Genomic DNA, 124,117 nt, shown 5'->3' on the forward strand with positions numbered 1-124,117 from the left:
GATTTTCAACCACGTGTCACAGATTGTCCAGAAAACAACTTCGTGAATGATTATAATTTTTTATTGTCACGTATTAAACTATATATATATATATATATATATATATATATTTTTTTTTTTTTTCTAATATGGGTCCCTTCTTGTTTGTAGTGTCTCCTACTGAGAAATTGTGGGATATTGGTAGAATTTAATGTTTTTGGGTCAATTTTGTGTTTATTTTCTCGAAGGATTTGCTCAACAATTTTGTCCTCAATATATACCATGGGGGTTATTTACGAATGGTGGAGCCAAATACATTGGTGGATATGTATCACACGTGGACTATGCTGGACTATGCAGATATAGACATGATGTTTGCTGTGGAGTTAGATGGGAATAGGGATGACAATTTGACCCGCTACCCGCGTTCCGGCCCGTTACCCGATTTATTCGGGTCGGGTAATACCCGTTCTTTTTGGGTAAATGGGTAAACGGGTAATACCCGTTACGGTTTTAACGGGTCCGGGTCGGGTAACGGAATAGTCATCCCGTACCCGGTTACCCGGGACCCAACCCGCTAACTTTTAAATATTTAAAAAGATAATAAATTTTTATATGTTGCAACGAAGATGACCACATTTACAATGAAGATGATCAATTTGCAATGAACACTTCTTTTGTATTTTTTTATTTATTTATTTTGAATTTTAATGTTTTTTATAATGTAGTAGCACTTTGATATTTTTCACATAAATTTTACTATTTTAAACTTTATATTGTGATGAATTTTTATTTTATAAACGGGTAAGCGGGTCTACCCGACCCGCTACCATTTTTTTAAACCGGGTAACAGGTCTAATATTTTTAACCCGCTTCCCCGGTGGGTATCCCCGTTACCTGGCCCGTCTGAAAATCCGGGTAAACGGGTCCGGGTAAAGGGTAAAAAATTATAACGGGTACGGATAACGAAATAGGTGTACCGGCTTTACCCGTACCCATTGCCATCCCTATATGGGATATTGAAACATGATCTAGGTTATAACATTGGTGTTGTGATCTAGGATATTGATAATGATATGGCTTTGGTGCAATTCATGGCCGAGAATTTAAAAACAAAATGATATAGGTTTCTTTTGATATTCTGTTTTTATATTAAATTATCTAATTTTATTGTGGTAGCTAAGTTGATCTAGTGGTAATTTCACACATATCTCGTCTGAGAGGTCCCGAGTTCAAACATATAAGCTGCAAAAATGCATGTTCATGCATAAAATTATATAATCTTGACCAATAGTGCCACTTGCGCTTGCACTGATAATATATTATGTAATTTTGGTCAATAGTACAATTTCTCATACAAAAATGCCATCTTTTGAAATTTTGAATTTTCCATATACGTTTCATTCTATACTTAAGTATTTCCGACACGTATATATTTATTTAAATGTTTGAAAGGTCAAATGCCATCTTCTCTTTTGAGCTTCCGATTTTAAATTATATGCCATCTTTTGAAAATTTGAATTTGCACATTCTATATTGGGAGCTTGAGTAGACTAGCCAATCGGAAACATAAATTTATCAAAATAGCCAATGTTTGGTTTATTTTTAGGAAATAACGAATAAACAACATTAATCAACTTGTTCAGACAAAAATACCCTTCATTAAAATAAAGGGTTACAAAATATAAATTAATTAATAAATAAATAAATAAATAGAAAACGTTACAATAAATAACTCTTCCATAAAAATTTCTTAAAATATTACGAGATCTTCACCGCCGATCTCCACCGTCGAGTCAACTTGCCATCTGTCTCGAGCCGCCGATTCTCCAACCAGAGACACATAGCCTCCCTCACTTTCATAGCCTCCACCTCGTCCGACTCTGCCCGAAGCAGCCACTCCAAATGTACGAATTAACACTGAACGAGTTAACATGAATTAACACCGAACGAATTAACATGAATTAACAAATAAACACAGATAAACCGAAATTAATACGAATAAATCGAATAAACATAAATAAACCGAAATTATATATATATATATATATATGTATATATATAATGAACCGCAATTCCAATGATTCAAGTTGGTTATTTCATATAATATTTCTTCATATTCCCATTTACCAAAAATAAAATATATATCCACACTACCCGAAATGAATGATCACTATTCTGATGACTCTTTTTGAACCTAAATGCATGGGTATGTAATATTGGAAGTTGGAACCTACGATGAAAAACAAATGAGAATCGATTTTTTTTTTAGGATAATTTAAAGAAGTGAAAGTGTATATCAGTAGCACCTAAGAAAACTTATGAAACTATGTTAGAAGAGCGGAACTAACCTATTGACAAGAGTACAACTTATAAAATAAAAATATAAATCTTTTTTTTTTTTTTTTTTTTTGAATAGAAATGGATTTCCATTAAGAAATGGGTAAAAAACCCAGAAATACAGGAGAATTACATCTTAGTACAAGGAACACAACAAACCTAAGTCGAAGTGAATCTAACACTAAGTTCAGATAATCGCGCAATTTTGTGCATACTTCCGACAAAAGGAAGAACAACGAGCACATGAGAAATCGAGCACATATATGGCTCTTTCAAAATATCCATAACGGATGATGGAGAAATCCAATCAACCTTGATCCGGTGACCAAGAAGAAGATGGTTCTTCTGCCTGCATAGAGAAAACTCTAACAGGAAATCCAAAACGACAACGGAGACAACGGCTAATCCGCCTCCATAATAAGCCAAATCAAGCAAATCACAACAATAAAATAAAAGTTTCACACACAAACTGAGACTGAAAAGAAAATCTAAAATCGGAACCGGAGTCCGACACACGAGAGTCAACACCGATACGATGGGAGGAAGATGGCCAGGAAGAGCCACGTCACGCTGTTGTTGCCGATGAACCACGCTGCCCCACTGTCGCCGAAGAGCCGAGCCCCTCCGTTGTCGTTGAGGCACAGAGACGCGCTGCCGTCGCCGAGAGACGAGCCACACCACCGTCGCCGAGGCTCCGAGGCGCACCGCCGACGCAGAGGAGACGAGCCGCACCGCCGTCGCCGAGGCTCCGAGGCGCACCGCCGACGCAGAGGAGACGAGCCGCACCGCCGACGCAGAGGAGACGAGCCGCACCGCCGACGCAGAGGAGACGAGCCGCACCGCCGTCGCCGAGGCTCCGAGCCGCACCGCCGTCGCCAAGGCTCCGAGCCGCACCGCCGACGCAGAGGAGACGAGCCGCACCGCCGTCGCCGAGGCTCCGAGCCGCACCGCCGTCGCCGAGGCTCCGAGGCGCACCGCCGACGCAGAGGCTCCGAGGCGCACCGCCGGCGCAGAGGAGACGAGCCGCACCGCCGTCGCCGAGGAGACGAGCCTCCGTCGTCGATGAACCGAGCCGCCATGCCTCTGCCACCGAGGAACCACGCTGCAACAAAAAACATGACTCAAACCGTCACACAAAACCTCCATCACCACACAGCTCTTGACTCCTTTTGCCGGTGTAGATCCGCCGTACTTCCTCCCCCGGAGCCGAGAGAAACCCAATCGGTGACCGAAGTCTCCGCCGGATTTGGCCCCAGGGGAGAGATCTGGATGTTCTGGTGTTTGGGTTTTTTTTGCAGAGACAGAAATATCATTTTCTTAGAGAGAAATAGACGGAGAAATATAGAGAAGAGATGAGAAAGAGAAGATATAAACATAATGAATCATTTTTCGAAATTAAAGATTAGAGTTAATGGTTTGTTGATCTTTTTATGTGACAATATATATATACACACTAGGATATATGATCGGAGCGTTGCCGCAGAATATAAAATATATATATATATATATATATATATATATATATATATATTTTGTGTGATATTAAAATAGTTATTGTGAAATAAGAACGTAGTTATATAGTTTTTTTTTTTTTGAATTTCACGGATTTTCCATTAAAATTAGGTAAAAACCCATCAATACAGGAGAAAAACACCTTAGTACATGGAACACCTCAAACCTAAGTCGAAGTGAAACTAACACTAAGTTCCGGTAATCGCACATTTTGTGCATGCTTCCGACAAGAGGAAGAACGACGAGCACAATAATCGAGCACACATAGGGCTCTTTCAACAAAACCAAAAATGGTTGATGGAAAGATCCACTCAACCTCGGTTTGATGACCACGAAGAAGATGCTTCTTCAACCTGTATAGAACAAAACCTAACAGGAAATCCACAACGGGATAGTGGACGACGGCTAATCCATCTCCAAAAAAAACCAAGCCGAACAAAATGCAACAACAGAATACAAGAGTCACAAATCCTTTTAAAACAAAAAAACTCGAAATAAAAATTAAATAAGTCACCGAAGTTTGATAGACAACCTCGAAAAACTTAACAACATCGTCCCCGTTGCCGAGAAGCCTCGTCACAGCATCATCGAAACCACACCGCAGAGTCCCCGTCGCCGGCTCCGGGAAGCTACGCCATAGCTCTGCCACCGATGATTGTCGCCGCACTGACGCCGTCATCGAGAAGTCACGCAGCGGCATCATCGGCACCGTCACCAAAGACCCACACCGCACAACTGTCATAGCTGACGAGCCACGACACGAAACCATCGTCGACAAACCTGCAGCAACACCGCCAAGCGCTGTAGTCGTCTTTTTATCTCCGATAAAATTAGGGGAATTTTTCGCTGATCGGAACCGAAGCACATCAACAGCGGATGAGTCGGAGATCTGGACGGTAACTCCGACTTCATCTTCGAGAGACGTCCTTAGCGCAGAAAAGGCGGTAAGAACCACCAAAAAAGGAGCTGTCTTCGTGGACCGATCACTCCAGATCTGGGCTTCAAACCGCGCCATCAACTGGAACTGAGAAGCCTCCACCCCCGACATCGTAGAAAGCAAGCTTTGCAGAAGACTCCGGCGAAGACGACGACTTCCGGCGGGGCTTGGCGCAGCGACGTAGATCTTAAGAGGAAGAAGGAAAATAGATAAATACTCTAGTAAGTATGAAGTGGCAGGAAACATTTCTCCCCTCCCGGTCGGAGCCGACCGACGCCGGCGTCCTTCACCCAGGAGGGGAGCGGCGATTTTTTCTTTGAAAACCTAGGGTTTCAGGGGAGAGATTCGCATAGAGAGAGAAAGTTCTTTTTTTTAATCTAAATTTTGTAGTTATATAGTTGTAATTTAAGAAAGATAAAGGTAAAATACAACTATACGTACAAGGCTAAAAAGTAGTGTTCATTATTCATTTAGCTCTGCACCAATATAATTGGTACACACTAATGAACAAAAGAAATTAAATATGTATATCTTCATTAATACATTTGACTTCCGTATATTTATATAATAATATTTTACCCAATATGAACGTGGGTTACATATGCCTGCAACCATTATTAATCAATCGAAATCAATATGAATGTGGCGTGTGATATGTGTGTTAAACACTCTACCGCTCGCAAGTGGCATGAATTAAGGATTGAAATGCCGACTGTGGATGGCTTCAAAAAACGAAAATTGCGGTGGCAAATAAAAATTACGGTGGCAGATGAAAATTGCGGTATCGATGAAAATTTCGATAAAACACGGGAATGCCGACGGAAATAATGTTGCATAATTCTTAATATAACAAATAAAATCCATATTTCAAACACGTAACAAAATTAGTTTCAAACACGTAACATAATAAGTTTAAACTCCAAATTCAAGTCTCCAACACACGTAATAAGTTCACACATCATAAAAAAAAAACCATAAACAAAAGGTCAAAAACATTTAATAGGTTCAAAAACAAAGATTAATTCAACATAGATAATGACTCAATAGTAGGTTGAGTGACGGTGGAGTTGATGGTAACCCCCGATTCGTGCTTTGAGATCACAGTAGTCAGTCCATTAAAATAAATTCGGATTCTATCAAAACAACAAGAAATTTTAACTTTGAAATCTAAATCTCAAACATCAAATAAATTCGGATTCTATAAAAAACAACAATAAATTTTAACTTTGAAATCTAAGTCTCAAATATCAAATTAATTCGGATTCTATTTAAAAAAAATTGAGAAAAACATATGTGAACTTCACAACATTAATACACATCTTTCATTCAGTTTGATTTTTCCAAAAAAATCAAAACAATTCGATTTCATCACAAACTCAGACTGTCGGCACAAAATAGTGGGAAGAACACGGAAATATCGCCGAAATTACCAAGAAATGATGGAAATGTTGTTGATTTTGCACAGAGGGTGTCGAAATACTGTGGGCACGACTGAAATGACGAGGATATGTCGTCGATTTGCAGAGATAAGGTTTCCAGACGACATTAGAGGCAAAACGACATGGAAATTGCGACGATATTTCCCCGACAAAACGACGACATAAAGTGGCGAAACGATCAAAATGACACTTTTATGCCGGAATTTCAAAAATAGCACAATTTCGATGAAAATTCCCCGCAATAACCCGAAATTTTAATCCTCGGCATGAATAGAGCTGAATGGCCAAAACCAAATAAGCATTGACATGTACATTGCTGATCAAAGAGATATAAAAGTAAACTTTGTTTCATGCACCTGCTGAAGCAAAGGGAGTCGGTGAACTGTGCAAGGAGAGAGACGGTAAATAACAAAATAACACAAGTTGCCTAATATTTTTTTGCACCAAAACGTGGAAACATTTTATTGGATTATAAAAGCAGTGGAACTAAGAGAAAATATGATTGGACAAGGCTTATAAACAGTAAAAATCTCATCGGTACTTATAATATATGGGTAGATATATGTATACACATTATATTATATATATAAAATAGAGGAATTTCTTCGACTCACAAAAAATACCACTTAATATGAACTTTTTTTTTTTAAGAATTCTTAAAAAAAAAAAAAAAAAAAAAAGAGATTGGACCTTAAATATAATTAGTATTCATTCGTATCGATTTTTTTTATCAAAAAAATAAAAAATATATCAAAAAACATTTAAATAAATTTTTTTAAACCTAAATAATTATGAATATGTCTCTATATATTTATTCTTCTAGACTAAAATATATTAATCATTCCGTAATAAAATACGGGTATATATATATATATATATATATATATATATATATATATATATATTATATGCAAAGAGAGTCAAAATACTCGAGTTTCTCATCAAATTTGGACCACTAACATCACAAACATCAACTGAATTTACCACAAACATAAGGAAAGTAATTTTTCATAAAAAAAATAAATAGTTATAATGTTTTGAAAATCTTTCTGTTAAAAAACGAACCAATAATGGTCACTTGCATTATATAATTTGTTTTAATACATATTTTAAATATGGTCTCTGAAAGGGAAAGAAAATAATTCAAAACCAGGCCTTTTAGATGGGCCGACATAGTCCAGTCCGGTGTAGTGCAGCGATTCAAATCAAGTCTGCAACGTAGGCCATCATCGATCAATATGTCGTTTTGTACACTCACTCTAACGCAGTGAGAGAGAGCAAGAAGATCGATGGCAAACCAGCAAGTTGAGAAAGTCGAAGAAATTGCCCAAACACCAGAACATCATCCAAGCAACGACAACGACGACGACGATGATGATGGACCACCCCCTGGTTTCCAGACCATTCTGTCGGTCCCACAACCGCAATTACCCGAACCCGAACCCGAACCGGAGCCAGAGTTTACACCAAAAACCTCTACAACAACCGACAAAGTGTCGCCTTTAGGTGATCCACTTCTCTGCTCTCATCTTACTAATGTATCTATTTTTTTTTATGACTCGACTGGATTTTTTTTTTAAATGAACTTATTTATTATAGAGAATGCTTTATGTGGGTAGGTAAGTTTGTCATTAGACTCTTTCACGGAGTGAATGTAATTGATAATGGGTTTTGCTTATTGTTCATTAAACCTTTTGATTAAATGAGTAAGTGAATGGGTTTTGATAAAAAGGGGGCTTTGGAAAACTCAAGTGTGATGTGGAAATAGCTCAAATGGTTTGTGGTTCTTGCCGCCGGCTGCTCAGCTATCCACCCGGGTCTAGGCAGGTTCTGTGTTCCTGCTGCCAAAATGTCAACCTTGTGCTTCAAGGTTCCGAGTGACTATTTTTAGTTACCGAAAGCTCTTATCGGACCTCTTTATTTTACCTTTTTTTAATCGGAGGGCTTGTCATCGTTGTACAGCTCACCAGGTCGGGCAAGTCAAGTGCGGGGGTTGTGCTGTGTTGTTAATGTACCCTTATGGAGCCTCGCAAGTTAAGTGTAGCTCATGTCTAAATGTGACAGAAATCGGGGTAAGTGATTCTCATTGCGTTTTCAAGAACATCCTTCTCAAGTTTTTGCCATATGACATAGTAATATAAAAAGAATTTATTGAGACTGGATTGCTATTTTAACTGAGATTTTATCAACTTTCTCATGCAGGCGCTCAACGAACGGCCTCCGTGGTCTGTCCAGCAGGGACACTCAATACCTTAATGGTCTGTAGATTTAATTGCCAAAGTTTTAACAACTGAACTTTGTTTTAGTTGTGTGACTGTATCAGCATTTTTGCTTATTGTGGAAGCTAATTTATAATGATATTTTTCTTACCATTTCCGTTGACTCCTTGTTTATATGTTTACAATCTTAATAAATAAATAAGAATCTTTAAGAGAGACTTCATGCTTGGAATTCACTGATTTATCTATCTTTCGTGATTTCACCAGAACTATGACTCAAAATTAAAGACCTTTTGGGCAAGCAAACTGAAACAGCCATTTGTTAAAATTGAAGCAACACAACAGCATTGTCCAGAAATGATTCAAATGTACAGAGCGATCTGGAAGATTTAACTGTATAGGCAGGTACTGTCAATTTGAGTGGGCACTAGTTCAGGAATAAGCTATGAGCAAAGAGTATACCATCTTGGAGAGGGAATAAAAATGGTTCTTGACTTAGGTCAGACGATCCTCTGACATAGCGAACCTCTAATCATCAGGTGGAAAATCTTCATCCGAGGCATTGTCCAGAAATGAGCCCAGTGTCTTCCTCAGTATGCTAAAAGTCTTGTCACCCTAATCACAATACAAAAGTGAATTACAAATTTGTTTTTATCAAGAGAAATAGACTTGAGTGAGGTTCAAGAAGTCTGACATTTACAGCCAGTATACCTGTGTCTTCTTTTTCAAGGAGTCCTCTAATTGCCCAATTTTTTCATAGCAAGCTTTCTCACGTTCGGATATCATGCTCTTTTCCTTCTTCCCTGTTATTATATGATGCATATAAATAAGTACTGTAATCCCGTTTCGCAAAATGAGAGCAGAAATATTTTGTTGCTTACTCATTTGCTCATATCGCTTGATTGACTTTTCCTTTTCTTCTTCATATTTGGAAATAATTTCTGCAAAACAAAAGGAGATTACGATGATGCAGTTTGTCAAGTCTTGTTGATGGAATCACAGGGGTAATTTAAACTAATACTTCTGCTGAAACAACCGGAAGAAACTAGAGTAACTCCGTATAGCCAAAACTAGTTCATGCATTGGAAGTAAAAAGTGGGAAGGAAAAATTGGATAAAACCAGAGAACCTTTCAGAGCCTGAAGATGGGTTGCTTTTTCGTTGGAGAATTTCTGGTAGAGTGATCGAAACTTGGAAGTCTCGTTCTTCAAAGAACTTTCAAACTGCGTACACCCAAACAACATTAATCACACAGATGAATTATCGGGAAACACATTATTCAAAGGAAAAGACACATCAACTAAAACTACATTTAACATTTCTGAGTTCAACTTAGTCTTCAGACCCAGACCTCTTTTGAGCTCTTTGACAGCGCTTTAGCAAAACTTTGCCTGGCAATAGAGGAGATAAAACCATTGGATTTAATAGTCATCCACAAGTGAAACTTTAGAGGAATGAATAAAAAATGGTTCTATGTGACTACCTCTCCTTTTCAAACTTGGATTTCATTTCATCTATCTTTGACTTGATTTCAGCAGCCACACTACATGCAGAATGAAAAATTGATCCATCATTATAATGCACACTTCGAAAACAACATGGCAATCATGTATATTATTACCACACAAAATGACTGTTTCTTAATTACTTGCCTTTGTTCTTCACAATGGTCTAGCATCGATAGTTCTGACTACGTGTTCATCTCAACAAGGTTCACGTTAATGGACAAAATTGGAAGGAACGAGCATATATTATAACCATAAATGAAACATCTTATTAATAGTTTCGCCAAATTTTGGTAACATGTGGATCAGGTTCAACTAAAAGGATGAGTTAATTAGCCTAATTGTGTTGGATAGAGCAGATAAGGCTAGTAATGTTGGATACATCAAATAGGCGAACGAAAACATGAATAATTGGGGAAAATGATAACAAGAGCGACAAGATCATTTAAACAAGTAAACGAGACTGAAAAAGAAAACTTAGTCTGACAGAAGTTGGAATGAACCAAATCGAACCGAATCTCACCTTGAAATAGTCTCTTCGTTCTTCTTTTGGCCGTCCAGCTGAGCCTTGGCTTTGATCTGCTGAAGCGCCGACATAAGGCCTTTGAGATCGCTGTGAATTCAGCGACATAGTCTCAGAATCTTCATAGCCAGATTATTTAGGAGCGAAAAAAAAATCAGCATCAACAAACAAAATAAATAGAAGAGATCGTAAAGGAAATGAACTTGGAGAGATCAAATTCGTCGTCGACTTCGAGGTTGAGGTTCATGGAAGAGGATCGCTTGGTTTTCTGCTCCGATTTGAAGAGCTCGGGATCATCCTTTCTCTTCTTACCGGAAAACATTGTCGCTTTAGAGATTTTTCAGCGAGACGAAAAATGCCTTGGATTTGAATTTGAGATTCGAGAGGAATGGAATTTTGTGACTGAACTTGATTGAAACTGTTCAAAATCTTCGGTTTTCAGCTTCTGAAATGAGGCTTGAAAAATAGCTTGTTTTTTTTGTTCTCGTTTCTTTAATCTCAGGTTCGCGCCCATTTGTAAGTGCAAAGACGAAACTACCCTAATAAACTTAATATTATGATCTTGTAGCTAAATAGCCACTTGAAATTTAATACAAATAAATAGCCACTTCCACTTCAAATTAGATAAAAATAAATAGCCATTTGAAAGTTGAATCTATAAAATTACGGAATAGCTAAAAATTATTTAAAATTAACGAAACAGTCAAAGTTAAAAAAAGTACAAACGTACAAGTGTAAAGAAATTTCAATAGAGAATTAGAATATAAAGATACGTACTCTTTAATTTCATAACTTTCTTATGATAAATTATTTATTGAGCGGCGAAATCATTGTGCTCGATAAAAAGAATTATGAAGCTCCAAGAGAAAAATAATAAAACCTAAAAATACTTAAAAATGAACTTGTTCCCCATCAATTGAGAGGATTTGTTTCCGCTATTCGCTTAGATAACTTGTACACGCCACATTTCTTAAACCTTGAATTCATCCTAGATGTGAGTAAAACCCATAACTATTAGATTTATTCAGTACACGACTGTTTTTCGCAATTTTCACCTATTTAGTTTTTATATATATACACTTCAAAGAGAAATTGTAACTATGGTTATCTTGTAGGTTTCAGACCGGGAAGAAGAAACCAATTCACTAATTAGTCCTTATCTTTTATATATATATATATATATATATATATATATATATATATATATATATATATATATATATATATATATTCCTTTCCAAAAGTAATTATGTACATAAACAAAAATGGCATTTCTTTGATATAACTGTACAAAGTTTGCTAAATTGTCAATACTTATTATTTAAATCCTTCTGTAGACACTTAAATTGTAGGCCAATAAAGATATACAAAAAAAACTTTAAATTGATGAGTACTCAATAAACTACAATATACTAGAAAATAATATATATATATATATATATATATATATATATATATATATATATACAGCGACGGACCTACATAGGGCGCAGGGGGGTCACATGACCCCCCTCAATTTTTATTTTTTTTTACATTTTTAGCCCATTTTAAAAAAAAATTAAAAAAATTGCCCTAAAAATTTACAAATTAGCCCCACTTGAGATTATTTTTTCAAATTGGTCCCCTCCCTGATTTTTTTTTTCAAATTTGCCCCCCTTGATAAGTTTTTCTAGATACGTCACTGTATATATATATATTTTAAAGGTTTCGTTCTCTTTTGGTTGTCGCCTTCCCCACTGCACTCGGCTCACCAATCAATGATGATGCTCTTCAACTTTGGGCAAGGTTCAATGGTCATTCGTCTTCTGCAAGTCATTGCGTGAGATCCATATGTTCTATTCCATTATATATTTTAATAATTCAGGTTTAGATATGGTTTGAGCACCTCTACATTCTTTATCGGGGTGATTGCTTTAGTGCCATTTATTAGATTTGAGTATCATATATGATAAACATATGTAAGACATTTTCTATGGGTTTGTGGATCTCATTTGGAGTTGTAGAATCTCCTCTTAGTGACTCTCAAGAACGCATGAAAGATGTAGATCGCACTGCTAGTGATACGTGTTACGTGAGAAATATAACGGTAACTCACATTTACTTGTTGCAATTGTGTTTGTCATGACCACTTTTCATCTCTTTTACGAAGAAATTTCAAATTTTAAGGTTGTATTATAGTTTAAACGTTTTGACATTTATAAATGAGTCCATTAGGTATATAGTCATATTAACACTTTGAAATTGCTATTTAGCTAACGTTTGATAAATATTTGTTAAATAGTCACATCCACTTATTTACACGCTTAAATTGACGTAATTATCTCACCATTTTATTTCAATAAAAGGGCAAACCAGAAGTACCATGTCATGTTTGTGATTATTTATTAAATATTTACCAAATGTTGACTATATAGCAATTTCAAACGTCTAAACTATCTAGTTACCTAATTTATTTATTTTTTTGAATTTATCTTATCTAATTTAAGACTCAGCTAGTAAACACTATATTAATAGTCTAAGGGGCTATCATACAACATATTTTTTTTCTTCAGAACTCTAGCTAATCTTAAACTTTAATTGAAGGCAATACCAGAACTTTTGGCCCAAGCATTTATTTGTTGATGAGAAATTGATCAAATTTGAAGTTGTTGATGTTTATACCAATCTGTTCCATGCCTCTTTTCATAGGCAACATCAAAGTGACGGATTAATGGTTAAGGGGTCCCCCGAGGTTGGTTTATATGCTATTCCGATCAAAAGTTTTATCTCGTAAAAAAGATTTACACTTTTACCTCTCAATAAAAAAATTGAGGAATAATATATATTCTCGTGGTTTGTATCCAAGAATATAATTAGGGTCCAATGGCTATCTAGCCATATGAAACGTTAGAAATTTTGAAATAGCCAACGTTTCGTTAATTTTTTGTAAATAGCCACGTAAATCTATTTACGCTATAAAAATAACAAAAAACGCAGAATAAATTTCTAGTAAATATGGTTATTTACGAAATATTTACAACAGTTTTTGGCTATTTACGAAAAATTTACAAAACGTTTGCTAAAACAAAACGCTTATGTTTATGTGGCTTATATCGCTAAATTTTTGATATAATTATTAATGAAAAAAATTGGATTATGAAATTACGAAACATAACTTTTTTATTGGATGAATATGTAAAATTGAAAGTAATTTTTTATTTTATTTTGTACAAAGAACAGGTTGTATTTCCCTGGCATGGTCAACATCTAGTTGGGCGAGGTTTCTTTTATTCCAATGACTAAAATTAAAAAAATGTTAGTAAAATAGAAGAGTTATGAAAATCTCCACAATAATAGATAAAATTATGGCATTTCAAAATCGAAAACTTTCTACTAAAGCAGGTGCTATTCGAGAACAATTAGCCGATTCAGATTTACGAATTATTATACATTACTCGTTATTATTAGAATGGAACGAATTGGGATGGTCTTTTTAATCATTAAAAAAATCCTTAAAAAAAAGGGTACTCTAGCAAACTAGCCATTTTGGAACGTTGTAATTGCAATCTAGCCAACGTTTCAAATGCTTTAATAAAATAGCCATTGCCTTTTATTAACTTACCAAAATACCCTTTGCCACCTATTTCTTTTTGTTTCTTAAAAAAAAAACTAAAAACGGAAATTTTGAAAGAAAAAAAAAATCCTTCAAATCAGGTAACGGCTTGATTTAAAAAAGAAATAAATTAATTAAACTGAGGAAAAAACTTAAAAAATAACTGCGAAGAAAATCCAATTATGAAATATAGACCATTAATTAACGAAAATTTACAGCAATTTACGACAATTAACGAAAATTTACACCATAGAAACTAGCAAACCATAAACGTTAAAACATGAGAAATCATTAACGAAAGTATGCATCATAGAAACTGACAGACCATTAATGTTAATTAATGAAAATTTGCAAGAATTAACTATACAAGCTTCAACAATATGGGAAATCATGAAAAAAAACGTTGATTTTTTAAAATAATTACAACGCATTATCGCCGTCTCGACTTCACCGCCTGGAGTCCTGAGATCTGTGCCCCCTAGAGTGCCGCTCTCCAGAACGGTGTTCGTCGGTGCCAAACGACCATCGTTCTTTAAAAGTCATGGCGAGAAAATCAATGGCGACAATTGACAAGTTGGTGACGATGGTGAGAATCGATGAAGACAATTAGTCCACGCGTTAGAGTGGACGCTCGCGCATTTCTTCGGGCCGTACGTCTAAGACCCAGCTATTCAATCTCATCCACGTTCACGCCAAACTAAAGCTGGCCATATGGAATCCGGGAAATGGGATCCCCTGGTCCCGTCCCATATTTTGCGGGAAATGGGACTCCCGGGACCGTAAAAAATGGTACCGGGAAATCCCGGAACCATTTTCCACGGTACCGGGAATTCCCGGTACCATATTTCGCGGTTCCGGGATTCCCATATTTCCCATATTTATTTTATTTTATTTTATTTTAATCATAAATACATTTAAAAATAAATAAAAATTCATATATTTTCAATTAAAAAAATACAATATAAAAAATACGGTACTAAACGGTGCTAAACGGGGATCCCGGTTCCGTCCCATTTCCCGGATGGTTCCGGGACAAAAGTCCCGGTACCATATTTTATAATATGGGTTTTTCCCATTTCCCATATGGTACCAATAATACGGGAAACGGGGTCCCGCGGGATCCCATATGGCCACCTTTACGCCAAACTTACCACCACATCAACAATTGGTCTTAATGGCGCATTGCAGATTAAAAAAAAAAAGTAGCCCATATATGGTTTTGTGGGGTGGCTGGAGAGAGAGAGAGAGATAGAGAGAGAGAGAGAGAGAGAGAGAGAGAGAGAGAGAGAGAGAGAGAGAGAGAAAACGTGGATACTAGGAATTCAAAATATGGTAACTACCTACTACAAAATAGTAACTTAACATGCATGATAACGTATCCGTATTTATTAATAATTAATGAAAAAAAAGTAACCGCAAGTTATTATAAAGGATACGATTGGAATTTTAATTCAATGATTTAAGTGACAACTCATCACTTTGACTATTTACTTAAAAGTTTTCAAACGTAATTTATATTCCAAACGTGATGTTTCAAATGGTCTAATAAGTTCAAATTTCTTTAAAAAAAATATATACCACAGTATAAGGACCAAATTTGTAATTTACTAAACATATAATTCACTGATTTATGTACTGTCCAACCCTTGTAGATGAAAAGAGCAATTTGAACTCGAATACATAATTCCGTGGCACCGACCACGTTTCCTAAAAAAAAAAAAAAAAAACTCAAATACATAATTCGAGTATACTGCTTTTTGCAAGAGACAAAATGAAACAGTGTAAAAGTGTCCTCTTAGTCTTCTATATTACATAAATGAGTTATTTGAAAATTTATGTTTCCTATTAAACTATGCGCACTTTCAAATTCAGTAGTCTCGACTATAGAATTATATATATGCATAATGTAATATAAACGTTCAACCAACACCGTGCGTTATATAATATAATGCTGTATGAACTATGAAGGTTCAATAAACATTATGTATGACATTGACACACAACCACCAAAGAAAATCGGATTTATGCCTAGCTTTATATATATAATGCATCTGAGACCATGGCCAAAGACTAAATTTTTTAATCTTTATGAACTTTTGTAAAAGTTCATAAATTAATCCTGAAATATTTTAAAAAGGTTGGAAGAACTAACGCCAAAATAGTTTAGTGGTGCACTATTCACCCACTAATTTGGTGTTAATTTTATTAAACCATTATTCATTTGATTTGTTATATGGTAATGCATAGATTTTATAAAGACAACAATACTTTGATATCATAGAATATAAAATGTAAATTCATAATGTACATCTATATGATTTCATTCAAGCTATAGAATGTACAACGTATAGACACCACTCAAAGCCAACTAGATTTTTTTTTTTTTTTTAATTTGATTTGATTTGGATTTTGAAAATGACATATTATTTATGTCAGTCCAGGACTTCAGGTTGATGACACCTGAAATAATAAGGCAACACTACCCGATAATTAATACCCGTAAAAAATCAATTTTTATAATTAAACGGGTTAACCCAAAGTTTCATCTATAACCAAATGAATGAATTTTCTTGAACCCTACTGAGAAACTCTAGTAGTTAGAAGACCAACTTTGAAAACTATACTAAATTTGGGCGATATTAGAAAAACAACACTTTTACCTATGAGAAAAGACGATAATACCCTTTTTAAAGTAAAATAAACTCCTTAATTTAATACTTTTTGAGTGATAATTGAATCTTTTTTGGATTTGTATCTTTGTAATTTTTTTTTCATAGTTTCTTTTTTAAATTTATTTATTTATAAATGTTCAGCCATTTTCGAGCTTCTTTTGTTTTTTTTTTCCTAACAAAAAAATCACCAATATTGGAAATGGCTAAAAAATTTAAAATTCTCGATATATTTTAACTTAAAATTATTTTTTATCTTTTCTCATAAGTAAAAATTGTATTTTTTTTTACTTGATACTGATCAAACCTTATTTAATTTTCACAACTGGTTTTCTAATAGTAACTAGAGATGCTCACTCATAACACATCATCACAAATACTATATATTAAATATTGTTTTTATATTATTAATGGACATTTTTTAGAAAAAAATTACCAACTATGATATTATTTTAAGACATTTTTTATATTTTATATCTACTTTATATTATTTTTGTATAAAAATATTGGTGAGCATTGATGTCATATAAACGTGGCTTACCGGTAGCGGGACGGGACGGAATCCCCGCTACCGGTAATGAAGGTAACGGGACGGGAGGTCCCGTTAAGCGTAACGGACGGGAGTCCCGTCCCGTTACTGTAGCTAACGGGATCCGCGGATCCCGTTAGCGACCGTTGCTTTTTATTTTTTTTTTATTTTTTTTTTTAATCTCGGCCGTTGGATCAAAGATCCAACGGCCGAAAAAAAAGAGCCGTTTGAATATGAACGTTGGTTTTATGCCGTTGGAGCCGAAAATGAGGTTTTTTTATTTATTTTTTTTTTCCCACTTATTTCTAAAATCTATAAATACCCTCCATTTCATTCATTTTCTTCACACCTTTCACTCAAACTCTCTCAAACTCTCTCAAATTCTCTCAATCTCTCTCTCTAATTCTCTCAAACTCTCTCAATTTTACTCTCTAAAGCTTTCATTTTCTCATGGCATCATCATCCCACAACCGAGGAGGTCGAAGGGGAAGAGCTTCCCGAGGAGAACGAATGCACCGTTTTGAAGAAAATTGGTTGCATTTGTCTCAAAACGCCCCCGACCCAAACACCCAATACTCTTTCGATCCAAATTATGTTGCTCCTACTTTCCACAATACGGAATTCACCGAAATTCCAAACACACAAATGCCATATTATCCTCAAATGGATCCCGAGCAAGCATATCAAGCACAAATACCGCCATCCGAAGCCGCTTTTCAAGAGTTTCAAGTGTTCGAGGAACATTATCATCAATCCCAAAATCCAAATGAAGAAGAAGACGACGACGAAACCCAAGATCCAAATGAACAACATGATGACGAGGAGGAGGAGGATGAAGAAGAAGACGTCCCACCGCCACCACCTCAGCCTCGAACTCAAGTTCCACGACCTCGACAACGTGAGCAACAAGAGGAGACCCGACAAAGACGACGTGCCCGAGAAGAACAACAACAACAACAACCACCTCAACAACAACAACCACCGCAACAACAACAACAACCTCAACAAGCACAAGCATCACGACGTCGAGCGAGGTCTGTTGTCTGGACGTTCTTTGAAGAGGTGGTTGCCAACGGTGAAAAAGCCGGAAAATGTCACGTTTGTGGCAAAATCTTTAGCGCTCATAACACTAGAGTTGGGACGTCGCTATTGTGGAGTCATCACAGACACTGCCAGGGGGGGACACAATCTGGAGCCTCTACAACCCAAGTAAGTAACATCGATCCTTTAAGATTTAGACGTGATTTAGTTGAATATTTTGTATCAACCGATCAATCTTTTAGTCATATCGAATCTCAAGGCTTTGTTAGATTCATTAGTTCTTTTATTCCAAACGTACAACTAATGTCTAGGAAAGCCTTGAGATCCGATATCCTAAAATGGTTTTTAGGAGAAAAGGAACAAATGAAAGACTCAATATCCTCTGGTAGATATAGCGTAGCCTTAACATCGGATATATGGACCGGTCAATCTAAGATGGACTTTATGAGCGTTGTAGTCCATAACATAGACGACGATTGGAACCTGAACAAACGTATCATAGCGTTTAGGAGGATAGAAGGTTCGCACACTGGTGAGAACATCTTAGATATCATAGTTAGTGTTTTAGCTGAGTGGGGTTTGAACAATAGAATTATATCTGTGACCTTAGATAATGCCACTAGCAACAACGCCATGATTAGGGAGTTGACCCAAAAACTTAACGCAGACGAAACCCTTATACATCAACGTTGTGCTACCCACATCATCAACCTCATAGTTCAAGCCGGAGCCGCTAGTTACGACCCTTCGATAAACAAGATTAGGAATTACATAAGTTGGATAAATAGTTCAACCTCTAGAGTAGATGAGCTTAAGAGACGGCTTAGACTAAACGGCCTTCAAGAACACACATTTCACCTAGATAACAAAATTAGGTGGAATTCAACCTTTCTTATGCTGACCAACTTCTTATCCGAGCGTTACGTCGATGTTATTGTTTCTTACATTAACAGCGTACATGGCGAAAACGCTATATCTGATTTGGATATTAGGATGGCTGAATCATTTGTTTCTTTTCTCGACATTTTTTATAAAGAAACTTGTTATCTTTCTGCTGTTTACACTCCCACTTCTTTTCTCGGTCTTCATACTATGACCGCAATAGCTGTGCATCTTGATAAAAATAAAAACGAAACTATTTTTCAAGATTCTATTCAAGCAATGACAGCAAAGTTTTTAAAATATTGGGGGGCTGGAAAGGTTCCATTACTATACGGTTTTGGAGCCATTCTAGACGTCCGATGTAAAATTGGAGGTTTAAAATTTTTTTTGAAATACATAAGAAACCATTTTGTGGACCAAGATTACGTTGCACTTGATCTTCCGAGGATCGTGCAAGCTTTTTTTGATCTTTTCAAGGTTTACGAGGCGAAACTTCTACCGCAATACCGAGCGCAACCTTCTCAATCACAGACGCAATATCCGAGAAGACACCAATACACGAATGTCTTCGTCAACGCGCCCGCGTACAGCCCGTCTCCTCAACAACAAGAAGCTGAGACAAGTCAGACGAGGTCAAGCGCAACCGACGCACGGTCCCATCCGGAGATCCAAGAGTACGATAGGAACGATTGGGTCAGGTCGGACGACGAAGCCATCGACCTCTTGGTTTGGTGGAGGCAGAATGCGAGGAGGTTTCCGATCTTGTCATCTATGGCACAAGACATCCTCACCATCCCAGTTTCAACTGTGTCCTCTGAGACGGCTTTTAGCAGCGCGGGCCGGATCATCGACGATAGAAGATGCAGCCTGAAACCGGAGATGGTCGAAGCATTGACGTGCGGAAAAGATTGGATTCAACATCGAAATCGAGCACAAGAAACATTCATGTGCTTCGATATTCTAGACGATTTTGAAGTTGATTTTGCAAACGTAAACATAAATGGTTAAAGTATCGTGTATAACAAAGGGATATCCCGGCCCTTGTCCGGGATACATTTTCAAACATTTAACGAGGAAAGGGGTGCTCTTTTTCCTCGCCGTCGCACCTTTTTAGGGGTCGGTGAGGTTTTTTAGGAGGCCCATTTTTAATTTCACATTCTTCTTTATTGTTTTTGTTACCCATTTTTAATTATTTAACAACATTCATATTTTTCATTTCTACCCACTTATTCCAAATCTTTTCACTTTAATCCTTTCATTTTATTTATTAAATTCTTTTTTTTAATTTTTTTTTTTTTAATGCCTAACGGGATCCGCGGATCCCGTTAGACATTTACCGCCTCCGTCCCGTTATATAACGGGACTAACGGGACGGGACTCCCGTTCGGCGAATTAACGGGAGTCCGGGCGGGGGCGGGACGGGAGGCGCGGGAACTCCCGGTAAGCCAGGTTTAGTGTCATATGAGCACCATTGACACAATAACAACTTGAATTGCTTTTCATCTAAGCTTCATCTAAGTATGAATGGACAACACTCATTGGAGTTGCTCTAACTAGTGGGTCTCTCAAGTTTTTTATTTTTTTTATTTTTTATTTTTTTATAAAGAAGTATCATTAATGTGAGAAATTGAGAATAATTTCAAATATAACACAATTAAAACTGCATTATCACTAATTATAAAATTACGAAGAACTGAAGTCTACAAAGAAAATTAATAAATTTGAATTTCAGAAAACCATTTCGGCAATTGTGAATTCTTCTAAAATCTTCATCTCCATAATCCATATAATAATATAATAATAAAATAAAAACTATTTTAAAATCTAAGACAGATAAAAGCTAAAACAACCTCCATTATTAGGGGGGAGCTGTTTCCTTCCTAATCAATTTATAATTAGGATATCTTTATAACTATTGTTGCTTTAGTTCTCTCTAATATAAAAATCCACTAGAGAATAGTTCTCTCTCTTCTCTCTCTCTCTCATCGCCATTGCAGCTTCTTCAAAGCTCTCTACCTCCCTCTATCCACGCTTCCGATAATCCTCTAAGCTGGTACGATCCGAGCTAGTTTATTTTACTCCAAAATATTTTTTTTTTATATGTTTTGTATTTGTTCTTTGCTTGAGCAAATTTTGCGAAACGTTCGATCGATCTGTAGAACAATACTGATATATCTCTCACTATGTATACATACATATGGGGAATAGTTTTCTTGAGCGCGACTATGCGATAATGTGGAATTTGCCTTTTTCACCTCTCTGTCAGAAGTTAGTTCTCTGGCTAATATGCATTATTCTATTTTTTAAAATATATATGTTTTTTTGTGTGGTGGATTTCAGGACACAAAATGTGATTTAATGGTTCTCAGACTAACCTAACAGTTGCTTTTGTTGTTATTTATTTCTCACTTGGAAAAAAGGTTTGCTTTTTATTGGTATGGCATGATTCCATAATCAGTGAAAAAAGATTCTGAGTTTATTTATTTCCTGGTAAATTTATGGTCATCTTACAGACTGCAATTAGCTGTATTTTTTTTTTTTTAATAAATTTAAAAGTAGGAGATGGCTGTGATGAGATGACAGCAACTTGAGAGAAAAAAGACATCATAAATCTGTCGATCATTAAGTATTACTATTTTTTTATCCTTACATTCTTCTCATCTCATCATCGCCTTGGAACTTGGAAGCAAATAACATATTTCCATGGATCATGGCAAAGCAAACTCATTGACAGATGAAAAATCAACCAAGTCATTTTATCCAAAAAAAACCAGAACCGATGGAAGAACCAACAATTTTTAATTTTTGTTATTTTATAGATCCATTCTGAAATAGATTCCGCTAAAAAAATGGAGCGAAATTGTTCATTTCCGTCCAAATCAACTTAATATCTTTAATTTGCTTCTCTCTCTCTCTCTCTCATTTAGGACCGGGCGATAAAGCAAATGCAGCAATACGACGCGGCGGCGGCGGCGGAGGAGGCGAGCGGCGCGTGGTTGGAGTGCAACATATGCCTGGAGGCGGCGCGTGAGCCGGTGGTGACGCTGTGCGGACACCTGTACTGCTGGCCGTGCATCTACGAGTGGCTCCACGTGCAGAGCGCCGCCCTGCCCTCCGACGAACCCCCCACGTGTCCCGTCTGCAAGGCCCACGCCTCCCACACGGCCATGATCCCCCTCTTCTCCTCACGCGCCGCCGCCAAAACCCAAACCCGCTCCTCCGCCGTCGTCCCGCCCAGGCCCACCGCCTGCACCGCCCTTCCGTCCCCGGGCCCCGCCACGGGCCAGCGGCTGCCGTACCGCAACCCGTACCAGTCCCAAGAGATCGTCGCCGACGACGGCGAAGAGCCGCCGTCGTCGCCGGCGGGGGCGGGGATGTTCGGAGGATTGGTGTACGCGCACCTGAGCGCGTACGGATACGCGGGAAGGAGGAGGGTGAGGAGGAGGCAGGAGGCCAACGCTGACAAGTCGCTTAATAGAGTTTCTATCTTTCTTTTCTGTTGTTTGCTTCTCTGCCTCCTTGTCTTCTGACTTTTTTTCTTTTTTTTTTTAATTTTGTAAATAGCCGTGCCGGGATTGCTCTGTAGGTTTGCGTGAATGATGGTTCGTATTATATAAAGCATTCTATTTCTAGGTCCATGACTGACAGTGATGTCCTTGAAATTGCTTCACGGGGCTACCGTTAGTAAATCTCCATCAGTTGACAATGGTCCATATCCCGTACTTTTAGTTATTTTTTTTAATTATTGAATTGGTAAAAGAATAGAAAATATTTCACTTTCTAAATCTCAAAGTTAGCTTAGTTACTGTAGTCTATATCAAAGTTCAAAATGTCGTTTTCGACGCCGTTTCGAACTTCTTGATTTACGGAAAATCGACAAATCGACGGAAAACCGAACGGAAAAAATGTGAAAAATGGCAAATAAAATACTATTTTCAAATGTCGTTTTCGATGGAAAATCGGCATGCCGGTGAAAAACCGAACGGAAATAATGTTGTAAAAAATATAAATATATACATACATATATATGTTTCAATTTGTTTGGGTTTAGTGGATGAAGATAAAAAAAAATGTTCTTAGTTTTATGCAATATATAGTAAAAAAAATGTGGAAAAAGACAAGTGAAATACCGTTTTCCATGGAAAACCGACGTGCCGATGGAAAACCGAACGGAAAAAACGTGATAAAATATATTTAAAATATATACATATATTTTTCAATTTTTAAATTTAAAAATATATGATATGCAAGTTATAATATTTGTTTATGTATATGTACTAATTAAATATATCATTAATTCGATTAATTTAATAATTTAAGTTAATATATCTTAATAATAAAATTAATTTTTAATGTTTTGACTATTTTTTAATCGGTTGATTCATCCATTTCATTGTGAATGGCTATTTGATATAATTTTTCCTGATAAATTGCGATACATTTTAAAATACTTTAGTATGCAATTAGTTGTATTATTTATCCATTTCATTGTGACAGGCTTTGTACTACTTGACGCAGAAAGGAGAATTTTTATACAATTGGTTGAATACATCATTTTTTTACAATTGCGCTTTGTCAACATTATTTCCATGGTCAATGTATTTGTATTTCCAAATTCCAATTCGGCATTTTCATTATTTTTATCAATTGGTTGACTACAATCTCTCAGCCACGTGAGAGAGAGAAGATTGTATACAATTGCCAATTGGTTGAAGACTGAGTTGTACTACTGAGTTGAGTACTGACTACTGACGCATGAAAGATAATTTAAAAAAAAAAAAACGTCTCCCTCTTTTCTCTTCTCTCTCCAGAAATGACAAACTAACCACCTACCTCTCTCTCGCCGGAAAAAATGGAGGTTCGCCGGTAAAGTGGACGTTCTCCAAGTCTTCAAAAATTATGAAAAAAATATATGATGTAGATCGTCACGAGATGAACAAAATTAATGAACGAAGTTTTATATAAAAAAAATCAAAATACTAACGAAATTCTCATTTTTCAAATCTAAATATTAAAAAAAAAACGAAAAAACGCGAAAGGGATTTCTTTTTCTCCCGAAAATCGCTTATATGCGATGAAAACATGACCCTTTTGTTCTTTCAATACAGCGACAAACGTCGGACGTGTTCTTGCGAAACGACATATCGTTTTTTCCGATTTTCGACCGAAAAATAACGACGAAACGCATAATGTAACGTTCGTCGGCCGCTGACCCTCCGAAAGCGGTGCCGCCGCCGATTATCGTCGACTTTCGTCGGCATTTGAAACCCTGCCTTAAATCAAGAAACCAACCACGGAAAGGAAATTTAGAATCTTTTGTTTTTTTATGCATTTAATAATTCAATACCATTTCCTCTCTCTATCCATCTTCTTCCTCTCTCTGTGGTTTTATTTTTTTCTCTTCCATCTCTTCCTCTCTCCTCTGTTCTTCCTCTCTTCTCTGGTTTTATTTTTTTCCTTCCCTCTCTGCCTCTCTCCTCTGGGTTACAAAATTTCGGGTTTAGGGTTTCTAAAAAAAGAACGAGTTTCCTGGATTGTCGCCGAATTTCTTCTATTTTTTGTTGATATTGCACCTTAATGAACGGAAACGCCTGGGAATTCGCCGATTCTCCTCGTCTTGTCGCCGAGAGCTGCTTCTTCTTCCTTCGCTGGGAATGGTCTCCGAAAAACGGCATGTCGTATCGCCGATATTCGAACGACAACTTACACCGAAACGACAAATAACACTCTCGCCAGCCGTTAGTGTGACGAAAACGACGCCGCCGCCGATAATCGGAGAATTTCGCCGGCATTTAGATCCGTGGTCTATATCAAGATTAGTAGTCGCATATTTACAAAATGGGACTTTTGAAACTTGTTTTTGAACGGAAATATATGTAAATTTTTTTTTTTTAGAAATTCATTTTTCAACTATATTGAAGAATATTATTGAATTTTACAGTAACTCCCAATCCAACGAGTTATGATGAAAACAATGACTTATGAATCATATGATGACCGTCAATGAAATCAGATAGTAAAAATCAAGATTCGTCATATCATTACCGTTATCATATCGGGACTTCAATTTTAGGGGCAAACCACTTATCGGATGGAAAATCGAGTTGATATTCAGATATAAAAAAAATCGATACCGGCAAGAAACCACTTACCGTATAAGAAATCGACAAAAAATATAGGAAACTGAAGGGATTCAGACAAATATTTTGAAAAAATAAACATACTTTTCATATTTTGCAAAACTAAACATATTTTTCATAGTTCATCATACTTTAAAGTCAAACCAAGATAATGTTCAAAGTTCAAACCAAGATAAAATTCAACATAAACTACCTACTTCAAAGTTTTCGGTTGGTTTCCGCGGAAAGTCAAACCTTGATTACAAACGTATGATAAAATATAAAACACAAATTTCAAACTAAGATAAAACTCAACATAAAGTACCATAAAGTTCAAAGTTTCCGTTCGGTTTCCGCGGAAAGCCAAACCTTGATTACAACACATATGACAAAATATAAAACACACTAACTAGTAATTAATTATAGGTGGAGTGTCTTGAGCGTCTCGTCACTCGTGAATGAAGAATCGGTCGACGGCTTTGGCCAATCTCTTGACCCCGGGGTGCGATCTTCTTGGATCAGAGGACCCCAAAGATCTATCGGGACTTTCATCTGTTTCTCCGTTAGAGTCCCTTAGACTTTTCCGGATTAAAACACGAAATTAAGAAGAAAAAAAACACAAATTAAGAAAAAAAAATCCCCAAATTCGAGAAATTAAGGGAAAACAATGAAAAAAATCCTCAAATTCAAGAAATCCGAGTTACTTACCTCGCAGGTACCTCGGAAAGCTGACAACTTGTGCTTAGGATGACCGGAATCCGACGGGAAGCACAACGATTGTGAAGGAAATCGAGAAATTTGACTGGGAAATGAGCAGATCTCTTCTCGGAGAAACGATATCCGTCAGCCAAAGGTTTCTTCAAACCGAGGATCAGGAAGCTAGGTTTTCCCGAAAATGAGACCAAATTAATATTTTATAGAACGGAATCCGGTCCAAAGAAATCCGGTCCGGTTCGACCGGGTTCCCCCCTGTTTCTAAGAGCGAAACGGTTCTCGTCTCTACCCTCCCGGTCCTCTCCGGTTGGCTAGTTCCCGGCCGGTTCCCCCGAAAAGTCGATCCTTGGTTAAAATAAAGATAGTGGTACTTTTGTACAAAAGTGCTAAAAGCCCAATTTTTTAATTTTAAAATTACCAAGTCTAACTAGATAGTTTAGCTAATTATGAAGTTTATATAGTCAATTTCTCTTAAATTATTTATAAAGAATCTATCTCTCCCTCCCTCAATTTAGTAGAAACTAGAAAAAACAAAAAAAATAAAGCACCAACTAAGACACTTCAAACATAAAAATTTCAATCTAACCAATGTTTAAACAATGTTAAATAAATAGTCAAGAAAACATGACATATACGTATGTTTATATTTTTCTTGAAAATAAAGATATTGATCAAATGCTTAAGAATCGTGAATATGAATACATTTCATACCGTCTAAATGGTTGTTATCAAACGTGAAATATTTTATTTCTCATTTGAATTGCTTTTTTTTCATGAAATTCCCGAACGTTAATTTAAAATGTAAGTTTGAATGACCAGTTCAGTTGCCATTTTAAATGGAGACAATTTGAATGAACATGCCAGTTTGAATGTTGCGCCAAACAGACCTTAATGGCTATCTTTAGCGCACAGTCTCTCTTTCTCTCTCTTAAAGCACGATAAATTTTATTAAATAAATAAAAATGCACAATCTCCCCGTTTCTCTCCCGCTCTCTCTCAAATGGTTCATATTCGTTGTTATCATCTCAGTATAGTTATAGCCTCTATATCATCGCTAATTTTTTTTTTGAATCATCGTACACTTGCTTTAATATGTAAATTAGCTTTGTTATTTATTGTTTTATTTTAATAATTTTTTATTTAGGAAATTTAGTCTATTTAACAATTTTTATTCGTTTATGAGCGCATAGAAAGCTGCCCGAGGGACCTGCATGACGGTCTGACTAGATCAGGGGGTCACAGCGTCGGAAAAGAGCACCGTGCCGATAATAATCTATTCAGTTAATAGCTAACTTACACGTTTGACATTGCTAAATAGCCAACGTTTGATAAATCTTAGGTGAATAGCCATTTTCATATATTTACATACGTAAATCTTAAAAAAAAAATAGCAACCTCCATATATTAGACCATATCATTATTTATGGCTATTTACCTAAGATTTATAAAATGTTGGCTATTTAGCAATGTCAAACATTAAAGTTAGCTATTTTCTTAATTTTCTATTTTTTAATCGTGAATAAGAATAACTGTAAACTATTGTTAATAATTTTTAATTTCTTGTATATCTAAATTTTACTCAAAATTTTGCAGTTAATAAGCATAAATAATCGTTTCCCATTTTGAATTTATGTAGATTTTTTTTTTTCCTATGGGAATAGGTTTGTTTTAAGTATTAACTGATAAGTGCTTAGATTAAGGAATCAGTTACACGTATTTGTTTTCTTAAAGTATATCACTTGTATTTGAGCGGGACTTTTTATAGGGGCATTTGTGATATATATCGGGAACTTTATGTGTATTTCCATGTTTGCTTCAAGGATTGTGGTGGTCATTTTTGTGTCTATAATCCCAAAAATTGGAAAATTATGATTTCACGGTCTATCGACGTCAATCTAAAAAAAAATACAACCACCTAATTTTTAGTAAATGAATAAGAATTCCACGGCGTCTTGATCGTATCATTTCATAAAACGTTCACTTCTCCTCTCATCACGTTGGAGGAGGAGGCGTGGAGGAAGAGAAGTACGAGGCCAGAGAAGGAACTGATGCTGAAGAAGAGAATAACGACACAGAGACGAGACCAATGAAATAGGATGCATGAGCAAGAAGAGACGATTCAACGAAAACTATTTTCGGAGTTGGATAGGACCGAAAGACCCGCGACGGGGGTATCGACGTCATTTGACCCGTGTCAGAGGTGAAGAAATGCGAGTCCCCTAAGCGAGAAAAAAATAGATCATATGGTAGTAACGAGAGACCCCTTAATGTGTGCAACAATGCATATTAATTAATGATTTGGTGAAAACAAATCCTGAAAGGATATAATAGGTACAAAGTATTTTTGTTGAATTGATGCATGATAAATATGACTGTTTATTGAAAAATCATGAAACATTGGCTAGTTTGTAATTCTAATTTTTCATCTCTCTTTAAAATAAAATTGAATGGATGATGAAGTGTTCTAAAAATAGAGTTTAATGAATAATAAAATAAAGGAAAAACTTCAGATCCACCTAGTTTCTCTATGTGTATTTAATTATATACAATATACTTACACCAAAACTTACAATAAGACATATATATTATATTATATATATATATATATATATATATATACACACATGTATACATTTTTATATTATGGATCTAATAATTAGAGAAATATTAAAAATAGGTTTATTATATTGAGAATATATAAAATAAGGTTTTTGACCAATTTTCGGATAAAAATACTCATGCGAGCTCTTATTTCACTCATTCCGCACAATTTAAGATATTTTTCAATTGTTTCTCATGGTTTAAGATTGTTTCTGTGGGTTTAAGCCTTAAGGTGGTTGAAAAAGGTTTTTGATGATTTAAGATGATTGAAGGTTTTCGATGATTTTCAATAGTGTGAGATTTATTCCAATAGTTTCATATGGTTTAAAATGATTTCAAAATATTTCAGCTGTATTTTTGTCCGAAAATAAGTTAAAAATTTAATATGAAATATTTTTTAAAAAACAAATTCAGTCTCCATATTTTGCTAATTATTAGATATATCATCTATCATCTTCTATTTTATTTTAAAAGCTCATCGATGATGGTGGTAGTTAAAAAGCAGAGGCTGTGAGAACTTTTTGTGATTAGCTAAGCACACTCAAGGGTCACTTCTAGATCTAAGAAACATGCACTAACAAACAATATGCTCTTCCGGTGGAAATTTTATAATAAAGAAAATCTAAGAAGAAAAAGAAAATAAAAACATTTCATGATTTAGACGTTTTAAACTTTAAAGTTGTTCATTGACCTTTTAGGAAAGCACCCGTATAGTGATTTTAATGATGATCTTGGAGATAGCAATACTTATAGGAATCCCCAAGATCTTAATAATGATGAAATAGAGTGATGGCCCACCTACCATTTCGTTAATACATTGATGATCAAACGTTCACCACTCATATGAAGAATAATCACTTCTAAGTCATTTTTCCTGTTAATTTAAATTATCGGGTTTAGTGGTTAATTAAAACATACAATACAAATTGATATTCTCTACCTATCCAAGTCATATCCCTCCTGAATTGTCAGTAATGTTAAACCAGTATTCTCAAATTTTACAACAAGTTTGATCCCATTATGATATATTTTACAAAGATTTCTCTCACGAGTAGGTTGATTTTTGTTTTGTTATTTTTCTACTTCATTACGTCGAATCCTTAAGTATGATTGAATTCAAGATTTAAGTTATAATTTTTTTTTTCGTTGAAAATTTACAATTTATTTGCAATCGTTCATTTTGGTGTTGCTTGGAAGCGTTGATGATTGCGATTTTAGATTTCGACTTAGGAGTTTCTCTTTGTTTGTTTGGATTTCCTTTTATGGAGTGTTTGGATTAGTGTTTTCGATATGACGGGTCGTAGAGATGATTCTTTTCAAGCGATTGATGTTCAATTAAATGACAAAAATAACTCATATTGGAGTTATGTTATAAAAAAATTTCTGCATGGAAAGTATATGTGGAGTTACGTAACCGATGTGCGGCCTAAGCCCTCTGATGAGAAGGTCGTTGATTTTGCGACTTCGGTGGATTTTTGGGTAGTTGATAATGCGAATATTATCACATGGATCAACAATTTTACTACCCACTCGATCGGTACTCAGTTGACAAAGTACAAGACTGTGAATGAGGTCTTGGAACATCTGGAGAGACGTAATACTCAATTTAATTTTGTCAACAAGTATCAATTGGAGATGAATATTCATACGTTTCGGCTATGAGTATTCAGGAGTTCTATTCAGCCATCTCCTCGTTGTGGGATCAGTTAGCATTGACTGAGCCGGCTGAGTTGAAGGCAATGACGGCTTACGTCTCATTTTTTTTTTTTTAATATATGTAAAGTCTTAATTAGTATTTTAGTACGCACTTGACTTTATAATTGTTTGCCGAGTATTTAAATGTTATATGTAATCTGTGTTTATTTTTTAAAAAATTCATTTTTATTTTGTATTTATTAGAGTCATATAATTATTTTAAAGTTAAATAATATTTATAAAATTGTATAGCATAATTGGATACGAAAGATACATATTAAATATATATATGGACTATAATGAAATAACTAAGAAGCTAAAATTATTAAAATATTAGAGAAAATATGAATTATGATTTTTTGGTGTAAAAAATGAAGTATTAGGTTGAAGATGAAATATTGTTTGAAGTGCAAGAAACTACATTTATGAAGTTTTGGGTTAAAGATGATCTTAGCATGTCAATTTTGCTGCGTCTTAAGTTAATCGTGCTTATTGACATTCTAAGCATGCTTATTGATTTTGGAGTCATATATTTTTTTTTTCTTTCCTCAAAACAAAAACATGATTGCAACATTCATATTATTTAGCAAAAACGAAAACAAGTCTAATACCACAACTGAAAATATTGAAAATCAAAACCAAACCAGAAATATAAACTGATGTCGCTACGGGCATATCATCCGTTGTTCAAAGAGTCAAAGAGGGACACTCGTTGACCACAACTCTCGTCGCACCACTGTCGTTGGTGGCTCTAGCCGCTCTACCATTCACGATAGTAAAAGATTAACACTTAAAGGTGTGTTTGGAAGATGGAAAATAAGAGAGAAACAAAATGAATTGTCTCCTACTTTTCTTGTGTTGTCTCCAATTCAAATTTTTCATATAAAGATTATGTTTGCGTCTATTATACTCACTTTTCCCACTTCTCTCTCGTTTACTTATAAACACACAATAAAATCTTAATTTTCCCTATTTTCCTAATAAACATAATGCACCATTTTCCAGTCCCTATAAATACTTTCACGAGGAAAGACGCTTAAAAAGGTCTGGTGAAAATTTGGAGCAATCTTCATTTTATAAAAACGTTTTAAACTTATACTTTGTACGAAGAAAAAACTAAGATTAAAAAAAAAAAAAAAAAAAAACTATCACACTTGAAAAAAATTATACAAAGCTGACTACACAGTCTAGATATGGCCCTTTTTTCATATCACTAACTCGAGCAACAAAGGATGACATTTCAACTGGGTAGGAAAATAGCAAAAGCTAAAATCCGAGCTTAACATCTTCTACAACATAAAAAAAAAAAACAAAATACATGCGAGGTTAGTCAGTCTGGTTTAAAATAAGTATACACTAAGCTTAACAGAACAACATAATTCATTTTCAGCAACCGAAAATCACAATGTTTTTCGAGAGTCTCGGTGATCAACATACCAATCCATTTCGGTTTTTTAAAACAACTATTTGGACATAACTTGCTTCTCGGCCTTCTTAACGTGATCCAAAAATCTCTCGCGAGCCGGTTCAGAGAAAATTCCTCGATTCCGAAGTAATTCGACTAACTTCTCGGCTCCTTCGATGTCTCCTCTGTCCCCTTCCAAGTACTCCAAACAACCCGACAAAGCCTCGTTTATGGGTTCCGTGCAGACCGAAATCGCCTTCTTTAACGCCCCGATAGCCCAATGAACCAGACCATTCTCGAGATACCGACCAGCCAGAACAGTCCATAGATCCAATTCGAACCGAACTCCCTTCACTTCTTGCTTCTCGACGAGCTCTCTGGCCTTGCCCGGAAGACCTTTTTCGCAATAAGCCCCGATCAGAAGGTCAGGGACGGAATGGTCATAAGACAACCCCGTGCTCTCTTCCCATTCCCGAAACACCCTTTCGGCTCCTTCGACATCGCCGAGCTCCAATAGCGAGCTCATCATCTTCGTGTACCCTTTGTTGTAGATCTTGTTGTGCCTCTTGAAAATGTCCCAAACGTGGTAAAGCTCGTCCTTGTTCCCGATCTGACCGTAAGCGCCCAAAAGGAAGTAGAACCCGAGAGCCCTCTTCTTGGTCTTCCACAGATGGTTCTCGAGCTTCTTAAGCATCTCGTAGGCCTTGTCCATCGAGCCGACTTTGATGAACCCGTTCGCCGCGGTGGAGTAAAACTCCCAGTCCAGAGCCGAGCTGTGATTCGATTCCACTTCTTTGACTATCCTTCTCATCCCTTCGGCGTCGGAGAGCGAGGCACGCGAGCCCAACCGAATGCTGTGACTGTACACGTCGAAGGCGATCCCGTCTCTCTCCATTTCGGACGCGACAGATTCGAGCTTCTCGTGCTCTCCGAGCCGACCGTAGAGACTCATCATGACGTTGTGGCACAGAGCGGAGTGGAATTTCAGGTCGTCTCTGATCCGGTCCATCAAGGCCTCGGCTTTCTCCACGGAACCCTCGCGAGCGTAGGCGCAGAGAAGCGTGGCGTGGACCTCGAAACGTTTCACTTTCACCGGGATGTTTTCGAAATATTCCTGCGCTTTGTCTATGCTGTGGACTCTCGCGATCAAGTCTAGCCGAGCCGCCATGTCTTTGGCCGATAATGCCATGTATCGCTTGTCGCTCATCCATTGAGATATCTGCGAGAATCGATTTCCACAACGATCATAACAAGTTGAGATTTTGGCATTTTTCGAAGAGATTTTCAAAGCTGAGATATATGAGTGATCGTTCATTTCAAGTTTTTGTCTATCCCGCTAAATAAAAGCACATTCAATGTTCATCTTCAACATTAATCTTAAACTATCTTCCGAAATCACGCCAAATTATCTGAAAGTTTCCATTTTTTTTTTCTTTCTGAAGCTCACGAACCAAAGCAAAGCGAAAAATTGGCTGAGAAAAACAGGAATGAACAAAAAAAAAAAAATTCGAACGAACCTGGAGAGCGTGGTTGAAACGCTTGTAGGATCGTAACTCTCTAACGATCTTTTGAAGGTCGATTTGGTCAACGGGATTGCCTTCTCGGACCCACTGGTCAAGAATCGGAACCACAGACGCGTTTGGATCGCCCACCGGAGAGAGCCTCTGGTACAATCTCTGGTTTCTGGAAGAGCTCGGCGAACTGAACGAACGCCATGAAACGGAGTTTCGAAGGAGAGCGAACCTGGCTCGTTCGCAAAGTTTCATTCTTTTTTTTTTTTATATATATCTTTCCTCGAAGAATAACAAAAATGAGAAGAAAAAGGGATGCAAGATGATAGGGTTTATGCATATTATGGGTTTAGGAAGTTGGGATTTGAATTTGATTATTAAAAATTAGAAGAAGAAGAAAAAAGAACATAATGTTGCTGCCCAGGATCGAACTGGAGACCTTTAGTGTGTAAGACTAACGTGATAACCACTACACCACAGCAACGAGATGACATATTTGTCTACGTAGTATCATCGAATACTAATAAATATTAAAAAGTAAGAAGGAGGAGAACTTGTGGCATGGCTTCAGAGCATTGTACAAGAAGTAAATTTATGAAGGTGATAATTTCAAAATTAATTTTTTGTTTGGACTAACATCTAATAGTTTATCAATAAATATAATCGTTTATTGACATGTTTATCACTAAGCAAAGTTATTGACAAATTTTTTAGATTAAAAGTTAATGAATTTTGAAAATAAAAAAGTTTTAAATGATCATAATTTTGGTAGAAACTGTTTTCTTAAAACAAATAATTTTTTTGAACGCATATGTGGTATATAAGTGGGATCAATTATGTAAACAGCAAATAATAAGAAGCCTTTCAGAATTTGGAGTCAGAGTTACATCATTAAAAAAAGGGCAAACTAGCAACATAATCTTTTTGAAATGTGGTATTTAAGATCTAGTTCACGTTTGGTAAATTTTGTAATCTAGCCATTTACTCAAATTTACGACTATGAAATATCGAATATACCCTTGTGTGGTTTAAATGAGTGAAAGTAAAACAGTAGCCAACGTTTGAGTCTTACTAATAAGAAAGTCAACAACATCATCAGGCTTAGTACACGCTTGGATTCAAATTTGAATATTTAAAAGGAAAATCATTAATGAATATAATATAAGAAACAAATTAAATATTGATTAAAATAAGTAACTTGTGAATCATCAATAAATTTTCGTTAATTTTTATTTATGCATGTAATAAATAAACGAAAACAAACCAAAATAAATAGATGAGATATTCAGCCGACTTTTAAACAAATGATAAACATGTAAATTGTTAAATGACTAATAAAAGCCACGTCATCAATTGTGGCTATGTTTGAAACTTAGCTGAAACGTTGGCTAGATTACAATTTCCACGTTTCAAGTGGCTTACTCTATATCATTTTTCTTAAAAAAACAGCTCATCTCTATCATTGAAGAACAATTAAAAATATTTGCTAGACACTTCCAATAAAGCATTGGTCAAAAGATTATGTCCAATTCATCATTAATTAAGCTTTATTCTACGTCGTTGCATCTACACGAATAACATTAAATAAAAACTGTCACGTAAGCTATACAGCCATGACTTTTGTTCGGGGCTAAAATCGAAGCCCTAGCTATTTTATCCTAGATGGTTTTTAAAAACATATAACTCTGGTAAGCAAAAATTAGCTTAAAACCAATTTTTTATTTATGATGGCGAGTTTGGTTCTTGAACAATCACGAACAATTAGAAAAAAAACAAAAAAAAACAGACGTTTTTATTTGTATTTATGTGAATCTTGAGATTTCGCCAAATAAAAAATGAATCAAGCTATTGTAACCAAATGAAATAAACTGAAATAATGATAAAGGAACATAAGTAACGGTTTCATTAATCTGCCGAACTCAACAATTCAGATATTTGAATGGTCGAACTCAACACGATGATAAATGAATGCTATTTATGTATGTAGTGTTCGACTGGATCCGGGAAATGAGTGAATTGTCACATTTGTCATTAATTTCATAACATTTTTCCACTTTTCTACCAAAAGACTAATTTGGTTCAAAATACCACCATCTATGTCAACAATATTGACATCTATTTTTGCTCTTCACTATTAGATGTCAACATTGTTGGCATATCGATGGCATTTAGGGTCAAATTAGTCTTTTGGTGGAAACGGAGAAATGTTATGAAATTAGTGGCAAATCGGACAATTCTTGATGAAGCTGTTAGTCATGGACGAAGACCGCTTCTTCCGAGGTGGACACATGGCGATCTTATATTCGATCGATGTGGCGAGCTAGTGGTCCTTGTGCCTAGACGTGTTTAATGCTCGTTATGATCGAGGTGGGCCCATATTGTTCTGAACTGATGTTGGTTTGGGATATTCATGCCACTTTTGGGCCTTAGGTCTAATAATGTGTTTGATTTATGTGTGAGGAGTTCGATTCATACACCCACAGTAAAAAAAAAAAAAAAAAAAAAAAAACACTTGGTCGGATTTAGGCCCCGAGTTATATTTAATATTAACATCTAATATCCAAAATCCAGTCAAATTTATCGTCCCATCCTTATCTCTCTTTTCCTCTTTTGAATTTTGATATATTATTTCTACATTGCAAATTATATCTTTGGCTGACTGTAGAGTGATGAAGTCTACACTGCACAAAAAGCTAATTTATTATAAATATATTTTTTCTTTGCTTTCTCAGCTGGTCGACTTGATTATACATATATATATATATATATATATATATATATATATATAGTAATTAATTTACTAGTTTAATTTTGACCATAGTAATCGGATGAAAACTAGCACCTTCTTTTTTCAATTTAAAAGGCAACACGAAAATTCAACCCACGATTTGCTCATATGTTCAATTCCCTGCTGCTTTGTTTTTCTCTCTTTTAGTAAGGCCTTTAAAAAAGCAAATGCTATGTATCCATGCACTAGAGAAACTCAAAGAAAGAAAAAGTTCAATTCGAAGATATCAAGTCCACACCTTCTACAAAAACTAGTACCTTCATAGATATAACCATTATATATATATTAAGGGACGACAAGTAGTAGCTAGTAGTACTAGAAAGGTCTAGGGTAAATTATACATGGTGATGAAATGAGCACAAATAGTAATAATTCATCTTCTTCTTTGGAGAAATCACCGAGGCCTAATAGTAACAAAGGGCCGGCGCCTTTCTTGTCGAAAACATACAATTTGGTCGAGGAAGGCGGCGCGATAATCCATCATCACGATCACAAAAACGACATGTCTTTCTTTTCTTCTTCTTCAGAGAAATCGTCGACGATCTCTTGGAATTCAGAAGGAAATGGCTTCATAGTTTGGTCTCCGGCGGAGTTTTCCAACCATGTGCTTCCCAAATATTTCAAGCACAACAACTTCTCTAGCTTTGTTCGCCAGCTTAATACCTATGTACGTACCTATTTAGCTTTATTGAGTCTTTTTGTCATGAATTTATTTTCATAGTTCATACTTTTATCCATTTTTTTCTTCTTTCAGAACAAACTTTTTTTTAGTTCTTCTTCTTCGTATTTTCCTCTTTTTTCTTTGCTCTATTTTTTCATAACACATGTCATGCATAACGTATACTGTTTATGTATATATAATATATATGTATGTATTTATGTTCCTACCGGAATATTCGGTGGTTGATGAAAAACTAAAATATACATGTGGTTTAATGTTAGTTTAGAGAGATATTAGTCAAGCAGTAAAGTTTCTACTTTGTTTTATTAAGCGTCAGTCAAAATAAACATGCCGATGATTACATAAGAAAATTAAAGGACATGCGCAGGGATTCCAAATTTGTTTTGAAATAAATTTTTTAACGATGTAAATTAAATTAATTTAAAAAATTAAATCAATTTATTTTGGTTAGACCGAAATAAATTAAATTAATTAAAATAGTTAATTCAACTCCGGCTCTTTAATGAGTTTTTTTTTAATATAATAAAATTTTGATTAAAATTTTTAAAAAATTAAAACATTAATTAATTGGAATAAATTCTTCGAAAATTTTATTGATCACATCATATAATGATACTATAATATTTGACCTGTATAGTATATGCATACATATGTATATAATTTGTTTGTCAACGACTCAAAGTGCATGTTTTTCATTGCATAATCAGTCAATAAAATACTATGTATCATGTATGCATGGGTCCTCAAAACAGATATACAAGTCCAACTTTTATTTGAGAACGATATACAAGTCCAACTTTTATTTGAGAACGATATACGTACGGTTGTTGGATTTGTATTCTTTGGGAGAGCTATAGTGATCTTTAAAATTAGATATGAGTATGACTAGTAAAATATGTTGTATGCAAATTTATTTTTATAAGTATCCTCGGAGGACTAGCCCAGTCACACGGTGAAAATGAATATTCGAGAAATTAGTCAATACCTAAGAATATCTTTCAACTACGTTTGTATTATTCGAAAACAACCCTTCACATCATTCTTTCTTTGTTATATATATATATATATATATATATATATATATATATATATAATTTTCCATTTCTTAGAAAAAAATTTAACAACTGAATTAAAGAAATATAAATTTTGTAAAGATGAATAAACAGGTTTATAGAAAAAAGAAGTTATCAAGATTCCACAAGAAGCTATAATTGAATGAAAAAGTTATATTGTTAGAAACTCATACCAATCCCAACTAAGTAATAGCTTTTTTTTTTATTTTGATGTAAAAGGCTTATAGACGGAATTAACATTTTAGATAATATATATATATATATATATATATATATATATATATATATATTTTGCCTTCATCTAATGCAAGATAGAAGGTCAAGAAAAGACAAACCTTGTACTAGACATTTCCATTCCATGTGAAGGCAAATACACTTTTTTCTGGCAGCTCCAACTTCAACCACACTTTATATATTTATGTGTCCCACATATGATCCGAATTATACATTATGTTTTTCAATATCAATAACCATTGCTATTATTATAATATATTATCATCAATATGTACAAATTAAGTTGAAGAATGTATATGTACATATATATATGTAATATTAAATATGTAAACACAATATATTGAAATATATATTATTACGTTATACTATGTATGGTACGCAATAAACTTTTCTCAATATAGTAATCTCATTATATGTATTATATTATGCGTTGAGATGTTATTATTGCATAAGTAGTTCTATTATTGGTATTTGGTAATCTAATTGTTTGTGTTTCTGAAACTGTCCTTGAATTAAAAAGGGATTCAAGAAAACGACATCGAAAAGATGGGAATTCAAGCACGACAAGTTCCTGAGAGGCTCCAGACACATGCTCACAGAGATCACCCGGAAGAAGTGCGAGCCGAGTGTGTTCCCCGCGTTCCTTAAGGCCTCCAATAATAATAATAATAATAATAAGAATAATAATAATAAGAAGAATAGTAATGATAATAATAATAATAATCCGGTCTCACAAGATCTAATGGAAGAGAACAGGAAGCTGAGGAGAGACAGGGCAGAGCTGGAGGAACAAATAGCTCAATTCAAAGTCTTGGAGCTCAAGTTGTTGGATTGTCTTACTAACAATAATCAAAACAAAATTAATTAGTTGATCAGGTTGTCATATTGATATTTCTCAACTTGGTACCGTTGTATTGAGTAATAAGAGCTTTTCTTCTATATATATTGCTCTGCTAAAATTATATATTATTTGGCGGTTATTTGGTAATACTAGTTATCGGGATGAGTTAGTTTTGTCCAATGCAATGCATGTAACGTTGTTTTGATTTTCCCGAGTATATTTTCGGAATCCATTTTTCTATTTTAGAAAGTTTCGGAATCAAAATTTGTATGCACATAAGTTATCTTTTAATGTGGTTATGCATGTCATATAATCAGCTAAATAATTTGAATACATACACGTAATAGCTTGAAGAAAGTTCAATAAAGAAAAGGTTAATTAATTAGTTATGCTGTAGTTGATTAAATATTGGCTAGTTTTGTCACTTATTTAATCAGATAGGTTGTTAAGCAAGAAAAAACAACATTTCCAATTTTTGACCGTTGATTTAGACTGTGACTGATCTGACATGTAAACCACAAATCAACGCCTTCTATATAAAGAGAAACTTGTTAAGACGTAGAAATTTTTTTAAAGGGGATTGAAAATTCCCGTGTGGAAAGTTGTTAGCTCGAAGTTGTACGCAATAATAAGTGCTCTTGAAGATTTATATCATTAATATTGGATTTATTTATAAGACTGGATGTAGGTGATCAATGACCTAACTAGGATATATAATTTTCTTGTCTTCTATCTTAATTCCATTTTTCAGTTTTGAGGACTTAATCGTCGACCGTTATTAGATTAGTTAGTTTTCAATTTGAACTCTTTTCATTTTAATTTTTTAATCACTTTTCTTTTGGTATTCACTTTCATTGTTTTGAAAGTTTATGCGAGAGGACGGTGAATCAAGTCCTCTTTCGATTGACCCAGAGATAGAAAAAATGTGTAGGAGAAATCGTAAAGAGAAGAAAGAAGCAATCTTGGGCAACAACAAGGCTGAAAAACCACTCATCGATTAAGCAATGCCCACGACCCAAAGGATGCCGCTTGGCGATTCGGAGGCCAACCATTGGGGGAGAGCAAAGCTTCGAGATAAAGACGGGAACGATCCAAATGATTCAAGATAATCAATTCTCATGAGCTCCGAACGAGCACATTGCCAACTTCACGGAGATGTGCAACACCTTTCGCATCCACAACATCCTGACTGAAGCAATTCAGTTGCGTCTCTTCTCGTCCTCACTTCGCGACCGAGCCAAGAGTTGGCTCCAGTCCTTGCCCGCCGACTCCATCACCACATGGGACGAGCCATTATGTCGGGTCGTCTTCCTCAAATTCTTTCCATTCGAGAATACCCCTCACCTCCGCAACGAGATCCACAGCTTCAGTCAATGAGATGGTGAATCACTCCACGAAGCATGTGCGCGCTTCAAAGAGATGCTGAGAAAGTGTCCCCATCACGAGATTTCTCTCCCACCGTAGCTCCAAACCTTCTACTATGATGTCATCATCTCGATGAAAACCTTAGTCAATATCGCAGCAGAAGGCACGGTGTTAATTAAGACGTCATTGGAGTTCCAGGCTCTACTAGTTTTGAATACAATCAACTCAAAAAAGACTTGTGTGTACTTGAATATTTTCATTTTTAAGTTCAATTACTATACAATCTTGTGAGATGTGAATTACTTTATCCGGTAAGGCCCGCAAGGTGTTCGACAAATAGTCTCTCAGATGTAGTTTTTATGGAATTTATTTTGTCAATGTTTGGTCTGATTGTTTTTTAAGCTTTTTTTTTATATAAATTACAGTATTGCCCCCTCAACTCTATGGTGATTAACGATTGACCACCTGATAAATGAAAACGTACATCAGTGGACTTGAAATCCTACAATGTAACCATTAGCTCCTTCTGCTAACTCTTATTGACGGAAATCGTTACTTTTCTCGTGTTTTAAGCACGTGATGTGTGAATTTATTAGAATACCCTTATTCGAATGATTTATATAAAATTGGGGAAACAAAATTAGGGAAAGAACAGACAAAATAAATTCGCGTGCTAGGGTTCCCAAAATCAATCAAGAGGCGCGATTTCAATCGAGGAAAATGGATGGGAGTCAGTCTTGGAGCAGCGAAACGTTGAATCGTTCTCAGCCCGGTACAAACGATGAAGCTCAGTCCTCTGGCGAAGATCGTCGACGACCTAGTTGTCCGTGCGGACTGCCAAGTATCCAACGCACTTCGTGGACCGATGAGAATCCCGGGCGTCGATTTTTTGGGTGTTCTCGATATAAGGTATGTTATTTATGTTGAATGAATGTGTTGATCTTCTCTATCCATGGATTGGTTTGTGTTTATCTTCTCAATTCATGGAGTTGTAAATTTCGCAGAAAGGGATATGTAATGGGTGTGGGTTTTTAGAGTGGATCGATCCCCGGATGTTAAGAGATCAGTTCAAGTGATTCCCGGATTACTGAGGAAGAGAAACAAATTAGAGCAGGAACTCGGGAATGGGAAAGAATTTGATGTTGCTGATGGACTTAACAATGTGGGGGAATCAATGGCGAATTGGGGCAAAATAGAAGCCGAAATCAAGAAGATGAAAGTTATGTTACTCATCATAGTTGCACTACTGGTGTATGTCATTCTGTTTAAGTAAGGCTATGTTGCCCCTAGGAATTGTACAACTGTTTTATATTGTATTTTTTTTTTTTTTGGTGCTGAATGAATCAGAAATGGAAATTTGAAGCAGATATGTTTACATACGTAATAGGTTTGTTTGTTGAAGTGTAATATACTGAAATGGCAAGTAAGATATCGGTCACTCAATTTGAAACGGGAAGTACAAGATCAAATTAGAGAAAACATTGACATTAAGTGTACCTAATTAAATCAACATAATAGCCTTTCACACATATTCAAAAGGTCTATTAAGTATCAAAATATACCATACATAAAATAGTCATCAAGACCACAAAATAGTCATCAAGACCACAAAATAGTCATCAAAACCACAAAATAGTCATCAAAAGTGTACTAGACCACAAAATTAACACACCAAAACAGACTTTTAGAATAAGACTCTTGGCAGCAGTCCTGATCCTTGTCTTGGCCCCATTGTCGTGCGAATTCTCGGGCTCCTCTGCACAAACATAATGTATACAAATCACCACATAATAACATGGTCCAGAAACAGTTAATGTTAACTTACCCTAAGGGTTTGGGAGGACTGACTCGGTTGACTTGGAGCCTGTGTGGGTTGACCCTGACTTGAAGCATGTGTGGGTTGACTCTGACTTTGGCTAGGGTGGTGTGGTTGACTCTGACTTTGGGCTTGGGTTGTTTGATTGACTCTTTTGACGTCTCTGTGAAAACATGTAATAAACATTTGGATTAGGGACCATTTATTAAACAAGTTAAGGTATAAATCTCACCAGTTCTTCCTGTTTTCTTCTGAAACAAGTTAAGGTGTTATGCCCCCCCTTGTCGTACTGTGAACATGAAATCGTCACGTATTTTCTGGAAATTCTAGTTGCACCACGTGAGATAACCTCATCATGTTCCACACGCCTCAACTTTTTTGGCCTTCCTGGCTCGGATATGTCAGGTGGTCTTGACAAGGGTGTTTTACATGTCTTTGGCCATTGCTCTATTGGATTCATTGGAAATATTTGGTACTTGTAGGTGGCCAGAAATGTCTCCTTCTTGTAACATTCTGCGACATAGTCAACAGGGTCATCGTGCTTATGCCATATGCAAGCAATTGCATGGCCGCAAGGTATACCTGTATGACACAGTACACACATGAACAAAAACATTATCATATACGTGAAGTCTCAACAAGAACAAGTAAATGATCAAATACCTGATAGATCCCACCGTTTATAAGAACAAGTCTTGTTTCTCAAGTTAACCGCGTGCATCCCACCATACATGTTTTTAACTTGGTAGTCATGTCCACCGGACCATTGTGCAATGTATGAAGATGAATTCTCTTTATTTTTTTCCAATATTTTAGAAATTTTGGGACCTATACAACCATGCCAATTTGCCACAGCCAATCTTTGCTTTGTGAATCGTTGTAGGAGATACATTCTTATGATTTCAAGCATTGATAGTATTGGTTTTTGTCTTGCCATCAAAATAGCCCTAAATCACATAAATGTCAATCATTAACAGAGACTTGGTCAATCATTCTTATGTATTGGTAATAAATTCAAGGTATAAAATTCAATCTTACCTTGTCCCATTGAAGCATTCACACATGTTATTCAGTAACATGTCACATTTCAGTGTGGTTCTGAACCCGCTTCTGGCCCAGTGACTTGTACCTTTATCAACCAGCCACTCAAACGCCTTGACATCCTCGGCTTTTATGAACTCCATCTCGGCATTAAATCTGTCTACTGAGTAAGCCATAGCCGCTGCCATCATCTTTGTCTTCAAATACTGACCCTTGAACACCTATGACAAATAGAATATACAACCGGCATTTTAGTATCACATAAACACAATATAAAGTATTTAAATCAGATGAAATTATTAAGTATACCTTGGTGAAGTTACTTTGGAGATGTCTGGCACAATGTCGATGTTCTGCCATTACTGAACCTTCTTCCCATATTCCAGTCAAAGCCTCTTTTAGACCTTTCTGCTTGTCGGTAATAAAAGTCCAGTGGTACCCATTTTCTATGCTCAGGTCAATCTGTAGCCACTTTAAAAACCAAGTCCATGTTGCCTTCCCTTCGGATTCCACAACTGCGAATGCAATTGGGAACATGCCATTATTAGCATCAACCCCTACTGCACTCAGTAGTTGGCCTGTATGATGCCCTTTGATGTGGCACCCATCCAGACCAATGATAGGTCTACACGATCTGAAACCAGCTTTGCACGCCTCATAGCATATATACAATCTCTTGAACAAGAATTTACCTTCAGAGTCAACTTCTGTCTCAAATTCAACTGTGGATCCGGGGTTTGACCTCTTAATCTCTGCACCATAATCCCACAAAACCGCGTATTGCTGCTCGTAAGTCCCTTGAATAGCTAGCTCAACAGCTTTTCTTGTTCTATACGCCTTCATTCTCGAGCACTCCAATACAAAATCTTTTTGTACGCGACTCATGAAATTAGCGGCGCACCAGGTCTCATTATCTTGAAACTCTTGACAGTATGTCTTCGCCAACCAAGCCGATGTTGCAAACCTGTTCTTATTTGTCCGGGCACATGTATGCTCACCTTGGTACGTCTTGATCATCCATGTTGATGACTTCCCTACCACAGATGCAAAACAGACCCACTTACATTTAGGGTCCCTACACTCTACACGTACTCTGTTAGGGTCATTCTTTTTGAAGAACACTTCTTTCCCACTCCTAATTGAGTACTCTTTAATTGCTTCCTTAAATACCTTACCATTCGGGAACAATAAACCAAGCTTGAATTCTGGTTTTTGCATGTCAGTGTCGGGTCTGAATTCAGGAAATTTTGGCAACTTCTTCTTCACAAAGTCACATGGCATCTTTTGTTCGTCGTCGTCACTTGATGAAACGTTACCCCCACCAAAATCGTCTTCATACTCACTGTCTTCATCGTCCTCAACTTCTTTAGCTTTCCCTTTATTCTGCTTCAATACATCAAGGCCAAGGTCAATAGCATCTACAACAACATCATCGTCACTCCGTTCGTATCCACTTTCTTGCTCACGACCTTCATCATCATCAACCTGGTTTTCATCGTCTTCTTGAGAATCAACTTGCTCTTCATCGTCTTCTTGAGAATCAACCTGTTCTTCATCGTCTTCTTGAGCATTATTCACTTGCTCTTCACGATCTTCTTGAGCATGGGCCAGCTCTTCACGGGCTTCTTCAGCATGGGCCTGCTCTTGACGGGCTTCTTCAGCATGGGCCTGCTCTTCACGGGCTTCTTCAGCATGGGCCTGCTCTTCACGGGCTTCTTCAGCATGGGCCGGCTCATTTTCTGTAGGTTTTGGTACCGGGTGCTCGCAGTAGAGGTCAATTACTCTTGTTGTCTCCATTAACACCCCAATACTTCTAAGCAAATCATCATCTGTGTCAACATACTCCATCTTTTTTTCACCTTCTGCAGGTAAGAAATAAAATGCTCCAGCATCGTATCCTAAGTATTTCTTCAACATACCATTTATTATCACAATTGACATCCTATCCAAGTCACAGTATTCAAAGTACGAGACTTCCCCATCAACATATACCATCTCTGAATCCATAGTGCCACCGTGATGAACTTTAAAAGTAAATAGGGTCGAGGAAAGATCTGAAAGACAAAGATTCCAAGAATCATTTAAGAACAACCATTTAATAGTCTCGAGAATAATAATTTAATGTTCCATTCAGAGATTGATTACGACCGGGGACCACTACCACCACCAAAAAAACCCTAACTCGGGACCACAACCACCACATAACCCAGACAAAACCCAGACAAAACATAAAGTTTGGGACCACCAACAACTATTATAAAATACAAAATCGGCAAAAGCAATAAGCATGGGACCACCATTACATATAAAACCTTACCATAATCGACTCTTCTCCTTTCATTCTCTTCAGTCGACGCGCTCTGCACTTTTTTCTTCACCGCCGTTTTAAGCTTCGTTTTTGCCTTGGATTTCGGGGCTCGGGTTTTCTTCTTCGCCGGGGATTTCATCTCCACGATTTGAATTTTTGTTCTGATAAAATGAAGAAGTTTTCGGGGGTTTTTATTTCATTCATTATTATATCCTTAATTACTCATTATTCAGTAAAATTACAAAACTACCCATGACATATTTTTCAAGAGACGAGTTCCGTCGATAAGAGTTAACAGAAGGAGCTAATGGTTACATTGTAGGATTTCAAGTCCACTGATGTACGTTTTCATTTATCAGGGGGCAAATCGTTAATCACCATAGAGTTGAGGGGGCAATACTGTAATTTATCCTTTTTTTATATTATAATTAGTTATATTTGGAGAGATTAAAGATAAATAGAAGTAAAATTTGATCAGAACAGATGAACAGTTTATGTGAGAGATTCATGTTATGGATAATTCATATTCATAATTTAGTTTGAGCGAGAAAAATAATTGATTGATTGTTCGCTTCATTCCGAGAGGATTGTGATTAATTGTAAAGGCTATAGTCAATTGTAGTAATTTTTAGCAAGAGCAAGTAACTACAACAATGTTCTTTGGTTTATTGTGGTTACTCTTCAATATGTAACAATGCTTAAAAAACTTCATTGAGCATTGTGCCAGCTTTTAACACATCTTGCTTGATTCTGTCTTGATTAATGGTTTTTTGTTTTAGATCATTTAAATTAGGCCTTAGTGGGAAGTTGATTCTGTCTAGTGTGCTGTACTGTAAAAGCCCATCAATAACTTTGGGTTTTAACCTCTTCCATGTGTCCATATCTTATTGGGCCGCTTAATTTTGTGCGTCATTTAGCAGATAAGCGACGCCCCACTATTGCAAAATATTGCACCTGGCGTCACTTTTTTGGGGAAATATACTAAACCAAAAGTTAGTGTGAACTTCGAATTAGTTATTTTATTTTATTTTTATTACTTCCTAAGCCTAGAAACAAAGATTAAAAAAACAATAGAAAAGTCAACGACCCAAATCTTAATTTTTTTTTAAAGTTTAAAAACAATAATCCTATATCAACTTGGATTCCTAGGAAAACGAATCTAATTCGAAATCCGACTCATATCACACACACTCGGGTATCAGACTATCTTATCAAATTCAAAAATTAATTTCTCTATAAAAGCAGAGTAAATCGGAATCTCATTAGTTTATAAATACCCCCACACCAGTGATATAACATTAAAAACCAAAGACAATATTTTAAATTCTGAAAAAAGCTGCGATATCTAGTCGATACAGAATAATGGAACCAAACGATATAGCGTACAAGCTATTCGACGATCCCGGCGAAAACGAGCAATGGATCGAGGGCGAGAGGTACTTCACTTCAGTGTCGGCGAGAAAAACGCCGCACAGCAGTCCGGCGCCGCCGGCGGTACCGGAGGACGGGAAAGAATACTTGGCGTTCACGGTCAAGTACTCGTCCTACGTCCGGGGCGCGGAGACGACGAAGGTGACGGCTCTGTTCAGGCGGGAGCGAGTGGCGGAGCGCCGGGGTTTCGACTTCTCGACGGTCTCCGAGATGTTCTCCGACGCGCCGTGGCGGGTGCCGGAGACCCTGCTGCTCCCGATCGGGCCGTGGCTGCGCGACTGCGAGAGCGACGCGGCGCTCGAGTGCCCGAGAGCCAGAGTGCTCTACTTCCAAGTGTGGATCGTCGGGCCGTACCGCCCCGGGGGAGACGAGTGTTTGGAGATAGAAGTCCCCGAGCCTAACTACGGTTCGTTGATCAAGGCTCAGCTCAAGCCCGTCAACGTCGTGCGCGAGGACGACACGTGTCCCATCTGTATGCGGAGATTCGTGGACAGTCGGAAGAAGGTGGCGCGCACGCGCTGCTCCCACCGCTTCCACCTCCGCTGCCTCGTCGTCTGGCTGCTCTCCAAGAACTCGTGCCCTTGTTGCCGCCGTGTCGTCATATATTAGTCTTATTTGCACTTTTAAATTGCTATTTAGCATAATTTTTTATAAATATTGAGTGAATAATCGGTTTTTGATACGGTTACAACTATTTGTTTACAAATGTTTTTAGCAACTATCTACAACTACTGATTACAGAAAAATTAGATATTTACCGAAAATTGGTTAAATGGTTGTATATTTACGGAACTTTTTAGATTATTACCTACCGATATAATTTGAAACAAGATAAATGCATCCGCGGATAGTCTTGAATTATTTGCCCTTGCATATTTCAGGTACGCAAGCTAAATGAGGGGTTTTGTATGAAGCTTAATCAAAATTTGATAGCTAATTGATAGATATACTGAATTAAAGATAATGAGGATAAATTTTGAGCTCGAGGACAAACAAGACTAAAGTATTCCTTAAAGAGATATGTGGGAAACCTTACTATTTAATTATCATTAATCTGGCAATCATTTTTCCATGTATAATTTTTAAATGCGGGTCACCATGACATATACGCTACTAAAGTAATGGCGATTAATGCTGTATAGAACAGTCGTAAAAGAGTTAAGACGACCACGTCTACACAGGTTTAGAAGCCACTATCATTAAAAATTGTTGACAGTCATATAAACTATTATGTACGTACTAGTTATAAAATCTATCATTTAATAGTCATGAAAAGTTATTTACGACTGTTATTGACAATCATAAAAATTATTATTTAACAGTCGTTAAATGTTTATTATGACTGCTGGATTTTACAACTATTATTGACAGTCTTAAAAGATATTTTATGACTCTTATTGTAATAGATTAAATTTAATTAAAAATATTATAAATTAAATTATATAAATGCAGGGGTTGCGAAAACTCAAGTTTAATACATATTTTAAATATATGTTCTACTTAATTTAACTGAACATTTTTTCTATAATATATTGAATACAATTAAATACATTAAATGTAGAAATATAAAATCTGTATATTTCATAAACATCAATAATATACACAAGTGTAGATTACATATATAGTTTCTACAAGTCTATACTAAAAACCTTTTATGGCTAGGTACAAACATATATGATCGTCACCATCCTCGTCCTCTTCATAGGCTCGAAGCTGAGGCAAAATGTCATGTATGAAATCCGACTATTCGTTATAAAAGTCGAATGACTTTGACATTAACCACTGTTATGTCATTATTTTCACATGGTGTAAATAACACCCCGAAAGCAAAAAAATGAAACATCAAGCCCATACACAAGGCTCAAGCCCACAAACAAATTCACGCACTAAGCTCCGAGTCAACACTCATAAAATGTATTTCAAAAGAGACTCTCAAATAATGTTTTCAAGCGAGACTTCTTGACAAATCTTCAAGACAAAATCAAAAAAATGACCACCCGGTCAGCCAAAGAAAATGACCACCCGGTCGGCCAAAAAAGAAGACCATCAGGTCATCTTCACTCGGTCAAGACCACCCGGTCATTTTCACTCGGCCAATATCACCCGGTCATCTTCACTCGGCCAAGACCACCCGGTCATTTTCACTCGGCCGAAATCACCCGATCATCTTCACTTGGCCAAGATCACCCGGTCATCTTCATTCGGCCAAGACCACTCGGTCATCTTCACTCGGCCGAAATCACCCGGTCATCTTCACTCGGCCAAGATCACCCGGTCGTCTTCACTCGGTCAAGATCACCCGGTCGTCTTCACTCGGCCAAGATCACCCGGTCGTCTTCACTCGGTCAAGACCACCCGGCCATCTCCACCACCCAATCATGTACTTTTCACCAAACTCTTGGCTCCTATAAATACCCCACTCACTCACAACACAAGGTAAGTTTTTCTCAACTTGTCAAAACTCTACAAAAATCACACTACAACTATTTCTCTCTCTAGAAAACATAGAGACGAGTACAAATCGTTCACCAAGAACACAATACAACACGACTAATGTTGAGCGTCGGAGCGCGCGCCGAGGGAAAACCCTCTACGTCCCTCTAGATTCACATTTTCTTATGGTTCGGTGAAGATGCAAAGATTCAAAGACTCAAGAGCTCAATGAAGAACGCGAAGAACACGATGAACACGGAAGATCTAAAGACCCGGAAACTCAAGGACCCGGAGACCCAAATATCCGAATAACACAAACACGACGAGAAGAGAAGAACTTCACCAAACCCAACCTACGTGCGGTCATAGGGTCCGGCCCTAGATCGAACCACGGGCGGTTCTTAGTGCTAATACAAAAACGCGATTAACAGTCACACCTCCTTGTTGTCGTGCATGATAATATGTGTCATAACTCATACAAACATTACTATCTTAGAAAAAAGAAAGGTAAAAAACACTATCACATTTAACAAACTTTAAATCAACTTGTCAATTACTTAAAGGCACAAAATTAGAGCTACTCATACTTGAACACTAAATAATTACATTCCATAACATAAGATTCATTTCAAGATGTCCATTCCCTCCGTACTCGATGCTGGACGATGAAGATGTCCCATGATCTCTGCTGGATGATGCTTCACAGATTACTCGAGAGCGGTCTCAATTGCTTGTTGTAGCGAGAAAAGAAGTCCTAGGGCCTCCGTTGATCATTAAGGCACGGTCTCCGTTCTGTTGCTTAGGAAGAAAAGAACCTTCGTCGATCGTTGAGGTCGTGGCACATTATCGATTTTGCCCATGAAGAATGGAATCTCCGTCGATCCTCAATGCATGGTCTCGGCTCTTCCTAGGAAGAAAAGAACCTTCATCGTCAACGTGGTGCGGTCTCAGTTCTGCCCATGAAGAATAATACCTTTGTCGATCATCAAGGTATGGTCTTGACAACCTGAACTGTGGGGAAGATATCAGGAAGTCTCACATCGATTGGGAATACTGTATCATTTGTGCTCCTTATAAAAGTCACGGTTACTCTTCATATAGCCAATTGGTTTTAAAAACGACAATTATTAGAGAACGAGGACACAAAAAGTCTTTTCATCACAATTGTTGAAGCCGAAGAACACATACCAGAACTTGCAAGCAATGATGATACGACAAACAATGGACGGGCAAGAGCTCGCCGGACTACTCATCTTCTGTTAAAGTATCATGAGATTCCATCTTAAAACCAATTGGCTATAAGAGTAATAAGCCAGAGCACAAATGATACACTGCCAGTCAATGTGGGACTTCCTGATACACCCCCTCACGTCCAAGATTGAACAACTGGTGCGTGAAGTTTGTAAAAATTGGTGACCTAACATCGAGAATGGATTTGGTTCTGATACCATGTTAAAATATCATGCTCGCCAAAAGCTTGGAAATATCCATGACGATCAATAAACACAACAAACTTGTTATGATAGACTTGTCTGCACTTAATTATTTTCATTTTAGATTCAACATTAAAAAAATTGGAATTGTATGAATATTTGTAATGGTTTGTGATGACTAACGATGAAATTCAACGAAATTTTATTTATTAAAAGCAATAGGTTGCGATGGCTAGAGATAGTTTACTATGGTTAGAGATGGTTTGTAATGACTAAAAGATGGTTAGGGTTAGGGGTGACAATTCGGGTTACGTGTCGTGTTCGTGCCGTGTCTTATTCGTTTTCATGTATTTTTGACAGACCCATACACGACCCATTTATTAATCGTGTCTAGGAGCAAAATCCAAACACGACCCACTATTTTTTTGTCAAACCCAGACCCAACCCACTAAGACCCATTTATTAATCGTGTCTCAATAGACCATGTAACCCACAAACCCATTTAGACCCACAGACCCATTTGACCACTAAACCCATTTGAACACGCGAATCGGTTTAGGCCCTTAGACATATTTACTTCAAAATATTGAAATTCTCTAAATCAAATTAAATAACAAATTAGTCAGAATAAGTAATTAATAAAAATACTCCATATAATCAACTAAGCCACCAACATAATATTTTTACTACAAAAGAGAAGTTCAAACACAATCCATTGGGTCATTATGGGTCTTTATCGTGTTTACCCATTAACAACCCATTTAATATTCGTGTCTAATTGAGTCCCAATGGGTTGTCGTGTTCGTGTCGTGTTCACCCGTTATTTAATCGTGTTAATCATGTTCGACACGGATGGACCCAGATCCATTTTAGATAGACCCAAACTCATTTACACCGTGTCGTGTCTCGTGTACGGCCCCAGACTGCCACCCCTAGTTAGGGGTGATTTGTGATGACTAAAGGTGATAACAGATGATTTACGATGACTAATGATGATTAAGAATGGTTAGGGACGGTTTGCGGCAGGTAGGGATGAAATGCGATGGGTAAAGTAGTTATGGATGGTATGTGACGATTTTTAAGGGTTAGATATGGTTAGGGATAGTGTGTGATGATTATGGATGGTTTTCGGTAGTTAGAAGATGGTTAGAGAATGTTTGTGATGGTTAGCGATATTTTGAGATGGCTGCGACGGTTTTAGAGTTATAAATGGTTTGCAAGGGTTAGGGATGATTAGTGAGAGAGAAATGCGAAAAAACACGGTTTTATTAATTTTAATGGTATTTTTGTTTAAAAAATAAATAAGCAGTTCAGTTTAAAATATTTTTAAAATAGGAGGTCCAATCACAATATTTTTATAGTTTTGAGGCCTGCAATATGAAATTTCAAATTTTAATGTTCTAAGAACTTCTAACTATTAAAACTAAATTCGTGTCAAACTCTATTTCCCCCTAATTACAATGATTACGCGTGAACTATAAAGAATGAAATGTGCTTAAAACATCCAACCAAAACCCTAAACCCTGTCTGAACCCACCATTACCGTCCACTTCGAGCTCTGAAACTCTAAGCTCGAGGCCAGCGATGAATCCGAAGCTCTCATTTCCGTGGGAGGCTCTGAGCAGAAACGTTAGGCCGTACTACACGAACACAGCGCACAAGTCATCGCTGTACGGTAGGATCACCCCGCTCGGAGACCCCGGTACTAGCGTCGCCGGCGAGCTCAACGGCTGGGTTCAGAAGGGCAAAAAGGTCAATGTCGCTGAGCTCCAGCGAATCATCAGAGACCTTCGCAAACGCAAGCGATTTTCCCAGGCCCTCGAGGTATTTCCTTTGCAAACCTAATGGAAATCTTCACATGCTCAATTCTGGTGTATAGCGTAGAAATAAAGAAAACCTATTTTTTTTTTCTCTCCCGTATCGAAATCATATGGATTCGGATAATCAGAGTCTCAGTCTCAAAATTGTATTGATTGCTTGATGGAAATAGAATCGCTCGCCAAACAAAGGTTAACCCAGTTTCGGTATCGTTAGAGATCGGAATCAAGTTTCGCATTTGCTCTGTGAATCAGAGACATTGCTGTTTCTTCGTTGCAGGTTTCCGAGTGGATGAAGAAGAAAGGCGTGTGCATTTTCACGCCGGTCGAGCACGCCGTTCAGATCGATCTGATCGGAAAAGTCCACGGCTTCGCCTCGGCCGAAAGCTACTTCGAAGCTCTTCACAAGACCGAGAAAATCGGCAAGACCTACGGGGCTCTTCTGAGCTGCTATGTCCGCCAACGACTCGCCAAGAAATCGCTCTCCCATTACCAGACAATGAAACAGCTCGGCTTCGCATCCTCGTCCCTCACTTACAACAACATGATGAGCCTCTACGTGAACACGAACCACCACGAGAGAGTCCCCAGAATCCTCGCCGAGATGAAGGAGAACCGGGTCTCGCCGGACAACTTCAGCTACAGATTCTGCATGAACGCGTACGGAGCGATGTCCGACATCGAGGGAATGGAGAGAGTTCTTTCGGAGATGGAGAGTCGGTCTGATATTTCCGCGGATTGGAACGCGTACTCCGTTGCGGCCAATTTCTACGCGAAAGCGGGTCTCAGAGACAAAGCGATCGGCGCTCTGAGGAAGCTCGAAGAGAGGGTCGATAGGAGAGACGGGGTCGGGTTCAACCACCTGATCTCGCTCTACGCGGCTCTCGGGGAGAGAGACGAGGTCTCGAGGGTTTGGTCTCGGCTGAGGAGGTACTGCGAGAGGTGCATAAACAGGGACTACCTGAACGTGTGCGAGGCTCTGGCGAGGCTCGGGGAGCTCGGGGAACTTGAGAGGGTTTTGGAGGACTGGGAATCTTCCGGAAACTGCTACGATTTTCGGGTCCCAAACACTCTCGTCCAAGGCTACGCCGCCAAGGGAGAGTGTGAGAAAGCCGAGGGTCTGCTCACAGGTAAAGCTGAAGTTTAAGTTGATAGGTTAACTATTAGCCGGAATAAACTGTTTTTAATATTAACTAACAAATTGGACATCTTAATTTTTTCCCGGTTATTTTTTGAAATTAATTAATTTTCAAAATAGTCAAGGTTTGTCTAAAATGAATGAAAATCGCCAACATGTGCAGGTATCGGGTTTCAATATCTTAGGGGTATTTTGCTAATCAATTAGTTTTAAATGGCTATATTTTATATACATTTTCCTAGTTTTAGTCGATAAAAAAATTTCGGTTAAAATTAAGGGCTTAATTTTTTCACAAAATCTTTAGTAAAGGAAAAGGGCATTGACAGTTTATCTATCTTTACTTGAAGGCTTGGCGAAGAAAGGTAAAGCAACGACGTCGGACAGTTGGGTTATTGTGGCCGGTAAGTATATGGAGAAGGGAAAGAAAAAGGAAAGTTTGAGGTGCTTGAAGAGAGCTCTAAGTCTTCACACCGGAAAATCTTGGAGGCCAAAGGCTTGGGCAATTATCGTCAAAGTACTGGGATTGCTTGGTGAGCAAGGAAGTGTCAAAGACGTGGAATTGTTTGCGGAGTCGATGAGGGAAGTTGTAGGGCCAAACAAATACATGTACTGTGCTTTGTTGAAGGCCTACACAAGGGCTGGTAAAAAGATTGATGGCCTTCTTCAGCAAATGAAGAGTGATGGAATTAATGAAGACCAATATATGAAGAGTATCATTGCCATGACGCCGAGCTCGTCATGAGAATTGATTTTTTTTTTTTTTTTTTTTTTATATAAATATTTTTGTTTGTTGCGCTTAGAAATATAGGTACAGCACTGTAATTATTGAATATAGCACGCTATTTAGGGTACATGTGACAAAGGCATTTTACAATGAATTTTTTTAGAGAATATGACAATTATCTATCACAGGAAAATGGTTTTTATTCTGAAAGTGTAAAAAACTTAAATAATAAAAAATAAAAATTTAACACCTTCGAGTTAAAATTGTAATATGCTCTAAAATTTATCAGTATGGTAGACCACTTGGCAAGAAACCATACCAAATATGGAAGTTGAGTTAACCAATCCGAACATGAACTAGCAATCTGGCAATGCAAAATGTTTTTGAGAACAAACTATAAACTGCACACGTAACTTAAAAAACTCTTCATACAGAGAAATCTATATTAGAAACCCACATGCTTGAGACCGTGCATCAAGAAAATCAAACTTCTAGAACAGTACCCAAAAAAAAAAAAAAAAAAGAGTATGTCAATTGACACTTTTATGACAAACTACGAAAACTGAGACTTCTTTGAACCATCGTCTTCAAACAAAATGACACCGAACTCTACTCAGAAAGAGTAGATTTAAGCTCTCCACTGCTCTTAAGCTCCATGATAATATCACAACCGCCTATGAGTTCGCCTTTGTAATAGAGCTGCGGAAAGGTCGGCCAGTTCGAATACACCTTCAATCCCTGCCTCACTTCCTCGTCGCTCAGAATATCAAAGGACCCGAAACTCACACCGTCCTGTCTAAGGGCATTCACGACTTTGGAGCTGAAACCGCATTGGGGAGAGTCCGGTGTTCCCTTCATGAACAGCATCACCGGCGAAGAACCGATCAATTTCTTCAAACGCTCTTCGGGACTTTCCTTGCTGACGACCCCTTTCTCGGACATGACCTTTCCAAGCTCGCCGCTTTTTTGCATCTCCAACACGATATCCGATCCGCCGATCAGCTCGCCTTTCACGTACAGCTGGGGATAGCTCGACCAGTTCGAGTAAACCTTCAGGCCTTGACGAACCTTCTCGTCGGAAAGAATGTCAAACGACCCGAAATCCACCTTCTCTTGCCTGAGGATCTCGACCACCTTGTTGCTGAACCCGCATTTCGGCTCCTCGGGGCTTCCCTTCATGAACACCATAACCGGGCTGGACTCGATAAGGCTCGCGAGCCGAGAGGTAAGAGTCGCGCTCAAACCGGTGGGACCTGAAACGCCGCCAGCCTCGCTTTCAGCTCCGGTCTCTCGGGAGATTTTCACTCCGTGGTCTTTGAAAACATCCTTGAGCTCGCCGCTCTCGTGCATGGCAATCACGATGTCGCACCCGCCGAGAAGCTCGCCTTTGCAGTAGAGCTGAGGGAAGGTCGGCCAGTTGGAATACTTCTTCAAGCCCTCGCGAACTTCCTCGTCCGAGAAGATATCGAAGCTTCCGAACTCGACGTTCTCTCTCTTCAGAACTTCGACGACTTTTCGGCTGAATCCACACTTCGGCTCGTCCGGGCTTCCTTTCATGAACAGCATGACCGTGTTAGAGTCGATTAGCTGCTTCAACCGCCCTTTTAGTGATTCGTCGAGGCCGGTCTTTTTTTCTTTTTCCGAGCCGGAAGACCCGTTTTGCTTTGCAAACTCTTGGACTGATTCGAGGACTGCGGGTCCCGCGGCCAACCCGAGGCTGGCTGGGGCAGCTGGTTCCCCGGGTTTTATCGATCCAGCGAGTTTGGCGATTTTATTGGCCAAACTAGACGGGTCCGCTCCTTCCAATGTATCAACAGTTTTACCATCCTGTCAAGTACTCAGAGAGAATATTGTCACAGAACTATAATACATCAATTTGGTCAAATTGGTCTATATTCTATTTTCATGAGCAAAATAGTCCTCTAACTATTGATTTTGGAGCATTTTAGTCCTTTTCAAGAAACTAAATTATCAATCACATATTTACAAACTTCAATTAAAAAAATTATAAAGCAGATTATTCACGAACAAACTTCCTGAGACCAAAAGCGTGCATATGACACGACTAGCTTCTGTAATTTCGATGCAGAAACAAGGAAAAGTTATAAAGCAGAATCTTCAATAACAAAAAAAGCTTCTATTTTTTTTCGGAAATAAACTTAGACCACTTACAAAACTCAGTTATATTACTTAAATTCTCCCATTCGTCTACCAATATCTTCCTTAAACCAAGCAATTATAAAGTAATCTCATTTCTGCAACAAGTGAAGTTCACTCCAGCGTCCCTATATCAAATCTTAGTATCACAATTTCTGGACTTGCAAACAGACGAATCAGTGTTCCGTTTCTAAGTCTTTAATTTATCACATCCTTTCCAAGAAAATCACAAAAGTATGATTATATATATATATACCTTGCAGAAAGCGAAAAATGGAACCGCGGAAACGGAATGAGCCTCGGAAATCTCAGGTTGTTCTTCAGCCTCAACCTACAAGAACACCATCATGAAAAGCCAATTCGACATACATATATATATATATATATATATATATATAGAGAGAGAGAGAGAGAGAGAGAGAGAGAGAGTGGCGAACCCTAAGGAAATGGAGGTTAGGGAAATCGGTGGAGAGATGAGAGAAAACTTGGTCCATATGAGAGGAGGCCTCGCACCAAGAAGCCCAGAAGTGCAGTATAACAGGTGCACCGCTTCGCACCAGATCGTCAAGCTCCTTCTTCGACTTCGCGTCTTTCACAGACCCACCCATCGCCGCCATGTATATCTATGGATGTATGTATGTCTGTGTATAGAGTTCTGATTCGAGAAGCTGAAATTCGATGTCAAACTCGAGTACTGTCTATGAAGAAAAGCAGAAACACTCGAAAGAAAAACCTAAAATTGCAAAGAATATCTATTATGCCCACCTCTCTTCCAAAGATAAAATATGCCCCCTTTGTTTCTATCAAGGTTCGAAATGTCATTTTCGTTGACGTTTCGAACCTCCTGATTTATAGAAAATCATCATATCGATGAAAAATCGAACGAAAAAATTATGAAAAAAGTGCAAACGAAATATCGTTTTTAAATTCCGTTTTTGATGAAAAACCGACGTGCCGACGAAAACCGAACGAAAAAATGTGACAAAATATATTTAAAATATATACATGTAATATATATACATTATACGTAATACATATATATATATATTTTTCAATTTTTAAACATATATAAAAAAAATACATTATGTATATAATCTTTTTTTAATAGAAAATGTATATATATATAATATTTTATAAATGCGTGCTATTAATGTATATAATATTTTTTATAATTTGTCAATAATATTTTCAATACTTTGGTGTATATATATATATATATATATATATATATATATATATATATATATTTTCAATAATATTAAACTACACAAAATTTATCAAAATACTTTGGTATATATATTTTCAATAATATTAAAAAGAAAGTAAAAAAAACTACAGCAGCACAAAAAAAAGACAGGAAAAAACGACAAAAATCGATGAAAAACGACAATGAAACGAAAAAAAAGCCTTCGTCGGCCGGACACCATCCGGCAGCGACTTTTTCGCCGGAAATCGGCAAAAATCGTCGACATTTAGAACCATGGTTTCTATTATCAAAACAAAAAAAATTATATATATATATATACACACATATATTATAGGCTCTTTTCTGTCGCTTTTACTTTAGAAATCAAGTTAATGTTACCTCTCATTCGAAAATCAAACTCCATATTAAACACTTTAGAAAAATCAAACTTTTAGATAGATAAAACGTCCAAAATATCATTCTTAAAAAACTTTGAAACAATTTGAAAGATAAATAAAAAATTCCGAAATCACTAGAAAATCGAAGAGAAAACTTTCGAAGATATAAAAATGAAGGCAAAAACTTTGAAATTATATTATTTTGATATTAGTGATTTCGAAGTTTTTTGTCCTGATCTTTTTTTTTTTAAAACTAACTTGATCTTTCTAATCATTTTGAAGGTTTTACATTAATTTTTCTAATTATTTCGAAGTTTTTGCCTTTATATTTTTAGTGATTTAAAAAAAAAATTAAAAAGGTATTTTGGACGTTTTACATATCCAAAAACTTGATTTTCCTAAAGTGTTCAACATATAGTTTGATTTTCAAATGTGAAACTGTAAGATAACATTAAGCTTAAGCTTGATTTCTCAAGTTTTCATTTCTTTATTGTCATAGAAATTCGGTGTAATCAATTATTTTTTTATTGTACACTTCTAACTTCTAAACAAATATAATACTAATGTTTTTGGCACAACAAATTGAAATAGCACCTTATCGACATGTGTAAACATATGAAATTGTGATTTAGGACAATTTCAAGTTTGCATTTGTTCAAATATATATATACCTCACATCCTGACTTTAATTTTCAGGCATCAGATACTTGAGAATAATTCTATTAAAAAAAAAATACTCGAGAATAAGAGCCATTAAGCTTCTTTACCTTCAAGAAAAATTTGGACTAAAACCTTGTAGAAATTCACTTTCTTATACTTTACCATTTTATTTTCTCTTAAATGTTTAATTCCTTTTAAATGGAAGGAATCGGTGAGAAAAGGGTTCAAAAACAACCCGGAATAAATTAAAATTAAAAAACCGTATCCATCGCTATTAAAGAATCCAATACATAGAGTCTCGCTCGTTTTCACTAGATTTATTTTGCCTTTATAATTTCCAAAAGCACTTAAATAGGACATTGCCTTGACAGTGGGGCTCTGCATCAATGAGAACCTTGTCAGCGAAGCAATGAGCTAGTCCAACAGTCATTATAATTGCATCAATATTTTCCGAGACTCCAATTTTTTTCCACAATTCTAGTCACTCCTTGACGAAACTCAACTTCCTGCGATTGATACGATCTAACTGGATCAAAATCGTCCCCGCATTCTCTTCCTCTTCCCATTCTATAGATTCCTTCTCTAGTAGCCTCAGAACCTGTAAAAAAAAGTCAATACATAAAACCTGAACTTCAAAGAAACACGACGAAAAAAAGATGCGTTGCAATGGTTGGTTCTCACGGGGATGATTTGAGCTTTGCCAAAAATAAGCAATACTTACCAATCTTTTACGAGACCCTTTTGAGCTGTCAACTTGGTCTGTGTTAATAATGACCTTCAAATATTTGGCTGCCAAATCAAAGATATGTTACAATCCCGGGTTGAATCAAAAGCAGTCTGTAAAAGATTATTTATTTATTTTTTTTAAAGAAACAAGGGACTTTTATTGACAACTGAAAGAGAGATCTGATTGCTAACAAGGAATGCCAGAAAGTGAAGAAAGGTGACACTTCAAAAGCCGTATTGCCTCTTTCGCACCGCACTCGTGTATATCCAAAACCATGACATCTTTTTCCTCTTCGTCTCTATCGGGTACAGTCATTTGCAAGATTATTAACATCAATTGCAACTCATCAACAACCCTATAAACAACCCGTAAAAACACTCATTTTCTGTGGATGACTGACCTGATTTCAAGAGTCATTTCGTTGGATTCCTCGTATGCTTCGCGGGCCTTTTGCTGAAAGAATTGTCCCTGACAACTAAGAGTGTGAGCCACAATGCTGCCATATATGACCGAACACAGCCGTGAATTACAAGGAGGGTTTGACTTTGAGAAACAAACCTGTTCTAAAAGTTTTTTCGCTTTCGCCTGATCACCTTTTGAATATGCATCTATAGCCTAACAAGGATATATATATATATATATATATATATATATATATATATATATATATATATATAAAAGGTACATAATCGGCTCGGGTTAAATATAAACATGAGCGCGAGAAGCTGTAAAATATCACGTACAGATTGATAATACTCTTTCAACAGTGCACGATACTCTCTCCAAGCTTTACGACTAGCCTGGTACCGCTCCTCTTCTTCTTTGTCTGCAATTCATACCACAAACAAGAAGAAAAATAAGTTGAACACCAAACTGATGTGTATGAATGAGACCCCATAAAAAAACCTCAAACAGACGAAGATATTCAGTTCACAGAGGCAGTGAACCAGTTTTTAAGAGTTCAACAAAAATAATACTTCACATCCTAGAGGGATATATTGATGCGACACAATATCTAGGATTACTAATATTATTGATAAACTCGATTACAATTTGATAGATGAACCAATCTCTCCCATTTACACTATTCGACTGTTAAGAAATATAAAATTATAAACTTGACAACGCTTCTCGTAACTCTTAAGGACCAACCCTGATGACTTACCAAAAAAAAAAAAAAAAAAATATTAGATTACCCTCCCGGGTCCTTCTAACAGATATAATACCAACAGACTGAAAGTGATTCATACATCCCCAAGCCTCAATCCCGCCATACCATACTGAGTTTGTTTCTGAATTTCCACTGCGCTTGTCTTGGGCTCAATGAATGAGTTAATTAAAGCTTCAGACACTGGCTTCCCAAACATCCCTACCCTCAGAGTATCTAGTCTCCTTTTAGGTAGCTCCAAGTCCTCCTTTCTTTCAGCACTAAACAAAGAAGTCAGAACTGTCCTCTCGAGCTCATTTCTCTGCCTTCGTTCTGCCGACACTCTTGAGTTCGGTCCTTTATCATCATTGCTACAATAGCGCAAGCAAAATATAAGGGATCAGCTAATCACACCCACGTAACTTGTCAAGAAAACCGTATTGAAAACTAAGCGCTGAGCAAAAAAGAAGTAAATATACCGATGAGTCAGGTTCATGGACTTTTTTTGAGGAGAAGGTACTTCGAATTTAGAGCTCGGTTCCATAAACTGAAAACAAGTTTATATGAATAGATAAATTGATAAAGAAAGAAACATAGAAAACAAGATTCCTTTCAAAGGAAAAAATTTGCTTGCCAATAGACCAACTGTATCATAATAGTCATGGTAAAGAGGAAAAAAATAATTATTATTTATGGGACTTCGTCCCCTATTATCATTATTTTTCAATAATACAAACCTTATCGGAGGAGTCACAAACAGACTTCATCTTTTTGTCTAAAACTTCCGTGGACATGTCAATCAGTCTCTCCATGCTCTGAATGATTAAAAATATTGCCAGCTTAGAAGTTGTCAAAGTAGATATTTAGAGTAGAAGAATTAGTTGAAATCACTTATATTGATAGAGTTAGTGAGTCAACTTTCCTCTTTTTCTATATATTCACTTTCCTTTATGAACACTTGTAACATTCTATTTATTAACGTGTACAATCACATGTGAAAAATACAGAAATATTCAATTCATTTATAAAAAGGAGGCTCAACAAAAATGAAGAACAAACTCATAGAAAAAGATTATACGAAATTCTTGATAGTGTTTACACATGAAAGTAAATATTTCCTTACCTTTGGCATGTCATATCCACAAGCATCTGGAAGATACAATAAAAAACCACATTCAAATTTCGCCTGTAGTTTCAGATGAATAATGTAATATATAACAATGATAAGAAGAAGTTTTACCCAAGACTTCTCGAATCACGTCCCTATCTAGCTTGAACCCACTCCCAAGAATTCCACATAGAAACTCTTCCATGTCTTGGTGCACACTGTCTTTCCTCTTCAAACTCGGATCCGAATTCACATCTTCTCCCCAAATTTCTGATTCCGGAAACACACTCGAATCCAGTTTCACCGGCTTTGTCGCCACACAAGACCCGTTCTTCGGTCGATGAATCCGAACATAATCTTTACCAATAACACTTGAAACGCTGCCAATCGAAGCCGGAAGACTCTTCTTCGCGGTTGTGGGTCTCGAATTTGCGTTCTCAGTGTCATTTCCTTCGCATGATGATTCAGAAGACGGTTTGGTCGTGGACGACGATGATGAAGAAGAAGAAGAAGCACTTGCTTGCATGTCAAACAGGAATTCGGCGGCCATATCCGGGTCCCGACCAGCCTGGCAATAAGCGGAAGTAAGTTGATCGAGACTGAACGCCGAGCCAAACATATCGAGCAAAGTCTTCAATGCCCTCTCTTCGTCGTTGAACCTCGAAGAACTCGAACTCGGAGTCTCCATTCCAATCATAATTTCAAATCTAAATTTAAATATCAAAAGAAAAGACAATCAGTTTTCCAACATTATTGCACGCAAACTTCCAGCGCGAAACGAAACCTTGAAAGATTATCACAGTCTATATCCAAAGCCTAATTCTTTTCTTTAATCGTTTCGCCCAAAAACTAACCAAACAACTAAACCGGGCGTTACCGCAAAATTAAGATCAGAATCAAAATACGCGACCAGTCAAGAAACGAAATGTGCCAATCAATTTTATAAATAAAGATTAGAAAGATATTGGTTTCATTGCTTATTCTCAGTGTCTTTCTTCGATATTCTTCCGATCAGAGGCAACCTAATGCGAGAATTAATTCGCAACAGAGTAGATTATTTTCTCACCAGATTCGGAAATGGAATCGAGACTCGAAGCGCTGATGATTGATAAGTGCAGTGAAATAAATAATAAATAGTGTGTGTGAGTGTGGTAGTCAGAAATTCTCCGCCCCCAAAATACACACTTTTTGGCAGTTTATTAAGCCTTTCTTTATTATAGCTTTTTAAATCATATTTAAATGTTTCGTGAAATTATTATTATTAATAATTTTTTTTTTCAAAGCAGCTCTATTATTGATGAAGATTAAATCCACGACTTCTACAAAACTTATGTAAAATTACCAATTAAATTACGTTAGATATCACATCAAATTGCCTTTTTTTTTTAATTTGAAAAATATTTTATAAATATTTTAACTGAAAATTTATAAGCTATATTTTGAAGTTTTTGTACGTAGCTTTTGTTTTTTTCGTTTAATTTCTCTTTCATAATTCATTTATTTTCTTATTTTAACTTTTAATTCTAATTATCCTTATATTCCTCAATCAAATAATTTTTTCCATATGACCAAAAATTATAATTTATTTTTTACAATCTATAGATACTTACCTTAATATTTTTTTATATACCGAAAAATATCTTATAATTATTAATAATTACATTTTATATAAATAATAATCACTTACAAACATTAATATATATTTTTCCAAACACTAAATCTGTTTTGGTTAATAGCTACATCTATTTTATAATAATTTACGAAACACTTATCTCCTTTTGAAAACCGCAGCTTTTCTTATAGCAGATTTAAAAACAATTTTTTTAAAAGCAAAGCTAAGCCAAACGAAGATATTGTTTAGTCAATTTCATCATTCATAGTTAATAATATACCCATTTTACTTTTTTCACAATAAATAATATCACCTTTTTTTTGTTTCAATGAAAAATATATAAAAAAAAATAATAATCATAATGCCAAAATGTTATTTTATTAAAAAATTAGTCCATCAGGCCCACAATAAATTAATTAACTAAACAGTAAAATCTATTATTTACTTAATTGATTTATTATGGCCCTGATGGACTATTTTTTAATAAAATAAAATTTTGGCTGCTTTTTAAAATGAGGGTGTACTATTGACCTAATTTCCCTTTTTTGCCATATAAGGTTTACAAATATTTGTTACAACTAACCAATCTTCTACCTTATTTTAAGGATCTACCACAAGTTTCATTTTATTATATTAGGGAAATAGCCCATCAGACCGAAGTTAATTGAATTAATTGTTCAGTTAATTAACTTCGGTCTGATGAGCTTAACTTGTGCTTTTTTTTTTTTTTTTTAAATAGTGAGTTATTGAGCTACTGATCTAATTATCCTTTAGGTTTATTCATTTATTTTCTTATACTGCATTTTATATTACAATATATTTTTGGGAAACAATAATCAATTTTTCAAGATTATAACTTTCAGATATATGAATTTTGATCATAGCACATTATGCGTGAAAGTGAACACACTATATAAATGAAAGTGACCAGCGTTATGTTTCAGAATTCAATCATTTATAATAATTTTTAGATCATTATTTTCTATTTTTATTGGTTAGTTTAAATATTATAATTCTAGCTATTGACACAATAATTATTATTACGTTTATTATAATTGATAACAATTTTCTAAAATGGTTTTTTTCATTATGAGCGTTAGAATTAACGTGAATATTTCGAAACGTAAGTTGACTCTTGTATAATCTTGGGCAAACGAAACGGAAGACATTATAAATTTTGTTCCTTTCGACATTGGCAAGGAAAACGAAAATTCAATTCCGATGGTTCAAGGAATTGGAATTTCATTTTCTTGACCAATGTGGAAGGGAACAAAATTTGTACTTTCTTCAATTTCGTTTGTCCAGGATTATACGAATTTCCGATATTCTTCATCTTTTTTTTTTCAGTCTGATACGCATGTGATATGCCTCAAAAGATTTATTAACAAGGTCATTATTTATTCATATGGGAGTTCAACAAAACGGTAGGCGGTTTTAATCTGCATGTCATATGTGCGATTCCTTCCTGTAAATTTGATTCATCAGTCAAAATGAATAAAATACTATGAATTCGCTTTTCAAGCAAGTTTGATATATGATCAACATAGATTTTTTTTTTCTTTCTTTCTTTCTAAAATCACTATAATTTGATTTATTGTCAAAATGAAAATTCTATGAACTCCCTTCTTAAGCAAGTTGGAGACTTGCTCAAACTTAGATTTTTTTTTTTAATTCGCTTTTCAAGCAAGTTAGATATATGATCAACATAGATTTTTTTCTTTCTTTCTTTCTTTCTAAAATCACTATAATTTGATTTATTGTCAAAATGAAAATTCTATGAACTCCCTTCTTAAGCCAGTTGGAGACTTGGTCAAACTTAGATTTTTTTTTAAAAAAAAAATCATTGGAATTTCATGCATGGTCAACATAGGATTTTTTTTATTGCAAGGGGCGTGTTTAATATTCCACGGCCCAATTTACAGCACTATCGTCTCGGGGCTCTATCTTTTTTATTTTTACCTTTAGAGGATGATCAAAGCTTCTTAACCAATTTCCATTACTGAATATACACACTGAAACAGAGCTCATTTTATTTATAACCTTTTTTAAACAAAAATCCTAGAAAATTACTCAAAATTTACACCCTTTTATTTTCGTGAGTTTGTTAAATTGATACAAATATATCTCCAGAATTTGTTTTCTCAAAAGTTTAGCAGTTTAATATTCACGACTCAACCATGCGATTTTGTGAAATTTTCTTTACCCGAAGATAATTAAAATGATAGTCTCAATTTTCTGGTTTTTTTTTTTTTTTTTTAATTTATATAGGAGATATTTGTATCAATTTAACAAAATCAGATTGCATATTTAATATTGAAAAATATAGGTACAATACAAAAGCTGAATTTCGACATAACCCGGCCGGACATATTTATATTCCCAATAAAAAAAACGGAATATAGACACAATAATTAATGCCAGGATTGTTAAAGTGGAGGAGGGAATGTTGCATAGGATTACCCACAACTACTACAAGCCTCCTTGATGAAGTTGGAATTATTCGAGAAGACTAAGGACTTATCACAATCATTTTACCGAGATTAGCCACCAATTACGGACCATAAAACTTTCTCAGATGGGAATTATAATACAAGCTATTCATGACATCTCGTTAATGAATCATAACAGTTAGTTGACATGTTACTATGACGTTAACTAACCCGGGCTGTGGTAAAAGTATTGGATGAAGCATCAAAGAGACGAAGGCAAAGCTTTGACCACAACAATAGACCTTGATCATTTGCTTGCCTTCTTGATCTGTAGCAAGTGACTTCGAATACGTCCACTTTGTGTTTCAGATTCAAACGTAGAAAGACAGCGCAGAAAATAAGTCATTTTAGATCATGGGAAAGAAAACAGAAGAAGATAGATCAAAACAAATACCTTGGTTGTAAACGACTAGAATCTTTATAGGACATGGCCAGGAAATTTCGAAGATCATACACACACGCTAGTCTCGCTCCAACTCCAAGCAGACTGAATATTCTTCAAAATTTATTCTCTAGTCTTGAAGGTACGCGAACCCGTTGAAGGAAGGTTCAGCTCCAACATTGTGAGAGTTTTTGTTATTTCTATTTTCCGTGTGACTGCTATAGCTTCACAGGTGTTTTTTGAGCTTTGGTGTGACTGAAAGACTGAAACAGCTTACTAGCTTTACAGCGAAACAGAACAGTTATAAAAATAGACGTGACAACCGGTTGGAATGCTTATAGCAAGGCACGTAACACGAAAAAGGCAAGTACACAATATGCAGGCAAATTCCAGGAGAGTTTGTTGGTTGGTTTCTTTACTGAGTTGCCTTAAAGAATATCTCTATACATACGATATAATGTTTTATTTTGAGATATTATAAACAATTGACTAAAAATAGTTAATTAGGAAACTCGGAAAATGATAGATAACTACGCTCACTTGTGTAGCTCGGTATTAAGACGGGAAAGTTAACCACCCATTAAATTACCTCATGAATATCTCAAGATACATTCTTCAAAAAAAAAAAAAAAAAAAATATCTCAAGATACAAAATGATCAATATTATTTACGACCGGGATTCTAACCCCAGAAAAAGCTACAATCATAGTTCAACAAAATGGCATTTTATTTAATGTACGCAATTGTGCAACCATAGTTCATGGGGCTTTCCTGTTCGTAATTTGTGACTCGGGGATGGTTACTTAACATCTCGAGTGCCCGCTCCTTAACCGCTCCAGTGCCCATACCATGAATGATAAAAAGAACCGAACCCGGCTCTCTCTCCGCGATGGCCATTTCCAGACGGTAAGAAGCTTCTTCAACCCGCATACCACGTAGATCCACCGTGTTCCGTGTCGTCTGAACCACCGCGCCATAAGTAACCTCTCCCGTTCCATCTCCATGTGTCCTCTGAAATTCTCTGCTATCCTTAAGCTACAATCAAATACCGAACAACATGTCAAGTTTTACTTTCACTTTTATTAAAACAAGTTCGGAACTAATCGGGTAAAAGGTCATAATTTTGGCCTCCAGATTCTAAATCTGACAAAGGGTAAAGATTAATAGTCGAGCACATTGTTAATAAAATTCTCAAGTGCAAGGTCATGTGAGTAGTATCATGTTAATCAACTAAAACAAGCATGTTTTGATAAGCTAGATTTAAGTCTCGTCTTTGGAGTGTAAAATAATAAATATATGATAGACACAAAAAAAAAAAAAACTTCGACCCAAAACGAATGAGAGAACTCTTCTCGGTTTCTCGGTACCTGCTGCTTCAGTCTTGGGGTGGACCGCCTCGTAGTTGCTTTCCTGCTACTCCTAGGAATAGCCCGGATGTCACTTTTCTTAACACGTATCTTTATTTTACCATATAGAACCAAGATTGTGTCGTCATCTACAGGAGCTTCAACCACGGTTGCTAATTTCCCATTGAGCCCCATCAGATGAACTTGCTCTCCAACCTCTGGTGTAAATGAACCGGTATCTCTTTCACCATCAGAGGAGCCATAATCAGGACAATAAGCTTCGAGTATCGATGAAATTGCTGATTCTGATTTCCTAATCAGAGAATTGAGTTGATCTGAGCTGACTGTTTTGAGTCGGTTTTCAAAATCCTGCACCACATTTTCCATTTGAGATTTTGCAATCTCCATCTCTTCCCGGGCACGTAGAGTCTCGTTTACCATCAAAGCTGTTTCTCGCTTATCAAGATTCTCTGCCTCATATTGGATCTTCAAATAAACAAATAAAGTAAGAAAGCAGAGATAAATAAAAACAATTAAACATGATATTGAGAGAGTTTTGTTCAGAGTATCTGGGTAGCTACAGGTTGGGCTAAAGCAGTGACATCTTTATGAATCTGTTCAAAATTAGAAACTACCCATTACCTCGTTCAGTTAGGGGGATAAATATTTTTCACGTTTTCAATATTTTAATTTGATTTGCATACATAAGGTCCTTTCTTATCCTTCTTTTATTAAAAACGAATGTAGAAATAGAAAAAATGTGAACAATCAGACCTCATCAAGAAGAGTTTATTTGCATACCTCGCGATAAAGCGCAATAACATATGCGTGTAAAGATTCTGCTTTCCCAGCCTGATCTTGCAGTCTGTCTCGTTCCTCCATTAGTGATTTAAATAGCAAACCTCTCCGCTCCTGTTGCTGTTCAGGAACTAGCCTTTCCATCCATCGCTGTGCATTCCTGATGATATCTTCATCAAACCCAATCGTTCTGGCAATACTTAACGCATTCGATCCACCGCTGCTTCCCCAAAGGATCTGAAATGTTGGCCGTAATGTTTCCAATGAGAATTCCATAGCTGCATTCTCAAACCGACTGTCTTTTTCCTTGAGGAGGCTTAGATCCGCATAGTGAGTGGTCACAACAGCTAAGTTCACACGGTCTTTAAGATACTCCAAGATGCTGGTAGAAAGAGCCAAACCTTCTGAAGGATCGGTCCCACCTCCGATTTCATCAATGAGGACAAGCGATGCTTCTGAGGTGACTTCCAGGATGTTACGGATCCGTGACATGTGTCCGCTAAAAGTTGAAAGACTTTGTTCCAGAGACTTCAAGTGGAAAATTAAAGTCAGACTAGAATGTTAAAACTTAAACAACCAATAGCTTATCATCTGCCATAGTCGTAGTAAACTCTACCTGTTGATCTCCAATATCTGCAAGAACCAGATCAAACCAAGGAAGCTTTGGTTGGTTTTTAGCCGGAAGAAACATTCCAGCTTTTGACATCAGAGACGCTAGACCCAGAGTTTTCATGGATGCAGTTTTTCCTCCGGTATTAGGTCCAGAGATCACAACCACTTTGGTGCCACAACCAATCTTGATGTCTATTGGGATCGGATATTCAGATACGCCACCTGAATAATTCTGGCTCGTCGAAACAGCTTTCTCTAAATTCGACACAAGTGGGTCCCTCAGAGAAGACTCGAGAAGCAATGGGTGTTGTATCCCTTCAATATCCACTAACGCAGAATTATCTGTTCTGCAAGAAGAATCCGAGTCCTCGTTGCATTCTGAGGTGAAACTTGGGCAAACACCATTCATCCACAATGCATGACCAGCTCTAGCAAAAGCGAGATCTACGTCGAGAACTCTGTCCAGCAAATACCCAATCGCCCGTTTCTCTTTTGCTATTTCGGATGTGAGCAAGCTCAAAATGGAAATCTCCTCGGCTCTCTCGGCGTCTGAAAGCCTCACCTCCATGTTGTTCAGCTCAACCGCCTCTTTAGGTTCGACAAAATACGTCGCCCCGGAACTACTGCTACCCAGAACCACACTGCCCGGAAGCAAATGTCTGTGTGAAGCCCTAACTCCGATGCACATTCTGCTCCGGCGCTTGGTCACCAGAGGGCTGTCGATGCCTCCGGCCTGAAAAATCCGAGCCGAAACTTCCTTCAACAAAGATTCTAGGTTTTCCATGTTGCTCTTTCTTTCCGACCTAATGATCTCCAAATCGTCGCTCGCTCGGTCTAGAATAATTGAGAGATTTCTATCCAAACAAAACTCTATCTTCTGTTCTAGTTCGACTTGGAAATTGCAATTCTGAAGCAATTCAATAAGTGGAAAGTACCTAATATAATTCATGTCAACAGTTCAATTACCCAGAATAATCATAAAATTGAGCGTAATTAACTCCTACTTATTGAAAAAAGAAAGAAATGGCAAAGTCCACAAAGGAAAACTCGTACGAAATTTGAAAAATACCTTTCACCGAGTTGCTCCGAAGCCAACTTCTGCAACTTCTCAAACAAATCCCTAGCCGCCACGAGCGTCCTTCTGATCGCGCAAAGCTCCTTAACGGTGAGCAATTCGCCGGAATCCGCGGAGCTCACGAGCCTGGAGACGTCCTCAATCACCGAAAACTCCGGCGGCCGAGCTCCTATCACCTTTGCGGCCTCAGCCGCCGCGGCCGTCTGGTCCAGCAGTCTCCGGCTCTCGGCGCGGGTCCGGCCGAAAGGTACGGCAGCGTTTCTCGCCGCCGTGAGGCCCATGGAAGTCGAGGTGAAGGAGGAGAGCTGGTCGCAGACGGACCGCCATTCGAGAAGCTCGAAGGTCTCAGACTGGAGGCGGCGGGAGAGAGAGGTTTCCTTTGCGGCAGAGGGCTTCGGAGCTCCGGCGGCGGAGATAAACGGCGGTAACTTGGGAACGAGGACAGAGAAGATAGGGTTAGCGAGTGGACTCAGCGACTGAATCATTGGTTTGGTTTTCTTCGCTTCTTATCCATTTGGCATTTGTTTGTTGGGTTTCGAAAGAAAGGAAATTGGAGGCAAAAAAAAAAAAAAAATCTTTTGCGGTCGTTTGGCAGTTTTTCTCTTCCACTATTTTCCCTCCTTTATAATTGCTGCCAAAAAAAAGGTTAATTTAATTTATTTAAAATAATATTTAGTGCACAATAGCTCTTTTTCTCTAGCACACAAATTCCGACCAAATTGTATTGCCATATGTTCATTATTTATGCATATACAATATTATCATTATATGACAATAAACTATTTGATCTCTTATACTTATTTGAAAAAGAGAAACACTACGAGTATTCACAAACCAGCACAAGATTACTTCCAAATAATTTATCTACACTTATAGGAAGTTAAACAACATGTTTATGTTACAAAGGGCAAGGTTTTTAGTTTCATAAATAAAAGTGGGAAATAAAAAAATAAAAAAAAGATGAGATAATATCCAATTTTAAGTAGCGAGGATCGTCGTGCCACAAGCTCCGGATGCATGGTTTTCGCGGTCCGAGTAGACAAGGTTTCCTCTCACAAACGTCGCCAACACTCTTCCATATAACTTGGCTCCCAAGTAAGCCGAGATACTCTACACGCCGAAAGGAAAAATTAAATAATAATAATAATTTGAAAAAAAAAATTAAGTAGGAATAAAAGAGATTTTTACGGGGTGTTTCATATGGACTGGATAGTCTTCGTCGAGGTCAAACTCAGATTCGGGTTCCCACACAACGAGGTCCGCGAAATTCCCGACCACGATGGACCCCTTTGAAAAATCAAAATCTAGATAAGTTAGGCTTGATTCTAGAAAGAAAAATAAAAAAGCAAAAGAAAAGTCTAATTTGTGACGCTGACTTTTAATTCTTGGCCAGCAAGTTTCGCGGGCCTCTCGCTCCACCACGAAACCAAATGCTCCAATGTCGCCCCGTATCTCTTGCCGTGCGTCCACGTCACCGGAAGCACAAACTGAAGAAAAAAAAAAAAAAAAAAAAAAAAAAAAGAGAAGTATAGTATATATCTCAAGACACCGATTCGACTAAAAACAAGGAAGAAAGAAGAAGCGGAAAATGTGAAAGCGATGACCAACCTGAAGAGATGATATCCCGCCCCAGGCCTTCAAGAAGTCGCCCTCGTTGGGAAGCTTGAGTTTGGGCTCTGTCGGGGAATGATCCGAGCTCAACATGTCGATATCTCCTTCCTAATAGAAACCCCCGAATATTTGAAAAAGAACATAACACCAAGAAAAAGCAGAGCCGGTTATCACGGCGAAATTTCAAAATTCTAGCTTCTTGGAAATCCCGAGGAAGACCGAAGGAATTTGAGTAGTTCCAGCAAAATTTTGAAATAGACATGTTAAATTTTTTTACAAAATTTCCTCGTCATTTCCATCGGTAGCTGGAAATTTCGGTAAAATTACATACGTACCATCAAGGCATGCCATAGATTTTCTTTATTAGCGGCGTAGCGAATCGGAGGCGAGCACTTGAAACGGGTATCTCCGTCCTGAATCTCCTCAGCCGAGAACGCAAGGTAGTGAGGACAAGTTTCCACAGTTACACTATCCCCTCTCCGTTTCGCTTCCTAATGTTGAAACATGAAGAAGAAATTTAGTTCAATTACTCAAAGAAAAACAAACAAACAAACGAACGAACGAACTACCTTGATAAGGTCCAAGGAAGAGCTTGAATCGGATAAGTGAACAATGTGAAGATGAGCTCCGTGGGCCGAGCCACCTGTCCTCGTGTCCTTTGACACTTTCAAAATCTCAGAGATCGCTGCCTCTTCCCTAGTTTCAAATAAAATAAAAAAATAAAATAAAAATTATAATGTGTCGCTTACTTGCTACACAAGGTACCCCTTGAAACGGGATTCAAAATTGGGGAACTTTTTACTTCCCTGGAAAATTCAGAATCTTACATCGATGAAGGCCTCGTCTTGAGATATGTAGCATAAGAACGAGGATCGCTTGGACTGTCTTCGATCGCCGAAGAGCTCTCGAGTTCTTCCTGAAGCTCTGCGTGGACGAGTAAAGGCCTTTTGTACTTTGCCAAAATAGCCAAACCTTCCTACACCACCAAAAAAAAAAAAAAAAAAGGGTTAGGTACTCTCAATAAAATGTTCAAAATTATCATGTACTACAATCATTCACACAATAATAATAATAATGATAACAATACCTTAATATGGCTGATGTTTGTCATAGGAAAATCATTGATCCCTGAAGGACACATGAAAGACTATGAAACAGAAAATCAGTACCGAAATTGGAGAATTATTTTTTGAATATTTTAAATGAAAAAAATAGGTTAGAAAATTTACCTTCAACCCGAGAGCTCCGGCGTTCAAGAGATCTTCAAGGGCAGAAGGGTCGAAAGCGTTTTCGGGAACCAAACCTCCCCAGAAACCTGTTGACCAAAACGTCAATAAACAGAAATTTCCGACGGAGTTTTTAATCTGCTCGATAACTTCGTACCAACATCGACGAAGATTCTGCTCTTCGCAGCTTCAATCTGTCAACCATATGGAAGAAATAAATAAATAAATAAATAATTGGCAGAAAAAGCAATGTATAACAATTATTTAAAGAACATACCTTAAGTTTTAATGTGTCCCTAGACACAGTTGAGGGATGACTATTCAGAGGCATGTCAATCAATGTCGTTATACCACCTACAGCAAAAATTTACACAAAAAATAAACAAGTAATTGAAATATTAAAATTTGAAAAATAATAGAACACACAAAAAAAAAAAAAAAAAAAAAAAAAAAAAAAGTACAAGAATTCGAGTCTACCCGCCGCGGCGGCTTTAGTTCCGGAAGGAAATCCTTCCCATTCTGTTCTTCCCGGATCATCAAGATGCGCGTGCCTAAATTCAATCAAAATTGTCTCAACTCTCTCTTCAATAATCCATCAAATAATAAAAAATAAAAATAAAAAATAAAAAAACAAATTTTAACTTTGACTCACACATCAATTAAGCCAGGCATGATAACAGCATCTTGATAATCAACCACTTGGCCCAACTTCGAACTCAAAATCTTTTCCCTTTCTTTGACTATGGAAGCTATTTTCCCTTCCTTAATTTCAACTGAGCTCAAGAGAGAAGAAGATCCAAATTAAGTAGCGCCTATAGAAGAAGAGGTTTGAGAGAGTGTTTGCATTTGATGAATCTATATATCTATATATACCTGCTCCAGTAATAATCCCTTGTGGTGTCACAATTCGCTTGCTGGTTATCCAAAAGTGTTGGAAAGGTAAATGACTACATTTGTTCCGAGCCTGAGAGAGCGAAGAAATGGTTGAGCACTTGGTCTTATTTTCACTCTCTATATTTACAGATATTGCTTTAATTGACACAAAATCAGTATATTGGGAAATAGATTATAGATGATGAGCGATTTGCCACTTGTCATTGAAAGATGGAAATTAACACAGCTTAGTTGAAAGGGAAAACAACACACATGACACATACAAATAGAAGTAACTGATATACTGTAACTTCACTGTCAATAAAATAAATAACAAAAAAAAAAAAAAAACAGATGAACGAAAAAACAATTCGAAATCATCGAAATCATCAGAAGACAAAGATAATTTCATAAGCTCAAGCGTTAATGTTTTTCTCAACTTCCTTTTTTTTTATTTAGAACAAATAGAGAATCAACTCATTCCGATTGAAAGTTCAAAAATTATATATACATATGTAATATATATATGTATACATATATATATCCAGACCTTGGAGTAGTTTTGGGCATAGAAGACGGCAAGATAGGAACCTAAAAGCACAATTAAAGAAATAAGCTTCCATGGAACCCGACTCTCCATCCTCTCTCTCTGATATTATACACAACTCGTTTATTTAGGGACTGAGATCGAATTTATTTTTTTCAAAATCGAATTCTGCTTTTGTTTGTTTATACTGTTTCATTCGATAATAATGATAATAATAAAACACCGTGAATTTCATTTAAACCAATGCTTTCTTGACACGTGGACCACTAAGAACTTTTCATATGTTTAATGAGAAAGATCCAGATTCCTAAAAAAGATAGAGAAAGATTCAGTGTCTTTGTAATTCCAATTATAAAAACTAATTAAATAAAATAAGAACCCACGTGATGTGGTTGACAAGTTTTCTGACTGGACTTTGTCGGATGGTGGTAGTACACCACCGAGCGTGTATTTTTTAATTCTTTTGCGTTTTAATTTTTTAATATTTTAGGTTAATTAACTTAAGTAGCGGTGGAAGTTTGGTAAATTGGTGGTGACTGGTGAAGAGTGAAATTCCAAAGATATATTATATAGATAAAGATTTTCTCTGATAAAAAAAAAATATATATATATATAAAAAGATTTTATCCGTCTACAGAGTACAGATCAATTGATCCGAATCTTTGCCAGCTCAGAATTCCTCTTGTGTGTATCCCTGATGGATGACGTGGATAAAGTGAGTGAGTGATATATATCACATACGTAGGTCCCACTAGTGCATGTAATTTTTTTTTCTTTTATGAACAGAATCCAAATTTAGATTAATCACATATTAAATCTAAGCATACATAATCTAAATTAAATATTAGATTAATGTTTATTATAATCACATACATAACCTAACTATGTAGAAAAGATTATGGCAGAAGAGAGAATTTGAGAATCGAAGATGAAAAGAAAATAATTCTCATTAACTTTGAAATTTTGGTATTGACGATTTATATAACAATCAATGTGTATAAGTCATAACGACCTATTACAACAAATAAAAATAACCACTAAGAACAAAACACGTGTAAAAAAGAAAACAGAGTGATCGAATAAACCAAACCGATTGTGTTTCAAGGTCATCATCCCCAATACTCCCCCTCAAGCGATACTAAACAAATTATTGAGGGAGAGCTTGGAAAGAATCGATCTCAGAGTGGGCGCCGATAATGATTTTGTGGACACGTCCGCAAGCTGGTAATGAGCTTGCACCGGTAACAACTTCACCACTCCTGAATTCAATTGTTCCCGCATAGAATGAAGGTCGATTTCTGTATGCTTTATCATTTCGTGAAACGATTGGTTCGAAGCATTTTGAATTGCTGCTTGGTTATCACGATACGGAATCGAGCCAGAGGAAGTCTGCATCTTGAAATCCTGAATGTTGGTGGAGCCAAATTATTCCGCTTGTTGTTGAAGCTAACGCCTTGTACTCTGTTTCTGTTGAAGAGTGCGAGACAGTAGTATGTTTCTTCGATTTCTACGAGATCAAAGAATCATCTATAAACATACAAAAACTTGTAATAGACCTTCTTGTATCAGGGCAAGTTGCCCAGTCGGCATCAGCAAAACCTCGAATTTGCATAGATGAGTCTACATAGAAGAATAAACCAAGACTTAGAGTAGAGTTGATATATATTAGTAGATGATGAGCCGCTTGAAGGTACGAGTCTCATGGGGCATGCAAAAATGGTTGAGAGCATGAACAATAAATGTGATGTTCGGCCTTGTAATGGTTAAGTACTAGAGTCGACCAATCAAACTCGTGTAGTGCTTGATGTCAGGCAAAAGCACTCATTCATCTGCTGCAAGAGTATGACTCGAATTCATCGGGGTGTGTATAGGCTTTGACTCCAAAAATCCACAGCCATCTAGGAGCTTCAAGGCATATTGTCTCTGACTCAATAGTAGACCTGATGTTGACTTGGCTATTTCCAATCCAGGAAATACTTGAGCTGACCAAGATCATCGAGCTTGAACTGAGAGCTCAGTAAGGTCTTGACCTCATTGATCATGGCCATAGATGGACTAGCAAGGATAATGTCATCAACGTGTAACAAGTTAGCTAAAAATTGATTACCACTGCTTTTTGTGAACAATTAGTAATCAGTCTTGGATTGTGAAAACCAATACGAGACAATGGCAGCAATGAACTTTAAATTCCATTGCCTCGATGTCTGTTTTAGACAACAAATTAACTTGTGTAATCTGCAAACCAGCTTAGACTTTGACTTGTGATCTTTCAGCTCCCCCTAAGGTTGATATCCAAGAGGCATCTCCATGTAGACTTTTTCAAATAAGTCTCTATTTAGGAAGACATTATTTATGTCAAGCTGTAAGTTGTGTGAGGTGACATTTATGTGAAGCAGCTAAGGCTAACAACATCTTGACCAAGGATTAAAATCTCGCATCTCGCGGCCGTACCGCACATTTTTTTTGGGGGGTATCTCGTCTCGTACCGTGGTATCTCGTGGTATTTGATGAACGTTCAGGGTATCTCGTACCGTGTGGTATACCGCATTTCGCGGGATATACCGCAAAAAAAAGGTATTCCGCAGGGTATTTGAACAACTTTTTAATTATGATTTTGTATAAGTTTATGATACACAATCTATATAAATTTTAGAATAAAGTTTACAAAATCAACATTAACAACATCATCAAATTATTCAAAATTACTACATACATTCGGATTATAATAACTTCATATCAACAATCCATTAAAAAATACTCAACAATCCAATAAAAAATTCATTCAAAATAAAAATAAAAATTCAGTTTCGAACCTTACCGCGCAAGATCGGGGGTACACGGCGAGATTTGAGCAGTTTTACACCTCAAGCGCGCGAGATTCGGGGGTACACGAGATAGAGCGCGAGATTTCGCGAGATTTGACCAATCTCGCGAGATATACTCGTATCCCTCTCGCACCCTTCCCAAACGCGAGATCTCGCGCGAGATACCCCCATCTCGCGCGAGATTTCAAACCTTGATCTTGACTATGACTAGTTTGGCCACTGGAAAGAAAGTCTTGATGAAGTCTAATCCCTCCGCTGATGCGAGAGATGTGGTAGGGCCCACATATCAGGTGTGGTCCAACCTATATTAGAGTATCAGCGGAACGCCCATTGGAACCCATCGCTACTCTTTTTTTTTCTCTACTAGTCATCACACTATGCCCTCGCATGGTGTGTAAATGTTACGCCTTGAGCGATATTTTATTTTTTGTTCAAATGCTACCTTGATAGTTTACACTCATTTTTCATAAAATTATTTTGCTAATGTTAACATGATCCTTTACTCGTTTTCAATAAATTATTTCGTGATTATCCCATTTCAAAAATACTTATTTTTTTATTATGTAAATTATGTATTTTATTTGTAAGTTAATTTTAGCTATATATACATATAAAATAAATAGTTTAATTTAAACATGGGTGTGACATTTTCTATTTCCTAGTATATGTCTACACACAATATATATATATATATATATATATGTATATATATATAGTTTTACGATAAAATAGTACCTAAAAAAACATATATATTATATATATATAAAAAAAAACTTATTTTATGAAAAAAAAAACAAAGACACATTGAATTTATTTACAAGAAAATACAAAGTATAAGTTATGTTATCCAAAATACAAAAAACATCATTTTAAGAAATTATTAAGAATAAATACAATTTAAAATATTATAGAGAAAAAGTGTAAAAAGGGTAAAAACAATATTAAATATGATTGCATCTTATTACTAGTTAATCGTTTATAATTGATTTTTGTAACTAACTAATTTAATTGTAAATTAAACAATATCTATTGTATTTAAAACAATATCCAGAAGTGTGTATGCTTTAATAATACTACTATCAATTATTTGGTTGTTTTCTTTACATTCCATTATAGCAGAATACCAAACATGTTTTTAGATTTTACCATTGATTTATCACTTCTAATGTAGTTATACCATGGTTCTAAATATCGACGATTTCGTCGATTTCCGGCGAAAAAGCCGCTGCCGGAACGTGTCCGGTCGACGAAGGCAGTTTTTTTCATTTCGTCGTCGTTTTTCATCGATTTTCGTCGTTCGTCGTTTTTGCTGTCGTTTTTTTTTTCTTGTATTTTTTTTTGCTGTTGTTTTCTTTGTTTGCTATCGTTTTTTGCTGTCTTTAAAAAAACAAATTATAAAAAATATTATATACATTAATAGCACACCTTTATAAAATATTATATATATATATACAATTTTCTATTAAAAAAAGATTATATACATAATGTATTTTCTTTATATATGTTTAAAAATTGAAAAATATATGTATGTACTACATGTATATATTTTAAATATATTTTGCCACATTTTTTCCGTTCGGTTTTCTATCGGTTTGTCGGTTTTCCATGAAAAACGACATTTGAAAACGGCAAATCGAATGCATTTTTCCACATTTTTCAGTTCGGTTGTCCATCGACTTATCGATTTTTTGTAAATCAGGAGGCTCGAAACGGCAACGAGAATGACATTTAGAACCTTGAGTTATATTACATCATATGTGGTATATTTTTTTTTTGAAAAATATCATATGTGGTATCCATAGCATAGTTAATAAGAGACAATGCCTCTTCAACTTCAATCCTGGTGTCGCCACATGGCGCTGCCAGGCGGCGACACGTGGCGTTTTTTTTTTTGGACCACCCAATTTTGATTTTTTTTTTCACTTCCATTTTTTTTTTTTACCTTCCAAACATCAATATATTTTGTATAATTTTTTTTATGTATATTATAATCATAATTACTAATACTATATTATATTATATCAATAACATATATTATCATTTTTTTTTCCGACCTTTAATTTTTTTCCCTCTCTCATCAATATATTTTTATTTATATTATTTTCTCTTTTCTCCCTCTTTCATCAATATATTTTGTATAATTTTTTTATGTATATTATAATCATAATTACTAATACTATATTATACTATACCAGTAACATACATTATTTTGAGTATATGTTATTATATATCTATAACATAGTTAATAAAGAGCAACTCCTCTCCCACATGCATCCTAGGGCCGTCACGGTCCCCGCCTGACAGCGACACGTGGCGGGTTTTTTTTTTTTTTTTTTTGGCCTTTTTTTTTCCAGCCTTCAATTTTTTTTTTCATCTTTCATCAATATATTTTGTATAAATTTTTTTTATGTATATTATAATCATAATTGCTAATATTATATTATACTATACCAATAACATACATTATTTTGAGTATATGTTATTATATATATATATATATATATATATATTCTTCGAAAAACTATGTGGTATTAATATTACACGTAGATTTTATATGTTATTGTTTGATGTATAATACACTTTTGCAATTTAACATAACAATATTTATTATTAATATAAATATAAGAAATTTTTTTATACTTTCTATTTCTCTATATCTTTGTTTTTTAATTTATTTTATCAAAATTTAATTTCAACGCTTACTTACCTAAAATTTCTTTTTCCCGTAGTACTTCTAAGAAATCTGACAAATAGGAAAACTTACAGATTTTGAAAACCTTTGAATCATAAAAAAAAAAAAATTCTACCTTTTGTTATTTTTTAAACATCCTTGGCAACGATTTTGCATGATTTAATTTAATACAATTAAAAGTCTTCAACTTACTCTATTTTACTTATTTTTCTTTTTCACTTTTTAAAAATAAATAAAAAAAATTGATGACTCAGCTCGTGTTTTTTAAACTAGTATGAGTAGAAGACTAAGTGGAAGTAGCAGGAGAGAGAGAGAGAGTAATGGGCCATTGTCCATTTAGAAAGAAATTTTGCTAAAAGATATCAATAGCTGAACACAAACATAACATGCGTATATATTGACACGTGGCATTATCTCACGCTTGCTCTAAGCTCTTTAATAGTAAGGTAGAGAAAATGTGACAATTATAAAAGTTGTTTAGTCTTGTTCAAAAAAAAAAAAAGTTGTTTAGTCGTCTGCAGTCTGCACTAAAAGAAACCTAATTTACAATAATTAACGCCTTTTACACCAAACGCACGGTCGCATTTTACAGCAAGCAAAGCAACGCCGTTTCTGACTTTCGCGATTTCTAAAGTGAAGACTTTCTGTCTGACTAGTTAGAGGAAATGACCAAATTACCCTCGAATCCTCATCACCCACACTGTCCTCTTCGTTCTCTCAACCATTCAGACACACAGCTTCTTCGTCCAAACTCTCGAGTGAAAGCACAGCGTCAAATAAAATGATTCCTCAGCAATGGTCACAGCCTTGTGGAAACCAATGCACTCAGAAATTCTCTGCTCTCACTCAAATTCCATGTAAACTCTCTTCTCTTCCCTTATTGCTGGACTTGTAATTCCAATTTTGTTTTTCTTTGATTGTCATTTTTTTATTTTTATATTTGTGAACTTTTCAGTAGTGAGCGAGGTAGTATAACGCTTTAACTACATTTATTTATGAACTATTGAACCGTACAGCAAAGCGTTTTTTGTTTTTGCTTTTTTTTTTTTTTAATTGCAATTTTGAACCTTCTTGGATTGCTTATTTGGATTGGGTCACAATCATGAAAACAGAACCCTAATTAGATCCTGTAGGAATACCGGATATTCCTTTTGCATATAGAAACAAATACATGATAAATATCAGACACGTCTAGGTTTTTTTTTTCTTTAAAAAATTCCATAAAATTTATTTATCAGTAATGTGATGTGATCATTATTGAGTGAATCTGCAGGGCGAGTCTTCTGCAAGAAGGGATGCGATGCCGACGGAGAGAGCTGGGAAGAATGTAAGTGAAATTCTCAAAATTATGCTCTCTCATTCGGTAAAACAGGATAAGAATTTGGAAGAAGGATTAAAATCTCTCTCGTTTGGTAAAAGAATCGGACTCTGTTGTAGAATCGTCTAACTTACTTGGTGTACTTTTTGGTTGAACTGAATGAATGGAAAAAGCAAGTTATGGAAAAGTTCTCAGGAACTTGTGTTGGAATTGGGATTGGGATTGGGATTGGGATCGGGATCGCAATCTAAGCACTATCTGATTGGTGATTCTCGAATTGATTAGGTTTGGAGGAATGTAATGAGATATGCTACAAAGACCCTGTGTTGAAGGACCGACAATGGAGTGCCTATATAGACCGCTCACCGGGCGCAACGAGATATTCCGAGGTGTTTATTCTATTCCTCATCTTGATTTTTATAGCTTTGTTAGCTCGGTTTCTCCTCTAAGAAGCGCAGAGAAATTTTATGCGATCTTTCAATTTACTCGTTCGAGAGATCTACTTATTGTATAGAGCAAACAAAACGATTCGTTGATTCAGTCACCGCATTGAAGTTTGCATCCAAATAGAGTTTTTTTGTTGTTGTTGTTTAACGTATGAGTTCTTGTAATTTTTCATTTAAAAAATTTTCGTGTGTCTCTGTTTTTGTTTAGGACTGCTTCTTTGCTTGCATATCCGGATGTGGTTACAAGGTCAGTTTCATTTCTTTACACATTAAAAATAATAATGTTGAAAATCAAATTAATTACATTATGTTGCTGTGAGTAAAATAAATTTCAATTTCTATAACTTCGGTTAGATTGAGGAGTAGTTTTGATTATTTGTGGGAACAAAAAAATTAATTGTGTTTTTGCCCCTAAACTAATTGTGTTGTGCAAAATCATGAACAAGTAATTAAAGATTGTAAATATTTTCAAGAGGCGTCAAATTTCATAAAAAAAATAATATAAAATTAATAATCATGCGAAAATGATTAAAATACTACAAAATCAACAATTTAAGGACTATTTTGCTAAAAAGGAAAATAAAAAGTTTTAAATAGTCAGAATTCATTATTGCATTTGGTTACTAGCTTTGTTACGGATCATAAATTACTACTAAGAAATATAATAATAATGTTGGATGTGATTTGAATGTGGCAGTTTGATATCAAGGCTGATGAAGTTGGTAAGGTTCGCCCGAATAGGCCGTGTAAGCCTCAACCTGTCCCAAAAAAGCCAGCCTCTCCGGTGGTCGAAAAGGCCAAACACAAGATCGAAGATGTACCGTCCACTTCAGCGTAACAAATATTAGAACAAAATTTTTGCAGGAAAATCGTTTGAACTCATCAAGGTATAATATAATATTTAGTCAGAAAAAAGAAAAAGAAAATTAATTTTTCTAACAGGCATTTCCAATCCTCTTTATAGTTTAGTCTGTTCTCTGTTGTAGCAATTGTGGTTGAAACCCTTTGTTTTTTTTTTTACCAGGGTTTTACCTGAGAAACTTGTATTGGCTTTGAGTTGAGTAGAAACACTCGGACATCTTGTTGTTTAGTTTGGTTAACGAAGGGAACCATTATCATTGGCCAACCCATTGTAACAACTTATAATTTGTCAACCATAACTTGTATCAACCTTAACTCATCAAAGGTAGACAATAATTACCTACATGATACAAAAGACCCAAAACTTGTCATACAAAAAAAGAGTCTCCAAATTTGGACCATAGTCTTTCTACTGGACTTCATAAAGTGAATAAGGATGCAACTTCTATTAGAGATCAAATATTTCATAAGGGTCGTTTATGTCTATTAAACGCTAAGCACGATATATTGTTTTTCTTTTATTTCTTTCATTGCATTTTTCTTTATTTCCTTAATGTCTCATAGCTATATAAAACTTTATATTTGTACTTTTCTCATTAAATTCGAATAAACATTTTCACTCTCAATCATTCAATATGAGAGTTAGTTTTTCCCCAATTATCAAATCCAATTTCTATTTATCCTAAACGTTTAGAATGTAATAACTTCACATCCAAAATTCACTATAAACCGAGGCATCTTTAATTGTGAAAAATTGCCTGACAATTTGTATTGAAGTCGCCAAGAGAAATTTAGACGAATTAGTGAGCAGTCATATTTGAAAATAAAACCTTCCATATCCAAGTGACAACCTAATTTGCTTAGTGCAATTTACGTGCTACGTTTAGCCTTTTTATTTTTAATTTAAGGATAATTATTCGCAACTATTTTACTATGGGCACTAAATTAAAAACTAGAACTCTTCGAAAAAAAAAAAAAAAAAAAAAAATTTGAAAGACGAAAAAAAATACTACAAGTCTAGCGGCGCCAGAAGAATAGCTCAAGCTGAGCAAACCAGAAAAGAAAGTACCATCGCCGATATACATATATACACTCACTGGCACACACAAAAACCAGAAGGAGTGAAAAAAAATAGAATACTTGAGCGTAAAAGTTCAGAGACAAACCCTAGAATTTGGGAGCGCGATTTCCTCACAATGCCTCAAGTTAAGATCATAGCGAAGAACTTCATGGACATGGTGGCTTCCTTGCCCGCCATCAAGCTCGACAGCCTCTACGCCAGTGCATTCATCTGCGAAGCCATTCTCAGGTCCCGATTCTCTTCATCGCCTCTATCTGTGATTGTATATATATCTACACTCCACCGTGTTCTTCTTCGACTGCGAGAATTAGGGATTTGCAACCATAATTTCTATAACATCTCAGTCCGTTTCGTCAACGTGTTTGATCACTTCAAGCATTACAATACTCTGTTTGAACGACGCTGTGTATGTATAGGTCTCTGCCTCCGCTGGCTAAAAAATATGTAATGCAAATGCTGTGCATTGAGGGTCCGATAAGCGCCAAGTCGATGCAGGAGTGGGTTCTTGCAGATGGGGCTTCCAAGCACAAAGTTTCCATCGATCGTCTGCTTCAATTGAGAATATTCACGGAGAGCGTTGACAGGTAGTTTTTTTGTTTTTGTTCTTTGAGCGAATCGAATCATCGAGAGAGAAAGTTGGTTCGTGCTGAAACTTGGCCGTATTAATTTTGATCAGGAAAAGGGAAATGAGTTATAGATTGAATCCGGTGTTCCAGGGAAATCTACAGAAGCTTTTAATATCGGGGTTAGTGTTTTTTTTTTTCTTTTTCAAATGCACTGTAAATTTGTATTTGTATTTATATAATTTGTGCTTGAAATATGTGGACCAGCCATTAGGGTTGGATTTCGGGGATCATAAATTAATATAATTATGATTCTATCACTTACAATGCAGGATTGATATATTTGCTTAGTAATGCTAACTCTGAGTAGCATTACAAAAATTGCTGACTTGAATATGGTTTTTTCTTTTGAAATGTGAAAGATTGTGACCACGAACTTTTGGGCCTTGCAGAGAAGTTTTGCCTAGAGAGCCAATGCCTACTAGTATCACAGGAAAGCTTCCAACCGCAAAAGATATTGAAGTTTATGCCATTGAGCAATGGGAGGTGCGAAATCCATTCTTGCTTAAGTTCCCACTTTTACATTTGTATTTAGTTTTTTCGGCTATCCAGTGAAGACTGACAAGTTTCTAAAACTGTTAATTGTTTTGTGCCTTGTGATTTAAGTTTCTCTTTCTTTTGATTTGCTTGATGTACAAACAGTGCTTCTTGCTGCAACTTATCAACTCATCACAAGCTGACAGGCCAACAAACATCAGCTCTTCAACGATGAAGGTTTTCCAGCGTGGACTTTTGACTCAGAGGTCACATTCCTTGACTATCTTCTGCTATTTAATAGTGGCTGAGCCTATATACTATGCATATGTGTATTGTTTTTGAGGAATCAGCTCCTTGAATTGTGTTTATTTCACGCTTGCATATATTCAGGGACAAGGAAGCTCCACGATTGTCAGAAAGTGGTTTCCAGTTTTTGGTATGAATATAAATGTCCTTTTGAGTTTTCAACATATGATATCGCGTATAAGATATCACTCTTGATATATGGAAATCACAGCTGATGGATACGAATGCACAACTTTGGTACATCATCAGAGAATATATCTCCAACTCAGAGGTATGAAATCGCGAGAGAGAATATCTGTTCTTCACTCATCTAATAATTCGATCCAGTTCTCAGTTTGTGTTATCAATGTTTCTCATTATATTGTTGCTCACTTTTAAGAGAAAGAGGAGGCAGTTATATTCATATATAGGAGCTTCAATGATCAAACTCGAACTCTATGCTTGTGATCATTAATTTTACGATGTGTTTTGGTTTTAAATTTTTTTCCGGCGCAGGAGAGGGGTATAGAACCAGCTGACTTGATTTCATTCCTTCTGGAGCTGAGCTTTCATGTAACAGGCGAGGTATGGCTTATAAAAACTAATGCTTCATAGCGTATTATGCATTTAATTTTCATTTTGCAAAACAAATTGTGATTGGTTCTGTCTAAATGAGTATGCTCTTTAACAGTCATATGTTCAAAAAAATTTGTCCTGTAATAAATTTTATGGCTAACATTCGCTTTTTCTAGTAAGCTGAAAGCATCTTCCTGATTATTGTTCTCTATCTCTGTATCTTTCAGGCCTATAACCTAAGTTCATTGGATGATGTTCAAAGGAGTACAATCAAGGACCTTGCGGACTTGGGTCTAGTGAAACTTCAGCAGGTTCTAGACAATTGTGTGCTTTCTCTTTAGCCGAGTTTTTTTCCCTCCTTTTTTTATGTCAAGAATAATAAGAAAAAGGTAGTGTGTGAGCCTTTCAGATGATGTTTAATGACAAGTTAAGTGAGACTCTAACATCTTTTTTTTTTATTATTTTTTATTTATAATTACCAGGGTAGAAAAGATAGCTGGTTTATACCTACTAAACTAGCTACTAATCTTTCTTTGAGCTTAACAGATTCGTCATCCCGGAAAGAGGTAAACTTTTTCACCTTTTTTTTCCTTCATTGTTTGATTTGGGTCTTGCAAGTCTTTTATTTATCTTGAGTCTTTCTTCGAGGTCTCATCATCACATAAATTATTTGGACAAGTTTTGAAATGTTTGTCATAGCTTGTTAAACAACTTTAGGAAGTATAAATTTTGTTCTCGCTGTTCTTGACTTTCCGTACTTAAAACATTTTTCGATGTGTTCTTTTCTGGTATCTTCATTTTCCACAAATAAAAGCAAATCAAAGCAGCTGCTACATATTTGTGGTGTTTTTGGCAAACTATTTATATTTGTGTATCTATTACAGGGATTTGTGGTTGTGGAAACAAATTTCCGGATATATGCATACTCGACTTCTAAACTACATTGTGAGATATTACGCCTTTTCTCACGGTATGTCAATAGCGTTGTCCTTTTATCTATTCTTTTCTGTCGCTCCGTCTCCTAGCACACTTCTTTTTCTCGTGTTCTTAATGTCAGTTTGCATAACGATGAAGTACATGCCTAACAATCTGATATGTGCTTGATAATTTTATATTACATTTTCTGCTAATGTGATAGACCCACGTTCTCACAAGAAAATTATCAAAGGAATACAAGGAAAAGGTCTGTTTGTAATTGATAAATGGGGATACATAAGGTAACCTAGCCTTTGAGAGGAACAGTGCTCTCCAATGGGGTACAAAGTACTGACTGAATGCCCTCTGAATCCCTCTGTGTTCCGTTTTATAGCCACAACCTAAAGAAAGTATACCCCAAGCTAACCTAACAACAATTGAAAGCCTAAAGTAATGAATAAAAAGCCTATGGATAATAAAAGGCTTCATTCTCCAAGACCCAGCGTCTTTTGATAATGTTACTGAAATAATGATGTCTGCTTTGGCCGTTAATACCGCCATCTAGTTTTAACAATATTATTTACTATTTAAAGATGCTCTCTTTTTGGCCTATGTATGAGTTGAATATCACTTAATGCTTGCATGTGCAGAATAGAATATCAACTTCCAAACCTCATTGTTGGAGCAATAACAAAAGAAAGCCTTTACCACGCCTTTGCCAATGGCATTACAGCAGAACAGGCAAGTCTATCTATTACATTGCTTCTTCACATATGTAAAGATATGCTTCACTTTCGCACACTTACACTCTCATACATGCAGATAATTTCATTTCTTCAACAGAATGCTCATCCTCGTGTTGCACAAAGACTACCATCTGTACCCGAGAACGTCACGGATCAGGTCAATAAATTCTTCCCAATGTATACTCGTCAACAAAATAAAAAATTAAAAAAATGTATATAATACGGTGAAAATCTTTTCTTCTTTCTCTTTGTTTTAAGCAGATTAGGTTGTGGGAGGCAGATCTAAACAGGGTAGAAATGACGCTAGCCCATTTATACAACGATTTTCCTTCAAAGGTAGGATCTTTTCTCTCGCCGTTCTGACTCTGTTACTATTATATTCTCAAGAATGTTTATTTATTTTTTTCTTGGTTGCTAAGCAGGAAGTTTTCGAGTCTGCTTGCGACTATGCTCGAGAGTGGAACGGTTTGCTGTGGGAGGACTCTAAGAAGATGATTCTAGTTGTCAAGGCAGACATTATCCACCATATGAGAGAATTCCTACGCAATTCCAAGCAGTAGACCTCACTTTTTTTTTTTTTTTCTTCGCTCTCTTAAATGGACTTTCCAATAATCATAAAGTTGTACAAACTTGGTTCTCTTCAATATATAACCAATATTTATTTATTTAATTTTTTTTTGTCAAAGTTGTGTCCTGGTGATAAATGAGTTTAGCAACGAAGCACATAAAATAGGTGGGTGCTGATTATAGAAATGTAAAACGAGAGAGAAATATAAATTAGAGAAACATATAGGCTAAACTTTGTAGTAAATTAGCAAGGTGATAAGCCACCAATCCGCTGAATTTACGTTATATAAGGAAGAATAGGAAATCCGAATTCAGGTACAAGGTTTTGGTCATTTAGGAGGGAACACAATTTGATTGTTCTATAACAATTGGAAGAAGTTACAGTAGTTTTAGGTTTAGCTAATTTGCAATTAGTAGCTGATTCGAGTCTTCGTCAACCTCAAAAATCTTGAAACTTTGATAATTTGACTAAAACTGATATAATTTATCAGCTTAAGCAGATCGTCGTTTAAACGAAACCATACATAAATAAATGTAAAAAATATAATTGTTGCTGCCCAGGATCGAACTGGAGACCTTTAGTGTGTAAGACTAACGTGATAACCACTACACCACAGCAACCTTGTTAAGAATGTTATATAAATAGTTAAATAAAATTGTCGAATAGAACAAGCAATTTACTAATTTCATTTCAAAAGAGACTGCAATCGGAGCATAGTAAATTCCAAATAATATTCTGATTTAAAAAAAAAAAAAAAAGGAAACTAATTTTAGGGAAGCTGTTCCGCATATTTCCAATCAATCATTACATACTAAATTTATTCAACTTTTATTTAAACATTTTAATTAAAAGGATTGCTTCTATTCTACGCTGATGCTTTGATTATATATTAATTTAATTTATATGTTTCCAACTTACGTTATAAATTTTGATGTATATCGTAGCAATATCACTGAAAATTAAGAATAAATAAAATGTATATTTGTTAAATAATTTTACATGTAAATTTTAATCAAATAATTATGAAGTGGCTAAAATCCGGATTAAAATGGTAGTTATATGTTCTAAATATGCAGCTAGTGTGTGTGTGTGTGTGTTTTTTTCCCCCCCAATCAAAACTGGTAGTTTTTTTTTTTTTTTTTTTTTTTTTTTTTTTTTTTTTTTTTTGTAGTTCTCATCCCAGAGACGAGGATTTCTTTTTTCCAAGGGAATTTCACAAAAAAAAAAAAAAAAATCTTGTTATTTCAGTTAAGAGAAATAACAAGCACCACCATGATACTATGGTTGTCAAAGTCCAAGCTCGGATCAACAACCACCACCAACGTCAGTGGTATGTTTTTCACTGACTTTACTCTCTATAAAAAGAGAGAGATCCGTTTAAAGCGTGGTAGAACTTATAAGTGTACGTCAGACTAGAAATCGCTGTTTATTCATTTTTTTTCCCTCTGCTTACTCTTTCTTGGACAAATTTGAGAAATAAATATTGTAGACATAACTCTCTGCTGATATTTTTTTTTTCCATATGATTAAACAGCATGAATGTGGAGATAATGAAGGGTTTAGTTCACTTATACGAAAAAAAAATTGTTATTTGGACCGATGAAATGGATTGAATTATTGTCGGAACAAATGCTAAAGGGGCAAAAAATACAGGGAAAATTTGCTAAATCCACATATGGTATGGACTTACGCTCGTATACTCACCGATACCTTTCGCAAATCAATCAAAATCAACGTGGACCATGGAAAAAATAAACACCTTGAAGGTTTATTTCAAGAAACAGAATCTGCAGAGCATTTCATATATAGAAACTTTGGAACTATACAAGCATGTACAAAGTAAAGTTAATTTTTTTTAAATACAAAATATAGACCCATCAGAAATAAACTATCTTAACTTCACCCCACCAAGCCAACAATAATTATGGCCGGGTTTTTCCTTCTCATCAGAAGCGGGAAGAAACTGATCTAAACATGGACCGAACACACTTTGGCCTCGTGGAATAAGGAACAAGTTTGAGCTATTAATAACTTACCTGATATGAGAATCATAATGGTCGAAAAGGTTATCGGGTACGACAACAGGCAACTTATCTACATACGAGAATAGCCTCCTAAGATTCTCTCTCATCACCGTTGCCATGTCAACGATGTCTCTGCTATCGGTGAATACCCAGAGATCGCCTGAGTTTACCCTTTTCAGACTGTCGCGGCAAAATGGGCACGATTTCGATCTGGTTCGCCTGAAATGAAAAAAATCCCGGAAAAATATGTTTATCTACAATAGTGAATAGGACTATGCATAAAAACGCAGAGTCATCGAATGACCAGAGTTTCAAAGCTTTTCTCACAAAGGTGAAGAATCAAAAATCACAAAGTTTCTTTCTTAGACATAGTACTAATAGACATTGCAGCTTATTAAATGGTTCCCCGATACTCAAGATAAAGACAAAAGTGTTAGGACCTCAGATCTTAAGGGCGTTGGAATAATTACTACAGAAGTTAGGGGTTAATATAAAATATCTAGAAGTTGGTTAGCTTATAAATATCAATGGTTAGTAGAGAAATGGTATGGAAAAGATAGCTGAAAGTATTTTGTAAAGGAAGGAATTCCGAATTGGACAGCAGGGACCTCTCGAAAGTCTGATATCTTGTTTCGTTTATATTTCCGTTAATCCAAATACTACCAGTACTATTTGTAAATCGGAGTTCAAACCCAAATTTTTGAGAGAAAATTCCAGATTGGCCAAGTAATACCGAAAATATTGGAACCTCTTAAACACCAAGAGCGCAAACAAGTTAACATGACTTTTCAAACCAAACCTCGATACACCACCATAAAGCATGTCATCATCTATATGGATCTCAAGATCAATAACTGAGAGAGAGAGAGAGAGAGATGAGGCAATACCATTCACGGTAGCATTTCAAGCACAGAGCATGGTTGCAGTTGGGCAGCACAATCCTAGTATTGGCCTCCATGCAAATTCCACATTCTTCGTCTCTTTCGAGGTCAAAGTCAGAATGGTCATCATCGTCCTTTCTCTTGTACCTTTCCATGCACACCGCCTTCTGCTTCCTATCTTCTGTCTCAGACACCCCCTTCTCAAGTTGCACCAACGAAGGAAATATCACCGCTGTCCACAACAGAATCAATATACATATATAAATAAATCACGCATCTTCAGGCATCTATGGAAGACCTTATTAAATCACGCAAATTATCGACTTCCAAGAATGCAACAATGGTTTCATGAAACAAACAAATATATTATCCGTGTGCCAGCCAAATTCTGTTCTGTTCCTTTTTTTTTCTTGGGTTAATGCAAAATAAGCATCCGAGTCCGATCATTGGAAAAAATTTACCATAAAACTCTCGAATACTCGCTTTTCTTTCATGAGTAGTCATGGTGGTCGTGCCGTCCACATGTACCTATTATATGATGCGGAATATCCCAGAGATACAACGTCAACCTCACGATGGACAACTCAACCAAACCGAACATAAGTTTCAATTGAAGAAATTCGAAAAAAAAAAATCTTTGACCTTGTAAATGAGGATTCTCAACAGTCCGAGGGCTCCGGCGAGGTGGCAGTCAGTCCACTGCACCAGAAACAAGAAGAGGTGCGCTGCCGGGCTGTACGACATCCGCATCTGAAGACAAGCCCCGTCATATTCCCTCGGAAAATCCGAAGCCCTATATCAGCAAAACTTTGGCATATAAATGCATCGAAGGGAAAAAGAAAAAAAAAATCATTCCTCACACCTCTCCACATTGTAATTTCTTCCACAGCTTGAAGCTATAGGTTCAAGTTTAAGTTTGAAACAAAAGCTTAAGAGTCAGGTTTATTGTGAGAGCTAATCACAGAACCAAAGTTGAAGTGACAAAAGATTAAATCATGAGCAACACTGGGACAGGGTTCAATTCAATATAATAAGTTAATAACCAGCTAAAAGTATTTATAAAGTAATCAGGCAAGGACACAAGTGGAACCCTCGCCACGTGAGCTATGTCAGTTTAACAAGATAAGGATAATCCAAAACGAAGATAACAAGCAATGCAAATAACGTACTGCAAGACGATACTAGGAATTAATAAGCATCTGAATATAAAATCTTTGAGACCCAAAAAAATCAGAGAGAAAGAGAGATGTGATGGATTAGAAGCACATAAGACGTTTTTTGTGAGATTGGTATATTTGAAAAGAAAAGAAAAAATGATACACGGAAACATTCTCGAACCAGTATATTGTATATTTGCCAAAAATAGAAAGAACCTCTAAATTGTGACAAAAAATAAATAAATAACTGAGCTGCGTGAAGGAAATTGGTGATCGAATCTCACCATTTCGTTTTATTTTTTCTTCTCTTCATAAGCATAAGCAACAGAAATACCAATTGAAAAACGGGGAAAGTAACAATCTTGAAAATTGAAAAATCGAGAACATAATAATAACATACACGAACGGGAAGAGAGACTAAAGAAAACAAACGAAATTATGGTCTGTGCCTATTTGTGAAATCAACATTGATCATTATAAATTATTATTATTATATACATATACACACACACAGACATTTTACCACAGAATTAAAATTAAACAAAACAGAGTCGATGCAAAAACAAAAACAAACGATTGATCAAAGCCAGAAAAACCAGTAAAAAAAAAAAAAACTTACAGAGTATTAGCGTGTTGAATATCAGCTTCGAGAACCTTCAGAGAATCCTTGAACGACTTTCGCATGGAAGCTATGTACATCTTCGTCTAAATAAATCGCCTAAATAAACAGAACAGAATTGAAAAGAAGAAGAAAAAAAATCCACTCTGAAAGAAGAGAAATTCAAATCAATTCATGAGAGACTCGTAAAAACCCTAATTCGCATGTCTGAGCGAAAGAAAAGAGAGAAAAAAAAAGGTGTTTTATTTATTAAAAGATTAAAGAGAAAGTGTGTGTGTGTGTGTGCGTGGGGGTTTGGCTTTCAGTCAGTGGCGCTTCGTGTTGCTTCGATGCCGTTCTTGAAAGCGAAGAACGGGAATGTGTCATGACACGTGGACTGTTAAGCTGTAAGCTCCATTATTATATTTATTCATTTTGGATTTATAAGCGGCCAGTGTTATTATTGGTTCATCTTTTGTAAACGTGTCTAGTCAAATTATAATTCTTTGTTGATATCGGATAAAAAAAAATACTAGCATATATAGTGCAAATCTTGTTATATTTAGATCATTTGAATTTTCAGTGTGTGAATTTTTTTTTAACTTTTGTCTGATCTACAATGTATAAAATCTATTTTAGTGTTCAATTAGTTGACTTGTGACTTATACTTGCGTGTTTATATTGTATAAATCTAGCTTACAAGGTATTTTACTTATGCCTAGATAATCTATTTTATGCACATTCTCTCTATCCTTTTGTGTGTTATTTGTTTATTATTGTCTACGCTATGTCATCTTTTACATACAAAAAAATATATTTAGATATATAATACAAACCAAATCGATTGGTATAAAAACTTCCGTTTATTAACTTACTAATCATTATTTTTATAATAGACTCAGTTTCTTTAGGATTAGGAAGGTATGTGTCCTCATGAACCTTTATATTTTCACTATTATTTTATATATATTTTTAGCTTAAGATTATACAAATTTTCATAAATAAAAAAATTGTATACACTTACATTTTTATTAAATAACCCCCGTTTTAAATAATTTTTATTTAAACAAAAAGAGTATATTTGAAGAACGAAAATAATTAGATAAGAAATAATAATTAATCGGCATATTATTTATAAATTATAAATAAAATTGCTTGTATAAATATTTAATTCTATCGCAGTAATTAAACACAATATAGACATCTGAATGCAAATTATAATAAGCTTTAAAATTTTAACATGAAATATATTGTACAATCAAACACACCAAAATAACCAATTTATTATAACATAAAATAAAAATTAATTGTTAAAGATGACTATTTAACTTGAACTAGACTTTAGATTAAAAAAAAAAAAAAAAAAAACCTGAACTAGACTTCTCATCCTCTCTCTTTTTTATATGATTTGCTGGTAAGCTCTAGTATAGAACAAGAATTGTTATAAAAAAATAATTTATAAGAAGATGATACCTGCTTTTCAAAATGAGCATGTTGATGGATCTAATGTAAACGTAATAATAATATAAAAAGGTGAAAAAGGTTAAAAATGGCTCAAATTATGCGTGCACTCATTCGGAGATTGTGTGACTCCATTTATTGCTTCACATATGGTAGTTAAATGGTTCGATTTCCCTCAAACCTAATTAACCACATCATGAGTTGTGGTTACCAAATATCTACTTTTAACTTTATTTCCTCTGATATAACTAAACACAATATTTTTTTTTTATTATCAAGAAAGACGTTTAGTGACAAACAAACAACGAGAAAAAGACATTTCGGTGATATTCTTTCCAGGGTCATTAAAGAATGTAATTGGTGCTATCATTCATTTTCATCGACTAAAAAGGAAAAGAAAGAGAATATTGAAAAGTGTTACTAGAAAAAAAAAAAAAAAAAAAAAAAAAAACCTTAATTGATGGATATCATTATAAAGTTTATTAACTTCAGTTTTAAAAATTCAGTTACAGTTAACTGAAGTTAACCTTGCAACCAATTTGTTTTATAAAATAAATTTATTTAATAAAATGTTTTTTTCGATCAGTTTTATTTAATATATAATAATATTTTTAAATTAAAATAAATATCATTAAAAATGACAAATTGTATCTTAAATACGTGTTAAACCTAAAATTAGAGTATAATTTTATCAACAACAAAAAACTTGAAAAATAAAGTTAACATTTATGTTTCAGGCGGTGGAGAGTTCAAGTCGTAATTTATATTTAACAAAAGTCAATGATAAAGTACATAATAATATGTGTACAGAATAAAATGTTGTCAAATTCAAATTGAATTGCTTACAAGATAATTAATTCATATCACTCACTAGTGGCCCAAAATACTGATTCACTGGTCATCCACAAGTTGAAACCATTTTCTTGAAAATTTGAGAAAAAAGATCTATCTTTTTTCATTTTTCTCTTTATAAAAATTGCATGGACATTCTAATTAAAATAAGAGTAAAACACTTATTTATCTTAGGCTAATTTTTGAACACTTGGTATGATAGACTTTGAGCGTTCGAACAAGTATAGGTGGCGGCGTAGTGCGGCGCACTGATGATATCTAATTTTATTTATATTTTTTTTAGCTTTATTATTTTTGTACCACTATATTTGTTGTTATATTGGAGATGGAGTAGCCACATTTTCCGCTATATCTCAGTATAGTATTTAAGTTACATTTTTTGTACACAATCTAAAAAATCATTTTGTCTATGATCATATAAAAAAAATATAAGTACTTTGAAATAGTCAAATAAGCACTCATATGTTAATATTTTTTATGTGCTTTGTATTTAGTCTTAGATTTATATTCAGACATAAATATCTCAAATTCGTGTTAGTGCCTTGTTATTGTTATAAGACCACTTGCTTTTAAATAAAATGCAATTTGCACAACTGTTTAGTATCTACTACTACTTGGTAGTGGTATATTCTGGATACTATATAATATAGTTTTGGAGTGGTTGGGAATCAAGATAATATATGGTGATCTCAAAACATGTTTCCATTGCAACCGCTGCAAAATATTATCCTATATCTTTATTGTCGTGTATATTATTGAACCATACCTACTAAATGAAATACAAAATTTAAATTGCTCTATTATATCCCCCGAATTGTGTCCTATGTTTCACACTAAGCTTTTTCCAGGATAATGCCAACTTTTATGCTTTTGCTTAATGTGCAAAGAAGAGCAATGTCCCAACTTTCCGGTTTCTCACTATTCTATATCATACTACATTCTTTAAATTCATTTTCAAAAAAAAAATATGATACTACAAGTTCTCTTTTAGAATCATTTATAGTGGACGGTTCTATATAACAATGGTGTTGAAAGTCTTATTAATCATTTTATTTTCATATTCAATCTCAATTTTTATAATGCTTTTTTTTTACCTCTAAACACCCTTTTCACTCCCAGTTCCACATGCCATTTAATAACAAAAAATATCTCGCCAAATGAACCTCGGCGAATCAAAATAACTATATACAAAAGGTAATAGTAATAGTAAATCAATAAATAAATAAGAGCAAATCTCATAATCTGCTTCTCAAAATCCATATTGTCGTTTTGATACCCTGTCACTTTTATGTTTCACTGTCGTTTTCAGATTTTGATGAATAAGACAGCATAGAAATCTTTTTCGTCTGTCGGTTGAATAATCAATAAAGTAAATGACGACAAAAAAAAAAAAAAAAAAAAAAAAAAAAAAGCAGGTGACCTTCAGTTTTTTAGAGGCTCAGCTTTACTTGTAGATAAGTTGTACTTGTAACTTGTAAGTATGCAGTACTCGATAATGGTTTACTGATTCACTTAGGTTATATATAGATGAATATATATATATATATATATATATATATATATATATATGTGTGTGTGTGTGTGTGTAACGGCTAAGTTAACTTTCTAAACCTTGTTGTTTCGCAAAATATATATGATTATTTTTTAATTCTAATACTTTATTTTAACCAGTTGAAAATAAAGATTATTATTAGAAGTTTGCTGCAACTTTAGTTGCAATTGCAAGTTGTAAATGTAATAAATGAATACAGGATTATTGGTTAACTTAGGTTACCTTTTCCAGCAAAAAAAAAACACACACACACACACAGGTTACCTTTTAAAGTAGAGTCGTGTTTTATTAAAAATAATAATAATAAATAGAGTCATGTCACAAGGTCCTAATTCATGGGAAAAGAGGAAAATAAAAAATCCAGATGGTATATCTGCATCCATAAAAATAAAAAATAAAAAATAAAATGCAAAACCTGTATATTTTTAGGAACATTTTTACCGGTAGCTTCGATTGCGAAGGAAACCAAAGAGGTATCACTCTCTATCTGGTATTCGCTTCGTGGATTCACAAGTTCAGAGATGTGTTACAGCTATACACAAAAGACTCAAAACACACATTATCGAATATGATCGTTTTCGATGAAGATCTTCACCACGATGCGAATGATGGATGTATTTTCCTTCTGAACAGTTTACCATGTATTTGATTGAATGATTATGAATATGATAACCTGTGACCACACTACAGAGGATCTATTCAGAACTACCATATACTTGAATGACTCGGCTTCTTCAATTCCTGCTTGAACAATCATCATGGACAAACAAAAAGTGCTTACATAAGCTAAAAAATCTTACATCTTCTGCCTCTATTTCTATATGGTAAACAATGCCAATGAGAGTGTTTACAAAAACAATGTTCAAACAATGCCAATGAAGTGATGCAACAAAGTAACCGGTTTCTTTTACAAGACAAATAGGGACTCTCAAACCTCATTGACCGAGAAGTTATTTGGGTTTCCGCTAGCAAAGAAAGGCCAGTCCAAGCCCCGACATGAACTCATATCAGAAACGTATGGCATTGGTTTGAAATGAATAACCCCGTGACCAAAATCGCAGAGGCAAATTGGAGCCCCGAGACTTTTAATGAACTGAGATTCTCAAAACCGGAAGAAAATAACTAAATAAAGAATGAGAAAGCCAACAGGGAAGAAATAATAACACTCATGTCCCTTCTCGTGCTTCGACGGTCGGTTTCTCAATCGCATTGCTTTGCATTTCGAGCAGCTTCTCTTCTTCTTCCTCGGTCTCTTTCGATTGTGGTGTCACTTCTTGCGCAGCCTTAGGCTTGTTGCTCGTGGATTGCTGGTACATAACACCCCCGAGCATGCAAATCAAGAGCCCAACAGTCCCAACCACCGTCGAATGCTTGTCCCAGACAATCAAATTAATCACGACTGTCAAGAGCTTGTTGACTATCCCGAGAACGGTGAACCCGGTCGCGGAGATAGCCCTCCTGCAAGAGAACCCGAAGAACGATATCGACAGCCCGAAAAGGCAAGACAAACCCACCGGCAAAACCACCCCGAACGACCTCCAATCCGACTCCTCCGAGATATCGTGCTCGATCTTCTTCAGCTCGCCCATGACCAGAAGCTCGAGCGGGAACAAGAGGAGAGCCTCGAGGTTGTTGTAGAGGACCAAACCCCACGTGTTGAGACCGACGGTCATGACCACGTGCTTTATGTACACGAAATCGACTGTCATGCTCACCAAGTAAGCCAAAGCCCAGCTATACGCCATGAAAGTGAAGCTGTAATCCGTCAGAACGTAAACCACGCTTCCCCCGAAGATGGTCCCGAGCGAGACCCAGGTCTTCAGCGACGGCCAAGGCTGGTTCAGAAAGAGGGTCTCTCCGACCGCGACGAAGATCGGGACGATCGATCGGAACACGATGAAGGTGTCCACGTTGGCGTGAAGAAGGAGCTCGCTGTTGGTGAAGAGGGAGAGATAGAAGATCGCCGCGGCCGGAAGAAACCTCCACATCGTGAGAATCTCGAGGCGGTCGTGTTGGCAAAGTCCCAGCTGGCCGGCGATGAGGACGCCGAGAGCGCTGGTGAAGTATTGCAGAGCGGTGAGAGCTCCCGGGTAAGGGAATTTCATGACCGCCCATTTGTTGATTATGGAGAGAAGCGACGCCGAGAGGCAGTACCCGCCGGCGATCCCGTACACGGAGGCGTGTCGGAGCAGAGCCGAGAAAAGGCTCGGCCGGGTTTCTTCGGGCTCGGTCTGTTGTTGTTTCAGAGGATTTTCCTCGTCGTTCTCGCTAGCCATCTCTGGTGGCGTACAAACCAAAACCCTAGAGGAATCCTAAAAATTCAGTTCTTAGAGTCAAATGACGTACGAGTCCTGAATGATGCAAAAATTTGGATATCGAGATTCAACTTTTTTTTAGCTCAGATACTAATATTCGGGTACCGATAATCAGATCTAGAGCGGTGAATTCATGTTCAAGGTCACTGAATATCCTAATTCGCATTTCTTAAAACCTGAACCCGTTTATTTTTATTTTTTTTTCGCACACTCTGAAACTACTTGATATCGGAAAGTATGGAAAATGATTGGATCTAGAGTGTAGAGAAGAGAGATTCACTAACCTCGGATACCAGAGGAACGAGCTTTCTTTCCTGTTTTGACTTTGAAATTCCCTTCTTCTTTGCTGTCTCTGTCGCCGCTTGGATTTCCTATTTCCCGCAATATTACGATTCCGGCCACGGAAAAGATAACAAGGGAAGAGAAATGTAGAGTAAATTTTTAGGACAACGTAGAACAACTAATGTGGCTCTAGAGTCATTTATGATTTATGAGTATGCTAATGTTATATCCATTTGAAGGTTGATTGTTTTAAATTTTTTTTATGTTTATAAAACTTTAACTTTTATTATTATTACTACAATTGTGAGTGATAATGGCATGAACTAGCCAATTCAAACTATGGCTTTTGCAAAATAGCCATAGTTTCATTAGGTTAACCAAAATAGCCATTACTCTCATCCCTGGACTAAATTAATCCTGTCTGGATTAAATTTAATCCCGATATTTTGTGTGGATTAAATTTAATCCTGCCTGGATTAATAATCGCAGCTTGGCTATTTTGCTTATACTTGATAAACTTTGGCTATTTTGCAAATCCTTAAGTTCTATTTGGCCATTTAGCCGCTTGACCCAAAATAATTGATTACACGGGTTTAATTATATTTTTCAGGATTTTCAAACTAAAATAATTCTTAAGATACATAATAACAAGAATTGAACATCTAAGCTGATTAAACTCAATTTTTATAATGAGCGCTCTAATTGTTACATTATCGAGTATCTGTTAAAAAGACTAATGATGGATCACCTCTAATTCAATACATCGATATAATAAATAATTTTTAGCTCATTTGTTCCCTGAACTTTTGTGCTTAAGCGTTATTAGTCCTTATTCTTTTCTTAGAGTTAAATCGCCAACATTTATTTTTGGAAAAATATCAATAATATTCATCGTGGTTAATCGAAATGCGAGATTTATTCTTTCGATTTTTAGAAATATCAGACATATCCCTTAAGTTTAATATAAATGACATATACATCCCCTAAAAAAATGTTATATTATAAATATCACCATTTTCGTTTATTTTTTACAAAAAAATAATTTGAACTCCCCAAAATACTTTTAATGAAATAATTTTTAATTTTCTTTTTTATAAAACAAAAAAATAAACGAAAAATTGTGATATTTGTAATATAACATTTTTTTAGAGGATGTATATGTTATTTATATTAAACTTAAGGGATATGTCTGATAATTAAAAAAAATTATAAAAAATTAATGATTTTTTTACAAAGAGAGATTTTGATTTTTTTTAATAAAATAGTAAATAAATATTTATTCTATAAAGGGTATTTTGGAGAGTTCAAATTATTTTTTTCATAAAAGATAAACGAAAAGGGTGATATTTTTAATATAACATTTTTTAGATGAGGTATATGTCATTTATATTAAACAGAAGGAATATGTATGATATTTCTATAAATCAATGGGATAAATATCGCATTTCGATTAAACACGAAGGATACTATTGATATTTTCCCTTTATTTTTTTGGTGCAATTCGTCCCTAACATTAAGTATTTAACTGAAACGTCACATGAGTGGCACGTGAGGACTTATATGTAAGATAAAAAAAAATCTCATCTTTTTCATATTTCTTATTCATATTTTTAATTTTAAATAACATAAATATGCCCTCTATCTTTGGGGCTTTGTTTCATAAGCGTAAATAACATTCAGATTTCTCAAAACCAAGAAAGTGTTGAAGATGAAGTAGACGAGTGTTGAAGACGAGGGTATCGAGGACGATTTCGAATTGGTTGGATGTAGATGTTGAAGACGACGAGTCTTCAAAGACTAAGGGCGAATGGTCGACCTAATACTTAACCTACAGTTCAAGACGAATGTGTTTTGTTTTGTTCAATAATTAAGATGGCGAAGACAATAATGATTGTTTAGGAGACTTGAGATTATTTTCGATGTTCTTAGGAGTGTTTGTAGCTATTGTGAGGTGTATATTGTGGGCTCGTCGAGGGGTCGAGAGTATAACTAAGAAAGACATGAGCAACTAAAATGGCTTTCATTAACTTAAGGCATATAAATAAACTCTCTATCTTTCTCTTATAGTATAGAGACCACTCATCTCTAATGTTTTTATACTTTTCTCTCTCCGATCTCGCTTAACCTGTGCAAGAGCGTTGAACTCGTTATTGGCTCAAGACCATTAAACTTCATAGACAAATTGCATGAGATTCGCGAGTTTATTTACGCTGAAAGCCTCGAATCTCTTATATGAATTTTGAGTTTTTTTTTTATGTATTAAATTTTTTTTATATGAGTCAAAATATATAATTTTTATATTAGAATTGGACCGTATCTTCAAATATTGTCAGCAGTAAATTATTTAAAAGATATAGTAACCGATTTATTGACAATTTTTTTTATAGTTTCCTACACTTTGGAAAACTTATAGTGCTATTAAAATCAGCGAATCGTCCAACAATAGGTTAATTTATCATATATAACATAGAGAAACAAGTAACTACACCACGTCAGAAAAAAAAACAATACAATTGCAACGGAGCATGTTTAGCCGTCCGATCAAATCATAAATCCCCGATGAATGCAAAGCATATATCATTACCGCCAAAACACCATTTGATATCCACAGCATATATCATTACCGCCAAAACACCATTTGATATCCACGCACCTAAAACACCCGCGTGAAACGCACCTCCCGTAACGAACTCTTATATTCTCTCTCCATAACTAACTCACCCCTCCAACTCTTCACTCTCTCTTCTCATTTTCTTGGAATGCTCAAGCAAAGCTTTCATGGCGACGAAACCTCTCCTTCTCGCTTTCTCTCTCATCTTTCTCTTCCATTCGACCGCCATAATCGCCTACCATGACCACCATCACCACTACCAGTACCACCACCACATCAACAACCCGCCGCAGTATCACGATCGCCACCGTCACGACCATCTCCACAATAATCACCGCCGCCAAAACCAGCATCGTCGCTCAGGAAACAACGTGAAGGCACTTCTTCCTCAGGTTCTCTTCCAGCTCGGATTCCTCGACCTCGCTGCCGCCGCCTCCTCTCTCTCCTCCTCTTCCCCCGCCGACTGGCCGGCCGTACCTTCCACAGTCTTCGCTCCCTCCGATTCCTCGCTCAGCTCCACCTGCCATGGCGGCGCCGGGAAATCGATCGCATCCTCCTGCTCTCCCTCGGAACTCCTACACGAGCACGTCGTCCCCGGCGTCTTCACCGCCGACCGCCTCCGGAACCTCCCCGCCGGCGCCAAGATCGAAACCCTAAGTCCGGGCCACTGCGTCAACGTAACGAGTAAACTACTTGACGGAAACCAGACTAACTCTCCGGCGAAGATCTTCGTTGGTGGATCGGAGATCTTGCAGCCTGATCTATTCAACGACGGAGTTATCGTCGTCCACGGCCTTGACAGCTTGATCGGTCCTCATTCGCCGTTCTCCTGCGACCACCGCCAGAGCCAAGATCGTGGCGATAATCAAGATCCGGCGAATCAGCAGAGCCTCTACTTCGGTCTGAACCCTAGCTACACCGCATCGGCGGCGATCATGCGGCTGATGCTGAAGGATGCGATCCTCCGGCTCCGATCTTCCGGCTACAGCGTCCTCTCGCTGGCGATGAAGATCAAGTACCCGGAGCTCGTAACCCTAGACACAATGACGATCTTCGCCATCAGCGACGCCTCAATCTTCTCAGGCCTCCATAGCTACGTCGGCAACGTTCGTTTCCACATCGTTCCGAACGCGTACCTCACCATGGCCGACCTCGAGAAGCTTCCACTCGGAACGATAATGCCGACGCTCTCGGAGGGACAGTCTCTCGTCGTCACCGCCGCCGGGTACGGCGGCCTGAGTCCCGCGCCGATGAGGATCAACTACGTTAGGGTTAGGATTCCGGAAGTTATTCGGAACTTCAAGATCGTCGTCCACACTCTCTTCTTGCCGTTTCCTCACATTCGCTCCGTTGTTGGAGACGACAAGACTCGCTTGGTTCGCCAGAGCGGCGCGTGTCATCCGGAGTTTGGGGGGCGTGTTTGTGCGGCGGATCATCACGGCGACGATCAAGATCGTGTTCCTGTTCCGCCGGAGAAACCAACGGCTAAAACTGAAGATCTCCATGGCACATGATGAATCATGTTAGCGAATCTATATCCACTACTATACTACTAGTACTAGACTATCTTTCTGTTTGACTTTGGTCAATGATCTTGTATATCTTTTTTGTCTATATCCGTATCAGAGGTGTTCTTGGTAGTTTCAATCCAATCAGTGTAATGATTCTTTGACTGTACACAATATTTTGCTAATCGAAAGGTCATACAATCTATTGGTCTGGCTTAATTGATTGATAGACTCTTTTTTTTTTTTTTTTTTTGTCTTCTTCTCTTATTAACTAGCGATTTCTCTATATCTTGATCGTGATAGTCGATATTATTACACTGACGTAATTGAAAATATTGGAGATATTTTTTTTTTTCTCTTCATGCATGTACAATGGTTTCCAGACCCAGTTCATTCATATGTTAATTTCTCTTACCTTTTTACAATATAGTCTTTCATCGTATTTTATCACAGTGCTCTCTGGGTTAATTTGCTAATCTGATGAAAAGGAAAAAAAAATAATTTGCTCGGTATGTGAGGAAATGACCACAATTACCCTTGTACATCAACCTCACCTTTTTGGAAAATGCTTTCGATCACTCGCTCTTTTTCGACCTCATCAACTCCATTGAGAAATACGATCGATCGTCAACCCAGATAATCCTCCATGAAAACCCTAATATCCCAATGTGTTATCAGTAGCCAGAGATCTCATTTCCCAGCCTCTTTTGTCCTCTTCAAAGTTCCTCGGGAAAATCGGAAACTATTGGGCGTCTATCGCGGAGGAGCGAGACTCGGGAGACTCTCCATCGCCGGAGCAAATTGCGCTTCTCAGTCGCCGAGTTACGGAGGCTGGGACGATTCGGGACTCGACTCGGACCGTTCTGGTGAGGACTTTCGTAAATTCCTCTCCTCCATCGGAATCGACGATAAGAGGCAAGTTTTCGTGTTCGTCTTGGGTGTCCTGTGTGCTTTTGCGATTTCTAGGGTCAGGGTTTCGTCGATTGTTGTTTTCCCAGCTTCCGTGTTAGTTTTCGCTGTTGGATTCTCGTTTGGGCTCTTTCGCGGTGGATTTATAGGCGAACTGAACTACGGTGGGAATAGAAAACGGTCAAAAGAGGAACCGTACAGGGTTAACGTGGAAAAATTTAGGGATTTGGTGGAGATTGTTGATGGTTTCGATTCCAATGTCAACAATCTGAAGTGTAAGATACAGAAGGCTATCGATTCTAGAGAAGTTACGGTTAGTGAGCTGGAAGATTGTGCTAAGGTCTTGGAATCTATTGGGTTATCGGCCGCAAATGTTAGGGATGTGATTGACGTGTCTTCCAAGAATCTGGGTGGTTCTGATACTGTTGTAGCTGAGAATCAGAAGTCGAATAGAAGAAAGAAAGAGGAGCGCAGTGGAATTGGGTTCGATTTTTTGCAGTCTGTTGGAGGCTTGTTTAAAGAGAGTGTAACTGATTCGAAACCCGTTAAAGTGAAAAGTGTTGAAACGGTGGAAGGTACAGCAGAAAATCGAATTCGAAATGACGATTTAATTCTACCTGTTGAAGAGCCACGATTAAATCCGCTTCGTTCCAATGGGCCAAAAGCAAATAATGTTCTTTCTCAATATCCTATTGATGAGCTATCATTTGATAGCAACGGAGAAAGAAGAGTCCGAAATGGAGGTTTCGGTGAGAGGTTTAGTGATGATGGCAAAGAGTATGGTGACCGGAAAAACAGAGTGCGGGGAATGAATGATTATCCGACCTCTATGAATGCAGGCCGTGATAATATTCAAACAGAAAACCAGAAATATCGAGATAGTGTTCGCGAGTCTGTGAATTTCAGCATCAGAATGAAACAAACGGAAACGGAGGCATCATTTGTTCGAGAGCAGAAGCTCGAAAAATCTGATGAAATCTACAGGTCATCTTCTCATATCAGAGAGACGAGCGAAGTTAGTAGTTCTAATAAATCAATTCTCGGAGAAGAAACCATCAATGTCAGTGGTGAGATTCCTGATTCTTCCTCGTCAACGGTCTCAGATGATCCGGAGTTTGCTCGGTGTCTCACCGAAGCTCACGATCTTCTCATGAAAGCTAAGGAGTTTGTGAGAGATGGGCATGAAAAGGAACGCGCAGAGATAGTATTATACAGGTGTGCCAAACTTCTAGTGAAAGCTGTGGCAATGAAACCCGAGAATCTGTTGGCTGTTGGTCTGTTGGGAAACACTTATCTTCTCCACGGAGAGCTAAAACTTAGGGTAAGCCGCGAGTTAAGAACTCTGCTTTACAGAAGCAATGCCTCATCGGCTAGAAAATGGGGAACAATGCGTGATCAGACCAGCGATAGAGACGATATCGCATCAACCCTCATCGACGCGTGCGAAGAGTGCGAAGAACTTCTTGTTGAAGCCGGAAGAAAATACAGGCTGGCTTTGTCCATCGATGAGAACGACGTAAGGGCGTTGTATAATTGGGGTCTTGCTCTTACTTTCCGGGCACAACTGATCTCCGATATCGGACCCGTAAGCTCGCTCATCCACCTTGGTCTTTCTAATATATAGGGTTTTGAGAAAACACATTAATTTAGTTGTATTAGTTTCTTTAGTCGTACAGTAGTGTGATTGGAGAGATTGGTCATCCTCTCAATTTAAGAACGAGTCATCAATAATAATAATAGTTAGTGTTCGAACCAATTATATTTAGCCAATTTAATATTTATTTTTTTGTTGGTTTTTACTTAGGAAGCGTGTTTCGATGCCGACAAGGTGTTTCTTGCTGCAATTGACAAGTTCGATGCCATGATGTCGAAAGGCAGAGTTTACGCACCTGATGGTATGTTTAGTTGGGGTTTTCTTCATTATCAATAACAAACTTTCCTAATTATTTTGCCTCGTGTATTGAGTCGATTTTGGTGTGTGATTGGCAGCTTTATTTAGGTGGGGAATGGTATTGCAGCAACGATCCCGGCTGAGGCCGAGCAACAGTAAAGAAAAGGTGAAGTTGCTGAATCAGGCTAAGAGTTTATTTGAAGACGCTCTCGATATGAACTCCAACAATTCCCAAGTAAGAGAAGCTCTGTCGACTTGTTTATCTGAACTAAACACTTCGCTTTTAGTCCCTGGCAAAAAACGTCCAATAGACCTAAGAGTAGAGGGAGAGAGATATAGAGGGGATTGATGAGATTTTATCTCTTTTCAATGGCATAGGAGAGCTTCACTCTTTTTTTGGTCTTTTAAGCAAGTAATTTTTTATTTTTCTTCTTTTGGGGCCAAAGCCTAAGACTATATACGGCTTCTTATTGCCCAAAAAAAAAAAAAAAGTTTTATAATCTGATGTGCGCTTTGTCATAATTGTTGTAAGAGGCAGTGTAGGACCAAAGAGATCTCTGAAAAGGGAGGCTTGAGTGTAATTATCCAACAATGTATAAGAAAGAAACCAAATAATGGCTGGTTAAGGCCTTTATTGCCCGGGAAAAGTAATAATAAGTGCGCTTTTCCTGGTGTACTTTACTCAATTATAATGAAAAATTGGACAATATAGTGCTTTTCATTAGAAATTTGGTTGCTGAGCTATCGATTATATCCATTTTATTAGTTTTCTAACGTATTGAGCTGTTGTTTTCTCATCAAGCAAATTTGAATTTGCAAACCTGTCTTAATTTATCTTCGAAATTGTCTCCGGTTTTCTTTATTGCCACCGTTTTTATATTAAATAAAAAAAATGTTTTCTTTACCCAAAAAAAAAAAAAAATTGTTCTTTTCCGTTCTAGTTTCAGTTTATTTTTTTTCACTTGTAATTATAATATGAAAGAAACTCTATCAAATAGTGGAATGGGTATCTTCAATTAAATTATAGTCTAATTATGTAAATGTTAAAGATATAGCTCAATTCATACATATTTCTCACGTAGTGTAGTATGGCATATACCTGTCTTCATTTTAGCTTTCTTCTTAATTATTAGATAGTTAAGGTATAATGTCAATATAAGGGTCTAAACTAACTATATACCTAACTCTTTCGATTTATGCTATAGATAAGCTATATGCACGATATAATAAAAGTTGTTTCAGCCTGATAATTTCGTTTTTATATTTGCAGTAGTTACATTAGCCAATTTAAAATTTTAATATATTTTGACTACTTTTCCGAATTATATAAAATAGTGATTCAAAACTTACATCAAGAAAATAATTGTCTACAAATTTTGGTCTCTTTTAACAAAATAGTCAAATTTTAGCATTGTCTGCAAAAATAATGACAACGTTAATAAAAATTGAAATCTGTATAAAATATATTTACCCCATGTATAGATTATAATACATACACAAATTTTTTTATTACAGTGCTTGATATTTGCGAATTTTATAAGCTTTAGTTATTTTGTTAATTTTACACAAATATTAACCATCTTACAATGAGAGAGTTAGGCATATGACCACTTTAGACTCCTTACTTTAAAATTCTAATTTTTAATTATCTTAGAATTGAGAAAATAGCCTAAACTAAACTAAGACAATTTGCGTACGACATATTTATATGAGACATATGCGTGAAATGAGTTATTTTCTTTATATATAAATAATTAGACTATAATTTTAATTGATACTAGTCATTCACTTATTATATAATTTCTCCTTTTACAATTGTGTTAATTTTTGTTTGTTATTCAGCTAGAAAATATAAACAAGTATTTGGTAAATAATGTGCCATCAATACATTGGTTCGATACTGTAAATAATAATATCTAGCCTTGCCTTACCCTTCCGTTCCAGATAAAAGCATATTCCAGGCCATTTAATTTCTTGTGGTGCGGATTCAGTTACATAAGTAACATTGCTATCTCTTTTTCTATAAAATAAAAATAAAAATGAGGAAACATTGCTATCAGCCTCATAATTTTTTGTGGTCTTCATCTCGGTTTTAAGATTTCTTCAGATTGCATTTGCATTGCATGTAATAAGATTTAATAATATTTTATTTTTTCAAATGTATTTTCAAAATACTATTTTGTAGGCATTTTACCCATATGCATATATACCCGGTGCAATTTAAACAAATAATAACAAAAAAATAATAATATTGAAGTGGTACGCATTAAAAGTCCTCGTTCCTACTTTTTTTGGTCTTGCTCTTGAATTTAAGAACCTTCATATTGCATGCACTGAAATGAAACCAAATCATACACGTACGTACTTGAGCATAATTAATTAATTAAAGCCGTAGAGTATCTTTTTCAATAACTGCCGGAGAAAAAAAAAGCATTGTCCACCATCAACACTATTTACTTAAAAACTTTTAATATTTTTTTGCTCTCGCTCATAATAATCACACACTCTTGGTCTTGGGCTCTCTCTTCTAACTATTACTATGACATGGAATTCAAACGCTCCCGGAATACTTTCAACATCCCGGCGAACGTGACAATTCCGGCCAACTTCCCGTCGTCCTCCACCACCCACACGTATCCCGACCGGTGCGCCAGCGCCTGAATCATCGCCGCCGCCAGCGAGCTCCACGGCCGACACACCACCGCCTCGCACTGCCTCACCACGCTCCTCCCCTTATTCCTCCTCCGCCCGCCGGAAAATTCCTCCTCCGACGAGCACGACGACGTCAGCGAAGAAGACGACGACGTCAGCGACAGCAAACCCCCGATCTCATCCTCCTCCTCCTCCTCGTCCATCCAATCCAAGGCCGCCACGTGTCCCCGCTCCTCGAGCCGCTCCCTCACCGCCCTCACGAGATCCTCCGGCGGAGCCGCCTCGCGCCTCACGAACGCCATCACCTCGCCGGCCGACAGCACCGCCAGCGCCGCCGCCGCGCCGGAATATTCCTCCCCGAGCGAGTCCAGCGCCGCGGGAGAGATCTCCCCGAGAAGCCGGCCCTCCTCGTCCACCACCGCCACGGCGCGGAGTGCCACGTGGCCTAGGGCTGACGTGGCGGGGGAGTCGTGGAGGAGTACGGTGGATTCGGAGTCGACGAGGCCGAGGGAGGCGAGGGATGCGGCGGCGGAGCGGCTGAAGAGTCCGATGCAGTTTAAAAGGTAACGGATTATGTCTTCCTGAGTTATCCAGCAATACTCTTTCCCGTTGTGCTGGTGATGATGATGATCACCGTTCTTCTTCGTCTTCTTCCAGAAGCTTCCGATTGGGATCACTATGTTCGTCGCTCCTTCGAGTAGCACATCAATCGCCTCCAGAAAACTGTAATTAAATTCCAGGTTAGTTCTCTACCTGAATGGATTACATTTTAATCGGAGAATTTTGCTACTTCGAAAATTAGGTTATAATCCATGACTAAAATCTGAGCGGAAATTAGAAAACTCAAAATCATTGGTTACCTGGCGTTAGGTTCAAGATGGGAGACGAGGCCGGAGGGTTTGGGGAGGATATCGGAGATTGGAGACTGAAGCGCGGTGGCCGGGGAATTGAGGCTGTCTTCCCTGGCGAGGAAACACACGACGTCGGAGACGGAGACTTTTCCGACGCAGCGGCAGTTTCCGGCGGCGGAGGCGCAATTGCAGGTCCAGACGCTGAGAGAGGTCTCGGCGAGCGTCTTGAGCGCCGCGAGAGCTTCGGCGACCGTGGCCGCGGCGGAGATCCACCTGATGGCCGGCTTTCCAAGGCACAGCTCCGAAATGTCCAGATTCAGGATATTAGCTGCCATGCACTGATCGGACGACGACGATGAAGCTTCGATGATGAGAGAGAGGGAGAGAGGAGAGAATTACTTTGAGGGTTTTGATATATATATATATTTTTTTTGGGTGTTTACGATATATGTTTGTTCATTTGGTTTCTGGCGTCTCGTTATTTATATATGTTTGTTCCTAATTTTTTGTTATAATAATAAAAAGAATAATAATAAATTGGAAGAAAGAAGATGGGAATCCACGTGACAGGGTTTACCGTGAATAGCCGGTCATTCCGGTATTGTTATTATAATTTGTTGAGTTGGTACCGCGTTCTATTTCTGTCTATATGTATGAATTTATAAATGTGAGTATATTCTGGATTTTAAACTTTTTTTTTTTTTTTGACACGTTCTGGATTTTAAACTTAATTAGGGTTTAATTGGTCATAGGCTGAATATTTATTATAAAGGTATTATGTGGTAGAGGTAATTTCAAAATGGTCCGGGCGAGTTTCACTCGTATATACAGTCTTACAGTAAACAAATTGGTGCGAAAATTATATGAATGACGCCATTCATTTTGATAATTTGATTAATTTAACCTCAAAAACTTTGGAACAATTAAAAAATTATAAGAATGACGTCATTCATTTTGAACAACAAAGAACGATTAACCAAGTTTAACAACAAGTTTTCCAACAAACCTTATAAGGAGCTCTAAAAACCCTGAATAGTCGTTTGAACAACGAGTTACATTTATGCACCATCAATACTAAGATGAGTATGTTTGTAACAATAAAATAAACAATGGGTTAGTCTTTCTACTACAAATAATATTATTATTTTTTTCATTCAAACAATAAGAAAAAATAATTAAGAAATATTTATGGTAACCGTTCGAGCCGATGAAATTAGAGAAGTAAAGATTTTAAATAAGTACTTGTACTTCAAGTGGGCGATGACATTACTCATATTTATGGTCTTGATGAAGTCATGGCCGGTGAATTAGTAGAATTTGAAGAGGGTACCGTAGGAATTGCTCTCAATTTGAAATCAAATAATGTTGGTGTTGTATTAATGAGTGATGGTTTGATGATAAAGAGAGAAGTTCTGTAAAAGCAACAAGACAGATTGCTCAGATACTAGTAAGCGAGGCTTTTTTGGATCGTGTTATAAATGCCCTGGCTAAACCTATTGATGGTGGAGGTGAAATTTCATCTTTTGAATCCCGTTTAATTGAATCTTCTGCTCCAGGTATTATTTCGAGACATTCTGTATATGAGCCGCTTCAAACAGGACTTATTGCTATTGATTCGATGATACCTATATGACGTGGTCAACGAGAATTAATTATTGGGGACAGGCAAACAGGTAAAACAGCAGTAGCTACGGATACGATTCGTAATCAACAAGGGCAAAATATATTATGTATTTATGTAGCTATTGGTCAAAAAACATCTTATGTGGCTCAGGTGGTGACGACTTTACATGAAAGGAGGGCAATGGAATACACTATTGTGGTAGCTGAAACGGCGGATTCGCCGGCTACATTACAGTACCTTGCTCCTTACACAGGAGCTGCTTTGGCGGAATATTTTATGTACCGCCAACAATACATTTTAATCATTTATGACAATCCCTCTAAACAAGCACATGCTTATCGTCAAATGTCTCTTTTATTACGAAGACCACCGGATCGCGAAGCTTACCCCGAAGATGTTTTTTTATTTGCATTCACGTCTTTTGGAAAGAGCTGCTGAATCAAGTTCTCGATTAGGTGAAGGAAGTACGACGTTAAATGTTTATTCAATATTTAATTATGAAAGTTATCAGCGGTAAATTTTGATTGTTTTGCATCCAAAATGAGTTGGGATTTAGGATCCAAAATGAGTTGGGATTTAGGATCCAAAATGAGTTGATTTTATCTAGGTAGGTGAATTTCTAGATAAAACTCAGCTATAGGAATGTGCGGATAGCAAGGTTTTAAAGAAGAATATATGATCCATTAAATATAGGCTTATTATAAATAATATCAGGAGCTTAAAATTTGTGTGTAGTTGAATTTTTTAAATAAAGCAACCGCTAATTTAAAGTATATCACATACTATATATATGTTTTTACAAGAGACAAATAACGGTCTCGTCAAATTATTATTAATATCAAATTTATTAAAAATAGAGGTCTAAATCATAAGTTATACATTTTATTAGACTTTAAGAACTGGATTATAAACATTTATTTTACTTATAAAAATTGTAATTATTAACTTTACTATACACACCGAGAAGTGCACATCCAAATATCTTGTAAATAAATAGGTAATTTTACAAGTTAATGAAAGCAAAAAAAAAGTAAAATAAAAAAAATAAAATAAAAACAAACAAACTCCACGTGAAACACTTAAAAATTAGAGAATTAGTCAATTAAAGCAGTTAGTTGAAACATCAAACTTAGAATCCGGATTTTTTTTAATAACAGATTTTTTTTATGTATTTACTATATAATTGGTAGATATAATATATATATATATATATATATATATATATATATATATATATATATATAATATACACAAACACACACATACACATTTAAACAAGATAATCAATGGGTAAGTAAGACTCTAGAAGAATGGTCCAAGATGCGGTATACATGAATCCCATGACAACCGTTTTCATTATTATTATTTTTTTTTTCATCAATGATAACCTATTTCACACTTGCACTTTGGGGATTCTATTTTTTTTAGAAAAAAATTAGGTAAATAATCGACTAAAACATTTAAAATTACTATATAGTCAACGTTTCGTAAATCTTAAATAAATAGCTATAAAGATGATGTGATCTAATAAATGAAGTTGATATTTACCTAAGATTTAGGTCTGTAAATATATAAAAGTGACTATTTACTTAAGATTTATGAAACGTTGACTATTTAGCAATGTCAAACTGTAAATGTGACTATTTATCTAATAGAACCTTTTTTAAGGGAACGATTGGTGGTACTTGATCTCGGGCTTGAGACCATCCACGCACTTTCCATGACAAAAACGTCGGGAATAGGAGCCAACAATTCCATGAGATGGAATCTCCGAGTGTACTCTTGCACACAATCGTCTCTTGAACTAAAGCACTCCATTGCTCGTGTAATGTACCCCATTGCCCCCTCCGAAAATAGAGGAGAAGGTGAAGCTTCATCGCTTCCCACGTGTCAAACACCCGAGTCTTTTCCTCATGTTGGAACCAATTGAGGGCATCACCATCAAGAGCTAAAATCGCGTGTTTGAGTTTTTCCTCCTCGTACAATGCGTACTAGGCAGAATACCATTCCACCTTCACAAGCCACACGTCTAGGTTAGAGCCATCGAATATGGGAAGTTCTGTTAGGGCTGAAACTGGATCGGTTCGGTTCGGTTTCTTACATTTTTTATATCCGAATCCTAATATTCGGTTTTTAAAAAATTCGGTCTAATATCCGGTCCAGTTTAGTCTAAAACCGAAATTCGGTTATCCGGTTTCTTAAATCCAATATCTGGTCCAATATCCATTTTTCAAAATTCGGTTATCCGATTCTTTAAATTTCGGATTCAGATTTATATCCGGTTTAAACAAACCGGCTATCCAGTTTTTAAAATACATATCTAGTTCTAAAATTATTACAATGATTTAAATACGAGTACAAAACAAGTCATATAAAGCTCTAAAATAATAATTCATAGTCTAAAAAATAAAAAAAAATAAAAGTTAGGTAAAAATGTTGTGAAGTTGTTTTTTTTTTCTTTTCAAAATCATGGTCTAGGTGGTTATGAAAGACCTATGTTTAATTATTTTTAAATTAATTTTTTAAATAAAAAAATTCGGTTACATAACCGATATCCAAATTTGTCTAAAATCAAATCCGATATCCGGTCCAGTTTTTGAAACCGGATCGGTTATCCGACTCCGAATTTCGGTTATTTGACGTGGCTCCAGATTTCGGTTTCGGTTCGGTTTGGATATCGGTTTTATCCGATTTTCGGTTCGGTTTTGTATAGCCCTAAGTTATGTTGTGAATTAAACATCCCTATAATCGCTACGGAAAATAAGCAGCTACGTTAACAAGCTAATTATTTATACGATTATAAAAACAAGATATAGATTAACATATTTGAATAGAATAAACTATAGAGAGATTCAAGAAACCGTTTAAAAGACGAGTTTTCAAATTACTTACATGTTTCGCAATCTGCTACAGACACTATAATTGAGTTCTTCAAGATCCCGTTATGAGCTCCAATAACTTGATCTTATAGCTTTAGCTCTGTTCTTCACTTCGGAAATGACGACAGGACTCTCGTCGTTTGGATATCTAGAGATGATACTGTAATCTTCTGAAACGTAATCTCCGGATGGAATAAAAAGAAAGTGTGGGTTCACTCGTTATCTCACAACGAATCTGATTTAGAGATTCTGGTCGTGTCGTGTTTTTGGGATTGGAATCACGAATTCCGAGGGAGAGGGAGAGAGAGAAGAATTCGGCCACACTAGGTGTGATGGGCGAATTTTTGGACTTCTCATGTGTATCTATTGTGTTCTACTTGACCCCTATTTATACTGGTAGAATAGAGATATTCTAGAAAGCTCATAGAGATATTTTATTCTCCTTTATTCTTTCATATTTTGTAGTTAAGCATGAACTATTGGATCTTGACTACAAATCTTACTTTTTCTCTCATCCATCTGATCAGAATCTATGATATTATATTTCCTTATTTATCTACATTTAAGGAATCTACAAATCCAACCTCCCGGGGTAAGCTCCATAGGGCGGCAGTGCCTCAGGCTAGTAGTTCCCACCCCTATCCCGCGGGTCAGTCGCGGTTCGCGAGGCATAGCCTTGGTGCCCCTCAGAGATCTGGGCCAGACGTCATCGATTGCTCCCCAACCCGACTCGAGTGGCCATTATACATGTATGGATCTGAGTCATGGTCGCACTCCAGCTCGTGTCGGGTCGGAACAAGGCACCCCGTGCAATGCCTAGAGCCTCCGCAAAATCCACATTCGGCGCAGTTAGGCCTCTTCTTGCTTCGCCGGGATCTTGCCAGGAATACCCTCTACTATGGCTCTGTGCAGAGTCACTCGGGAGCACGGCCTTCTACTTCCCCGCGTCGCCTTCTGTCGCCTCTGTGCGCAAAAAAAAGATCTGTGAAACTAGGGTTTCGCTTAGCTTTTGGATCTCTTATGTCGCGCCGCCACGTCGATCTGAGGTTTCAACAAGTGCTCGAACTTCTCGTCCAAGCTCATCTTCAATCCATCGAATGATTTCTTCATTGTCCCGATCTCACTATCCATGGTTTCGATCCTTCCTTCCCTGGCCTCCATTCTCAGCACGTTTGTTTTCGACACCGTCATCGAGGAACAAACTACTCTGATGCCACTTGATACACTCTGACTCATATTCGTCAGAACGAAGCTGCAACGTCGCTGAAATCGTCGTCACACCTGCGTACTCACCTGCAACAGTTCGATCTTACACTCCATAGTCAAGAATATTATTCTATAAATGTATATGGATTTTGTAATCAGATCAGAGTGATTATGTAATAATATATATATACGAGTCTTTATAATAGATATAAGTAAACAATTCCAATGAGTGACACACGAAGATTAAGAAATCGTATTGAGTACTCTTCTTGATTATCGCTTTCAATGGGAATTAGAATACAAGTCTTACATATGAACGTTCGAGAGGTTCATTCTCTCCAAGGAAAGGCATAGTCAATACATGATTTCTTTGATGAAATGAAATAGAGCAATTCCAATAATACTTAAAGGTCTTGCTCATTTCCTACCACATCACCAGTCTGAGCCCACCAACATTAAGCCACCCTAGAATAGGTGACATGTATAGGAGGCCTAACACAAACCCGTCAACCAAGTCTGAGTAAAAAGAAGACCTTTTATCGTCAAACAATTACTACATTATTAAACAATTGGTTAAATATTCTCCTAGATATTTATGATAGAATTTTATTACAAATCATACTAAACTCCAAAATCAGCGAGAGTTCTACGAATGCAACATTTTTCATAATTTGTTTATAAATTGGTTACGAAATATAGTGGGTGAGAAAGTCGATCTGTTGCCGCATCTCCTGTAGCTCGGCTTGTTGAGCGTCCATATAAGCTCACATCTCGCTAACCAATGGATCAGTCTGAGATGACGAACTTGACGAGCCTCTATCTAGCGCTTGGACCACACCCAGCGATGACCTTGGCGAGAGGGCAGGGACGTCGGGGGAGGGCTGGGCCGATGTGGGTTGGGCCGAGGACGGCGATGGGGCTGGGACGTCCGTCGGGGGCTGGGCCGATGAGGATTGGGCCGAGCGTGGCGGTGGCAAAGAAGCAGGGAGGTCGGGGGAGGGCTGGGCGGCGGCACTGGTCGGAGAGATAGAGTGAGATTGAGAGAGAGGGTGAGACAGAGAGAGAGAGAGATGGTTCATGGCTTACCGGAGTCGGCCGAGGAGGGCTCGCCGGAGGAAGACGCCAGCGTGGTTCACGGCGGAGGGCTGGGCAAGGGGCTGGAGCTTGCCGAATAGGGTTTTTCGGAGGAGGACGGCGTGGTTCACGGCGTCGGGTGGCTGCGAGCGAGGCTGGGCCGATGTCGAGTTGGCCGGAGAAGATGTTGCAGAGAGAGAGACAAAGTTGCAGACATAGAGAGAGGGGGAGTTGCAGAGCTTAGGTGGAGAAATCGGGCGAGGAAGAAGAGAGCTCGAGCATTTATAATACCCTAAGATTATTCGGTGCGATGCCGTCGCACCGAATATGCAATTACATAGCGAATAAATTTTGGGGGGATTACTCTGACCGTTTTAAATTTTGAAATATTTAGGTGCGACAGTTGTCGCATCTAAAGGTATTAGGTGCGACGAAATCATACCCGGTGCGACAGTGTCGCACCGAATACCACTTAACTTCAGCGAAATATTTAGTTATCTGGATGGGTATCTGGTGCGACATGTCGCACCTAATATGTGCTTAGGTGCGACAAGTCACATCTAATACCCTTTCGGATCAGAAAATTAAATTTGTAGTAGTGTATCACACCTCAAAACAAAAAGAGGAATGATCTATTTCATTTCTCTCTAGAATTGAAGAATAAATATTTTTTTTCTCTCTCTCTCTCTCTCATATTGCTTTCACAAACAAAGGCTAGACTACGCCAAATCACATTCCCTCTCAAAAGGTGTCCAAGAACTTGAGAAATCTAATTCTTTTGTTCTTTACTTAATAAGAGGAACATTCCAAAATATATCACCCTTTGTATCTTCTCTTTCAGCTAAGGGAAACGAAGGGCACGGCGAAACACACCACCCACGTCGAGTTCCCAAAGGTCTCCATCACGGTCGTAACACTATATCCGACCCGTCACAATCCATTCGGAACCATAAGAGATTTGACACTTTGCAACCCAAGATCAAGACACGTCTCAAGCTCGCACCCCGACACGTGTCCCTTGAATGTTGATCTAAAAAAATGCATTAACAGAGATTATTATTAAGTTTTTTTTCGTTCTATTAAATCATTGACACTCTCTCTCTTTCTCGTCATTCTTTTGGTCTCTGAATCTCAACTTCGTACATGTCCATCACCACCTAATCATATAGGATTTGGGGGTATTAATCTACAAATACAAAGAGCCTTAATATTTTAAGGGTGGTGCGGCTATTTAGCCATTTTAAAGTTTAGGTTTAGCAAAATAGTCAAGCTTTTCAAAGTTGATGCAAAATAGCAAAAAATTGACTAAACCCCCAAAATAACCACACTCCCTTATCTTCTATTTGCTCAGTAATCCATTTGCAGATTCACCGCCGTACAACCATGACAGAAACTCCTTCTATCTCCATGCTCTCGCCGTTGAACTTGCTCGCATCTCCCACTACTCAAGGAAGCTTCTGGTCAACTCTTCTTCCCCAACTCCACAACCATTCTCGGCGGATAGCCGGCGAGTGGTAGCGGAAGCACATTCGATGTCAACGTGATGATGGTCCTCTCGGTCCTTCTATGTGCCCTAATTTGCCACCCCAAACACACCGTAGCTCCGATCCGCCGCAACCAGAATGAAGAAGATTTCTTCGTATCAGTCGCGAAGCAGGCAGTTCGTGTTCGATTGCCGTCGGAGATCGTCCTCGAGTTTTTCTGCATCTTCTTCTTCTGATTTATCGCACAGTGGATTGAAATTTTTTAAAACATAATTAAATTTTTTGACATCTTATTCTTCTTTCTTTTCTTCTTCTGATTTATCACAGAGTTGATTAAATTTTTTGAAAGTGGGAATAAATTTTTTGACATATTATTCTTCCTTTTCTACTTTGGTTTATCGAAGAGTGGATTATATTTTTTGAAAGCAAGATTAATTTTTTTGAAAATAATTAAGGATATATTAGTACTTTTACATTATAAGTGACTATTTTGCATCAACTTGTGAAACCTTGGTTATTTTGCTAAACACTAAATTTGAAATTGCTATTTCATACAAAAATCCATATTTTAATTGATGAATGGAAACAGGTAAACCCACGTTTTTTTTTCTCCCAATATATTTAATTACTTCATGTTCATACACAAATAAAAAAACAATAAATGAAACCAAAGATGTGAATTCTTCAACGAGTGAGAAACTTCATGAAATAGATTGGGAAAAGAAAATCACCATCTGGGAATTGGTTCGGGGATCTCTCTCTCTCTTTATTTCTTTCTTTCTTTCTTTCTTCTTTTTCTTTTCTTTTCTTTTTTTTTTTTTTTTTTAAACTTTGTCAATTGTTTATTTCGGTTAATTTGGTACATATCATTCGTTATTTGCTAAAATTAACCATTATTTACTGAAATTAACCCTTATGCTCGATTCTCCTTCTTCAACCTTCAAGCGATTTATGGTATAGATCGACAATAGTGTTTTCACGTCGAGGATCTGGGTAGGGTATTGTTAACTTTGTCGGTTGTTTATTCCAGTTAATTTTACATATAATATTCGTTATTTACTGAAATTTACCATTATTTACTAAAATTAACCATTGTGTTCGATTCTCCTTCTTCAACCTTCAAGCGATTTCTAGTATGGATCATCAACGGTGTTCTTCACGTCAAAGATATGTATATTCGTGGGTCTAAGAAGCAATGCGGGTTTTTTTTTTTTTTTTAGTTCGATATTGATGGTTGGATTTTGAGAAGCACATCTCTTCGGATGGTGAGAGAAAATGGGATTTATTTTCAAATATTTTGTAATAAAGACTTCTTTGATCTTTATGTGTGTATATTTCACGGGGTCAGATTACAAGTTTTTATTTATTTTTTATTCTATTGTTATTATTAAATAATCAATTTTTTGTTTGACTTATAAAATTTAAAATAGTCAAATGTGAGCTGTGAATTTAAAATAGTCAAATGTGAGCTGTGAATTTACTTTAAAAATGGTATTTCAGATATTTTCACGGCGTTTATTTTGGTCAGATAGTTATAGCGCCCTATTTTTTTTACAAGACAAACTTTCCATTTTGTAAGAGTCCATACTACATATAACATTGTTGCAAATAAAAATAAAATATAAAAAAATAAAAAATCGCGAGACCAAATTTATGCACAAAAATGCGAAAAATTTTATGCACCTGCAGAATAAATTTACGTACAAAAATGCGAAAAAAAGCTTTTGTCTGACAAATTCATACATCTTTGTCTGTTATGCTCAAAACACATGCTCACTCTAATTCCAATAATAGACCATATGACATTCGATACTTTTCGATATTATACAATAAGTTGCGATATTATACAAATCTCGCATATTTTTAACACTTTGACAAATTCCGATACTCTCTACAAAAACCACTCGTAAAGATGAATGGCAAATAGCGAATGCGCAGAGAATAATAAATATTTATGGAATATCAAAGAGATTATTGATAGATTTTAGGGATTGAAGCTAAAATCCTGTGGTAAAGTTAACTTATTAATATATATATATATATATATATATATATAATTTTTATTTTTTTATCAGAGTTAAACCGAATGACTCGATCGAGTTGCAGTGACATAGTAATTTAAGTTATACGATATATGAGATTGACGAAGACTTTGAAAGTTTGAAGTCGTGAATTCGTGATATATATATATAATAATTATTATAAGTTCGATTCTGTATCTCTGTTGTTTTATTTTGACGATAATTCTATTGTGAACCTTTTTTTTTAAGCCGCCGGTACTGGAAAACCGGTTGAGAAAAAAATAGGTCGTAAAAAGTTTTAAAAAAAAAATCATATTGACCTATTAATTTACCATCTAAACTCAACAAGTTATAACGGGTTTATTTTAATTAAGCAGTAATTAACGAATATTTTGGTTTAATGCAAGTAGTTTCGGTAGCTATCGGCGATTATTAATGTGTGAAAGGGATTGGCTTGTTAGGTTTGGTCTGAAAATGAGAGCAAGCGAGTAATTAATTTAATTGGTTATTAATGCTATTCACAAGTAGCAAACTATTAATTGGTATTATTAGGTCTGAGTAACTGCCCTGTTTGTTGTACTTTAGCTCCTCCCACAGTAGATACGATTACGAACATATGATTCGTTTACGTTTTAAAAAAAAGGGAAATAAAGGAAAAATTATTATTGTTTATAAGTACAATTTGAACCATCCCAAACTTTCTGTTGTCACTTTACGTGTGAATGAGATTACGATATATAATAAAGATACAAATGAAAAGTATAGTATTTGCATGTTCCATGGGAGTAGGGCAACATGGTTACTTGATTGATTTGATTTACAAGTTTTGTGCAAAGACGTCCATTTTAATCTTTTTTATGTCAAATTGTCTCTGAAATTGACAAATTATATATATATAATATGTTCAAGCCTTTTACAAATTTTCGTTTATATTTTTTCAGCCATAAATGATATGTTTCAAGCTTTAAAACTAATTTTTACTGTATATTTTAGCAATATCACTAATAATCCCATAAATTATATCACTAGAAATAAAAATATAAAGCGACTATGACCTTCATCTATATCTTTAGTAAAATCTCAATTAAAATTATAAGTGATATTTACAAATTATTTTATGAGTTAAAACAGCACAACGTTCTAGTGAAAGCATAAATAAAAAAATTAGAGAGGCTTTAATTTTGAGAATCAAAATAAAATTACCCAACAACTTTAGAACGATAAACTTGAGTGTCTTATTTCTACAGACATTAAAGACTCCAATTATAAATGATGCACGATCTTGTCTCTTTTTGAATATCTATAACATCTGCATATAAAATGACTCAACTACTCTTAGCCCTAACCTGTAATTTCTAAGCTTGATTGATTAACTTTATTTATACTGTCTCTCATTTCTTATCCATCTTTCTCTATATCTCTCTAAGATATTTATATTTTTAGAGGTCGGAGGGTTTATATTCTTGTTTTTCAAGTTGTGTTGCGTATGTTTCGTTCCTCTAACATAGTTTCATAACTTGTTCTTAGGGAAAAATTTCCCATAATTTTCTACGAAACCGTTAAAAACTTGATAAAAACTATAGTAACCATTTTGATGGTTTTTCAAAGGTTTATTATTATTTTTAAATGGTTTTCCTTAAATTCATTATTTGGAAATTATTTCGATAATATTATTTTGTTAGGGCTTTCAATTTCGACGATTTTATCAATTCCAGGATATTTGAATCATTTACATGTCATTTTTGTACATGTATTCAAAGAGAATCAAAATACTTTACTATTTATTAATTATAATTGTGTATATGTACTAGTACACCGTCACATAAATAAAGTGATAAAGGCATTTTCTGATACAACAACCCTCTCTTAAGAGTTTGCGTATGTGGGATTAAAAACCACCACTAGTATATACATTTTTATTATTTTCTTTACAAGTTAATACTTTATACCACCACCTCATTTAATTGGGGTCACTGGCTCTTCCTTTCTGTCTTTTTCTCTATTTTTTGGTTAATAAATGTGATTAGGATCATCTGCTTGGACTAGCAAGCTTTGAATATGATATTTGCTCATTTAAAGATCTAGCGGTGTGTATTTTTTTTTTACCACAAATTTAACGTACTATCGTAACCATGTAACGAGCCGCATGGTCTCCCCATAGGGTATCAGGCTCAACGTGGCCAATATTTTATCACAATTATTTTTATTACTATATTTTTCCCTTCAAACAAAATATCCTTCTAAATTTTAATTCCTCTCATCTTTTGCATCGTTATTTGGTCATAGCAAAATAATGCAAATTGTCTATGTAGCATGTACTAATATCCAAAAAAAAAAAAATATGATATCACTTATGTACATATATTAATCATTTGTATAGAGATGCTAAGGGCTAAGAAAGCACAATAGTATTTTTGTGAATTGTAACATTTTTAAAATAATGGCTTTTTTAAAACCTTTTCAAAAAATGTTATTTATTTTAGATTGTAATTAATTATTTGATTATTTTTATTACTAATGAAACTATCGAAGATAAATAAAATTAATTAGAGTCCAAAAAAAAAAACAAATTTGTTTACCATCGAGAACAATGATTGTTTACAAAACTATTTTGTGATAAAAGTTTTAGACAAATTATTATGCATTTTAAAAATACACTACAATTTTCACATGCAAATTTGAAGTTTCTTTAAAGAGCTAGAAAGTCAACATTTCGTATTTCGTAGCTTATTACACTCGGCTTTTGTAGGCTTCATTAAAATATAGTAACAATACTAAATGCTTTCACCCTAAATTTAAAAATGGGTGGTGTGCGTGACACATGGCAACTTTCGTCCAGATAACTAGATACCACGAAGCCAGTACCAAGTACCAACCTCCTCAATTTTTTTTTTTTATTTTTACCCATTTTTCATTTTATTTTTATATTTTTTTTAACCTCAAAATTTATAAATTAATCCCCCTTGAATTTTTTGTTGCAAATTAGCCTCCCATAATCTAGATTCCTGGCTTCGTCCCTATATATATATATATATATATATATATATATATATATATGTCAAGTTATGAAAGTTCAAAGTCCACTTGATTACATGAAAAAAAAAACAGAATAAGGTGTTAATATGTCAAAATCTAACAAAGACACGGATTCATGCACAACAATAATCTTATATTATAATAATAATAACAATTTCAAAAAATACACATCATCTTTCATAAAAACAAATTATGTCAAACATGATTCATGAGATGACAAATCTCCTTGAGCCACTTAGTCACGTGAAGTGCATGCTATGGTTCGTTGCTACAATTACGTGACACTCCTGACAAAACCCCTTAGGTTTTTTATTATAATCAATTGAGTTTTCATTGTTTAGCTTATATAATCACAGTACAGTCATACGATTTATGTGGTTTAGCGGAAGAAGAACACAAAATATTATAAATAGTATATGATTCCAATATTTGCATCACCCCCGTACGCTTTAGGGTTGTGGCATCTTTTTTAAGCATATTGAAATTTGAAAGAAGTGTTGTTTTGGCGTATTAAGTTTAACATGTTGATAATTAGCAGTCGACCTTTGGTAAATTTGAACTTCAAAGACAACCGTGCACAGTGCAAGCATAATTTACCGTAATGAACTATACGCACCGCGAAGAACTTAATGGACTTCTTTTATTTTTATGATTTTAAATACTTTGCACAATATTTTTCTAAAAACCTTCATACAGAGTATTTCGTTATATGATAGCATGCTTAGGCCATTTATTTTTTAGCCATGTTAATTGTTATCACGATTGAATCAAAGAATCGAGAGAAAAAGAATCGTGAAACGAAAAAAGAAAAACTGTTTCATTGATTGAGAATTGGGGATGAAGACCCAATTTAAACGTACAAAGACAAAGACAAAATTACATAAAAGACCTTACTTAACAGTTTAAGTAAAGGGCAAAAAGGTAAAACAACAAATCCTATAACATGCGTTTAAAGGATTACTTAAGACTAAAGAAACAAAATTGAAACAAAACTAACTGAAAGTAACCCATCTAATCAGCGAATTACAAACACAAAGCCGAGATTCCAATAATTGTTGATCGTGAAGACTCAATCGGTAACCCACAATGAAGACTCAATCGGTAATCAAAGATGAATAATAAATGCAATCACAAAATCAAAATAAACAACAGAGGCTCACAACAGATTGTGGATATTTTCTCTTTGAGTGTTTCATTATCTAAAATGAGTAGATGTATTTGATCATCATATATAATTATATATTAATTGATTCCTTATCCATATCCGAATGATCTTTAAATATATATTTTTAATGGTTATATTTCACTCTATCATATAACGAACATTAGCCAAGTAACTGCCTCGGTAATTTGATGTCGAGTGTCGAGTTGAATCGAAACTATTGAGGTTGTGTATTGAAGCAAATCTTATCCATATAGCCAGTGGCGGATCCAGAACTTGGAAAGAGGGGGGGGGGGGGGGGGGGGGGGGGGCCAAAATTCAGTTTAGGCTGAAATTTTTTTTTTTTTTTTTTTTTTTTTAAGCTTGAATTTTTTTGTCCAGGGGG

At 36.1% G+C, this 124,117-nt stretch overlaps 17 protein-coding genes, 1 long non-coding RNA gene and 3 other non-coding genes across 22 annotated transcripts; 8 read left to right on the top strand and 13 right to left on the bottom strand.

Moving 5' to 3' along the window:
• Positions 1–7,355: 7,355 nt before the first annotated feature.
• On the top strand, positions 7,356–8,658 carry LOL2 (lsd one like 2). The gene is made up of 4 exons (XM_089626835.1): positions 7,356–7,713; positions 7,940–8,077; positions 8,170–8,279; positions 8,410–8,658. Exons 1-4 carry the CDS (start codon positions 7,497–7,499, stop codon positions 8,461–8,463), a joined length of 519 nt encoding a protein of 172 aa, XP_089482961.1. The 5' UTR covers positions 7,356–7,496; the 3' UTR covers positions 8,464–8,658.
• Positions 8,659–8,696: 38 nt separating this feature from the next.
• LOC149385961 (DNA ligase-like protein) lies at positions 8,697–10,906 on the bottom strand. Its single transcript, XM_089626707.1, has 8 exons — positions 10,657–10,906; positions 10,454–10,543; positions 9,909–9,968; positions 9,777–9,816; positions 9,555–9,648; positions 9,308–9,367; positions 9,138–9,229; positions 8,697–9,041 (listed from the first exon to the last, which is right to left on the bottom strand). Exons 1-8 carry the CDS (start codon positions 10,773–10,775, stop codon positions 8,955–8,957), a joined length of 642 nt encoding a protein of 213 aa, XP_089482833.1. The 5' UTR covers positions 10,776–10,906; the 3' UTR covers positions 8,697–8,954.
• A 10,142-nt stretch (positions 10,907–21,048) lies between these two features.
• LOC149385962 (E3 ubiquitin-protein ligase RMA3-like) lies at positions 21,049–22,913 on the top strand. The gene is made up of 2 exons (XM_089627355.1): positions 21,049–21,219; positions 22,094–22,913. The coding sequence occupies exon 2, from the start codon at positions 22,112–22,114 to the stop codon at positions 22,694–22,696; it is 585 nt and encodes a 194-aa protein (XP_089483481.1). The 5' UTR covers positions 21,049–21,219; positions 22,094–22,111; the 3' UTR covers positions 22,697–22,913.
• Positions 22,914–31,540: 8,627 nt separating this feature from the next.
• On the bottom strand, positions 31,541–33,615 carry LOC149385963 (pentatricopeptide repeat-containing protein At2g20710, mitochondrial-like). The gene is made up of 2 exons (XM_089625064.1): positions 33,218–33,615; positions 31,541–32,919 (listed from the first exon to the last, which is right to left on the bottom strand). Exons 1-2 carry the CDS (start codon positions 33,464–33,466, stop codon positions 31,759–31,761), a joined length of 1,410 nt encoding a protein of 469 aa, XP_089481190.1. The 5' UTR covers positions 33,467–33,615; the 3' UTR covers positions 31,541–31,758.
• A 7-nt stretch (positions 33,616–33,622) lies between these two features.
• On the bottom strand, positions 33,623–33,695 carry TRNAV-UAC (transfer RNA valine (anticodon UAC)). The gene has a single exon. It is a non-coding gene; the product is annotated as a tRNA-Val (tRNA).
• Positions 33,696–36,100: 2,405 nt separating this feature from the next.
• LOC149385965 (uncharacterized) lies at positions 36,101–39,015 on the top strand. The gene is made up of 2 exons (XM_089626845.1): positions 36,101–36,666; positions 38,509–39,015. The coding sequence occupies exons 1-2, from the start codon at positions 36,352–36,354 to the stop codon at positions 38,854–38,856; spliced, it is 663 nt and encodes a 220-aa protein (XP_089482971.1). The 5' UTR covers positions 36,101–36,351; the 3' UTR covers positions 38,857–39,015.
• A 1,156-nt stretch (positions 39,016–40,171) lies between these two features.
• LOC149385966 (small nucleolar RNA R71) lies at positions 40,172–40,277 on the bottom strand. Its single transcript, XR_016301535.1, has one exon. It is a non-coding gene; the product is annotated as a small nucleolar RNA R71 (small nucleolar RNA).
• Positions 40,278–52,132: 11,855 nt separating this feature from the next.
• On the top strand, positions 52,133–54,374 carry LOC149385967 (Tetratricopeptide repeat (TPR)-like superfamily protein). The gene is made up of 3 exons (XM_089625098.1): positions 52,133–52,480; positions 52,754–53,603; positions 53,959–54,374. Exons 1-3 carry the CDS (start codon positions 52,241–52,243, stop codon positions 54,351–54,353), a joined length of 1,485 nt encoding a protein of 494 aa, XP_089481224.1. The 5' UTR covers positions 52,133–52,240; the 3' UTR covers positions 54,354–54,374.
• Positions 54,375–54,696: 322 nt separating this feature from the next.
• GRXS17 (thioredoxin family protein) lies at positions 54,697–57,250 on the bottom strand. Its single transcript, XM_089626662.1, has 3 exons — positions 56,930–57,250; positions 56,749–56,823; positions 54,697–56,162 (listed from the first exon to the last, which is right to left on the bottom strand). The coding sequence occupies exons 1-3, from the start codon at positions 57,107–57,109 to the stop codon at positions 54,945–54,947; spliced, it is 1,473 nt and encodes a 490-aa protein (XP_089482788.1). The 5' UTR covers positions 57,110–57,250; the 3' UTR covers positions 54,697–54,944.
• A 1,698-nt stretch (positions 57,251–58,948) lies between these two features.
• SDE5 (silencing defective 5) lies at positions 58,949–62,906 on the bottom strand. Its single transcript, XM_089627199.1, has 12 exons — positions 62,785–62,906; positions 61,851–62,425; positions 61,734–61,759; positions 61,348–61,425; positions 61,090–61,157; positions 60,740–60,981; positions 60,207–60,289; positions 60,022–60,078; positions 59,864–59,931; positions 59,655–59,761; positions 59,458–59,525; positions 58,949–59,334 (listed from the first exon to the last, which is right to left on the bottom strand). Exons 2-12 carry the CDS (start codon positions 62,413–62,415, stop codon positions 59,218–59,220), a joined length of 1,479 nt encoding a protein of 492 aa, XP_089483325.1. The 5' UTR covers positions 62,416–62,425; positions 62,785–62,906; the 3' UTR covers positions 58,949–59,217.
• A 2,655-nt stretch (positions 62,907–65,561) lies between these two features.
• Positions 65,562–66,806, bottom strand: LOC149385970 (uncharacterized). The gene is made up of 2 exons (XR_016301219.1): positions 66,214–66,806; positions 65,562–66,115 (listed from the first exon to the last, which is right to left on the bottom strand). It is a non-coding gene; the product is annotated as an uncharacterized LOC149385970 (long non-coding RNA).
• Positions 66,807–66,848: 42 nt separating this feature from the next.
• On the bottom strand, positions 66,849–70,731 carry LOC149385971 (DNA mismatch repair protein MutS, type 2). Its single transcript, XM_089625271.1, has 5 exons — positions 70,027–70,731; positions 68,962–69,892; positions 68,349–68,873; positions 67,569–68,033; positions 66,849–67,236 (listed from the first exon to the last, which is right to left on the bottom strand). Exons 1-5 carry the CDS (start codon positions 70,515–70,517, stop codon positions 66,928–66,930), a joined length of 2,721 nt encoding a protein of 906 aa, XP_089481397.1. The 5' UTR covers positions 70,518–70,731; the 3' UTR covers positions 66,849–66,927.
• Positions 70,732–70,881: 150 nt separating this feature from the next.
• ALN (allantoinase) lies at positions 70,882–74,465 on the bottom strand. The gene is made up of 15 exons (XM_089625272.1): positions 74,293–74,465; positions 73,743–73,833; positions 73,522–73,642; positions 73,347–73,420; positions 73,147–73,223; positions 73,027–73,063; positions 72,873–72,958; positions 72,731–72,790; positions 72,471–72,619; positions 72,213–72,339; positions 71,979–72,134; positions 71,641–71,751; positions 71,409–71,519; positions 71,221–71,319; positions 70,882–71,142 (listed from the first exon to the last, which is right to left on the bottom strand). The coding sequence occupies exons 1-15, from the start codon at positions 74,380–74,382 to the stop codon at positions 71,011–71,013; spliced, it is 1,521 nt and encodes a 506-aa protein (XP_089481398.1). The 5' UTR covers positions 74,383–74,465; the 3' UTR covers positions 70,882–71,010.
• Positions 74,466–80,375: 5,910 nt separating this feature from the next.
• On the top strand, positions 80,376–82,670 carry LOC149385973 (defensin-like protein). The gene is made up of 5 exons (XM_089626788.1): positions 80,376–80,663; positions 81,080–81,133; positions 81,410–81,513; positions 81,779–81,817; positions 82,268–82,670. The coding sequence occupies exons 1-5, from the start codon at positions 80,588–80,590 to the stop codon at positions 82,406–82,408; spliced, it is 414 nt and encodes a 137-aa protein (XP_089482914.1). The 5' UTR covers positions 80,376–80,587; the 3' UTR covers positions 82,409–82,670.
• A 469-nt stretch (positions 82,671–83,139) lies between these two features.
• LOC149385974 (transcription factor-like protein) lies at positions 83,140–87,804 on the top strand. The gene is made up of 15 exons (XM_089627516.1): positions 83,140–83,740; positions 83,929–84,096; positions 84,189–84,257; positions 84,528–84,621; positions 84,778–84,878; positions 85,003–85,048; positions 85,130–85,189; positions 85,414–85,482; positions 85,701–85,784; positions 85,956–86,039; positions 86,358–86,443; positions 87,039–87,129; positions 87,211–87,291; positions 87,396–87,470; positions 87,557–87,804. The coding sequence occupies exons 1-15, from the start codon at positions 83,628–83,630 to the stop codon at positions 87,692–87,694; spliced, it is 1,359 nt and encodes a 452-aa protein (XP_089483642.1). The 5' UTR covers positions 83,140–83,627; the 3' UTR covers positions 87,695–87,804.
• A 445-nt stretch (positions 87,805–88,249) lies between these two features.
• Positions 88,250–88,322, bottom strand: TRNAV-UAC (transfer RNA valine (anticodon UAC)). Its single transcript has one exon. It is a non-coding gene; the product is annotated as a tRNA-Val (tRNA).
• A 1,118-nt stretch (positions 88,323–89,440) lies between these two features.
• LOC149385976 (E3 ubiquitin-protein ligase AIRP2-like) lies at positions 89,441–92,782 on the bottom strand. The gene is made up of 5 exons (XM_089627519.1): positions 92,384–92,782; positions 91,250–91,400; positions 91,069–91,135; positions 90,614–90,839; positions 89,441–89,945 (listed from the first exon to the last, which is right to left on the bottom strand). The coding sequence occupies exons 1-5, from the start codon at positions 92,461–92,463 to the stop codon at positions 89,735–89,737; spliced, it is 735 nt and encodes a 244-aa protein (XP_089483645.1). The 5' UTR covers positions 92,464–92,782; the 3' UTR covers positions 89,441–89,734.
• Positions 92,783–97,009: 4,227 nt separating this feature from the next.
• GONST3 (golgi nucleotide sugar transporter 3) lies at positions 97,010–99,046 on the bottom strand. 2 transcript variants are annotated; one of them, XM_089627517.1, is made up of 2 exons: positions 98,827–99,046; positions 97,010–98,539 (listed from the first exon to the last, which is right to left on the bottom strand). In XM_089627517.1, exon 2 carries the CDS (start codon positions 98,501–98,503, stop codon positions 97,394–97,396), a length of 1,110 nt encoding a protein of 369 aa, XP_089483643.1. In that variant the 5' UTR covers positions 98,504–98,539; positions 98,827–99,046; the 3' UTR covers positions 97,010–97,393. The 2 variants fall into 2 exon arrangements, with proteins under 2 accessions (XP_089483643.1, XP_089483644.1); XM_089627518.1 differs by having other exon boundaries at positions 97,010–98,528; positions 98,827–99,039.
• Positions 99,047–101,602: 2,556 nt separating this feature from the next.
• Positions 101,603–103,101, top strand: LOC149385978 (uncharacterized). Its single transcript, XM_089626447.1, has one exon. It carries the CDS (start codon positions 101,603–101,605, stop codon positions 102,947–102,949), a length of 1,347 nt encoding a protein of 448 aa, XP_089482573.1. The 3' UTR covers positions 102,950–103,101.
• Positions 103,102–103,426: 325 nt separating this feature from the next.
• Positions 103,427–106,243, top strand: LOC149385979 (uncharacterized). The gene is made up of 3 exons (XM_089626603.1): positions 103,427–105,437; positions 105,657–105,747; positions 105,842–106,243. Exons 1-3 carry the CDS (start codon positions 103,590–103,592, stop codon positions 106,090–106,092), a joined length of 2,190 nt encoding a protein of 729 aa, XP_089482729.1. The 5' UTR covers positions 103,427–103,589; the 3' UTR covers positions 106,093–106,243.
• A 1,784-nt stretch (positions 106,244–108,027) lies between these two features.
• LOC149385980 (CBS domain-containing protein CBSX5-like) lies at positions 108,028–109,581 on the bottom strand. The gene is made up of 2 exons (XM_089626605.1): positions 109,256–109,581; positions 108,028–109,118 (listed from the first exon to the last, which is right to left on the bottom strand). The coding sequence occupies exons 1-2, from the start codon at positions 109,579–109,581 to the stop codon at positions 108,281–108,283; spliced, it is 1,164 nt and encodes a 387-aa protein (XP_089482731.1). The 3' UTR covers positions 108,028–108,280.
• Positions 109,582–124,117: the final 14,536 nt, after the last annotated feature.

The sequence above is a fragment of the Urtica dioica genome, chromosome 9, assembly GCF_054948205.1.
Source record: "Urtica dioica subsp. dioica isolate 48M chromosome 9, U.dioica_male_clone48M_v1_H2, whole genome shotgun sequence".
Classification (NCBI taxonomy): Eukaryota; Viridiplantae; Streptophyta; class Magnoliopsida; order Rosales; family Urticaceae; genus Urtica; species Urtica dioica.

What these genes read in the sequence shown, in the direction of transcription:
- LOL2 (XM_089626835.1), top strand. Translation starts at nt 7,497, where the DNA reads ATGGCAAACCAGCAAGTTGAGAAAGTCGAAGAAATTGCCCAAACACCA. An exon ending in TGTCAACCTTGTGCTTCAAG is followed by an intron (nt 8,078 to 8,169) that starts GTTCCGAGTGAC and finishes ATCGTTGTACAG; the next exon opens with CTCACCAGGTCGGGCAAGTC. An exon ending in TAAATGTGACAGAAATCGGG is followed by an intron (nt 8,280 to 8,409) that starts GTAAGTGATTCT and finishes TTTCTCATGCAG; the next exon opens with GCGCTCAACGAACGGCCTCC.
- LOC149385961 (XM_089626707.1), bottom strand. Translation starts at nt 10,775, where the DNA reads ATGTTTTCCGGTAAGAAGAGAAAGGATGATCCCGAGCTCTTCAAATCG. An exon ending in TCCAAGTTTGAAAAGGAGAG is followed by an intron (nt 9,817 to 9,908) that starts GTAGTCACATAG and finishes CTCTATTGCCAG; the next exon opens with GCAAAGTTTTGCTAAAGCGC. An exon ending in CCTTGAAAAAGAAGACACAG is followed by an intron (nt 9,042 to 9,137) that starts GTATACTGGCTG and finishes TATTGTGATTAG; the next exon opens with GGTGACAAGACTTTTAGCAT.
- LOC149385962 (XM_089627355.1), top strand. Translation starts at nt 22,112, where the DNA reads ATGCAGCAATACGACGCGGCGGCGGCGGCGGAGGAGGCGAGCGGCGCG.
- LOC149385963 (XM_089625064.1), bottom strand. Translation starts at nt 33,466, where the DNA reads ATGAAACTTTGCGAACGAGCCAGGTTCGCTCTCCTTCGAAACTCCGTT. An exon ending in GTTTCAACCACGCTCTCCAG is followed by an intron (nt 32,920 to 33,217) that starts GTTCGTTCGAAT and finishes CGATTCTCGCAG; the next exon opens with ATATCTCAATGGATGAGCGA.
- LOC149385965 (XM_089626845.1), top strand. Translation starts at nt 36,352, where the DNA reads ATGAGCACAAATAGTAATAATTCATCTTCTTCTTTGGAGAAATCACCG. An exon ending in TTCGCCAGCTTAATACCTAT is followed by an intron (nt 36,667 to 38,508) that starts GTACGTACCTAT and finishes TGAATTAAAAAG; the next exon opens with GGATTCAAGAAAACGACATC.
- LOC149385967 (XM_089625098.1), top strand. Translation starts at nt 52,241, where the DNA reads ATGAATCCGAAGCTCTCATTTCCGTGGGAGGCTCTGAGCAGAAACGTT. An exon ending in GATTTTCCCAGGCCCTCGAG is followed by an intron (nt 52,481 to 52,753) that starts GTATTTCCTTTG and finishes TCTTCGTTGCAG; the next exon opens with GTTTCCGAGTGGATGAAGAA. An exon ending in AGCCGAGGGTCTGCTCACAG is followed by an intron (nt 53,604 to 53,958) that starts GTAAAGCTGAAG and finishes CTTTACTTGAAG; the next exon opens with GCTTGGCGAAGAAAGGTAAA.
- GRXS17 (XM_089626662.1), bottom strand. Translation starts at nt 57,109, where the DNA reads ATGGCGGCGATGGGTGGGTCTGTGAAAGACGCGAAGTCGAAGAAGGAG. An exon ending in CTAACCTCCATTTCCTTAGG is followed by an intron (nt 56,824 to 56,929) that starts GTTCGCCACTCT and finishes GTGTTCTTGTAG; the next exon opens with GTTGAGGCTGAAGAACAACC. An exon ending in CATTTTTCGCTTTCTGCAAG is followed by an intron (nt 56,163 to 56,748) that starts GTATATATATAT and finishes AGTACTTGACAG; the next exon opens with GATGGTAAAACTGTTGATAC.
- SDE5 (XM_089627199.1), bottom strand. Translation starts at nt 62,415, where the DNA reads ATGATTGGAATGGAGACTCCGAGTTCGAGTTCTTCGAGGTTCAACGAC. An exon ending in TCAGAAACAAACTCAGTATG is followed by an intron (nt 60,290 to 60,739) that starts GTATGGCGGGAT and finishes TATGAATTGCAG; the next exon opens with ACAAAGAAGAAGAGGAGCGG. An exon ending in CGAAAAAACTTTTAGAACAG is followed by an intron (nt 59,932 to 60,021) that starts GTTTGTTTCTCA and finishes CTTAGTTGTCAG; the next exon opens with GGACAATTCTTTCAGCAAAA.
- LOC149385971 (XM_089625271.1), bottom strand. Translation starts at nt 70,517, where the DNA reads ATGATTCAGTCGCTGAGTCCACTCGCTAACCCTATCTTCTCTGTCCTC. An exon ending in TCGGAGCAACTCGGTGAAAG is followed by an intron (nt 69,893 to 70,026) that starts GTATTTTTCAAA and finishes GAATTATATTAG; the next exon opens with GTACTTTCCACTTATTGAAT. An exon ending in CAGATATTGGAGATCAACAG is followed by an intron (nt 68,874 to 68,961) that starts GTAGAGTTTACT and finishes TTCCACTTGAAG; the next exon opens with TCTCTGGAACAAAGTCTTTC.
- ALN (XM_089625272.1), bottom strand. Translation starts at nt 74,382, where the DNA reads ATGGAGAGTCGGGTTCCATGGAAGCTTATTTCTTTAATTGTGCTTTTA. An exon ending in TTGCTGGCCAAGAATTAAAA is followed by an intron (nt 71,320 to 71,408) that starts GTCAGCGTCACA and finishes GATTTTTCAAAG; the next exon opens with GGGTCCATCGTGGTCGGGAA. An exon ending in CAGTCCATATGAAACACCCC is followed by an intron (nt 71,143 to 71,220) that starts GTAAAAATCTCT and finishes TTCGGCGTGTAG; the next exon opens with AGTATCTCGGCTTACTTGGG.
- LOC149385973 (XM_089626788.1), top strand. Translation starts at nt 80,588, where the DNA reads ATGATTCCTCAGCAATGGTCACAGCCTTGTGGAAACCAATGCACTCAG. An exon ending in TGCTCTCACTCAAATTCCAT is followed by an intron (nt 80,664 to 81,079) that starts GTAAACTCTCTT and finishes GTGAATCTGCAG; the next exon opens with GGCGAGTCTTCTGCAAGAAG. An exon ending in TATCCGGATGTGGTTACAAG is followed by an intron (nt 81,818 to 82,267) that starts GTCAGTTTCATT and finishes TGAATGTGGCAG; the next exon opens with TTTGATATCAAGGCTGATGA.
- LOC149385974 (XM_089627516.1), top strand. Translation starts at nt 83,628, where the DNA reads ATGCCTCAAGTTAAGATCATAGCGAAGAACTTCATGGACATGGTGGCT. An exon ending in ATGCCATTGAGCAATGGGAG is followed by an intron (nt 84,622 to 84,777) that starts GTGCGAAATCCA and finishes ATGTACAAACAG; the next exon opens with TGCTTCTTGCTGCAACTTAT. An exon ending in GCTTTCATGTAACAGGCGAG is followed by an intron (nt 85,483 to 85,700) that starts GTATGGCTTATA and finishes TGTATCTTTCAG; the next exon opens with GCCTATAACCTAAGTTCATT.
- LOC149385976 (XM_089627519.1), bottom strand. Translation starts at nt 92,463, where the DNA reads ATGTACATAGCTTCCATGCGAAAGTCGTTCAAGGATTCTCTGAAGGTT. An exon ending in ATTCAACACGCTAATACTCT is followed by an intron (nt 91,401 to 92,383) that starts GTAAGTTTTTTT and finishes TTGCTGATATAG; the next exon opens with GGCTTCGGATTTTCCGAGGG. An exon ending in TTGAAATGCTACCGTGAATG is followed by an intron (nt 89,946 to 90,613) that starts GTATTGCCTCAT and finishes TTTTCATTTCAG; the next exon opens with GCGAACCAGATCGAAATCGT.
- GONST3 (XM_089627517.1), bottom strand. Translation starts at nt 98,503, where the DNA reads ATGGCTAGCGAGAACGACGAGGAAAATCCTCTGAAACAACAACAGACC.
- LOC149385978 (XM_089626447.1), top strand. Translation starts at nt 101,603, where the DNA reads ATGGCGACGAAACCTCTCCTTCTCGCTTTCTCTCTCATCTTTCTCTTC.
- LOC149385979 (XM_089626603.1), top strand. Translation starts at nt 103,590, where the DNA reads ATGAAAACCCTAATATCCCAATGTGTTATCAGTAGCCAGAGATCTCAT. An exon ending in TGATCTCCGATATCGGACCC is followed by an intron (nt 105,438 to 105,656) that starts GTAAGCTCGCTC and finishes GTTTTTACTTAG; the next exon opens with GAAGCGTGTTTCGATGCCGA. An exon ending in CAGAGTTTACGCACCTGATG is followed by an intron (nt 105,748 to 105,841) that starts GTATGTTTAGTT and finishes TGTGATTGGCAG; the next exon opens with CTTTATTTAGGTGGGGAATG.
- LOC149385980 (XM_089626605.1), bottom strand. Translation starts at nt 109,581, where the DNA reads ATGGCAGCTAATATCCTGAATCTGGACATTTCGGAGCTGTGCCTTGGA. An exon ending in CATCTTGAACCTAACGCCAG is followed by an intron (nt 109,119 to 109,255) that starts GTAACCAATGAT and finishes ATTTAATTACAG; the next exon opens with TTTTCTGGAGGCGATTGATG.